Source organism: Geotrypetes seraphini, chromosome 2, assembly GCF_902459505.1.
Source record: "Geotrypetes seraphini chromosome 2, aGeoSer1.1, whole genome shotgun sequence".
In the NCBI taxonomy this organism is placed as follows: domain Eukaryota; kingdom Metazoa; phylum Chordata; class Amphibia; order Gymnophiona; family Dermophiidae; genus Geotrypetes; species Geotrypetes seraphini.
In genome coordinates, this window is record NC_047085.1 from 81,472,195 (window position 1) to 81,594,090 (window position 121,896).

The 121,896-nt window shown below is 42.2% G+C and overlaps 1 protein-coding gene across 2 annotated transcripts; it reads left to right on the forward strand.

The window, feature by feature from the left end:
- The first annotated feature begins 29,882 nt into the window (after positions 1–29,882).
- CALB1 (calbindin 1) lies at positions 29,883–119,074 on the forward strand. Of its 2 annotated transcripts, XM_033933921.1 has the most exons (11): positions 29,883–30,008; positions 30,501–30,577; positions 37,403–37,477; positions 61,853–61,933; positions 62,022–62,078; positions 93,085–93,162; positions 98,937–98,992; positions 106,565–106,604; positions 106,698–106,751; positions 112,551–112,622; positions 118,661–119,074. In XM_033933921.1, exons 1-11 carry the CDS (start codon positions 29,930–29,932, stop codon positions 118,772–118,774), a joined length of 783 nt encoding a protein of 260 aa, XP_033789812.1. In that variant the 5' UTR covers positions 29,883–29,929; the 3' UTR covers positions 118,775–119,074. The 2 variants fall into 2 exon arrangements, with proteins under 2 accessions (XP_033789812.1, XP_033789813.1); XM_033933922.1 differs by lacking the exon at positions 112,551–112,622.
- Positions 119,075–121,896: the final 2,822 nt, after the last annotated feature.

The window sequence follows — 121,896 nt, forward strand, 5'->3', positions numbered from 1 at the left end:
AAAAAAGCAAGTTAAACAACCTAGTCTCCATCGAGGGATATACAATTAGGCCCTCTTTTACTAAGGTGCGCTAATTGATTTAGTGTGTGCTAAATGCTAACACGTGCATGTTAGTCTATGGATGCGTTAGCATTTAGTGTGCGCTAATTCAATTAGCGTGTGCTAATTGGTTAGTGCATCTTAATAAAAGAGGGGGTTAGTCCATTGAGTTTCCAGGGGGAGGGGGTTGTATTGTAGAACTCTGCAGAATACTCATTGATGGCATCGATAACTTAATGGACTGTGGCGCCATCCCATGGAAATTTACCAAACTTTTCAATCCATCTTCGTACATCTGTATGTTGCTATGTTGACCTAATTGACAATTCGAAAATGGGTGCTGCCGCCATACATAGCTCAAGTAAGAGAGGAAAACAAACATAACCACTTCAAAGGGCAACTCAAGACTCTATTTAAAGATGCCTTTAACATTTATTTTCCTCCTTTAAATTCTCCTCAATCAATCTTTCAATAGAAGCAAAACATAGCGTCCCCCTTCCTCTTATGTTCTCCTTAATTGTTTTCTATCCTATACGAATTCTATTTCTTCCCCATCCTACTTTTGTCTCTTGTTAGTACAGTCCTATTTGTTATCAATAGTCACGCCATTTGACTTAGTTGTTTAAATGCTCCTTTTAATTGTATTGTTATTGGCGTTTTACTTTTATTTTTTGTTCTCTCTCTATTTTTTAACTGTATCTCACTTAGAAGTTGGATAAGCGACAATATCAAATTTTAATAAAAACTTGAAACTTGCACATATATACCCATTTCTGCATCTATTTTTTTTTTTTAAGGCTCTACATGGGAAAATTTATTTTCCAAAATGCTATTGTAATTTGACACATCTCAGCTTGGATGTCTCAATTCTGATTTGTCATTCTTTACAAAGCCTAGGACAAAAAATAAAGTGTTAATACTTGCAGACTTGTCATGTGCCCAAAGAATTGGAAGAAGCCACCCGACTTCTAACTGACCTTCAATATTTTAGAAGAACAGGTGTGGGAGAAGCAAGCTGAAAAACAGCTTGATATTTCTATGAGTGCTAAGGCAGAGCCATGAAAAAGAATGATACGTTTGTTTACTCTTGAATGGTTAAATTCTAATTTATTAAATTAAAATATTTTGAAGAATGAGCAATTAAGATCACTTATCTGCAAATATCATTGTTTACAAAGGCACATGTTACAGAGAAAAGAGAAGCTGAAGCGGAACATTGATTTCTACTTTATATTTGGGATGCATTCAAGGAGAATAAGAATCAGAGAAAGAGATATTTGTTAGCAGTACAGACTGTGATAAGAGCCAAGGTTCCAGCACAGCACCAGGAACACAACAGACTTTTATTATCATTGACTAGCAGCTCTTATTGACGTAACACAAACAATACCACAAAATGGCTTTAAGATGACTGACAAGCATATGAAGGACATGAAATAATTCATATGCAACATATAAATATATCAGCTCTGCTCTCTTGAGTCCATTTTCAACTGATGATTTCAAATGGAAATGTGTAATCCTCTGGTTGTATCCAAAGACTCTGAGTTTGTTTAAGCTAGTCACAAAGTCCTGTCCATTGTAACCTGACTGCGTAATTCGTTTTCCTTATTGCCTCAGTATAAAATATGAAGGTTACTCATACTAATGATATAAGCAATTTATTTTATTTATTTGCAGTATTTGTTATACCACCTTTCAATAATATTATATGGTAGTGTACAATACTTATAGTGAAATAAAAATACATTTAAGAACAATAAAACAAATGCTTATATCTATACAGATATAGAAGAGCATGAGTAATGTGTGGCACAACCATATAAACCAACAGAGTTATTTATTGAAAACATAAGGAAAGACCAGCGCCCTGAGACTAGTCCTACCTGCATACGTTCTGGTTCAGCAGGAACTTGTCTAACTTAGTCTTGAATCCCTGGAGGGTGTTTACCCCTATGACAGACTCCAGAAGAGCATTCCGGTTTTCTACCACTCTCTGGGTGAAGAAGAACTTCCTTACGTTCATACGGAATCTATTCCCTTTCAATTTTAGAGAGTGCCCTCTCGTTCTCCTACCTTGGAGAGGGTGAACAACCTGCCCTTATCTACTAAATCTATAGTACCTTGAATGTTTCAAACATGTCCCCTCTCAATCTCCTCTTTTCGAGGGAGAACAGGCCCAGTTTATCTAATCTCTCGCTCTGCGGCAACTCCTCCAGCCCCTTAACCATCTTAGTCGCTCTTCTCTGGACCCTTTCAAGTAGTACCATGTCCTTCTTCATGTACAGTGACCAGTGCTGGACACAGTACTCCAGGTGAGGGCGCATCAAGGCCCGGTACAGCGGCATTTGGGGATTAATAATAGGAAGGAACCGTATATGCTGGGAGGAGAGAAGCTGATATGCACGGACGGGGAGAGGGACCTTGGGGTGATAGTGTCCAAAGATCTAAAGGCGAAAAAACAGTGTGACAAGGCAGTGGCTGCTGCCAGAAGGATTCTGGGCTGTATAAAGAGAGGCGTAGTCAGTAGAAGGAAGAAGGTGTTGATGCCCCTGTACAGGTCATTGGTGAGGCCCCACTTGGAGTATTGTGCTCAGTTTTGGAGACCGTATCTGGCGAAAGACGTAAGAAGACTTGAGGCGGTCCAGAGGAGGGCGACGAAAATGATGGGAGGCTTGCGCCAGAAGACATATGAGGAGAGACTGGAAGCCCTGAATATGTATACCCTAGAGGAAAGGAGAGACAGGGGAGATATGATTCAGACGTTCAAATACTTAAAGGGTATTAATGTAGAACAAAATCTTTTCCAGAGAAAGGAAAATGGTAAAACCAGAGGACATAATTTGAGGTTGAGGGGTAGTAGATTCAGGGGCAATGTTAGGAAATTCTACTTTACGGAGAGGGTAGTGGATGCCTGGAATGCGCTCCCGAGAGAGGTGGTGGAGAGTAAAACTGTGACTGAGTTCAAAGAAGCATGGGATGAACACAGAAGATTTAGAATCAGAAAATAATATTAAATATTGAACTAGGCTGCCAGTTACTGGGCAGACTTGCACGGTCTGTGTCTGTGTATGGCCGTTTGGTAGAGGATGGGCAGGGGAGGGCTTCAATGGCTGGGAGGGTGTTGATGGGCTAGAGTAAGTCTTAACAGAGATTTCGGCAGGTGGAACCCAAGTACAGTACCGGGTAAAGCATTGGATTCTTGCCCAGAAATAGCTAAGAAGAAAAAAAAAAAAAATTTAAATTGAATCAGGTTGGGCAGACTGGATGGACCATTCGGGTCTTTATCTGCCATCATCTACTATGTTACTATGTTACTATGATAACCTTCTCCGATCTGTTTGTGATCCCCTTCTTTATCATTCCTAGCATTCTGTTCACCCTTTTCGCCGCCGCCACACATTGCGTGGACGGCTTCATCGACTTGTCGATCAGAACTCCCAAGTCTCTTGCATGGGAGGTCTCTCCACATATAAGTACACTGCCCCCCGCCCCTGCCCTGCCCATGCCACGCCATTGCCCCGCCCCCATTTATCTGTTTTCTTATTTACTTCTTTATTTCCACTTGTATTTCTTTTTTTTTTGTTAAATTCAAAACAAAGAGTAGCATACCAGTGCACAGTTGTTCTTCTATTGAACCCCCAAACATGTCTGAACAAATCCCCCTTCCTTCCCGTCCCACCTACTTACCCAGGACTTTAACTCTGAACCCTTTCCATACATATATAAAAGTGCATCATACACTCAGGGCTCCTTTTACTAAGCTGCGATAGCATTTTTAGCGCACGCATTTTAGCGCATGCTAAACCCACGCTATGCGGCTAGAACTAACACCAGCTCAATGGTGGCATTAGCGTCTAGCACACGCAGCATTTTTGCGTACACTATTCTGCGCGATAATGCCCTAACGCAGCTTAGTAAAAGGAACCCTCAGTGCCATGGCCCCACAAACACCGGGAAGGGGTGGGGAACAGGAAAACCTCTCTCCCCACCCCAAGTGAGAAATCTTATGGCACCGGGTCCCTTTCTTTGCACTCCAGCAACCTACCATACAAGGGCCCCACACCTACCACTTCTCCTCAGCACTGACGCTCAGACCTCTCCCCCGCATGGGAGCCAGATATAGCCAAATAGGCGCGCACTTACTGGAGAGCATAGACCAGCTCCGCACGCAAGGGCAACACTTCCCAACAGTGCAGGTGCGACCAGAGCCTGAGGTTTGCATTGACAAGGACCGCACTGAGAACCCACTTCTGCACACTCTGCTAAAGCCAGGACTTGATGACCCCGGGAGAGAACAGCAGGAACTGAGGTGCACCTGCAGCCAGCCAATGGAAAGCTGCCTCCCCCTCCCCCTGCATTGACTGCGACCTGCGTGCGACAGGGGAAAAGGGATTGCGAGGATCGACGCTTGAGAATTTGCTGCTCCTGGGCTTTCCATGCTCCCTTTTTCTTTCTCGGCGGTTTTTGTTTTATTACACTTGGCATGCGTTTGGGTGCTTGATGTGAAGGACATGGAGAACAGTGTGTGTTTTCCTATTCCTGTTTCATTCCATCATAAATTCCTTTACGTGCTACAGCCCTAAAGCACTGCATTGGCAGGCCCTCCTGACCATTTTGGGCCCCCCTGACCTTTTCGGACCCTAGTCCCGTACCTATTGGGCCTACCCTTTAATCCGACCCGGTCTGTCCTTATGAGCTAATGTACCTGGAGAAATGGGAGGACTGAGTGGCTTGCCCAGGGTCATAAGGAGCAGTGTGGGTTTGAACCCACAACCTCAGTGTGCTGAGGTGTAGCTTTAACCACTATACTACACTCTCCCCCCAATTCATGGTAACTGCATATTTTTTGCCTGTCTTATGTAAAAGAGCCCCCAATTTACTACTGTATAACAAGAACTCTTGTCACAAGATGATGAGAAAGCAGAAACAACTTTATGACTTTATGTCTATAATTTTACATTGCCTTAAACTGACACGGTATAATGCTGTACTTTATGTGGCATTATTAAGCCTAGAAATACTCTTACACATAGTTACATCCATCTTAAGTATTATATCATTTAGATCTCATGTTATTTACTGAAATTAATAACAGACTAAATGAACACAACTCCCTCTGGGCGACTTAAGAGTCCAAATCACTGATTCCTGGCATGGCCTAACTTCTTCCTGCCCATTTTAATGCACTGAGCCGATTTAAGATTAACAGCACTGCACCATAAACTTCTTCACCCTCATGTTTGCTTAAGTTATTGTTTTTTCCATATTACAGTTTATTATGACCCCATCATGCCATTTAACTGCCTTTGAAGTCACATGGGTTCACTCACAGCTGTAATAAAGGCATTTTAAATAACATCTCATAGCATTTTCCACTATTCGTTTAAGGGATGGAACTGCCTATTATAAAGCTGCCTTTTTCCATAACACTGCAATAATGAATATTTTCTCAGACAATAATTACTGCCTGCTGGATCTTTAAAGTGCATGAAGTTTGAATGGTGGATTTAACAAACAACTATTTGGCTGTTACATAGCTGGTGCCTCCCATGCTGAAGAGAAACTCCAAGGCTCTTACTTATGAATGAATGTGCATTTTCAATACAAATACGCTGCTGCCAGATATGCAGCTTTGGATTTATGAATCTATATAGTTCAGGACAGTTAAGAACCCTAGGCCGGATAATCAAAAGGACTTATCCTTATAACAACTTCCACTGTACAGATAAGTCTTTTATCTGCCAATTTTCAGCAGCTTAACAGTGCTGCTGAAAATTCTCACTGAGCATCCCTGCATTATCCATTTAAAGTACAGAATACCAGTATAATACCCAAATAATTGGGCATATAAACATATATTTAGACATGAGCACTTATGCCAGCCATAAAGCTGATGTACTGTATTTGCTCGAATATAAGCTGAGATTTTGGGGCCAAAAAATGGCCCACAAATGGTGTTCTTGGCTTATATTCAGGTCAACGCGGCCCCCCCCCCCCCCGCCTCCCCTTTCCCGGACCTGTTGCAGGTCTCCTCCTGGCCTGCCGTAAAACCTGGTGGTCCAACGGTGGGCTGAGACAGGAGGGATCCTTCCCACCTCCTGTCCTCACCAACTCTAAAAAGTTTTATTACTTCCCAAAAGATGTAAGAACAGATAGCGAAACTGGTTTTAAGAAAGGTTTCGACAAGTTCCTGGAGGAAAAGTCCATAGTCTATTATTGAGAAAGACATGGGGGCAGCCACTGCTTGCACTGTATCGGTAGCATGGAATATTGCTACTCCTTGGGTTTTGGCCAGGTACTAGGGACCTGGATTGGCCATCGTGAGAACGGGCTACTGGGCTTGATGGACCATTGGTCTGACCCAGTAAGGCTATTCTTATGTTCCCTCCCACCTCCCCCGCATACCTTTTAAATTAAAAGCTTTCTTATTTAAAAATGCATATGGAACTTAACTGTCCTTTTTAGGACAACAGGAAGATCTGTTTTTTTCACCCTGCCATTTGTTTTTTCCCTTTTTGATTTTTACTTTCAATGATAGTAGTTCTTTCCCTTATTCCATATGTTTTTGTACGTCTTGTCTTGTATTAATCCCAGTCATTTGTATTTGTTATTTTTAAATATTTTATATCATACACCACCTAGAATTTTGATTAGGCAGTTTATCAAATTTTAAATATACTTGGTAAACTTGGAAACTTGAATTCCCTGGCGGTCTCGCAGTGAGCCGGGACAGGAGAGATCCCTCTCGCCTCCTGTCCTCGTCAACTCTAAAACGTTTTACTTCTCTCATCTCCCCCGCGTATCTTTTGAATTCCCTAGCAGTCTCGCGTTGGGCCAGGCAGGAGGGATCCCTCCTGCTTCCTGTGCCGACTGACAATTTTTGCCTCCCTCCCACCTCCCCTGCGGACTTTTCAATTCCCTGGTGGTCCAGTGGTGAACCGAGCAAGAGGGATCTTCTGGTGCTCCTACTCGGTTCAGAGACACTAGCTGAATGACTGCCGCAAGTTCTCACAGGACTCCTGAGAACTCGCGGCAGTCATTCTGCTAGCAGCTCTTCGCTGAGTAGAGCAGCTAAACAGCACCTGGCCTACAAAAGAGAAGGTAAAAGCTGGTCTCAAAGCATCCCTTAAATACTGAACCAAATAGAGTCTCAGTCATGACTTCTCTGCCTGTTTCCTAGCCCAATACAAATGGGCTGAGCTGTGAAAGCTGTGCTCACATCAGGCTCCTGCAACTTAAATTAAACAATACACTTTTTGTTTATTTACAACTCAAACTTTTACAAATGTCTGTTCAAACTGTGTTGAGGCACCAGTCCTCAGTTTTATTACAAAAGTTTTTCATTTACTTAGTCTGGTGAAAAGAAAAATTTATCTTTCCTTCATATTACAAACAACTCTCCTCATGTCCTGTGATCTGAGCTAGATATATATTTATATCTAACTATTCTCGTGGACAAAAAAACAAAAGCCTATAGCAGCCTGCCTCAACTGGACCATACATGGATATCAGAACCAGAAACTAGAAAGTGCTTAACTGTTATTTGTGTTGACATTTTATTTTAACTACTTAACTATTTTTAAGATTCTGATTCTGTTAAAACTAAAATCCACCATCAATCCCCTAGGCTTCAAATAAAACATAGTAACATAGTAGATGATGGCAGATAAAGACCTGAATGATCCATCTAGTCTGCCCAACCTGATCCAATCTAAAAATTTGTTGGTTTTTTTTTTTCCTTCTTCTTCTTAGCTATTTCTGGGCAAGAATCCAAAGCTCTACCTGGAACTGTTCTTAGGTTCCAAATACTGAAGTCTCAGTCAAAGCTCACTCCCGTCCATCTACACCCTCCCAGCCATTGAAGCCCTCCCCAGCCCATCCTCCACCAAACAGCCATATACAGACACAGTACTGCCCAGTACTGGCCTTAGTTCTTCAATATTTACTATTTTTTTCTGATTCTAGATCCTCTGTGTTCATCCCACGCTTTTTTGAACTCCGTCACCATTTTCTTCTCCACCACCTCTCTCGGGAGTGCATTCCAGGCATCCACCACTCTCTCCGTAAAGAAGAATTTCACACAGGAATGCAGTTATTTGTTTCTCTATTACTGGAAGCCTTTGATCTCTCAGGCCTGGCCTGAATTTACAATTTTAAAAAGATCTATTTTCTCAAACCTCTTGATGTAAAACCTTTAATCCTACAGCAGTGATTCCCAACCCTGTCCTGGAGGAACACCAGGCCAATCGGGTTTTCGGGCTAGCCCTAATGAATATGCATGAGAGAGATTTGCATATGATGGAAGTGATAGGCATGCAAATTTGCTTCATGCATATTCATTAGGGCTAGCCTGAAAACCCAATTGGCCTGGTGTTCCTCCAGGACAGGGTTGGGAACCACTGTCCTACAGTGCCAACTGGTAAGATTGCTAATCCACAGAGCTTTTAAAGCTGCATAATCAGTAGCCTCCACTGACCTATGAACCTTTTCCAAAGGTAGACTGTATCCTAATAGTATCCAGCTCCACTTCCAGAAAACTGTGCAAGGACCCTCTCAAACTCCATTGTCACTTTCTGAAATGAAGATACCAGATGTTGACATGCAATACTCCACTACTAGTATGCCCAACAAAAAGAAATGAATAACATTCCAGACCCCAGCAACCATTAGCACAACCTAATGTACTAATGTAGAAAAAGCCTTAAAATGAGAACATGCCATCAAACATCCCATGGGCATGCTTTTATTTATTTATTTATTTATTATATTGAAATTCAAACTTAAATTCCAACAGAAAAGATATTGATTCAGTTTCTGCTTTTGCCTTCAACCATCCCTTTTTCACAAGAAAATCGCCTGATCAAATGAAGCATAACACACTGAACAAGTATCAAGATCAATAAATGCATTCATACTTGCTCCAATAGATAGGACAAACAATGGTCAAATGAAATTTTCCAGGTTCATTTATAGGCACCATGCCTAAAGGAGAAACTACTGAACTAGGAAAAGGAGTCCAAGCAAATGCCCAGCAATTGTAACTTGTTCCAATCGCTTACACCAGGGCTGCCCAAGTCTGGTCCTCAAGATCTACTGGCAGGCCAGGTTTTCAGGATATCCACAATGAATATGCATGAGAGAGATTTGCATACCAAGAAGGCAGTGCAGGCAAATCTCTCTCATGCATATTCATTGTGGATATCCTGAAAACCTGGTCTGCCAGTAGATCTCAAGGACCGGACTTGGGCAACCCTGGCTTACACAATTTCTCAATCATCACCTTTGTTTAGGCTAGAACAAAGGGCACATTATGACCTAAGAAACAAAGAAGGTCCAAAAAATGAATATGAAAACCGACATTAAAACCTCAAGAAATAAACACACATCACCTAAGCAATGATAGTTACCCAACCATGTGGCTAAAGCAGCAACATTAATTGGAGACAAGTCCGTAAGAAACAGCTCCTGAGGATAACATTCTAGATCCAATACCTTTCTCAACCGCTGCTCTTCGAGGCTAATAACAGAAGTGAGAGTGTTAACCTCTACAAAAGGAACATCTGTGTTTAAACGATAATATTAAAAGACTGTGGATGATGTTCTATAAAGATGATTTATTTTTTTCTTCTTCCAAAAAAAAACACAAATAAATTCAAATATAATAGTCTACATGTGGACTATTATATTTCTCTTTATTTGTGTTTTTTTGGAAGAAAAAATAAATAAATCATCTTTTTAGAACATCATCATCCACAGTCATTTGATTTTATCATTTGGATTGTTTTCACTGTGGAACATTGGGTCTTCCATTTTTGTTGTTTTTCGTACATCTTTGTTTAAACCTACAGGAATGCCATACACATTGCCCTGAAATGAAGTAGAAGCTAGCGTTTCCACCCCTGCCACTCATCCTCCCACAAATGTCCCAGACAACCAATTTCCTGAACTTGGAGACCCACCTTGGAAAGTAACACCACTGATACCTTCTCCTTTAAAGAATCCAGACCATGCCAATGCTTCAATCCCAGCAACTACTGACCAGACAGATATGTAATCCAATCCCTGAAAGGGTCAAAACCTAACCAGAGTCATTTCAGTCCACTAAATATCCATGTCCCTAAAGCCCCAAGATTCAGACTTCTCTTGTGAACTGTTTCCTAAATCAAATTCATAATTTTACCACACCCAACCACCATAAGTACCATTAGTCCACAATATCATGTCAGAATACTTAAAAAAAAAGGATACAAAACAGGTTTAGACTGCCCCAGGAGTTGTAAAAATATTAAAATCCAAAATTTGAATAGATTTCAGAACCCTGACTCTCTTCTTACACCTCTTCATCTTTCCTAATCTCAAAATAATTATGTTCCTTTATGTGACAGAGTGTATGAAACCCTGCCATTTCTCCTGCTTGACACTGCTGCTCAGATTCAGAATAAACCTCAAGAAAACCCGGCACTCCCCATCCTGGCTAAATTGTCTCACAACCACAACAGCAGTGAGAAAGAGGTTTCCTCAGGAAGGGGGTGAGGAGAAAAGTAGGAAACCAGAAAGTGACTCAGGGGAACTTAAAAGGCTGCACCAGACCCAGGAGGAAAGGTGTGCTAGAGGGAACCTAGGAGCTGGAGAAGCTGCTTGGAAAGGCTTGGCACCGACAGAGTTTGTAGGAGGTAAGACACTACTGCATTTTAAAAAACCTGCCTTTGTTCAGTGCCTGATAAGACCTGGGACCAAATGCTGCCTAACCGTTTCCTGCACCTAAAATAAAGACTGGGACGTGTCAAGCCCTACAGAGAATGGGACTTGTGATTGGGAAAAGACTGGGGAAAAGCCTATTTGTTTTCTTTGAAGAACACAAACTTGTGAAGCTTGTGGAGCTTGTGAAGAAACATGCTCTGCACTACTGTTTAATTAAAGAGATTTTTTTCTTGAATGCCCAGAGTGTGGTTTGTCTGTCTGTCTGTGCAAACCTTCTCCGGAACATGGTGTCCACCTCTATCATACCTACCTTCATTTCTTAACAAAATAAAAGAAAGAAAGCTTTTTCTCATAATTCCATGCTTTCTAAACTTTGGCACAATAAATCTTCTGACACTGAAGGACAGGACTATCAACAGAAATCTGTTTACAAATGTTGACTGAAATTATGGTTAGCTTATGCAAATGAAGCATGCCCAAGTGTTATTTTGCAGAAGTACTGTCCTCATCCACTGAAATATAAATCCACACAAAATGATGTGGAAAGACAGAGGAAGTATGAAAATTAGTTTGTGTGTTTATACAGTCAGCCTCCACCTGCTCAACAGTAAAGCTGAGTAGAAATTCTTTGATTTGAGCATAACACAGACCAAGCAGAAGCAAAATACAGTATCTGTTTATACTACAAAGGCAATTGTATAATCTAGGTGCTCACATTTACATGCATGTTATACATGTAAATGCTTAGACTACTGGCATTTTGCAAGTGTATCTGCCTAAGCACCGTTCTGTAAATATCTGCTTAACTTCCTAGCATGTATTTGCGAGGGGGCAAAGACAGAGGTGGAGCATGGGCAAGATATAGTCTAGGCCAGTAGTCCCCAACCCTGTCCTGGAGGACCACAAGGCAAATTGAGTTTTCAGGATAGCCCTAATGAATATGCATGGAGCAGATTTGCATGCCTGTCACTTCCATTATATGCAAATCTCTCTCATGCAAATTCATTAGGGCTAGCCTGAAAACCCGATTGGTGGTCCTCCAGGACAGGGTTGGGGACCACTGGTCTAGGCTTCCAGAATACTGTTATGTGTATCCCTGCCATCGTTTGGCACATAACCTTACACAAGATCTATGGCTTGTGTTCAATTATAGAATAGGCTCCTAGGCCAGGATTCTGTTAACAGTGCCTAAATCAGTGGGCGCCTTAAAAAGCAGCGCCATTTGGGTGTCAGTCATGCTTAGGCGCTGTTAACAGAATTGCGGCTAGCGGCGCCTAAGAAAAATCTTATGTGCCGGTAATGTAGGCCAGGGTTTTAAAGGCCTATATTTCCAGTGCCTTTGAAGAATCACACAAAGCACCATCTAGTGATGCCTAAGGTCATTTCCACCACTAAACATGCTTACTTTGACCTTAGGCGCTGCCTACTCTTTTTTAAAATGTGTTTTTAATCAGTTTTAAATGATGTGTTCAATTACCATGCCGATTAAAGCCAATTAATGAAATTAAGTTAGGTGCCATTAAGCTTGATCTCTCAGTGCCATTTACAGAATATGGTCATTACTACATATCCTTAGGCACCTAACTGGAGGTATCCAATTATAGAACAACCCTTCTTATTCCCTGAAAGCTCAAAATAATTCCTTAGCTTCTTCAATACTATCAGAAAAATTACAACTTTTTAGAACTATATTTTTACAGATTATTTCAAAGTACAATCACAACGAAAACCACGTTGTGATTACAGTAATTCTATAAAGCATTCAATTCTATAAAGCATTCAATTCTGGTCTCCTTATCTCAATAAAGATATAGTGGTGCTAAAAAATGTTCAAAGAAGAGTGACCAAGATGATAAAGGGGATGGAACTCCACTTGTATTAGGAAAGACTAAAAAGATTAGGGCTCTTCAGCTTGGAAAAGAGATGGCTGAGGGGAGATATGATTGAAGTCTTCAAAATCCTGAGTGGAGTAGAACGGGTCAAGTGGATCGATTTTTCACTCCTTCAAAAATTGGAAAAACTAGAAGACACTCAATGAAGTTACAGGGAAATACTTTTAAAACCAATAGGAGGAAATTTGTTTTCACTCAGAGAATAGTTAAGCTCTAGAACGCATTGCCAGAGGTTGTGGTAAGAGTGGATAGCGTAGCTGGTTTAAAAAAGGTTTGGACAATTTCCTGGAGGAAAAGTCCATAGTTTGTTATTGAGAAAGACATGGGGGAAGCCACTGCTTGTCCTGGATCGGTAGCATGGATTATTGCTACTCCTTGGGTTTTGGCCAGGTACTAGCGACCTGAATTGACCACCATGAGAATGGGCTACTGGGTTTGATTGACCATTGTTCTGACCCAGTAAGGCTATTCTTATGTTATGTTCTTATGTTCAATCTTTAAACATTCAACCACAAATTTAAGAATCCAAGATACTTGTGTAACAGAGAAGAAATGAAAATAAATATAACTTTATAGACACAATGTTATTGCTTAATTCACCTAGCTGACCTCGAAGGATTATAGGTCGCATGCTTGAATCCTTGCCTGTTCCTTAGTTGCTTAGGGGAATGTTATGATATTTATATGTTCATTAAAAAAAAAATATATTATTTTATTTTATTGCTTTTAACATATCTACACAAGAATAATCTTGCTCCAGAAATACAGAAAGAAAAACTAGAATAATCTAGTCTTTAAAGAAAAAATTTGCATTCTAATACAAAAATAGTTGTAACATAATTTTATACCTCAGACCACAAACAGTGATATTGAGGTTCCAGGAAAAAGAGAGGAGCAAACGTTTCAATAAAGCTGTGGCCGGGTATCGTCACATGCCTCATGTTGTGTTTATTAAACTGTTACTTCAGAATTGGGAGTGTGAATGCTAAAGTTAAGAAAAGTAGGTGCCTATTTTTCTTTATGGAATAACCTCCAAGCAGGCACATTGTAGGCACCTAAAAATAGGTGCCCTTTTATAGAATTACTCTTCAGACAACTAAACTCAGAATCACTATTATTCTATTGGAGCGGCTGGGGCACGGGCAGTGTGTCTGGGAGGGAATGCATGGATGGGAGAACATCTCAGGGGAGGAGACATAGGCATCCTGGGACTGTCGGCCAAGTCTCTTCCCTGAAGAAGCCCTTTCTGGAAACGTCAATCGCTCCTCCTAAACTTACTTGCTCCACTTCATCACTTCATCATGCTTCTATTCCTTTCTCTCCTCTCTTCTACCTTCCAAAGTATTTAGATCAATGCTGTCTTGTTAAAATGTTTATTTTATTTTTATTTTTCCTCTAACTCTACTTTTCACTTCTCTATTACCCTCCAGGTACTTTAGTTAGATTGTGAGCCTTCGGGACAGTAAGGGAATTTTTCAAGTACCTTTCTTATTTCTAATCTTAATGTATATTTTCTGTAAACCGCTTAGAACCTAACGGATGTAGCGGTATATAAGAAATAAATTACATTACATTACTATACTCCAGAGGGAGCTGCAGGCCTTATTACTGTAATGATTGGATGAAATGAGTTGGAAAGGAGCAAAACTTTGGTAATTAGAAGTCAGGAAATTTTTCAATGTTCTGTATTATGTTGAAAACTTTTCTATTCAAGAAGTTCCTTCTAAACAAATGTTAACTAACCCCCTTTTTTTTTTACTAAAGCCGGAAGCAGACTGGCGCTGTAAATGCTCCGACGCTCATAGGAATTGAATGGGCATTGGAGCATTTGCCGCGTGGCACTCGGCTACATGGTTTTGTAAAAGAGAGGGGGGGGCCTCTCCTGCCATCAGCAGTTGTGACTAGAGCACAATAATGACCCACATGCTATCTGTCACAGCAGACCAGTCTTCCATCCCACCCCAGTCATGTCCACATATCGCCCATTCGCGAGTTAAGCAGCTAACTCAAATCTTTACCACTCTGACTGTTTTAACCCACATTAGATGTTGGCATGGATCCACACTAACATTTAACGCATGGTAAAAGTCATGCAAGCATATTTATTATGCAACTTAGCAAAAGAGCCCCTTTGTGAGCTGCTGCAATGGCAATTCATGCTCAGCAGTTCATTATCTGTGAGTTCTATTTATGAATATGCACTAACCAGCTAAAATATTAATGCAATTTAATGCACACTAATTATCACAAGCCCATTATTCTCAATGGGGTCTGCTTACTAACCATGTCCTTAAAGAAATGCACATTAGCGTGCCTATCCTTGGCACTGGCACAGCATCCCAGCAGTCAAACACAGAATGTCCAAATCCAATAATACCATCAACCATTTTAAAAGCCTTAACATTTAGTAACTACCATTATTGCTTCTTAAATCCCATATTAAACACCTAATTTGGAATTTTATTTTTTAAATCTTTTAAGTTTTCAAGGCTAATAAAAAGTGCAGAACATTATTCATACATTAATAATCAGAGTAAGCACTTATAATCAATCAATAACAATACAGAAAGGAATAAAACAAAACCAAAAAAGATAGCCCTCCCCCCCCCCCCCTTTCCTGGATGTGTGTGCAAATCCACAGAAAATTAAAGATAAGACAACTATACTGAAGTAACAAAAGACGTCAATGGACCCCCAAATTAATCTGAATAACTTATTATGTCCCAACATGTCAGCGTTCATTTTTTCATACTTGTAGCATAAGCTAAATTCAAACAAAATAAAATCCACTTGTAAATAGTGACAGGCACATTACATCAATAATAAAATTATACTCTTTACAGGCAAGCAGGAGAAAGCAGAGGAGAGAGAGAGAGGATTTAGAAGGACAAAACAGAAGGAAGGGAGGCAAACCGAAGCTGAGAAGGGAAGAGAAGAGGCAGGAGACTAAAGGGATCAGTGAGAGTTAGCTCCGCCCACCCCTGATGTCCCCTTAAAAGGGGAGGGGCCAACCTCCGGAGCACATTGCAAGACAAGCAGGTAAGCGGCAAAGGCGCTCGCCTTAGCGAGAGCACCTTTGCGAAGGGCCTCAAGAAGGGCAGAGTCAGTACATCAAGGAAGGGTGACAAGGTAAGAAAACCAATAACTAACACAGCAGAAAATCTATTAGAACATATAAGCAAAACAAAGCAGATACAGAGGGCACTTACACACGTAACATCTGCAGGTCACACGTAAGCTGTTAACTGTTATCTTAAAGTAGGAGCATCAGTCAACACAGAACACACAATACTCAACACTAGACAGCCGTGACACATTAGGAATGAATACAGGGCAAAACACACAAAAGGAGTAAAGAATCAGCAAGCAGCAGACACAGAAGAACACACACACTCACACAGGTATAAAAGAACCAGTGATCTAAAAGAGAGTACTCCGGAAAAACGTGAACGACAATGGAAGCAGAGAGAAACCAGAAGATGAGCTTTCCAGTGTTTTGCACAGACTGTTATATGTATGACTACCTCCCCTCGGGGAGACAGTCATATGTATGTGCTTGGTGTCAGGAGCTGAAAAGCTTGAAGAAGGAAGTAAAGCGACTAGAGAGCAAGATACAGGAGCTAGAAGGACTTTACACTACGGAGGACCCAATCAGGACAGCTGAAGACTTCATGAATGAGAGACAAATTGAGGAGGAAGTCAGGGAACTCGAGAAATTCATCGAGGATGCCTACAGGAGGAGGATGGAAGAGAACGAACTTCAGATGAAAGACAAACTTGGAAGAGAACGAACTTCAGATGAAAGACAAACTTCAGAAGATACACCAACACCAACATGGAAGGGAGAACAAGAAATAGATGACCTCAAAGAAGACGCCCACAGAGGAACACCGCACGAGGGAGAGAAAATGCCTAATCGATGCCCAGAAGAAGAAACAGCGAAGCACACCGAGAACATAGAAGAAGAAGCAGAAAAACACTCCAAGGACATTGACCTGAGACTGAAGTGAAAATTGAAGAAGGGAAAGCCAGCGATCCTAGTGGGAGACTCAATCCTGAGGCATGTGGACAGCCACTTAGCAGGAGGGAGAGAGGATTGACTAGTCACCTGCCTCCCAGGAGCAAGAACCAAGGACATTGTGGTCAAAATTGGGAAGATCCTGGAAGGAGCGAAGACGGAAGAGACTACAGTAAAGATCCACATTGGAACAAATGATGTCAGCAGGAGAGACTACAGAAGAAGCACGCTGATAGAACAGTTCAAGATTCTGGGAAGGAAGCTGAAGATGAGGATTCAGAAGATAGCATTCTCAGAGAGCCTACCTGTACCGGGGGCAGATGTGAAAAGGCAGGAGGAACTACAATCAATAAATGCATGGATGAGGAGATAGTGTGAGGAAGAGGGGTTTCACTTCGTGAGGAACTGGACAACGTTCTGGGGCAAGAGCAAGCTCTACAGGAGAGATGGACTGCACCTGAGCGCGGCGGGAACTAGACTTCTATCAAACAACATCAGGAGAGGAATAGAACAGGCTTTAAACTAAGAAGAAGGAAAAAGCCGACAGTCGACAAAGCGTTGACAATTCGGAAGAAGGTATCCCATGAAGATACTAAGGGGGAAAAAGGCTGGGAAGAAACAAAGGGCAAATTACAGGAGTTGACTAACCCAGAAGAGGAGGTTAGAAGGGTTATAGCACAGGAGAAGAAACTAAAGATCAAACACAGGGAAAGGAAATGAAGACAAGAAAATACCAGGATCTAAATTGCATATATACCAATGCAAGGAGCCTAAGAAACAAAATGGGGGAATTAGAAGCCATGGCCAATGCAGAGGACATAGACATCATTGGAGTCTCTGAAACATGGTGGAATGAAGAAAACAAATGGGATACAGCACTGCCAGGATACAAGCTCTATCGCCAGGACAGGTCAGGACAGAAAGGAGGTGGAAAGCCCTATACATAAAAGAAAGCATACAATCGACAAGAGTGGACACAGCAGAGATGATCAACAATCTGGAATCGCTATGGGTTAAAATACCGGGAAGGAAAGGGCCTGAAATAAAGATGGGCCTCTACTATCGTCCACCCGGGCAAACCAGAGATATCGATTAAGAAATGGAAGCCGAGATAAAGCAAGAATGCAATAGCGGTAACACAGTTATTATGGGAGACTTTAACTATCCCGGGATAGACTGGAGTCTTGGAAGCTCAAAATGCGCTAGGGAGACAGAATTCCTGGAGGCTACACAAGATTGCTTCATGGAGCAGCTTGTTAGAGAACCGACGAGAGGATATGCCACTCTGGATCTAATCCTAAATGGGTTAAGGGGACCTGCAAAGGAAGTGAAAGTAGTGGGACCGTTGGGAAACAGCGATCATAATATGATCAAGTTCAAGGTTGAGGTAGGGATACCGAAAGGAAAGAGAACCATAGTGACTACTTTCAACTTCAAGAAAGGAAACTATGAAGCAATGAGGGAAATGGTAAGGAAGAAACTTAAGATCACTTCCAAGAAATGGCAGACGGTAGAACATGCATGGTCTTTTTTCAAGGACACTGTGAGCAAGGCGCAAAATCTGCATATCCCCAGATTCAGAAAGGAGTGCAAAAAGAGTCGAACAAAAGACCCGACATGGATAACTAAAGTAGTGAAGGAAGTGATAGGCAATAAGAAAAATTCATTCAGGAAATAGAAAAAGGACAAAACTGAGAAGAACTGGAAAGAGCACAGGAAGTATAAAAAAAAATGTCACCATGTGGTTCGAAAAGCCAAAAGAGAGTATGAAGAGAGGCTAGCCAGGGAAGCACTAAATTTCAAACCGTTCTTTAGATATGTTAAAGGGAAGCAGCCAGCTAGGGAGGAGGTGGGACCGTTGGATGACGGAGACAGGAAGAGTGGTGAAGGAGGAGAAAGAAGTGGCAGAAAGACTTAACATGTTCTTCTCGTCTGTATTTACAAATGAAGACACATCCAACATACCGGAACCTGAGCAAATCTTCAATGGAGATCAAGCAGAAAAATTAACATCCATGGAAGTGAGCCTTGAGGACGTACGCAGGCAGATAGAAAAATTAAAAACTGACAGATCCCCGGATGGACGGAATCTACCCAAATTTAAAATGAGAAAGCTTTTTCTCATAATTCCATGCTTTCTAAACTTTGGCACAATAAATCTTCTGACACTGAAGGACAGGACTATCAACAGAAATCTGTTTACAAATGTTGACTGAAATTATGGTTAGCTTATGCAAATGAAGCATGCCCAAGTGTTATTTTGCAGAAGTACTGTCCTCATCCACTGAAATATAAATCCACACAAAATGATGTGGAAAGATGAAGTATGAAAATTAGTTTTGTGTTTATACAGTTAGCCTCCACCTGCTCAACAGTAAAGCTGAGTAGAAATTCTTTGATTTGAGCATAATACAGACCAAGCAGAAGAAACTAAAGGAGGAAATAGCGGTACTACTTCAGCAAATTTGCAATCTATCCCTGAAAACAGGCGAGATCCCGGAGGATTGGAAGATAGCCAATGTTATGCCCATCTTTAAAAAGGGATCAAAAGGTGACCCGGGAAACTACAGACCGGTGATTCTAACCTCGGTTCCGAGGAAAATGGCGGAAGCGCTGATAAAAGACAACATCGATGAATATTTAGAAAGAAACAAACTTCTGATAACCAGCCAACATGGATTCTGCAAGGGGAGATTGTGCCTAATGAACTTATTGCACTTCTTCGAAGGAGTTAACAGACCGATGGACAGAGGAGACCCCATAGACATCATATATCTAGATTTCTAAAAGGCCTTTGACAAGGTACCCCATGAACACCTATTTCGGAAACTGAAGAACCATGGGGAGGAAGGAGACATACATAGATGGATCAGGAATTGGTTGGCAAGTAGGAAACAGAGGGTAGGAGTGAAGGGCCACTACTCAGACTGGAGGAGGGTCACAAGTGGTGTTCCGCAGGGCTCGGTGCTCGGACCGCTGCTATTTAATATATTTATAAATGATCTAGAAACAGGGACGAAGTGCGAGATAATAAAATTTGCGGACGACACCAAACTATTTAGTAGAGCTCAGACTAAAGAGGACTGTGAAGAATTACAAAGGGACTTGAACAAATTGGGGGAATGGGCAATGAGATGGCAGATGAAGTTCAACATTGAGAAATGTAAAGTACTACATGTGGGAAGCAGAAACCTGAGGTACAGCTATACGATTCTTCCTGCAAAGTCGCTGCCAAAAGTGATACAACTTTGCAGGAAGAATCACATAGGCATTCGTTGTTACCCTCATTTTTTGTACCTTATTTACCATGGACCCCTGACGAAGGTGTGTTGTCCGAAACACGGACCGTGTCGGGTCCCTTGGTTGGTAAAAAGGTTTTATATAACTGTATCTTAATTTTGGTCCAATAAATATTGCATGCATCTTGTACATAATCTGCAGTTTTTGCTTGGTTTTCCTAAAAACATACCACCACCACCTCCTCCCCACCCCCATCTACCTCATCACAAATAACAAACCACATCATGGAAGACAGAAAAACAAATAAATAGCATGAGGTCATTCGCCACTCAACCAATTCAAACAAAAATTTTATGATAGGCATTTCAACAAATTTTAATAAAACTTGGAAACATCGGTACTTGCTGGCAACAACAGGTGTTCTTCTGACCACAGGGTTTCATTAACTAGCAATGGGTGCTGACAACCAAGTATTGCAATTAACTGGCTTTGATTGGCAGTTGCACATGCATTTTGCCATGTGCTATTCTATAAAGATTCAGTGCAACTTTTATAGTGCATATATGAAAAGGGGCATGACCAAAGGTGTGTCAGAAGCATTCCCAAAAGTTGTTTGTAATATTAAAGAAATAGGTGCCGGTATTTATACTTCCTTTTAGCTGGCGTATGTCCCCAGACCACCAGGCATGGATGATCTGCACCTAAGTGCAATTCTATAAAACCTGCATGCCCTTTATAGAATTGTACTTAGCACTAATTTTTTGGATGTGAAATTTTGAACACCATTTACTAAATTCCCTCCAATTTGTCTTAATGAGGAATAGGAAAGCAATGATCCCCTCCTCATTCAGCTTTTTTTTTTACCTTGATGTTAGCACTAGCAGCTCTTCAGTCAGAACCTAGAGCTCGTGCTTTCCTAAAGTCCTGGTAGATCTGGCTGGCACCAACAATCACACCTTTGATACCCCTTTTCCCCTAAGCTATTGAGATGTCTTGGAAATGTAGGTAAGACTTACAAAGAAGGGCAAAGCTTTTATATGGAGTCCTGTGGAGTCACAGTTATACTGGAAATTAGATACCAAACCTTTGGGGACCTATTACAGAATTCTCTCCATGACTTCCAGCCCTGCATTGTGAGACCCATGCTATTGTGCTGGGCTGTTGCTTCCTTACCACCCAGGGTGTTTTTCCCATGGCTGTGCATAGGGCTGCTGGATACTACTGCTGTAGTTTAGTCCACAATCATAAGACCTGTCTCTTTTAGAAAGGATTTCACTACCACCATCACCCCCCCCCCCCAAACAAAGAGCTTCTTATTAGCAGGACAATGTGGTAGAATATCAACTGGCACCTTCATGCTATCATGTTTCTTGAATTAGCAGTTCAAAGAATTCAGTTGAGAAAGACAAAAATGTATAAAAATTGTAAAAAAAAAAAAAATAGTATACAATAAGATTTAGAAAGAAAAGTTAATAACATTGTTTATTATTATTATTATTATTAAGTTGATCTTTCTTTGTTTAATTGGATATAATTAATTATTTGACTATGTCTGAAGTGCCACATTTTGTTGTATTTGCAAATAATTTTGTATGATGAATGCCATTCAACAACTTTTTTAAAAAGTTATAATGTTATATCTACCGTACATTTTCCCGTTTGAGCCTGGACTAAAAACAGCTCAACCAAAACCTGAAATCTCTTCTCCCCTCCCTCCCCGCCTCCATTAAGATTTCTTAAAGAACTCCTATTTTCTTATTGTGGCACTGTTCTCAGGAAGTGCTTATCTTCCTGGCTCTGAAGGCTGCAGAATGCTTGGTTGCCACTGCCCTTTCTGGATCAGATCCTGAAGAGATGAAAACATTTTTCCATACATATTTATTTTTTGTAATATTAGCTTGTGCTTTTTCCTTTGAGTAAAGAACCAATTAAAACCTTTCACTGCATTATCAAATGAAAAGCTTTTGCTTGAAACTCTGGTTTAAAAGCTGTGAAAATTCTCATATTAAGGAAAATAGGTAATTTGGAGCTCCCAGATTGCTATACATAGACCACTGAACAGTATATAGGAAATGTATGCATACTTTTGATCTGATCCTCTCTACTGTAAGTATTAACAGATATTTTTGAATTTTTTAAAGCCTCATTCAGTGACATTTTTCTCCTCATTTTTTAGCTCTGGAAGAAGAACTTGATGAACCAGACCCTGAGCATTATTCAGAAAGCCTTGAAATTAGAACTAATTTGACTGCTGATGCTTTTGTCTGCTCATAAGATATGTTCAAAATAAGTTTAGCTGCTGTAGGTGATACATTTCTAAATTTAATTGTACTGCAGCCCTGTTTTGTTTTTGGGTTTTTTTTTGGAGGGGGGAGGGGTTAGCACCAGATGGGGACCTGATTCGTAATTGTTTTTTTCCATAGGCACAAAATGCAAGAAATCCAGCCAGTCCTTTGGGATACATCCAGCAATGGCATAGTCATGTAGTATAATACATAGCATAAGGGTGGTTTAAAAAGTTTGTTTAAAAAAAAGCAAGTAATACAACATCGACGGCTATACACTTATTCCAGCAAGTTTCCAGTTTTTTTTTATAAGCTATTTTTCCTACAATACACCATGGCCCGGATTCTATATAAGACACCCAGTCTCAGAAGCCGCCTAAGCAGCTTTGAAAATCGCACACGGGCGTCTTATAGAAAATCATGCCTAAGCCCACCTAAGAACCTGATTCTCTAACCAACGTCCATGTCACAGGCGTCAGATAGAGAATCTCTCCTGCCGCGTGATGTTCGGGGGAAGGTTCACAGGTGCCAGGCAGAAGGGACTGGGCATCCTTCCTGCCGCACGATGTTCAACATACACTCTCCCCTTCAAATTCATAGGTTTAGGATTCACTAATTTGGTTATTTGTGAGTCTCTAAACCACCCTGCCTCATGGACCTCTCCACACCTTACTTTTAAAGCCTAGTGGTTTAGCGGTAAAGTGGGGCAGGAGCGATCTTCCTACTCTCCTGCCCTGTGCAGAGCTGCAAACAAAAATGGCTGCCATGAGTTCCCATGGTCTTACGAGACTACAGCAGGAACTCATGGCAGCCATTTTTGTTTGCAGCTCTGCACAGGGCAGGAGCGATCTTCCTACGCTCCTGCCCTGTGCAGAGTTGCAAACAAAAATGACTGCCGTGAGTTCCTACTGTAGGAAGATCGCTCCTGCCCCACTTCACTGCTAGACCACTAGGCTTTAAAAGTAAGGTGTAGAGAGGTCCAGGAGGCAGGGTTGTTTAGAGACTCACAAATAACCAAATTTGTGAATTCTAAACCTGTGAATTTGGAGGGGAGAGTGTATGTTGATGGCATGTAGAGATCTAAAGGACACATGTTCTGGGGATGATTTAGGGAGATCATCAAGTTATAATATAAAAGTATAAAATTGTAATTTTTCTGTCAAGCTGTCCCTTGCTCTACCCTTCCTTAGATGAATGTCTTCATACAGGTAGTTAATAAATCCCTATGGGGCACTGCAGTGAATGTCTCATAAAAGCTCCCAGGTACACATCACATCATAACCCCCTTATATTGTGTATGGTAAACCTTACTGGAATAGTAAATAATGTACTGTACCCAAATGTATACCATTATAATAGCCCTTATATCCACAGGTGTCACCTAAATGTGGGTTCAGTAGGTATTTTGTGATTTTGGGGGCATTTACATTTTCCACCACAAGTGTACCAGTTAGAGTGGGATATAGGCCTGGGCCCCTTTCCCTACAGTACATTTCACCAACAACTACACTTCTCCACTCCATTACAACTCCACTTCTGCTTGCTACTCTAAGAAGAATGCTGCCATAGAGCCTGCTATGCACTGTCACTCACTTCTTAGGGGAGTGGGAGGGAGGCAGTCAGAACTGGAAAATTAGAAACATGATAGGCCCATCCAGTCTGCCTATCCATAGCATCCACTATCTCTTCATCGCCCTAAGAGATCCTAGATGCCTGTCCCATGCTTTCTTCAATTCAGACACAGTCCTTGTATCCACCACTTCTACTGGGAGACTATTTCATGCATCTACCACCCTTTCTGTAAAAAAAAGTATTTCCTTAGATCAGTGTTTCTCAACTCAGTCCTGGAGTACCCCCTTGCCAGTCAGATTTTCAGGATATCCAAAATGAATATGCATGAAAGAAATTTGCATTTAATGGAGGCAGTGTATGTAAATCAAGTTTATGCATATTCATTGTGGACAAAAAGGTGGGGGTATTGCCCTATACATCAAAGAGGGAATTGAATCTAACGGAAAGAACACACTGGAAATGAAATATAAGGTAGAGTCTCTATGGGCCAAAATACCGGGAACAAATAGAACAGGAACGAAAATGGGCATCTACTACCGACCCCCAAGGCAGTCCGAAGAAACTGATGGAGAAATGATGGATGAGATTAAACACAACTGCAAGGGAGGCAATGCAGTTATCATGGGTGACTTCAATTATCCAGGGAACCTAGGCACATCCGGCTACAGTAGGGAGATCAAGTTCCTGGATGCTGTAGGCGATTGCTTCCTGGAACAACTTGTCAAGGAAAATATAAGAGGAAATGCAATTCTGGACTTAATTCTAAATGGACTATGAGGACTGGCACAAGGTGTAGAAGTAGAAGGGATTCTGGGAAACAGTGATTACAATATACCTGGACACAGGGGCAAAATATCAATCCAGAACAACAGCCACGGCACTGAACTTCCGAAAAGGAAATTATGAAGGGATGAGAATCATGGTGGGGAAGAAGATTAAGACGAGGATAAGCACTGTAATAATGCTAGAGCAAGCATGGTCCCCTTTTAAGGACACAGTCACCAAGACACAAAATCTATATACCGTATTTTCACATAGATAACGCGCACCCGTGTAAAACGCGCACACGGGTATAGCGCGCGAAAAACACAAATTTATGTTCAGAAATTTTTATATACCGCGCACACCCGTATACGGCGCATGCTGCCCGACTCTCCCGTCGCCGCCTGACTCTCCTTTCGCCCGCCCAGACTCTCCTCTGGCCACCCTGACTCTCCTTTCGCCCGCCCGACTCTCCTCTCCCCCTTGAAGTCCTGTCCCCACCCTGAAAGCCTGATGCCCCCCCGACGTCCGATTCACCCCCCCCAGGACCGCTCGCACCCCCACCCCGAAGGACCGCTCGCACACACCCGCACCCCCACCCCAAAGGACCGCTCGCATGCACTCCCACCCGCACCCGCACCCCCACCCTGAAGAACTGCTTGCACCCCCACAGCCTCCCGACCCCCCCATCATGTAGAATCTCCTACCGGTGTCCTGCTGCTTCCTCTTAGCGGTCCCGACTCCCCGACACGATCAGGGCAAGAGGGAGCTCAAGCCCTCTTGCCCCCCCGACTCCCCGACACGATCGGGGCAAAAGGGAGCCCAAGCCCTCTTGCCCCGCCCGACTCCCCAACTCCCTGACAATATCGGGCCAGGAGGGAGCCCAAGTCCTCCTGGCTCTGGCGACCCCCCCCCCCCGCTAGTTGTTCGGGCCAGGAGGGAGCCCAAACTCTCCTGGCCATGGCGACCCCCTACCCCCACCCCGCACTACATTACGGGCAGGAGGGATCCCAGGCCCTCCTGCCCTCGATGCAAACCCCCCTCCCCCCAACGACCGCCCCCCCCCAAGAACCTCCGACCGCCCCCCCAGCCGACCCGTGACCCCCCCTGGCCGACCCCCACGACACCCCCACCCCCCTTCCCCGTACCTTTGTATAGTTGGCCGGACAGACGGGAGCCAAACCCGCCTGTCCGGCAGGCAGCCAACGACGGAATGAGGCCGGATTGGCCCATCCGTCCCAAAGCTCCGCCTACTGGTGGGGCCTAAGGCGCCTGGGCCAATCAGAATAGGCCCGGGAGCCTTAGGTCCCTCCTGGGGGCGGGGCCTTGGGCACATGGTCGGGTTGAGCCCCTATGGGGGTCGAGCTAAGGATCTGGGTCATTAGCACTCAGACTTGATGGGGTGGGTCAGAAGAGTGGGCAGACTTGATGGGCTGTAGCCCTTTTCTGCCGTCATCTTTCTATGTTTCTATGTTTCTGAACCAGAACGTACGCAGGTAAGGCTAGACTCAATTAGGGCACTGGTCTTTGATCTAAGGGCCGTCGTGGGAGCGGACTGCTGGGCACGATGGATCACTGGTCTGACCCAGCAGTGGCAATTCTTATGTTCATATGTTCTTATATCCTGAAAACCTGACTGGTGAGGGGGTACTCCGGGGCTTAGTTGAGAAACACTGCCTTAGATTACTCATGAGCTCATCACCGCTTAACCTCATTTTATGCCCTCTCATTCTGAAGTTTCCTTTCAATTGAAAGAGACTTGCCTCAAGAGTATTTATGCCATATTGGTATTTAAACATCTCTATCATACTTCCCCTCTGCCACCTTTCCTCCAAAATATACATATTGAGATCTATAAGTTTGCCCCCATATGCCTGATGATGTAGACCATCAACTATTTTAGTTGCCTTCTTCTGGATTGACTCCATTCTGTTTATATCTTTTTGAAAAGTGCAGTCTCCAGAACTGTATATAATATTCTAAATGAGGTCTCACCAGAGTCTTATACAGGGGCATCAATGCCTCCTTTTTCCTACTAACCATTCCTCTCCCAATGCACCCAAGCATCCTTCTAGCTTTCACCATCATCTTTTCAATCTGTTTAGCCACCATAAGATCATCACATACTATCACACCCAAGTCCCACTCCTCTTTTGTGCACAAAAGTTCTTCACCCCCTAAACTATACCATTCCCTTGAGTTTCTACAGCCCAAATGCATGACCTTGCATTTCTTAGCATTACATTTTAGCTACCAAATTTAAGACCATTTCTCAAGGTTCACTAGGTCCTTCCTCACGTTTTCCAAACTATCCAGGCTGTCTACTCTATTGCAAATTTTGGTATCATCTGCAAAGAGGTTAATCTTACCAGTCAGACCTTCAGCAATATCACTTACAAAATGTTAAAAAGAATAGGCCCAAGAACCGAAACTTGAGGCACACCACTGGTAACATCCGTTTCCTCAGAGCAATCTCCATTGACCACTATCCTTTGTCACCTTCCACTCAACCAGTTCCTGTCCCAGTCCGTCACACTGGGGCTCATACCAAGGGCACTCAGTTTAAATATTAATTGCCTATGTGGAACACTGTCAAAGGCTTTGTTAAACTCTAAATACATATCTAGTTCTGTTCTTCTATCCAGTTCTTCCGCTGTTACCCAAGCCGTTCGGCAACTGAACAAAAACAGTGTCTTGGAAAGAATAATAAAGCTTCCTGGATGTTGGAACTTGGTCATTACAAAGCAGGGAGACTATATTAAAGGACTGTAATGAAATACTTGAAAAAAAAATAAAAATAAAACATGTTAATTAAAAAAAAAAAAAAATAGTGTGCATTATTTATGAAATGACCCTTGTAAAAGGGAAGACAGAGCATCCCGACAGCGATATTGCAATACAGGCCATGGTGGATCAGGTTTCTTTAAATATAGAGCAGGATGATTTTAAAGATTGCAAATTATCCATGCCAACTGATGAGCAAATTGTAAATAGATATGATAAACATTGTTTGAAATGTCTGTGTGCAAATGCCAGAAGCCTAAGAAATAATAATAATAGCTTTATTTATATCCCGTCATACCTTTACAGTTCAAGATGATGTACAATAAAAGGTGCTGTAAGGACAGCGAGGTAACATCAATTAGATTAGGGAAGGGGTAGATAGACAGTTATGAGATGGGGTGGCATACGGAAGGAGGAAGGGACGTGTAAGATGAAGTGGGTGTGGCGGATCAGATAAATTTGTTGAAAAGGTGGGTTTTTAGTAATTTTCTGAATGAAAGGTATGTTGGAGAGTTCAGGATTAGGTCACTTAAGGTGTTGTTCCAGATCCCTGCTTGAAAGGAGAGTGTTCTGTTGAGGAATCTTTTGAATTTGCATCTTTTGGGGGAAGGAAATGAGAACAGTAATGTTCTGCGTGAAAAGTGGAGTTTTTCCTGCAGAATGAGGTGTTTCAGGAGGTAGGTGGGAGCGGAGCCAAAAAAAGTCTGGCATATTAAAATCTCCTGTTAGTAGTACTTCACCTTTTACAGCTATATTTTGAATGTTTTCTATTAAATCTCTATCCACTTTTTTCATCTGTGAAGAAGGCTTGTGTATCACACCATAAGAACATAAGAATTGCCGCTGCTGGGTCAGACCAGTGGTCCATCGTACCCAGTAATCTGTTTACGCGGCGGCCCTTAGGTCAAAGACAAGTGCCTTAACTGAGACTAGCCTTACCTGTGTATGTTCTGGTTCAGCAGGAACTTGTCTAACTTTGTCTTGAATCCCTGGAGGGTGTTTTCCCCTATAACAGACTCCGGAAGAGTGTTCCAGTTTTCTACCACTCTCTGGGTGAAGAAGAACTTTCTTACGTTTGTACAGAATCTATCCCCTTTTAACTTTAGAGAGTGCCCTCTCTACCTTGGAGATGGTGAACAACATGTCTTTAACTACTAAGTCTATTTCCTTCATTATCTTGAATGTTTCGATCATGTCCCCTCTAAGTCTCCTCTTTTCAAGAGAGAAGAGGCCCAGTTTCTCTAATCACTCACTGTACGGCAACTCCTCCAGCCCCTTAACCATTTTAGTCGATCTTCTCTGGACCCTTTTGAGTAGTACTGTGTCCTTCTTCATATACAGCGGCCAGTGCTGGACACGGTATTCCAGGAGAGGGCATACCATGGCCCGGTACCAGCAGCATGATAACCTTCTCCGATCTGTTCATGGTCCCTTCTTAATCATTCCTAGCATTCTGTATATTTTCATAAGAATATAAGAATTGCCATACTGGGACAGACCGAAGGTCCATCAAGCCCAGTATCCTGTTTCCAACAGTGGCCAACCCAGGTCCCTAGTACCTAGCTAGATCTCAAGTAGTAAAATAGATTTTATGCTGCTTATCCTAGGAATAAGTTGTGGTTTTCCCCAAGCTGTCTCAATAATGGCCTATGATAAGAACATAAGAATTAAAACAAAAGAACGATCCAATGAATCTGCAGTGAAGAGTTAAATGATGAAAACAAGGGGAAAAAACCCTGCAGATGCGATGTACAAGGTACAAAATTTTTACTGGAGAAAATACAATGTAGCATTCTAAAAAATGGTTCTCATATATGAAGACACAGGACCCAATACGGTCTGTGTTTCAGATAACACTCCTTCCTCAGGGGTCCAGGATGCTATGGTGCATAATATACTGTATTAAAAACACAGGTAAACCTTGAACAACTGGCAAAGTAGTACTCCTGTCCAGCTGCAACTTTGCAATATAAAATAACACAGTTTTCATCTACAGTGGCAAAATAAAGCTCAGAATTTAGGAAGTTGGTGGGGCTGAGAACTTTTCAGCACTCCCTGGTGCAGTGGAATATCCCTCAAGGGAAAACAATACAAACAAGAACCTGAAAATTTGATATTTTTCAGAATCTAGCTACTATTCTACTTTTCTAAATGTCTTGAATATACCATGGCCAAGCTAACATTATTGCACCAGAACTAGGAGCATAGCACTGTGTCACTTACCACACGTTTAATATTTATTTTTATTCCCTTTCTATTTCAAAAGGACGACCTGTCGTTTCCATTTAGCTTTTGTCTCACTTGAACATTTGTCATCTCTCCAGCACATGCGGCAGAGAGTGGGAATACAGAACCCTCGCTATTCTTGAAACTACGCCAGGAAAAAAAAAACGTGAATGGCGCCAGGGCGGCAAACAAGAAATAAAGAGAGGTGTGTGAAAGGGGGAGGGGGATAATCGAGAGAGGCGGGATGAAGGGCGGACCCAAGCAAGGGATTGGGCAACTGAGATTGACAAGGGGCGTGGCCCGTCTGGCCGCACTCCCATATGTAGGGCGCCGAGGTCTGCGAAGGGAGGGAGCCAGCTCTGAAAGTCAGCACCGTGGACAGCTCCTTCACTGTCTCTTACACCAACATGGCAGAGACGCACCTGCAAGGAGTCGAAATCTCAGCAACACAGTTCCTCGAAATCTGGCGTCACTACGATACTGACGGTGATTATATTTCATTCTAAGTTGTCCCCGTAGATGAAACTATGATTGTTGTTTCCATCGTGGCAACTTTCACTTGCTCCAGTAGGAAAGCCTAACTTTATTTTCAAGCTCCTTTTTTATCCCCAACACTAAAGTTGCTGCTTCTTTTTCTATTTTGCAGCTTTGGTGATTTGCTGCAGGAAGTGTGAGCTCCCAGAGCTTCGGCTTAGTCGTAAATTTTAAAAAATCCATTTTTATTTTACCCCAAAGTGAATTAGCTCTAATTACTCTGCCTCCGCTTTAGAAAGTCGAAATTCTGCGTTTGATCCCACCAATATGTACTGGAACCAGAAAACCTAAAGTCCGATTTGAAAATTATGACACCCGTCATAAAGAATAGGGATTTGCGAAGTGTTTGCTTCCTGCGCTTATTTCTTGAACACCAAATCGCCAGATATGCTGGAAATTAAAAGTAGATATCAATGAATGAATAAACACTCATTATTGTTACAGGAAATGGATACATCGAAGGGAAGGAGTTACAGAACTTTATTCAAGAGCTTCAGCAAGCCCGAAAGAAGGCTGGACTGGTAGGTGGATTTTGGATGCAACTTTATGTCTTACAAAAATGAGAGAGAGGAAAAAAAAATGGAAATGTCCAAGAAAACAAAGTTTATTGGCGGTACCTCTCCTATATAAGAATAAAGTTGTTATTATTATTATTACTTTAGGTTGGAGAACGTTTCTTCTCGCTATTCACAATTACGTTTATTATAATTGCATATCATACGTAGCTTGCAACCCCTGTTTTTAAAATGAATCGCCTAAAATGCTAGTCTGTATATTTATCAGGATTCGCAATCGCCAGAATAAGTTCACAATTCTGCAATTATAGTTAAACAAAAGCGTTGCCAAAGTTGCATTCTAATCATCTTAAATACTATTTGTAGTTTTGAATAACTTCAGTTAAGCCTTTTATTTTTGGTAAACATCCTGAGCAACTCAATCTCAGTTAATCCTTGTAAGAAAAGGTTAGCTAGCAATTATAATACACCTGCTTATGGCATGCCTTTCCTTTTTAATTCCTGGTCAATAAATCCCTGTGGTATGAACTACTCACAATGCTTATTTGCATTACAGTTATTTTATGGGGGGGGGGGGGAGGAAATAGAGAGATCCCAAAAACATTTTTGTACAGGCAGACTAGTATCATAATGGAATAAAATGTTCTTTATAAATGTAACCTGGAAGTTGCTTAAAGATGGCTGAAACTACTTTGCAACCATGTAAGTAAGTAATTCTGGTTAAAGCTGTGCTCACCTAAAAAGAATTAATTCAGCAGCTCTGAAAATTAAGAGGAAAACAGTTCATTAACACACACAGGCTAATTGAATAAACTTACTAAATGTAAATTACATATATATGCCTGCATAGCTATGTTATAATAATAGTCAGCTTATTCCTAAAGTCCTTTGCACACCAGCTCTTTTCCATTTCACCTAGCATCTACACTTGACACATTTTTGCTGTCATTGGTGAGAATGCATCTCATAACCCATTTTATTTAGTAGACCCTGCTTTTCCTAACTCTCCACAGGGACCTCTAGTTCCAGTCTGCTGTACATCACAAGGGAATACCATGTCATTATTAAGAGATGTAAAAACCACATTAATATCAATACTTATCCGTACGCAGTCTACGCAATTTTGCAATTCAGTCTTATGATTTTTAAGAGAACATTGCTTGTTCATTTCCGAATAGTTTGCCTGTTTTACCTTTAGTGAAAGAATTGATTTGCCATGCCTATTTTACCACCAGCTTAATTCACATGGTTATGGTTCTGAGTAGAGAATGACAAGGAGACAATTTTTTCTCCATCCCCGCGGGAGCTCATTTTCCCGTCCCGTCATTGCAAGTTCTTTTCCTGGCCCTGCCCTATTCCTGCAAGCTCTGTCCTCATCTGTACAAGCCTCAAACACTTTAAAATCATAAGTGTTCGAGGCTTGTGCGGTTAAGGAAGAGTTTACAGGAATACAACAGGAATAGCGACAAAACTCACCGGGATGGGGAAATTGATTTCCTGTGGGGACAGGGACAAATTTGTCCCCATGTCATTCTCTAGTTCTGAGTACTTATAGTTGGCATTAATTAATTAACAACTTGTAAAGTTCAATGCAAGCAATGTTATTTGATTTGCATACCAATGAGATGTATTATATGCTTTGCATTTCATTATTATATAACATGTATTGTTGTAAACGTGCATTAAGGGCAAATAATTCAGGATTGTGCCTATTAAGGGCTTGTTGTTGCAAAATCCTTGTGCTATGCACTTACGGCCTCTTATACAAAACCACGCTAGTGGCTGCGCTGCGCTAATGGCCCTGAAGCCCATAGAGATTTAAAGGGCTTCGGGGCTGTTGTTGCGCGGCTTTGTAAAAGAGGCCATTAATGCAGGTTAGTAACTATCCTTCTTAGAAGGCAAATCATAGCATATTAATATATGGTGCAGGCTTCAGTCACTGATATTTTAAAATAATTGCAAAAATGTAGAGATTGAGCAAAATTCAAATTTATTGAGTCAGATTTCAAAAGAGAGTATAACTGACTGCTGAAAAAGATATATGAAGAACTGTCCAATATAAATATTTGGCAAGGGAATTTCACTCATAATGTATAGCTGAAATCAATCAAATGAATGCTGTATCATGTACAGGCTTATAGAATAAGCTATGCTGGACTTGGTGCAACTGATGTTTAACCATTTTGTGCTAAAATTATTACTGTTGCAGGTAAGATTTTAACATCAAAATATGGAAATAAGCTAATTTTACCACATCATGTATGCTAATGGCCTGCATATGAAATTGCCGTGTTTTCCTGAAAATAAGAAAGTGCCATATTAATTTTGCACCCAAAAAATGCACTAGGTCTTATTGTCAGAGTAGGTCTTATTTTTTTCATGTACAATGATCATCTCTCCCTTCCTCTCCTCCAACCCAGTTCTTCCTCTTTCCTTTTTCTCCCCCACATGTGCAGCATCTTTATTCCCCTCTCACCCATCCTCTTGTGCCTTCCCTCTGCAGCATTTTTCTATCCCTCCCTCCCATCCCCCCTGTGCAGCAGAACCCTTACACTGTGCACAGCATCTTTCTATCCCTCCCTTCCATGCAGCTGCAGCAGAACTCTTGAGCAGCTCCCCCCCCCCCCCGCCATGCAACCGAACCCATCCTTCCATCTCTCCCTCCCATACGAACCCTGCTGACCACGAGACCTACATACCTCCCTCCACAGAGCAGCGTTGGCAGCATACTAAACAGGCTGCTTTGCGGCCTTCTCCTGCCGGTGCCTTCCGTGCACCACGTTGCTGATGATATCAGTGATGCGGTAGAGGGAATGAGTCAGTGGGAGAAGGCCGCGAACAGCCTGTTTAGAGTGCTTCTGATGCTGCTCTATGGAGGGAGGTAGTAGGACTCGCGGTCGGAGGGCCGGCAGGGTTCAGATGGGAGGGAGAAATGGAAAGTTGGGACAGTCAGTGGGGGTTCAGCTGCGCGTCAGAGGCAGTGGGCAGAGGGAAGCACTGCTGCCGGTGAATCCAGGGAATAGGGCTTATTTTTGGATAGGGCTTATATTAAGACCTACCCCGAAAATCATGCTAGGGCTTATTTTTGGGGAAACATGGTACCTTCACTGCAGGAAGGTGCACTAAAGATCTGTGTACTTTACTTTCCAGCTAGTGCTTAAACTCTGTTTCAAGAAACAGAGAAACATAATGGCAGATAAAGGCCAAATGCCTTCCAGTCTGCTCTTCTGCAGTAGAGGTGACTTCAATAAGAAACCAGTTACAGGCAGTCCCCGGGTTAAGAACAGGTTCTGTTTTTTTTTAAACCGTTCTTAAGCTGAATTTGTATGAAACTCGGATCCTAGTATTCTTCCCATCTTCTCCACCTCCTTGAGGCCTCTCTTACATTCCTTTCCATCCATCCATCCCACTGTTCCCTGTTCCCGCTCTACCACCACATCCAACATTACTCCTTCTCATCTTTCTCTTCCCCATGCATCTCTACCTCACTCCTCTCTCACCATCATTCTGCCGGCACCGCGCTGCTTCCTTAATGCCTGCATCAGTTCTCATGAGTCCCATAAGGGGATGGCTGGATGCTGAAAAGATTGCTCCTGCCCTGCACCACTGGCCACGACAAGGCAGGAGACAGCCGGTAGCCATCCAAGAGGGAGCTGTAGGGGGAGCTTCAGGTACGGGGGACTCCCTGGTTGATCTTCGATGTCTTTAGATAGGCCGCCTCATATAAGGAAGCTGCACCCACTGCAGGGGATTGTAAAACCCATGTTTAGGCCGCAGCCTATACATGGGGAAATACGGTATGTGCTTCCCTCTGGTGGGTGTTTACCTTCTTCTGTCCAGCTCCCTCCTCCTTCCATCCGCAGTTGTTTCTCTATACAAAGCTGCAAGCTCTGACATCAGAGTGAAGCCTTCCGGCTCTGCCCACAGCTTTGTGCAGCAAAACAACTGTAGCTGGAAGGAGGAGGGAGCCGACCAGAAGGTAAACACCCGCCGGAGAGAGTCGCATACTTGGGGCACAGAATGAAGGGGGGAAGGGAGAGGGGCGCATTGGAACTTGGGAGGGAGGGAGAGGGGCGCATTTAGACTCAGGAGGAAGGGAAAGGGGTGCGTTGGGACACCAAAGGTAGAACAGGATCCCCTGTTCATAAGTATGAGTCCCTGAAGTGGTTAAAAATCAGCTAATAAAGACCAGAGTTTCCCAAGGTGAGAATCTCTGATGATAGGACTCCCAAACTGAGGATCCACAACTCCTGCACCTCATTATCTAAGGCCCCTGTGTTCCAGGGTCCTGAATCAAGGGCTTCCATATCCAGGTACTGAGGATACCTGGATGCAGCTCACCTAGATGCAAGGACTTGGTCTCAGACCAGTTGATAAAATGCTCATAGATCCAGGCCACCTGAGTCTGAGAACCCCACACTTGTCACTGTCCCCTAGTTACTTACTTACCTTCTTATCAACTCGGCTAAACCTTCACCATCCCATTAAGTCAGTGGTTTTCAACCCAGTCCTTTGGGCACTCCCAGACAGACAGATTTCAGGATATCCACAATGAATATGCATGAGATTTGCATGCACTGCCTCATTTATATTTAAATCTATCTCATGCATATTCATTGTGGATATCATGAAAACCTGACTGGCTGGGTGTGCCCGAGGGCTGGCCTGAGAACCACTGCACTAAGCCACTTTCTTACTTGTTAAGCCCCCTTTAATCCACTAAATCACTCCCCAATCCATTACCTAATTGTTCAGGCACCAGTCAATTCAACCCTCAAAACCACCAATCCACCCCATCTTAGAACATTAACCAATCTACCCTCTTTCCCATCTACAACAACCCCACCATAACAGAGGAGTTGTTAGATGGGTGGAGTAATTTAGTGAATGGATGGATGTTAACTAGATGGGAGTTGAGGAACTAGTGAGTGGAATTTTTTTAGAATGATGGAAGCTTGCTTGGTGGCATATAGGATATGCTTAACATTACAGTCTCACTGCCTAGGGAGGGGGCGAGGTGGAGATCCTGGAGCTGAATCTCCTTGCATTGGGAATCTCAGGCCAGGGAGTCTGTCACAGGGGTGCTGGGGCAGAGTCCCTTGATTCTGGGGATGTAGTATAGAGTTCACTACCTCAGAATTTCTAGGTTATTTGGGACTGGACCAGAGAACCTCCAATGTAATGGGTAGTGGTATGTGGTCTTCATCATAAGGCGTATGGGGACAGACTTAAAGATCTCAATCTGGGAATCTCAATCTTAATGGGAAGGAAACTTTGGAGGAAAGGCAGGCGAGGGGAGATATGATAGAGACGTTTAAATACCTACGCAATGTATATGCGCATGAGTCTAGTCTCTTTCATTTGAAAGGAAACTGCAATGAGAGGGCATAGGATGAAGTTAAGAGGTGATAGGCTCCGGAGTAATCTAAGGAAATACTTTTTTTACAGAAAGGGTGGTAGATGCATGGAACAGTCTCCCAGAAGAAGTGGTGGAGACAGAGACTGTGTCTGAATTCAAAAGGGTCTGGGATAGGCACGTGGGATCTCTCAAAGAGAGAAAGAGATAATGGTTACTGTGGATGAGCAGACTAGATGGGCCATTTGGCCTTTATCTGCCATCATGTTTCTATGTGTCTATGGTTTTAACCTCAGTGGTTAGAGGTGGTAGTTAACTTTAGCTTTAACTTTATTTTCTTTTAATGCCCTTCACTTCTGATATAGTAGACAATTTTTATTGTGGATTATGCATCTCATTATTTTATTACTATACTTGGGAAGTAAGGTAAACAAATAGTATAAAAAAAAACAAATTAGACTAAAACTTTTATCACACAGTTTCAGTGAACCTTATTACATTGGCACAATTCAAAACTGAAAAGCTAATATTACCAAAATCTGACCTCTCCTCTTCAAGCGCACTACCAAAATCCTTATCCATGCTCTCATCACCTCACACTTACCCCCTCTGTTACATATGTGTGCTAAGCTTGTAAGCACGCGCTAAACGCTAACGCATGCATGTCATCCTTAACGCGCCTTTGTAAAAGAGGGCCTTAGACTATTGTAACGTATTTCTCTCAGGTCTTCTGCTCAACCATCTCTCTCCTTCAATCCGTTCAAAATGCTGCTGTACGACTCGTATTCCGCAAGAGTCACCATGCTCGCATTACCCCTCTCCTCAAGTCACTTCATTGTTTCCCCATCTGTTTCTGAAAACAGTTCAAACTCCTCTCACTGACTTACAAGTGCATTCACTCTGTAGCCCCTCTCTCATCTCATCTACCTCTATGTTCCCTCCACCTTTGAACTTCATTCATCGGGTAAGTCCCTCTTATTTGTACCCTTCTCCTCCACCACCAACTCGAGACTCTGTCCCTTCTTTCTTGCCATGCCGTATGCCTGGAACAGGCTGCTAGAGTCAATACATTATGCTCTATCTCTAGCAGTATTCAAATCCCTACTAAAAGCCCACTTTTTTTAAGCTGCTTTCAACTCTTAACTACCACTCATCATCGGCTACCTTTACCCATCGTATCATTCCTTCGGCTAGAAACTCCCCAACCCTGTGATGTCCTGTCTGTCCAAATTAGATTGTAAGCTCCTCTGAGAAGGGACCATCTATTGAATGTTAAATGTACAGCGCTGCGTACGTCTTTCAGCGCTACAGAAATGATAAATCATAGTAGTAGGCAGTATAGGAACAACTCATAACATGAATTTCTTCTATCAATCCTACAATTCTGATATTTTGCAAAACATAAAATTGTTTTGAACATGTGAACTTATTGATCTGTTTGGGTAAGTAATTGTAATAATCATTGCATATTTTAGGACTTGTCTGAGAAAATGAAAGCTTTTGTGGATCAGTATGGGCAGAATACCGATGGCAAAATAGGCATAAGTGAGGTAAGAAATACTTTATCAATATCCCATTCCACAGCATGTTTTGCATTTGGCTTCATTGGTGAGTTAATTAGACAGTTACTAAAAAAAAATGCATTATTAAACAACTTTGTACAAAATGTTTGAATGTTACACTCATGTAACTATGAAAATTGTACTGTGCAACTGAATAATGGAAGCAATAGTTTGTTCCCTAATATCTGTAAATACAGTTTGGGAAGTTCTTTTGATGTTCTTTTATGAAGCATTGTGTAGTTCCTCTGTAGCTGAAAGGTGTTCATTACACTTTATTGAACACTGCAGGTGCAAGTCAAATGAAAATAAAATGAGGTTACTCTCGTGGTTTCTTTTAAAGAACTGAACAGCTTTGAGCTTTGAGGGGTTAAAATATATGAGTATATTATTGGAATAAAAAAATGATTTAATGTATTAATAATTGGATGATAGGGAGGAAAAATGGTTGTTTCATTTATATTTTGTGTATTAAGGTGCATTTTATGCAAGCTTTTGATGTTATATTATCTGTAATGCCCTGCCAATGTCTGAAAATTCAATAAAGTTTTAAAAAAAGAACTGAACAGCTAGATAGCTGAGCTCAATTTGCAGATTTGAAATTTTTCATGAAAACTGCAGAGCCTAGTGTACAGAATGAATTGGAGCATCTAAGGGTCTTTTTGAGCTATTTCAATACCCACCCCCATCTTTATAAAACCACAATAGCGGTTTTTAGCGCAGGCCGGTGTGCTGAATACTCTGCGCTGCTCCCAGGGCCGGATTTAGATGAAAAGAGGCCCTAGGCTATTCCACTTATGAGGCCTTTCACCTCCCATTTTTAAGTTTGTAAATTACATGAGAGATAATAAATTACATCATTACTGTGATATATATCAATATGTTAAATGAAACATGTTGTTATTGGTATTAACCTTTATAAAAAATGTGACATGGATAATAAATAAAAAAAAGTCGAGAACACTTATTTGGACATTTATTCTCAGCACCATATATAGTACTTGTAACAATAACTAATCAAACATAACACACAACATTGCCCCTTCCTATGTCCATAGTGCCCCCAGTGTGTCCTTCCTCACCTTACCCCCCTCTGATGCCCGCCTGCCTCCCATCCCCCTTCCATTGAACACCCCCCATGCCATCCTGCCTGCCTGCCTTCCATTAAACCCCCCACCTCCCCTCCGATGCCAGTCTGCCTGCCTCCCATCCCCCTTCCACTGAAACCCCTCACCCCCCCCCCCCGATGCCAGTCTGGGCCGCCCTGTCCTGACAGATCCACGTTTTGCCTCTCTCCCCGCGGGCTGGGCTTTGCCCAGCTGTTTCCAGACTGACGTCTTTCCCTCCCCGATCCTCCTCCCAGGGCGAGAAAAAGAAAGGGAGAAGCCGAGTCGGCGCCCCATTGCGGCCGGAGCCGGTTCCGATCCCGAAGCATAGAATTTCTCCTTATTTTCGGTTCAGTGTTTTAGTGTTCACTGTTTTTAGAATAGTGTAATTTTAATTTTGCTAACAATTTGAATGTAGGCCCTTCTTGATCTTGAGGCCCTAGGCTGAAGCCTAGTTAGCCTATAGGAAAATCCGGCCCTGGCTGCTCCCAACACTGATAGGAACTCTATAAGTATCAGGCACAGTGAAGAGCATTCAGCGCACCGCCTTGCGCTAAACACCATTATCACAGTTTTGTAAAACCGGGGAGGGAGGGGGGAGTGAAGCCAATGATAGTTTGGATAAAAATGCAATAATTATTTTGATATTACATACTAGTTAAATCCTTAACGATCACAGAGTTGATTAGGCCCTCTTTTACAAAGGTGTGCTAAGCATTTTAGTGCGGATTCAGCACACACTAAATCAGCTACCGCTGACCGCTAACGTGTCCATAGGATAACATGCATGCATTAGTGTTTAGCGCACGCTAAAAAGCTTAGCGCACCTTTGTAAAAGAGAGGGTTAATTATGATTTTTTTTTTTCTGAAATGGATATGTGTCCTTTCATTCTGTCGTATAACAGGGCGCCTAAATTAAAGTACCTCTTGCGTGTTTAAATTTATAGAATACTGGCATGTATGCAGATAAACACACACGTGTAAGAAAATGGCAATAGGGAATCTAAGCAGTAGTCTGTAATTATTTACTAAGGTGCACTAAGCCCTAACTCAGGCTTAACAGTTCTTTAATAATACACACAAATTTAGTGTGTGCTAACAATTAACATGTACTAAATGTTGAGCAGCCCATTCTATTACTATGGCTGTATGCTAATCACTAGCATGTGCTAAATAAATTAGTGCACCTTAATAAAAGGCTTACCACAGGACACATTAAAGTGTCTCACAGTAATGTTTCATTTTGTAGACATTAAGGCCCAGATTCTTGGACCATCACCGATATCAGTGGCCATCTTAAAAGTGGCCACTGATCACAAGTTAATCATGCATCAGCACCAGTTTCAGAATCGGACCCAATGATAGGCACTGGAAATGTAGGCCAGGGTTTTCTGGATCTACATTTCCGGCACATATCTTAGTGAGAATCATGCTTACATAGGTGCTTTAGGCCATCTAAAACCACTCCCGGTGTTGGCCATGCCTACTTTGGTGTTTGGCAGCCTAAAGTGCCTTTGGAGGTGCGATTCCAGTTCTGATTTTCTAAGCACCAGTAAGTGCCTCAGATCTCAGTTAAATATGCCATATAGACAGCATTTTTAATGGAGTTATGAGCGCCTACTGATGCCTAGAAAATCAGCATAGGTTTGAGAATCCAGGCTAACTGCACAGTATTTATTTATTTAATTTATTTTTTTGAGGGAGTGTGTCAGAGGCAGAGAATGAGCATGGAAGTATTATAGGATAACACAGGAGCTTTTAGCAGTTCCTTAAATGATGTGGTAAGTGCTCCTGCGTTCATTCTGTTCAGTTGCTACATGCTAATACTAACATTAGTGGATGGCCTGAAAATAAAATAATTGAAACAGACCAAATTTATTACTGTAGTAGAAATGGGCATAGCACATGGGAGAGCCCTGTGTTAGGATTCACAAAGCCTATTTACTTGTGCACTTTTATGAAAAGCCTACTAAAATAGCTACTATACAGGATGTCCGGGGCGGTACTTGGAGAGACCTCCCAGGAAAGATACTTGGGAGTTCTGATCGACAAGTCGATAAAGCCGTCCACACAATGTGCGGCGGCAGCAAAAAGGGCAAACAGAATGCTAGGAATGATAAAGAAGGGGATCATGAACAGATCAGAGAAGGTTATCATGCCGCTGTACCGGGCCATGGTACGCCCTCACCTGGAATACTGCATCCAGCACTGGTCGCCGTACATGAAGAAGGACATGGTACTACTCGAAAGGGTCCAGAGAAGAGTGACTAAGATGGTTAAGGAGCTGGAGGAGCTGCCGTACAGTGAAAGATTAGAGAAATTGGGCCTCTTCTCTCTCGAACAGAGGAGATTGAGAGGGACATGATCGAAACATTCAAGGTACTGAAGGGACAGGTTGTTCACCCTCTCCAAGGTAGGGAGAACAAGAGGGCAATCTCTAAAGTTGAAAGGGGATAGATTCCGTACAAACGTAACAAAGTTCTTCTTTACCCAGAGAGTGGTAGAGCTGGAACGCTCTTCCAGAGGCTGTTACAGGGGAAAATACCCTCCAAGGATTCAAGACAAAGTTAGACAAGTTTCTGCTGATCAAGAACGTGCGCTGGTAGGGCTAGTCTCACTTAGGGTGCTGATCTTAGACCAGAGGGCCGCAGCATGAGCGGACTGCTGGGCATGATGGACCACTGGTCTGACTCAGCAGTGGCAATTCTTATGTTCTTACTAAAAAGGCTTAGTGTGTGATTGAATTATGCTTGAGTACCTGAATAAGTTCATGTAAACCGTTCTGAACTCCCCTGGGAGAATGATCCAGAAAACTGAATAAATAAATTGTTAGGTGGGAGATAAGGGGCATTGTAAATGTGGATTTTATAGACTACTGGAAATTACATGCTTATATGTCACATATAGGGCTCCTTTTACGAAGGTGCACTAGCGTTTTTAGCGTACGCTACAATGCCGCACACGCTAACCCTGCACTACACGGAAAATACTAATGCCAGCTTCGTAAAAGGAGCCCATAGACATCTTGATGCCAACTTATGCTAGTATTTCATATCCAAAAGTATGCACATAATTGCTGATATAAGATAAGTGGCAAAAGTAAATAGGTCGTGCTCCTAACTGAGGTGCCCAGTTATAGAATTGCCCCCTTGGGGAGTAAGTTTCACATTTCTCACCTAGGTACAAAATCTATGGGTACTTTGCATCTAGTTTATATGTGTATGTATAAATTTACAATGGAAAATACATATACACGAATTTGAAAATGCAGCCTAGGTATGTAACTCCTCTGCTCTCCCCCACCACTCAGCTTAAACATGCCTCTGGGAATGCTTCCTCAGTTTGGTTAAAATACACATAGAATGGAAAACCATGTATAGTTTTAGCTAGATTGACAGAGGGCAATTTTCAGATGGGAAATTTGCCCCAGGTGGAAGGTACTGGTATAATCAGCTGTCTTTGTGTGAAGGACAGGTAGGTGCCTATTTTTAGCCTATTTATGAAAACAAATAGGTGCCTGTGGGGCTCATTTTCAAAAGAGAAAAAAAAGGCATAAAATGGCATTTGGACATTTTTCTTGCAAAAATGTCCAAATCACTATTTTCAAAATTCATATTTTAGATGTGTTTCTAGGCTGTTCGTCCCCTATTCACCTAAATTTCAAGTGGGCGTGTGATGGGTGGTCTTAGGACTTGGACATTTTGCAGCGAAAATCAAATATTTAACAGAATATTCAGGGCACCATTTTGACGTTTGGGGCTAGACCTGTTATAAAAATTAGTAAGGGCCAAGAAAGTGCAAATACTGACCAGATGACCATTGGAGGAATTAAGACACGACCCCGTGTACTCCCCCAGTGACCCCTTTCATCACGCAAAGATGTAAAAGAAATAGTAAATACTAGCCTGTATTTACAGCTTCAGATGGTTATACAGACATTGCTGAGCAGAGCAGAGGGGCATTCTAGGGGGTACTTCAGTGAGCGTAACATTAAAAAGTCCCAGATACACATGTCACCATAACCTGCTTATGCCTAGACTGAAATAAATAATTATGAGAAGGAAAAATAAGATGTGGCTGGGCCCTGAACTTAACTTCTCTGAGCTGATATTAGAGTAGCAGGTCTCACATAGTAGATACACTTTGCCCTTTGGCGGTAATCAATTTTGACAGCTGTTGAGGCTCATCAAAAACATACTGTATCTATTCCCTTGATAGACCATAACACACCCAACTGCAGAGCCTGAGGTCTCAAAATAAGAAACGATTTTCTTCTCTTCTATGTAGAACGCGATACGTCAGGATACATTCTAAGAACTTTTGACATGAATGGAACATCCTTATATTTAACAAAGAGCTTGAGCATCCATTCCCTATCTGAATCAATAGCAAATTGTACTGAGGAAATATTTTTTCACTTAGACAGAGAATAGTTATGCTCTGGAATGCATTGCTAGAGGATGTGGTAAGAGCGGTTAATGTAGCTGGTTTAAAAAAGTTTGGACAAGTTCCTGGAGGAAAATCCATAGTCTGCTGTTGAGACAGACATGGGAGAAGCCACTGCTTGCTCTGAATCAGTAAAAATAGAAAATAATCACTCAATTCGAATAATCAGATAAAGACATCATATACAACTGATAGTGAATTAGTATGCTCAGAGATAACAGGGAACGCCCAACACTACCACCTCACCGCCCAATCATCACATAATTCAAAGCACCAGCTGTAAGGGTCTTACACTGTTATGTATATTTATCTACGTGCACACAGCTACCGTATTTGAAAAATAACAAACGCTATATAAGTGTTAGTCTGATAATGCAAACTTATCTTAGGCTTGCGGGTTCCAACGTGACACAGACACGTTTTGTTCCTACCTCAGGGAACCGAAGAAGAATTCGCAAAAGAGCTCAAAAAATGCGGGCATTATGCAACTCTAAAAGTACAAAAATTAAAAAGAACATATTTTATTCATATATAAACCTAAAAATGCTCGTGCAAATATTAAACATATTAAGTAATTTGTGACTACAAGTGGGACTTACCATACATTTAAATAACAACTCATATCGAAACAGCCTCCTGATAGCGTGTCAGCTGCTACATTGACACCGTAAGAAATTTAAAAGTACCCTGCGTCATTACGTACTGACGTCGGGAATAATCAACCAATAAGGAAATCGCAAAGATGTACTGTCGCCGTAAGGAAATGAAAGACCATAAACTAAATCCTAAAACTACATCAAAGAATGCATCATAAAAGGTCATTATAAAAATGCTCGCCACTCAATCTCGCTATTGAGACCTTTCGGGTGCAAAATATCTAGCTTGAAGATCCAACTCTACTCATTTGCGTAAAGCTTAGCTTTAAAATTGCCCCCCTGGGGGAGTTTGGGAGCTTCCAAAATGGAATACCGTAAAGATGACACTGGGTGATTTTCATTTAACCAATGTTGAGTGAGGGGGGCTTCAAGTACTTGAGTGCTAATTCTAGATATGTTCATCAATATGCACTCGAATACTCACTGTGTGACCTATATAAAGTAACCTACAAGGGCACTGTATCACATAAACAATTCCACTAGTGCCGCAATCAGTGGATATTATAGATTTACGGCAGTGAACCCATGTAGGTACAGCCATGTCCTGTAATGTTACACTGTATTGGCATACTCTACCCCGGGGGGGGGGGGGGGGCAATTTGAAAGCTAAGCTTTACGCGAAAGAGCAGAGTTGGATCTTCAAGCTAGATACTTTGCACCCAGGTCTACGGGACTCCCACGGGGAACCTCCTCCAGGTCTACAGGACTCCCATGGGGATTTCCCCCCCTCCCCCAGGCTCATGGGACTCCCACGGGATAGAACCGGGGTTCCCGAGGCCTGGAAGATAGTAGAAGATAGACAAAAGCAGAAACTGGGACCAAGATGATGGAAAAACAAAATGTCCCACCAGCTACATCAAGGGAGATGTTCATTTTGAAGAGGACTAAGCTCAAAATGGGAGGCCCAGCTCCCTCTCATGGTTATGCTACCAATTGTGTTTAGTACAAAATGAAGTACTTGCTGAGTTTGTTTTGGGGTTTCCAGTTCAGTTTTGGCACATTTTTCTTATGCAACCATTGTCCTGAAAAGTGCCTCTCTCAGTTCTGCTTTAAAAGATTTTGATGCTGTATTGTTTGATTCTTTACTCGTTGCTGCATTAAAAATCATTTGCGGATCTTGGAAGGACCTCTCACAAGTTACCTATGGCAGATGGTGGAACCAGATTTGTTTGCTCTACAGATATGAGCTTTATATTGCCAAAAAATCTAACACATTTCTTTTAACAAGAAATGGTCAATCCTACAGTCACATGACCTAATGTCTATTCTAATTCCGGTGATGTATGCATCTCTTATTTCTGTTCAGTTATTTGTTTATATTGTATTTTATTGTTGGTTTAAATAAACTAAGGGCTCCTTTTACTAAGCCGCGTTAGGGCTTTAACGCACGGAATAGCACGCGCTACATGCCGGGCATGCTAGACCTTAATGTCAGCATTGAACTGGCATTAGTTCTAGAAGCGTAGCGCATGGTAATTTCCTAGGTGCGCTAAAAATGCTAGCCCTAAGACTTAAAAAAAAAAAAAATCAAAACTTCACAGAAGTAATTGCTACTTTTTATGGGGACAGGTAACTTTTATGGGGGGACGGGCGGGGACAGAGGAGATTCCTCCCAGGGTCGAGCGGGAATGGAGGAGATTCCTTCCGGGGTCAAAGGAGATTCTGACGGGGACAGGCGGAAAACTGGTGGGGTTGGGCAGGATTTCTGTCCCCGCACAACTCTCTGTTGTAGACATCTTTCCAATAAAGCAGCACTTGCCTTAATACATCATAATGAAAATGACTTAAAAATCAAAAGAAGTAGAAATGGTTCTCTAAGAAAGAGAAACATTAATAGAAAAATAGCTTAAAATGTATTGATTTTGCAACCTTGATTGAGTAGAATAGTAAATTAAATGAGTACAGTGATCTGTGGTGGTTTGTTCATACTGGGCTCTCTGTTTCCAACAGTTGCCTTTGGCTGTCAGTGCAAAGACTGAGATGCCTCTTAATCTCATGATTAAGTTGATTCATATATTGTGTTTTTTAATCTTTTCAGGTCAGTGATTGTACTAAAATGCTAGCTGTCATCTGTCAGTACAATTTAAATGTAAGACTGCATTACTCTGTCATAGCATATCCCTGCTGGGGAAATAAATGTACTACCGTCTATTTCTATGTTTCTATAGAAAGGTAGGGGAGGGTCTTTGGGGTGGGCAGACTGGATGGGCCATGGCCCTTATCTGCTGTCTATTTCTATGTTACCATATCTGTAAAAGCCCCTTTTACCTCTTCCACATTGTCAGGCTGCACCAGCCTAAATGTATTAAACGATATATCACCCAGGGTTAGCTTCATTTTGAAAAGGGAAATATGTTAGTCTCTTAATGTTGTGCGGGATATAATTTTGGCTATGCTTTCCATTTTCTCTGGTTTCTGATGTTATTTTCCCACTTTTAAATATAAAGGGTGACAGAGATTTACTGGGTCCAGAGAAGAGAGACTAAGATGGTTAAAGGGCTGGAAGAATTGCCATACAGCGAAAGATTAGAGAAACTGGGCCTCTTCTCCCTTGAACAGAGGAGATTGAGAGGGGACATGATCAAAACATTCAAGGTACTGAAGGGAATAGACTTAGGGCTCCTTTTACGAAGGTGTGGTAGGGGCTTGTGCGGAATAGTACACGCTAAATTGCCATGCGCGCTAGCCGCTACCGCCTCCTTTTGAGCAGGCGGTAGATTTTTGCGTGCTAATCCGGTGCGTGCGATAAAACCGCTAGCGTACCTTTGTAAAAGGTGCCCTTAGTAGATAAGGACAGGTTGTTCACCCTCTCCAAGGTAGAGAGAACGACAAGGCACTCTCTAAAATTGAAAGAGGATAGATTCCGTACAAACGTAAGGAAGTTCTTCTTCACCCAGAGAGCGGTAGGAAACTGGAACGCTCTTACGGAGTCTGTCAAAGGGGAAAACACCCTCCAGGGATTCAAGACAAAGTTAGACAAGTTCCTGCTGAACCGGAACGTACGCAGTTAGGGCGCTGGTCTTTGACCAAAGGGCCGCTGCGTGAGCAGACTGCTGGGCACGATGGACCATTGGTCTGACCCAGAAGTGGCAATTCTTATGGTCGTATGCGCAATACTAAAGTGACTTGATTTTTATTTCACTGATTTAACAGTAGCTGTATCCAGCCGCCCCTCTTACCAAACTCTTTCAAAGGTAACCCTTCTTCTTCAGATCAGATATTCAAAACGTTACTCTCTAAGACTAAAAGGCAAAGTAGTCCATGTTTGTGAAATGTTGAAAGGTGGTACAGGGTTGATGATGGTGGTGACTAATTAGAATCAAGAAGGTGTTGGAAGGAATCTTGCCCTTTCCGGTGAGAGCAGACTGGGGTAGGTTTTGTTTACATTCTGCCCATCTAAGAGAGAGTGAGAAAGTGTTTTGCCCTAACTTTTTATATAAAAAGGAGATTAGAGAAAAGGGCAAGGGTGGCCAACTCAGAAATTCAGTAAAAGAGAAAATATTGTGTATTTTAAAGTGGATTTGATGGTTTTTAAATAACCCAGGATGTCTGTAATGTAATTGTTTGACTTTATTACATAATGCATATTTAATTTTTGTAGGTCATTCTGAGTCTTTGTGGGAAACATAGGATATAAATAGGGCTTCTGATTTTATATTTTAACTGATAACCCTATCCCCCCTAAAATACTCCAATTCAAATCTTTAATCTCTCGGTTTATTTGGAAGTCTAAAGTTCCTCGGGTGGCCTTGGCCAAGTTGACTTTGGCTAAGGAGGCTTGTGGATTGAATGTTCCAGATATACAGTTGTATAATGTTGCAGCCCTTTTGCGGTGGATCCACGAAGGCTATACGGGGCATGATTGTTACTTTTCCCCGGGGTGGGTTGAGGGCTGGAGCCAACCCTTCCAGTTCTTTAATTTACTACACTCTCAGCCGGAACATGATGTTCGATCAGGAGGCCACTCTCGCTTTTTGCTGCCCTTTAGGCAGGCTTGGCAGTGGTGGTGGCAACGACAGGGCTTACCGTCCGCGGTGTCTCCTTATTTGCTGTTTGAGGGTAACTCAGGGTTTCTGCCTGGTTGGGGATGGTCAGTGTTTTGTGAGTGGGCACAGCAAGGCTGCCGTCATATGGCGCAGTTGCTGGACCTCTCAGAGGCTCTTTTTCCCTCCTTTCAACAGGTCCAGGCAGCATGGGCAATCCCCCATAATTACCTGTTTTCCTTAGCTTCGACATTACCTGACCTCTGCCAACCAGGAGTGTGTGTGTGTGGAGGGGTTGGGACTCTGGATCTCTGTATCAGGTTTTTGCGGCAACCAGTTGTCCCACTGGTATGGTGTTTTGCGGCTCTCTTCACGGGTTCCTGGGATGAGCAAATTGCGGGAGAGCTTGGAGGGGGATTTGGGCCAGAGCATTACTGACCCCCAGTTCTTGATTCTGACCTGGGCTTCTAAGGGCTCCCCTCCTGCCGCTCAATGGCAAGGTACGCTGAGAGCGATGGCACAATTTGAGATCCGCGTCTATGATAAATCTCAAAGACTGGACATGAGACATTATGTTATTTTGTGGGGGAGGGGGGCTTGCTGGACCTCCTTACTCCTTAACTACTACTTGATCACATCATCACGTATGCTTCTTCTGGAATCCCCAACTGTAGTGTTTTTGCTTCCCTACCTGTACTCCATGGGTGGGCGGGAGGGGGACAGGATTTGTAGGGGTGGTATGCATGGGTTGGATGTAGTATGTCTGCTGTTTGTCTGTTGTGCAGTGTAGGGTGTGTGGGTTGGTGATTTTTCTACAGTTAAAAATATTATGGCCAACGGTCTAGTATGGAATTGTGCTAGTCACAGATGATGTGGGTCTGGGTTGATCTACTGTTTCTCTTTTTGCTGGACTACCGCCTGCTCACTGCTGGAATCTCTCTTTGGGGAGGTTTGTAATTGCTTGCTCTTCCATTGTTATTCTTGTTCTTCCTGTATTGCCATTTTGCTGATTTTCATTTCTTGTCTGGGCCCAAAAAAAATAGGTGTTTATAGGTTAAACTTGGGAAAAATTATCGACACCATCAATCTCCCTCCTCAGATATTTCTACTCTCCAAACCTACCTCCAGGCAGCCATTAACTGACTTGACCACAATCACCTCTATTTGAATGCTACAAAATGTGAAGCAATTTACTTCTCAGGTCCACGGTCTCCTATTCTTCCCCCACCAACAGTGAGGGCCATCATTCTGCCCTTCCAGGAATCAGCTTGTATCCTGAATGTCACCCTGGACTCCAAATTCACCTTTAAACTTGTCCACCCTTAATTCTTCACATTACATCAAATTAGACCATTTAAACTATTCCTGCCAACCAATCTGCTCAGAACTCTTGTTTTGGTGCTTGCCTTTTGGTTGACTACTGCAATGCTCCTTTCTCTCTCTTCAAATGCTTACAACTGATGCAGTTCACAGCCATAACATTTTTCTGCAATGTGCATCAATATGAACATGTCTTTCCCTTCCCCCTTAGAAAAGGTGCGCTGTCTTCCTGTATCAGTTCATATCAAATCTGGCAACTTTCCTTTTCATCTGATCCCCTACTCTTACCTGTCTATCCTTCCTCTCTTTCCTCCTAGCCTCTCATTTCTTCTGTTCTCTCCTCTGTTCTCGCCTTTTATTTCTTCTCTATATTTATGGGACCCTTTACTAAATTACACTAAGGCCATTACTTTGTTGTTTTTTTTTATATTTTTAAACAGGGGGCATGTCATGGGTGGAGAATAGTTATGGAAGCATTCACAAGCCATCATCTTAATTAGTGAACACTAAAGCCCCTTATTTTATAAATGGCACCTTAACTTAGACACTGGTAGGCACCCTACCGGTACCTAAGTTAAGTGTAAAACACTGTTTAAAAGACCTTTTTAAAAGAATTTTCAAGGTGCCTACCGGCAGCTAAAATAACGGCATTGGAATCGTGCCTTCAGAGGTGCTTTTCAGTGCCTAATGCCACCGTAGGCATGGCTAACACCAGAAGTGGCACTAGGCACTGTAAAGCACCTCCAAAGGCACGATTCACATCAAAGGTAGGCGCCAGAAATAGAGGCCTTGAAAACTCTGACCTACATTTCCAGTGCCTACCTTTATCAAAGGGGTGATTTTCTAAACAGTGCCATTATGTGAATGGCATGCCACCGACAGTGGTGCCATTTAGAGAATCTGGCCCTAACTGGTTAACGCTGGGTTAACAAAGGAGCACCTAGGCCTCGATTTGATAAATGGCCGAGCAATAAAGCGCATAGTGCATATTAATCATGAGTTAGGCATTTTATAGAATCGCACCTAGCCGCACCTAAATTGGACTTAGACACCTATAGGCATCGAAACCTTGGGTGCCCCCTATAGTATGCTAGGATTTTCATGTCCTAAATACTGATGCCTAAGTCTAGGTGCCTATACACATTCCCATGATCCATTCATGATCTGCCCTTAACCACACCCACGTTCTGGGAGGTGCCTTAGACTAGATGCATGGAAGGGCATAATCGAAAAGGACGTCTAAGTCCGTTTGCGTCCATCTCGCAAGTCGTCCAAAGTTAAAAAGAGCCTAAGACACATTTTCGAAAGAGACGTCCAACTTTTTATTACTTTTGAAAATCATCTAATTATACGTCCTGCCGATCTGATCGTCCAAGCCGCTAAATCGTCCATCTTTATACCACATTTCCGGCCAACTTTCCGTCCAAGTCCAAAACACCTAGAACAAGCCCTGTTGGACATGGGAGGGGTCTGCAAAGTGATGGACTGCACACCCAGACATGCCACCTAAATAGTGGGGTACCTTACAGGGCATTGCTGTGAACTTCACAAAAAGGTGCCTTGGCTTCTCCTCACTACAACTCTCTTATAGGTGACGGTGAGCCCCCCAAACCACCTCCAGAATCCCCTAGACCCACTTATCTACCACCCCAATAGCCTTTATGGCTGCAGGAGCCACTTATATGCCAGTCAAAAAGGGTTTTGGGGGTGTATAGGGCAGTGCACATGTTTATGTATCAATGCAGTGATTACAGGGGCTTATGGGCATGGGTCCTCCTCCCTATGGGTCCCTAACCCACTCCCAAGACGACTTAAGCTGCCTCTGGGCTGGACGACTAGGCTTTCCTATGCCAGGCGGCCAGGTGATGAAAGGCTGGAGGCTGAAATTTAAAGTTGTGAATAAAATTTTTATGAGGGTGGGGGGGATGGTGATCACTGGGGTAGAGTGTGGGGGTCTGTGTTATGTGTTTGCAGTGCTTATCTGGTGAGTTTAGATGGGTTTTTGTGACTTAGACCATGTTTTACATGCGATCGATGCGTTGTTAATAACATTATATTGTGTGTATATATGAAAAATGAATGGAAAAAATAGTGTTAAAATTAGAACTATGGGGGCAGGGTCTGGAGTGGAGATTGAGTAGAGAAGGGCAGGGTCTGGCCCATGACTTAGCCCAGTGTTCTTCAACCGCCGGTCTGCGGACCGATGCTGGTCCACAAAATAATTATTTTATTTCTGCCGGTCCATAGGTGTAAAAAGGTTGAAGAACACTGGTGTAGAGCATAATGGGGTCCTTTTACTAAGGCACGCTATCTGATTTAGCGTGTGCTGATTTAGCACGCACTAATCAATTTAGCGAGTGCTAAATGCTTAGATGCCCATAGACTATAATGGGCACCTTAGCACACGCCAATCTTTAGCACGCGCTAAATCGATTAGCACGCCTTAGTAAAAGGACCTTAACGCGCAGAATAGCGTATGCTAAATTGCCGTGCGCACTAGCCGCTACCGCCTCATTTTGAGCAGACGGTAGATTTTCAGCTAGTGTGCGCTAATCCAGTGCGTGCGTTAAAACCGCTAGCACACCTTTGCAAAAGGCACCCAAAGTGAAGTTAAAAAAGGTTTTGTTTGCGTTGGCGTATGTGGATATCAGAGCTTGGCAATGAACTGAAATGTACAGTCAGAGAAGCTTTTTTGACAGACATGCTCTGCACAACTACAGCATTCACTGTACATTTCTGTTATTTTGTGTTCAGGATTTTAGGTACAGGAAATGAGCAATTATCTGCTTTCAGTGACACTAATCATCGTTTCCAGTAGATCTTGAGTACCAGTCACTATAATGTAAAGGGGCCATTCCAGCTTTCATGACTAGTAATTAAGAAATTCAGTTGAAGCCGTGACTTGGAAATTATAGTGAAGATCATAATTGCTATCATAGCAGACATTAACCCCCTAATTCCTGGTGTAGTGCTCAAAATGCACACAAAACCAAACTGTGCATGCAATTGAGGAGGGAATTCATCAGCAGACACTAAGGGGGTAATAATAAAAACAAAAACAAAAAACAAACGTCTAAAAAGTGTCCTAAATGGCTACTTGGACGATCAAAAAGCCTGATCGTCCGAGTACCCACAACCAAAGCTGGTTTTTAGACGTATCTAAAAACAGCTTAGGTCTTTCCCCTGCCTCTAAACGCACAGCGAGAAAAGAGGCGTGTTTAGAGGAGGGGAAAGGGTGGGCGGTGGGCGGGAGGTGGGCCGACCTACACCTAGGCGTACAACAGGTATAACCAAAACAGTTTAGTCGGCACTTAAACCTTTTTGACTTAGACAAAATAAAACCAGGTCTAAGTGCCGAAAAAGGGGCCGCTGAGCTGATGGCCGCTGGCGCCATCAGTTCAGCGGCCCGTCAACCTAACCATCGCGGCAGGAGATCTCTCCTGCCGTGATCCATCACCCCCCTCGCAATTAACATCGGGGCAAGAGGGAGCTCAAGCCCTCTTGCCCCGGCTAACCGCGGCACCCCCGACATATCGGGGCAAGAGGGAGCTCAAGCCCTCTTGCCCCGGCTAACCGCGGCACCCCCGACATATCGGGGCAAGAGGGCTTGAGCTCCCTCTTACCCCGATATGTCGGGGGTGCTGCAGTTAGCTGGGGCAAGAGGGCTTGAGCTCCCTCTTGCCCCGATGTTGTCGGGAGGGGGGAGGGTCGCGGTTTGACATGGCAGGAGGGCTTGGGCACCCTCTTGCCTGGATGGTTGTGTGTGTGTGGGGGGGGGGAGGATTCTGTAACCGGTGTTGTTTTTGACAGACACCGGTTACAGAATCCAGCTTTTAGGTGAAGGACTGGCTCCTCTTTCGCCTAAAAGCCCTTCTGTTGGACGTTTGGGGCTTAGGAGTTTTTTTGTTTCATTATGGCTGAAAAGTGTAGACGTGGTGTGGGTGTACTTTTAGACGTAGTGGTGATTGGACGTTTAGGCAGAGGAAGGCCATAATCAAAACAAGGACGTTTGGGTTGGTTATGGACACTTTCCCTGCTTCTGCATTGAACGTTTAAGGACTTAGGCAAAAAGGGGACTTAGATGCTTTTTTTTATTATGCCCCTCCACACAATTTAGTGCACACTAATTAGCACGAGCTAAATACTAAGACACCCATAGGGATATAATGTACCTCTTAGCGTTTAGCCCCCATTTATGAATTTCTCCCTTAATTTCTTTATGAGCCAATTGGGCATTAATTGGTAATAATTGGAATTTATGCATCCACCTGTATAGTCACTATTCTATAACGATGCATGCATACATCTTTCAAAAACAAGAGAATTGGCCCAATGATCTCCACAGAGAACTCCAAGAAGAAACAAAAACCAATGTGGAGAAATGATGTTCCTGAGATGGACTTTATTAATATTAAAATAATATTAAAACTTGGCAAACCACATAAAAACCTCTAGGAAGCAGTCCGCTGAAAAGCTTTGGACCCTGAACCCAACACGGTCCGTGTTTTGACAGAATGTCTTCTAATATTATAATGAGTTTCATGCCATAGTATCCTGTGTGCGTAAAGGCATCACTAGATAGTACGTGATAATTGAAATGAATGAGATGCCATGCTTAATGTGAAACTCATTATAATATTATTCATAGGACCTACTATCTGTTCCCTCTATTAAAGAATTTTAATACACTAGGAAATCCAATTTCTCCGTTGTCGCCCCAACTTTATGGAATGCCTTACCTCCCCAACTTCGCCATGAAAATCTCCTAGATAAATTCAAGATTAAATAAATTTCAAGATGCATTCCATAGCTCTTAAACTTCTTATTGCCAAGTCTGCCAACCGCTTTTAAGAAGCGACCCAATCTGTAATGTTTTATCCCTCTCCCTCTCTCTTCTTTTTAACCCTAGTTTTTTTTTCTTTTTTTCATTTTTCTCTTTAACAATATAACTTTACCCCCACCTTTCTTCTTCAATCCCCACTCTCATGTATGTCTTTGTAAAACGTCTACAATGTTCACTTTTTCCCCCTTTTATAAGCATTATTTTCATTCTTCTTTTTATCATAGCGTTGTAAACCGGCTAGATATTTGTTGATGGTCGGTATATTAAAAATAATAAAACTTGAAAGTTGACCTTTGTTGGGTCCATGGTCTAAAGCTTTTCAGCGGACTGCGTCCTAGAGGTTTTTATGTGGTTTGCCAAGTTTTAATATTAATAAAGCCCATCTCAGGAACATCATTTCTCCACCTTGATTTTTTGCATACATCTTTCCATATGGCTTCAAAAAGAAGATGTGGTCATAGGGCATGGGCTGCTCAGAGGTGGTTCTAGGATTTGTGCGCAGGGGATACACACCTGATTTAGGCCTAGGGATTTAAACCAGGGTTTAGTTGGTATAAATCATCATGCCCAAAATTGGGCACAGATTCACTATTCTATAAAAGGCACCCAACTTTGAGCACTATACGTATGTAGAATAGCACTTAGGCCCGGATTCTGTAACTGGCACTGTTGTCGATGGTGGCCCATCATGTGTCAATCATATGACGGTGCAGGTACAGAATCGCGCCACCAACAAAGGTAGGCACCGGAAATGTAGACCAGGGTCTTCCTGGCCTATGTTTCCGGCACCTACCTATGATGTGAATTGTGCCTCCGTAGGTGCTTTAGGCCACCTAACGCCACTTCCGGCATTAGCCACGCCCACAGTGGCATTCGATGGCCAAAACACCTATGGAGGCACAATTCTGGCACCAATTTATAGGCACCTTCAAACCCAGTTAAAAACGTCTTTTCAAAGGCATATTTTACTGAGTTTGGGCACCTACTAGCACCTAAAAAAACGGTGCTGTTTAGAGAATCTGGGCCTTAGTGTGCATTTTTTTTGGTGCCCAAGTGTTTGTGCCTATACAGAATTGAGTCGTAAGGGACTAAATCTGTAGTGTAAAGTTATTTAGTAGACTATTGTAGAAACGGAAATGTTTTTATGATCAAAGTATCCTTATTAATGGCATTCTTCAGTTCCAGCAACTGCCTGTGTCAGTGTTGGGCTTGTTTGAAGCTTGCCAGCTTGGATACTTTGGGCATCTCTGCTCATTTGTTGCTGCCTTGACCTTGTGCAGAGTGTTTTCCTCTTTGGGGGGAGGGTTATTCCTCAGTTCTCCCACACTTACAGTTGATGATCATTCTCCTTCCCCACTTAACTGAACTGGAATACAAGGGAAAGACAGATCAAGAGTTAGAATTATTTCAGAAATAAATAATCCATAAAGAAACTAAGATAGTTAGAAGTAAATATTATATAAGATACCTTTTGTGCATATTGGGGCCCTTTACTAAGCTGCACTAAAGATTACCCTACAGCAGGGGTGCCCAACACGTCGATCGCGATCGACAGGTCGCTCGCTCAGGTGACCCCAGTCGATCGTAGAGCGGGTTCCCTTCTTCCCTTCTCTTTTTTCCCTCCTGACTGGCATGCTCCTGAATTCTGCTGCTGCCTCCGCTACTCAACATTTTAAAAAAACCAAAAATCCGGCTTGGAGAATTTATGCTCCGGGGGCTAACGTGTGCTTGTACCGGCTTCCCTTCTCTTCCCTCTGAAACCGGAAGTTATGTCCGGGGGGGGGGGGGGGAGAGAAGGGAAGCCGGCACGCACATGTTAGAGCCCCATTCGCGTGCTGAGGGAGACAGATCAGTGAAGCTTGCGATTTGTTCTTCTTGCTGCCAGGTCCTGCCTACTTTCTGTTTCCTCAAAGGCAGGACCCCGCAGCATTTCTTCCCAATAGGTCGATCTTGGGCCGATCAGCCTTCCTCTCCCCGACGTCAATTCTGCCGTCGGAGAGGAAGTTCTGGCCAGCGGAACTTCCTCTCCGACGGCAAAATTGACGTCGGGGAGAGGAATGCTGGTGGGCCCGAAGCAAGGAGAGCTTGGCCAGTGGCGGCGGCTTTGGTGGCCTGTTATCCGATGGCAGCGGCAGTGGCAGTGGCTTGGGAGAGGGCAGGGAGGGAGAAAGAGGGCAGGCAGGGAGACAGAAGGAAAGAAGAGAAACAGAAAAAAAGAAAGGGGGCATGAAGAGAGAAAGAAAGAGAGGGCAGGGAGAGAAGAAGAAAACGTTGGGGGAGGGGGGAGGGAATGAGGTCAGGAAGAGAGGAAGCATACAGGCTAAAAGAAGGGAAGAAAGATTGGATGCACAGTCAGAAGAAGAAAGTGCAACCAGAGACTCATGAAATCACCAGAGAAGGTAGGAAAAATGATTTTATTTTAAATTTAGTGATCAAAATGAGTCTAAATTTATATCTGCTGTCTATATTTTACAATATGGTCCCCTTTTACTAAACTGCAATGGCGGTTTTTAGCGCAGGGAGCCTATGAGCGTCGAGAGCAGCGCTGGGCATTCAGCGCAGCTCCCTGCTCTAAAAACTGCTATCGTGGTTTAGTAAAAAGGAAGGGGGTGGGTATTTGTCTATTTTTGTATGGTTGTTACTGAGGTGACAGTGCATAGAGTCATCTGCTTTGACCTCTGAAAAAACCCCGGAATAGGAATGATAATTAACAATTCTAGGCGTACAGTGTGCGTTGTGTTTTTTCTAAATTTTATTGTTGGTAGATCATTTTGACTTGGTCATTTTAAAAGTAGCTCGCAAGCCCAAAAAGTGTGGGCACCCCTGCCCTACAGTGTCAGTAGCATGGGTCTTTCCCTCATGCTGAGGTCACTTTTAGCATGGCTATAAAATGACCTCATTTCCTATTTCGCAGTGGATAAAGCAACAGCCTCAGCATCCTGAGGTTGTGGGTTCAAACCCACACTGCTCCTTGTGACCCTGGGTACATTAGATAGTTTGTGAGCCCACTGGCACAGACAGGGAAAAATGCTCGAGTACCTGAATAAATTCATGTAAACCTCTTATGAGCTCCCCTGGGAGAACGTTATAGAACATTGAATAAATAAATTAGCGCATGGCCATTATTGCAGAAGTCCTTCCCAACACCTATTTACAAGATAGTGAGGGCAACTACACTAACCACATGCTAATCTATTAGCACACTGCAATGCAGCTGCACTAACCAATTAGTGTTGGGTATGCCTACTCTCCACGTCCTAGCACTAAAAAATATTTTGGGGTCCTTTTATTAAGGTGGGCTAACCAATTTAGCGGGCTAAATATTAGCACACACTAAGGGCTCCTTTAACTAAAGTGTGCTAGTGTTTTTAGCGCGCACTACATTGCCACGGGCGCTAACCCCGCGCTGCATGCCAAGAACTAACGCCAGCTCAATGCTGGTGTTAGCACCTAACGCGTGCTAAAACTGCTAGCACGGTTTAGTAAAAGGACCCTAAATGATAAGGCGCCTATAGAATATAATAGATGCCTTAGCATTTAGCGCACCTTAGTAAAAGGACCCCTTTCTATTTTAAGCGTATGGGTAGTGCATGCCAAACTTAAACCTGCCATGGGATGCCTGAGCACAGCCCACAGTAGTGGATTTTAACCCTCAGCAAGCAAGCATTAGTGCTTATCACAGCTTAGTAAAAGAGCCCCATAAATATCAAATTTATACATGCAAAACAACATATGCAGATAAGTGGCAGTTTTAGAACAGGAGCAATTTATCTGGATAGACTATAGAACCCAGAGATTTAAAGTAGAAAAACGAGATGTGGTTTGGGAAGACCTTTAAAACAATGGTTCTCAAACCAGCCCTGAGGAATCAGTAGTCAGAAAGGATTTCAGGATAGCCAAAATGAATATGCATGAGAGAAATTTGGATGCATGTAAATTTCTCTTGGGCACATTTTTTTGTGGCTATCTTGAAAACCTGATTTGTTGATGGTTCCCTAGGACAAATTTGCGAACCACTGTTTTAAGGTATACATGTATTCCATATTTTAGAATGGCAATACGCATGTGGAGGGGCATAATCAAAAGGAACGTCTAAGTCTGTTTTTGTCCAAGTCACAAGTCGTTCAAAGTAAAAAAATAGTTTAGGACACATTTTCGAAAAATACGTCCAAATTTTTTTTGTTTCGAAAATAGTCTAACTATACGTCCTGCTGATCTGATCGTCCAAACCGCTAAATCGTCCATCTTTATACCACATTTTCATCCAACTTTTCGTCCAAGTCAAAAATGCCTAGAACAAGCCCTATTGGATGTGGGAGGGGTCTGCAAAGTGACGGACTGAACACCCAGACGTGGCGCCTAAATAGTGGGGTACCTTACAGGGCACTGCTGTGAACTTCACAAAAAGGGTGCCATGTCTTCATCTCATTACAGCTTCCTTATAGGGCATGGTGAGCCCCCCAAACCACCTCCTGAATTCCCTAGAACCACTTATCTACCACCCCAATAGCCCTTATGGCTGCAGGAGTCACTCATATGCTAGTAAAAAGAGGTTTTGGGGGTGTATAGGGGAGTGCACATGTTTCAATATCAATGCAGTGATTACATGGGCTTATGGGCATGGGTCCATCTCTCTATGGGCTCTAACCCACCCACAAGATGGTTTAAGATGCCTCTGTGCAGCACGACTAGGCTTTCCAAAGCCAGATGATGATGTTCTGGAGGCACAATTTTCAAGTTGTGATTAATATTTTTATGGGGGGGTCTGTGATCACTGGGGTAGTGTGTGGGGGTCTGTATTATGTGTTTGCAGTGCTTATTTGGTCACTTTAGGTGGGTTTTTGTGACTTAGACCATGTTTTAAATGGTCTAAGTCACAACGTCCAAGTTCCGTCGATCCTGTGCTGTATAACTTTCAGTTATACACGCAGTACAACTAAGTCTAAGCCTGCCCACGTCCTGCCCAAATCCCGCCCTCGACATTCCTCTTGAAATGCCCCGTTTAACTATGGTCGTTCAGCAGCACTATGAAGGCCTAGGTCATTTAGAAATACATCCAAAAACCGATTTGATTATCGGCACTTGGACATTTTTGACTGATGATCGTCCAAGTGCCGACTTAGGCCGGTTTTTGGATGTTTTTCTCTTTCGATTATGAGCCCCATACTGTATATTGGAAAATTTCTTCAATAATATTTACATCTGTTCCAAGTCAAGCATAATCCCAGTGAGGTATGTTTGTCAAACCTGGGACTCAGAGAAGTGATTGAAGGGTGATTTGTGCACCACTCGGACAAGGAAATTCATCACCCCATAGTGAGAAAGCATGTTTCATTTTCCAGTGGTATAAACTAGTTAGTTCTTATCTGCCAGAGCTTAGGGCTTGACATGCTTCTGATGTATTTCTGATCAGTAGGAAGTGATGAGTCATGATTTTATGAAAAATAGTGGATGTGTTGACCTACAAAGGGAAAATGAAACACAAATTCTAAATGTCAATAAACCAGTCATCCAGGCCGAAGGACATAGTCTAATTCAAATCTAAGACAGATCATCTTTCCAAATAAGATGAAATGGGAAAGGTTTGAGATTTCAGCCTTGAAACTGTGGTCAAAAGTTCCATATCTGTTACGAACAGAGATTTCTTGTCACTCACATGCTACATCTGCTACAGTTGTACTCATCAATCATTTTTTGATGCAAAGTGAAGAAATGAAAACACTTGCCAGCTCATCAACAGAAATAATGTACCTCATATGTCATGCTGTTTGGGGTTATCACACACAAATAGTGTTAGAGGCACAATTAAAGAGCAGAACTGAATTGAGCTGAATTAAATGTAACATAAAGATTGATAATATGTTCCGCTGAGCTGCTTTAGCTCAGTATAGGTGCAGGTGAAAATTCTTGAGCTACCAATCTGAACAGAAATTTTATTTTCTCTTTGTGACAGCCTGGTCCCCATTGGATAGGAGAAACTGCACACAGAACAACAAGCAGGAATAAAATTATAGTTTTATTACTTTTCTTCAGAACCCTCACAGGTTTAAATCACCATAAGTCTGGTTTTTATTTCACTGGTTAAACAGTACAACCCCAAAAACACACACCCTCTGTATGAAAAACATGATTTTTAGCATCAATCCACACGTCACACAAGAGTGTACCTAGGAAAAGGTAGCATCTTACATACTGCAGTGAGCAGTACAACATCAAAACACCCATTGTAAAACTTAAGAAGCCAGACGAGTACAAATCAATCCTGAACAGTAGCATCTGTATACTTACCAATAACTATTTTCTAGGCAGCAAGGGCTCACACACTAATCATGCATTAATTAGTTAGCATGCTGTAATGTAGCTTCACAAACAAAAACACATCTACCCTCTGCCCCCCTCCAATATGCTCCCAGTGTTAAAAAATAAAATCAATTTTTAGAGTATGCAGTGGCATAGCGGGGTGCCCCCGGGAAGGGGGCACCCCGCATCAATGCACCGTTCTTCCCTACCGCTTGAGTGCCCCCCACTCTTCCCCACCGCTTGAGTGTCCCCTGCCCCCACGTACCTCTTGAAATGTTTGCCCATGTGACCAGCATCTTCCGCCTGATGCTCACATCAACCTCGACTCCCTTCTGACTTGCCTCTCGCCGCATATCTCCCTGGACTCCTGCTTTCCACGTCTTCTCCACACTCCTGGAACAGCAATGGCAGCTCAGTGTGCTTTTAACTTGGCCTCTTTCGAAAGAGGAAGTCGCATCATTGTAATGGGCTGACCTAGCAAAGGCCCTGAGGCTATTGATGAAAACCGCATCTAAATTAATCCTCGTGGCAGCTCTGTGGCCAAGTTAAAAGCACACTGAGCTGCCGCTAGACAGGAGAAGTACTGCTTAGCAGGGGAGGAGGGAAAGGGGAGGCAGAAGGGGTACTGCTGGACAAGGGGAAGGGGAGGATGAAGGGAGAAGGGGTACTGCTGGACATGGGGAGAGGAAGAGGTGCTGCTGGACAGGGGGCAAAGAAAGGGAAGGAAGAAGAGGTGCTACTGAACCTGGCAGAAGGGGAGGGAAAGAAAAGATACTACACACTGGAGGGGTGGGAGGGTGAGATGGTGGATGAGGAGAGAGCATATTAGCTGTGAGTGGGGTTGGGGGGAGGGAAGGAAGGAAAATTGTTACAGGAGGAGACCTGGTTCCATGACCAGGAAGTGATGTTAGAGGTGAGCCGAGGCCAGTGCGAGCAGCAAGTGAAAGATTCTGCATGCGTGAACAGTTAAAGAGTTTCACAGGGGGCAGAGAGGAGGAGAGGTGCCGGCACCCCCCCCCCCCAAAGATGGCACCTGGGGTGGTCCGCCTAGGGTTACCATATGGCTCCTGAAAAAGGAGGACAGATTGGGACACCCAGGTTTTACTTCCATGTCTCTATCAGTCCTCCTTACGTCACTTCTGTTGTTTTCACTGGAAGTAAAACCTGGATGTCTCAATCCGTCCTCCTTTTTCTGGATCCATATGGTAACGCTAGGTGCAAGCAGCAAGTGAAAGATTCTGCTTGCACCAGTGAACATTTAAAGAGGTACACATGGGGCAGAGAGGAGAGGTGCTGACACCCCCTGCAAAGACGGCACCTGGGGCAGTCCACCCCCCTGCCCCTTACTATGCAAATTAGCATGTGGGAAGTGTGCGCTGGTCCCAACACAACTGCAGGATGCTTGAGTACACCCCACTGTAGTGGCTTTTAACCTGTGGTAACCATGAATTAGTGCTTACCATAGCTTAATAAAAATGGCACCTTAGGAACTTAGTATAGGTTCCTAAATTTAAAAGCTCAGCTTTTTTTTTAGATGTCAAGCCCAATGTATTTATAATTTTATAAAGCTACAGAAGTAGCAGAAATGTAAATTTTTCTTTATTGTCAAATATGCATTTTACTTCACTGAGATAAACTTAAAATATATTGCTTAGTCTTATGAAAAACAAAATATTGCTGTAAACTTTACACGTATTGTCAATCTATTTCAGCTTGCTCAAATACTGCCAACAGAAGAGAACTTCTTATTGTTCTTTCGACAACAGCTAAAATCAAGTGCAGAATTCATGCAGGTATGCAACACTGTCTTTGATATTCTTGAACAGAAAGGGCATTGAAGGTTATCAGCTTCTCATATGTCTCTTCCAAATGTTCTTACAGACATGGCGACGATATGACACTGATCATAGCGGTTATATCGAGACCGAAGAACTAAAGGTAAGGCAACAATTATTCATAGACATAAACAGAATTGGTTATCTACCATACTGTGAAGTAATGATTAGTTTGTTTTAATAAGGATAGTGAAATTTACAGAGACCTTGGTGCAAAATATTAATTGTTCTTGACCGGTAAGATTTTTAATGCTTGTTCTTATGCTCCTTTTAGAAGAATGCAAGAAAAAAAAAACCCACCTGGTTGGTTCAATGCATCTGTTTGTGAGGCAGCAAATTAACTACCATTGAACTTCACTGGTTAGTTTCAGGCTTGGATGGAAGGTAGAGCGTGAAATCTGCTTCCTATCCTTATTAAAATAAGCTTGATCTCCATGGGAATGTTTTGCCCTCTCTTTTTTTCCAGTTTACAGATCAGATCCCTTCTCTTTTGTACTTCCCATAAATGGCGCTCTCCTATTCACTATGATAGGAGATTAACAGACCCATGAATACAGAAAAACCGCAAATAACTTTTTCATGTTATTCGCTGTTTTCTATTAAAAACCATCGTGAATTTGGTGAAACCGCAAACAACATGGTAGGAGACCTGGCCTGTTCCTGAAGGAGAGGCAAAACACGGTGAAGAAAGAGCTGGGAATTAGCAATTTTTCTCTGTAAACACTTGGAATTGGCGATTTCTCTATGCAAGCTGATGTAATTGGGGGGGGAGGAGCCAGCAAGCTAAAAACCGTGAATAATCGAAACCAGGAATGCTGAAACCGCAAATACAGAGGGAGAAGTGTATTTATTACCTCTATCCCTATTGTCACGGTATGTCTTTATGTCATAATCCTCCTCCTTTGCTAACAGGTTTTAACATCAGCAGCGCCTGTAACTACTCCAACGTTCATAGAATTCCTATGAGCGTCAGAGCAGTTATCACCACTGCCGGTGCTAAAACCCGTGCTATGCGTTAGTATAAGAGGGGGAGTGTTTGTTATCCAAATTTTATCATGTTAAATATGTATAACTGCCTAGAAGTTTGATAGACGGTATATCAAATTTTATTCATCACCTTTCTGAGGTTATAATCATATTATAAACAGGTACTATTTTTGTGCTTGGGGTAGTGGATGGTTAAGTGACTTGTTAATTTAATTTTAAAAATGTGTTTTCTGCCTTTACATTCATAAGAAAGTCAAAATTGGATTAAAAATTAAGAATAACAAATGCAAAATTATAAAAGCCAAAACAAACGAATATGGAAATAAAATTAAAGCATTAAACTGAACTCACAAAAACATATAGTGGTCCTTTTACTAATGTGAACTAACCGATTTAGCGACCACTAATTAGTGCGTATTAAATGCTAAAATGCCCATAGGAATATAATGGATTGGATGTCTTAGCATGTGCTTAGCATGTGCTAAATCGGTTAGCGCACCTTAATTAAAGGACCCCATATTTTTATAGACTGATACTAACTTGCCTTGTCTCGCCTCTCTCTGCCTCTTCCCCCAATGACTCTAATGTCACCTTGGGTGTTCCCTCATTCTTTCAGAAAAAACCTGAACACTCACCTTTTTGACAACTAACTATCTTAGTTTCTGTATAGCATCCCCTACGTCTAAGTCCTTCCTCTTATCTCTCCAGGTCCTCTTCCCCTCCTTCTTTGATCTGTCGCCTTGAGCCTGTCCATGTTGCAACTCACAAATGGAAGATTAGATTAGATTAAATAGGCTCATCTTCAATAAACTCCAAAACAGTATGTCTTAGCTGTCATCTTCAAAAGACTATTCCACAATTCTGGAAGGATTTCTGAAAAAGTCTGGAGCCCATGATCTTCAGAAGCTGAAGTTGGAATCTTGCATCATAGTCATAGAAGCTGCACAACCTAACATAGACACCAATGAATATTTATCCTCTAGTAAGAGAGAGACAAATGCCCCCAAAAGATCCCACTTTTGTAGAGTGATACCTGCTCAGAAAATACTGCAAGGACTCCTGCAGAGTTCTCTGCTGTTCCCAATGCTTTTCAATATTTAAATACAGCCATTGGCAGAAGTGATTGCCCACTGCTGGTTGCAGCAATTAAAGGAAAAATTCAAAGGAAATAACAAAGATATTTTAGCCCAGAAAACCGACCCTAAGTAACCCCTCCTGTTACAAAACTGCAGAAGCAGTTTTTAGCACAGGCTGGCACGCTGAATGCTCTGCGCTGCTCCGGACACTCATAGAGTTCCTATGAGCGTCAGGAGCAGCGCAGAGTATTCAGCGTGCCGGCGTGTGTTAAAAACTACTTCCGCGGTTTTGTAAAAAGGTGGGGGGGAGTGTTAAATGCAGTAATTAAAGCTAAAGCATGAAATCTACCTCCCCTAAAGTCTGTGCCAGCTTTCTTTGGGATAAAAGTGCAAGATGTGCAACTGTCTGTTTACCAATACGTGAGAGAATTAGGTGCGTACCTGGATAATCATCTGATAGTGCAAGAACATATTTTGCATGTAGTTAATGGAGCTGTGATTCAGATGAGAATATTTTCAAGAGTAAAACCAATGCTGTCTGTAATGGATTTTCAGATCATAGTACAGAGTCTTGTAATTTCTAAACTGGATTTTTGTAATGCATTGTTTCTGGGAATGACTAAAGCTAAAGTTCATGCTTTACAAATAGTACAGAATACAGCTGCTAGAATGATTTGTGGGGTCTCTCGTTCTTAACCTATTTCACCAGTGTTGAAACAGCTGCACTGGTTGCCTGTCATGTTCCATATAGACCAGTGGTCTCAAACTCAGGCCCTTTGCAGGGCCACATTTTGGATTTGTAGGTATTTGGAGGGTCTCAGAAAAAATAGTTAATGTCTTATTAAAGAAATGACAATTTTGCATGAGGTAAAACTCTTTATAGTTTATAAATCTATCCTTTTGGCTAAGTCTTAATAACAATATTGTAATTTATAGCTATAGAGACATATGATGAAGAATCTGTTTTATTTTACTTTTGTGATTATGATAAACATACCAAGGACCTAAAAATAGTACCTGGCAGGCCGCATGTGGCCCCCGGGCCACGAGTTTGAGACCACTGATATAGAATATAAAATTCTGATACCCATACATCAGGTGGTATATGGAAAAGTTCCATGGTATCTAGTACAAGTACTAAGAAAGTATTTACCATCTCGATCTCTGTGTTTGGAGTTTACAGTGAAGTTAGCATTCGAAGATGTACAGGGAGTACACTATAATACACCATGGATGGCAGCAATTTCTGTGGCCAGTCCACACTTATGGAATGCACTAACCGGTTCTTTGAGGTGCTGTCAAGAAACTTTTTAAAACTCAATTGTTTGTCAGGGCATATTTGTAGATGTCATACTTTTGCCTACTTCGATTTGGGTTTGTAGAATGTGACAATTGTGATGCAATATTGTTGTATTGACATAATATTATGAATGTTATCACTGTAATCCGCTTAGGCTTTTTAAGCAGAATAAATTTTTTTTTAATAAAAATGATTTACCCTTCCCCTTTCTCCATGCTAGAAGGCAACCCTAATGCAGACAAGAAATAGACTGCATAAATACAAAAATAAATGGATTACTAAAAGGAGGACATACCACTGCGCTGGAGGACTTTCCACAGGGCAGACTCCAAATAATCTTTTGGATCTATTTGAGGTCCATCTTACAGCCTTTCTCATTTCACTCTTTAATTAGAACACACCAAATGCTGGCCCAATGGGATTTTTTAGGGGGCATATATCTCTCTCTTACTAGAAAATAAATATTCCTTGGTGTCTATCTTTGATTGCGCAACTTCTGTGACTGTGCTGCAGGTTTCAAACCTTGATTCCTGAAGGTCATGGGTTCAATCAGCATCAAGGATGACAGAACACCCACTTCTTAAGGCTTGGTTTTAATGAGTGTGCCTTTAAAAAATGAACATAAGAATAGCCATACAGGGTCACACCAATGGTCCATCTAGCCCAGTATCCTATTTCTACATTAGCCAATCCAGGTCACAAGTATCTGACAAAAACCCAACGAGTAGCAACTTTCTATGCTACCGATTCCAGGGCAAGCAGTGGCTTTACCCATGTCTGTCTCAATAGCAGACTATGGTCTTTCCCTTCAGGAACTTGTCCAAACTTTTTTCAACCCATCTAAGTTAACCACTGTTACCACATCTTCTGACAATGCGCTCCAGAGCTCAACTATGCTCTGAAAAAAAAATATTTCCTCCCATTGGTTTTAAAAGTATTTTCCTGTACCTTCGAGTGTTCCCTAATCCTAGTAAATTTTTGATGGAGTAAAAAATCAATTCACTTGTCATTCTACACCACTAAGGATTTTGTAGACTTCAATCGTATCTCCCCTCAGCTATCTCTTTTCCAAGCTGAAGAGGCCTAACCTCTTTAATCTTTCCTCATACAAGAGCTTCATCCTCTTTATCAACTTGGTCAGTGTTCTTTGAACCTTTTCTAATTCCACTATATCTTTTTTGAGATACACAACCAGAATTGAACGCAATGTTCAAGATGAAGTCACACTATAGAACGATACAGAGACATTATAACATTCGTAGGCTTATTTAACATCCCTTTCTAATAATTTGTAGCATCTTGTTTCCTTTTTTATCCACAACCACACATTGGGTGGAAGGTTTCCGTGTATTGTCTACAATGACATCTAGATCTTTTGGGGGGCATTGACCCCCTAAAGTGGACCCTAGTTTGTGTGTATGAAAGATTCTAGAAAGCTTCTAGCTGTGCATCTACAAATCGTATGCTTTCTAATTGAGCAGATAGTGTAACAAACTATTGATGTCCCTTGAATCATGGGTGTGTTGAACAATGAACGGTTTAATATTAAGATGGGTATAGAGAGGGCTCATTCAAAAGCAAAGGTTCTAGACTTTTAAAAAACTAACTTTGTTCGGATGGGGGTCAAGGAATTGTTGTCTGGGTTGAAACGTTTGGAAGGAGTGGAAATGCAGTGGGCAAAACTGAAAGGAGCGATTGTAAGGGCGCCAAACCTTTTTGTGAGGCAAGTAAGTAAAAGTAAGAAGAAAAGAAGGGCGCTTTGGTTTTCAAAAGTAGTAGCTGAGATGGTAAGGAATAAGAGGTTAGCTTTCATAAACTACAAAAGATAACAGAAAGAGGAAGACAGGCAAAAATATCTGGAAAAGTTAAGAGAGGCTGGTCATGTAGTCAAGAAGTAAAGAAGAAAAAATAGCTGACACGGTAAAACAGGAAGACAAGACATTTTATAGATATATTAGTGATAGGGAGAAGTGCAAAAGTGGCATTGTGAGACTCAAAGATTAAGGGGAGGAATATGTAGAAGCTGATAAAGAAAAGGCCGAATTGCTTAACAAATATTTCTATTCTGTGTTCATGGCTGAAGTGTTAGGAGCTGGACCCAGAAGACAAACATGAATAAGGATGGAGGAGTAATAGACCCTGGTTGATTTTCATAGGGTTGTGTTTGTGAGGAGCTAGCTAAAATAAAAGTAGACAAAGCGATAGGTCTGGATGGTGTACATCCGAGGGTGCTGAAGGAAGTTAGGGAAGTTCTGGTAGCTCCACTGACTGACTTTTTCAATGAGTCTCTAGAGTCGGGAGTGGTACTGGAGGACTAGCAAAGGGCGGATGTGGTCCTTCTCCACAAAAGTGGAAGTAAGGAAGAAATAGGGAAGTACAGGCCGGTAAGTCTGACTTCTGTGGTAAGCAAATTAATGGAAACGCTGTTAAAACAGAGAATGGTCAAGTTTCTGGAATCCTGTGGATTACAGGACCGGAGGCAACATAGATTCACTAGAAGTTGTCTTGTCAGACAAATTTGATCAATTTCTTTGACTGGGTGATCAGAGAATTGGATAGAGGATGTGCACTAGATGTGGTGTATTTAGATTGTAGCAAAGCCTTTGACAGTGTTCCACACAGATGTCTGATAAATAAACTGAGTGCTCTTGGGATGGGTCCCAAAGTGACGGGCTGGGTCACGAACTAGTTAAGTGGAAGGCGACAGAGGGTAGTGATCAATGGAGATCGCTCTGAGGAAAGGGATGTTACCAGTGGTGTGTCTCAAGGTTCTGTTCTTGGGCCTGTTCTTTTTAACATTTTTATAAATGATATTGCTGAAGGGTTGTCAGGTAAGATTTGCCTCTTTGCGGGTGATACCAAAATCTACAATAGAGTAGGCACGCCGTATGGTGTGAATAACATGAAGAAAGACCTGGCAAAGTTTGAAGAATGGTCTGAAATTTGGCAGCTTAAATTTAATGCTAAGAAATGCAAGGTCATGCATTTGGGCTGCAAAACCCAAAGGAACGGTACAGTTTAGGGGCTGAAGAACTTATTTATTTTAATTTATTTATTTATTTCAGTTTTATACCCCATCCTACCTAGGAGCTCAGAACGGTTTACAGTAGTACATTCAAAGTGTTTGGGTTGCAGGGGAAGAGGTACATTCTATATTGTGGGTAGAAACAACACAATCATAGCATTTTAGAGGTACATGGTTAATCATATATATGGAGAATACTGCTGAGAGGGAAGAGGACAGAGGGCATTTTCAATATAGGGTAAAAGCATTAGGTATATACATCAAATGGGGGGAGGGGGGAGGGTGGAATAAGGTTTGCAGTAAGGATATTTGGTCAGTAGCGGTGATAGCTATGGTATTTAATCCTGATTAGGTTTACATCATGTCATGTAATCAGTCTACCGACCACTAAAGGCAATTTTCTTATAGCTTGGAACTCAGTAACTTCCTTTTATATAAATGTTCCAACTACTTCAAAATATTCTTTCATTTTAAGTTACTATCTCTCGGAGTATGTAACTTATGAAATTCTTATATTCTATATCATAGACCTCAGAAAAGCACCCTCCTCCGTCCCACAATGGTGAACATTCCTGACGGGGAGTAAACTGGTGTACACTCCTCACCGGTCTATGTTAAGCTATTTACTTTAATTCAATTCTTTTAGGTTTTTAAGTGCTATCACACACATACTGTTATGGTATTGTACTTAGCTTGTGTGTGGTTCAGCGGTTGGACCCAACATGTTTCGCTTCCGCTTCGTCAGGGATCCACACTAGATAAAAACATATCCATCAATAAATAACGTGCAAAACCATATCTAAATGCCATCCACATCATTTTATTCGTCTTATTATCTAACAAGCTTACCCTTGCCGCTAAAATCCACCCCACAAAAACATTTACTGTGCAAGATGGCGTCGTTGTCTTCTGCTGCACTATTTATAGCAATTACATTGTGAGGCAAGGGTAAGCTTGTTAGATAATAAGACGAATAAAATTATGTGGATGGAGTTTAGATATGGTTTTGCACGTTATTTATTGATGGATATGTTTTTATCTAGTGTGGATCCCTGATGAAGCGGAAGCGAAACATGTCGGGTCCAACCACTGAACCACACACAAGCTAAGTACAATACCATAACAGTATGTGTGTGATAGCACTTAAAAATCTAAAAGAATTGAATTAAAGTAAATAGCTTAACATAGACCGGTGAGGAGTGTACACCAGTTTACTCCCCGTCAGGAATGTTCACCATTGTGGGACGGAGGAGGGTGCTTTTCTGAGGTCTATGATATAGAATATAAGAGTTTCATAAGTTACATACTCCGAGAGATAGTAACTTAAAATGAAATAATATTTTGAAGTAGTTGGGACATTTATATAAAAGGATGTAATCAGTCTACAGCATGACAGAAGAGCAGGACTTGGGTGTGATTGCATGTTATGATCTTAAGGTGGCCAAACAGGTTGAAAAGGTGATGGCAAAAGCTAGAAGGATGCTAGGGTGCATAGGGAGAGGTAATGTCAGTAGGAAAAAGGAGGTATTGATGCTCCAGTATAAGATTCTCGTGAGACCTCATTTAGAATATTGTGTACGATTCTGGAGACCACATCTTCAAAAAGTATAAAAAGGATGGAGTCAGTCCAGAAGAAGGCTACTAAAATGGTGCGTGGTCTTCGTCATAAGGCATATGGGGACAGACTTAAAGATCTCAATATGTATAGTTTATAGGAAAGATGGGAGAAGGGAGATATGATGGAGACATTTAAATACCTACGTGTAGGGTTACCATATGACTCCATATGGAGAACAGATTAAGATACCCGGATATCTTAATGGAAGTAAGTAGGACAGACTGAGACATGTAGGTTTTACTTCAATTGAAAACAATGGAAGTAAAACCCGGATGACTCAATCCATTCTCCTTTTTCTGGAGCCATATGGTAACCCTACCTATGTGGCGTAAATGTGCATGATACTAGTCTCTTTCATTTGAAAAGAAGCTCTGGAATGAGAGAGCATAGGATGAAATTAATAGGTGATAGGCTCAGGAATAATTTAAGGAAATACCTTTTTACAGAAAGGGTAGTATATGCATGGAACAGTCTCCCGGAAAAAATGGTGGAGCCAGAGACTGTCTGAATTCAATAAGGCATGGGATAGGCACGTGGGATCTCATAGAGAGAGGAAGAGATAATGGTTACTGTGGATGGGCAGATTGGATGGGCCATTTAGCCTTTATCTGCCATCATTTTTCCATGTTTCTATATGGAAGCTTTCATAACAAGGAGACAGTGCAAGCTAATCTAGCTCACTCATATTTATTCTAGGTATCCTGAAAGCCTGACAAGCTGGATGTGTCCCATGGATTTGGTTGAGAAACATTGCTATACTGAAGTCAACCCATCCAGTTGCCATTATAGAATAGGCTATCATTGCACGGCATAGAGTTACTATGTTTTGTAAGTAAAAAAAGAGAACACATGGTTCTGCCCTCAGCCCTATTCCACCCTGGCCCCGCCCCCACACAAACCTTGTTTCCTCTCCTTCCATCCTTCCCTTCATCCTCCCCATGGGTTAGTACTTCTCGTGCAATGGGGTGGGTCACCCGTGGGTGGAAGCTGCATTAATTGCAGTCCCACCACAGGTATCGGTACTCCAGGGGTAGGAGCTCCTGTTGCGAGTCACTGTAGGCTCATTTGACATTGGCTGGAAGTGACAGGAAAGGCCCAGACTCTGCATGAGTTCGGGGCCACAACTGGAGGGAATTCACACATGTGCATCATGTCATCACATCTGCACATGTTCAGAGGCCCTCCAGATATGATTCCAAGCTCAGGTAGAGCTGGGGCCTTTCCTGCCACTTCCAGCCAGTACCAAACAAGCCTACAGTGACTCACAACAGGAGCTCTTGTCCCAGACCACAGGTACCCATGACAGGACCACTATTCATGTGACTCCCAGCCATGGGTGACCCTGCTGCCTGCCTGAAGATTATTTTTAAAATTTAGCTGTCCAAAACCCGGACAAACTGCCAGGTTTTAGAAAAACATCTGGGCAGCTGGACAGTCCTCTATATCTGGATGCCTAGCATGGCATCTGGGTACCCACTTATACATCATCTCTCTTAGTGCTTCAAGGGACAAACTAGCTAGTATTTGAAACCACTTGCTGTCTTACTATTTTTAGAGTAGATGAAATTATAGCATAAATCGCTAAGGTGGTAGAGCATTTTGCAATGAAGAAGAAAAGTTTGTATATTCAGAGGAATTTATTTTGACATAACAGAGGAGAAAATAGTTTCATAGTTCAATAATTTTTATTATGACTTTTCAGAAAATGGTTGGAAGAAACACCATTACATACATTATAAAAGTATATGAACCAATAATACCCATAAAAAGACTGCAGCATATCAAGCTATCTCCAAATTACAAAATATATGCTACTAAACGTTTCAAGGTTATATTATAGACATTCACAAGGTGCCTCTACTTATTTTTAATACCAAAGTTTCATGTTCAATTGTTATGTGCATAGATGATTTTTCCAATTAATCAATAATTCCACTATAGTGATATATGTTTTTCTTAAAACCAATAAAACTTTTTTGAACAAAAAAAAAAAAAATTGTTCAACAATTTTTTAGAGAATTTAAAAACTATAGAGTAGTACAACATGTTTTGTGTCAATGCTATATCTATATATTTTTTTTAATTTGTTTATCACATGTAAATCCCAATTATCTAAAAAAACACTTCCGAAGTTAGTTTACATATAGGGCTCCTTTTACTAAGGAGCGCTAGCGTTTTTAGCGCATGCTGAAGATTAGCGCACGCTAACCCCCGCATTACATGGAAAATACTAACGCCAGCTCTATGGAGGCATTAATGTGTAGCGCGTGCTAAGCATGCGCTAAAACCGCTAGCGCAGCTTAGTAAAAAGAGTCCATAATGTATTAAGTTTAAAATGCTATAGGGAGGGGATAGGTTATTTATATCACTGTTCTTCAACTGCCGGTCTGCAGACCGGTGCCGGTCCACAGGAAATTTCTGCCGATCCGCACAAGGCCGGCAAGATTAAGGTGACCGTTTTCAGACCTCCTGTCTCATTGTCCCCACACACAGCTTCAGGATCATTTCCTGTTCCTACCTGTCGTGCAAAAAAAAAAAAAAGCCTCCCTCCTTCCTTTCCCCTGCTCTTACCGCCCTGCTGCTGCTGCTAAACCCGACAGGAAGTCTTCTTTCCGATGTCAATTCTGACGTCGGAGAGGACGTTCTGGGCCAGCCAATCACTGCCTGGCTGGGCAAGAACGTCCTCTCCGACGTCAGAATTTTTTTTATTTTTTTTTTTTTTTGTGCGGCAGGGAGGGAGAGAGGTAGACAGGCAGGCAGACTGGCTTCAGGGGTGGGGGTGGGACAAAGTGTGGAAGGCAATGAGAGGGACATAGGAAGGAGACACTGGGGGCACTAAAGAGATAGGAAAGAGGCACTGGGGACACTAAAGACAGGAAGGGGCACTAAGAACATGGGAAGGAGGCACTGGGGGCACTAAAGACATGGGAAGGAGGCACTGGGGGCACTAAAGACAGGAAGGGGCACTAAGGACATGGGAAGGAGACACTGGGGCACTAAAGACAGGAAGGGGCACTAAGAACATGGGAAGGAGGCACTGGGGGCACTAAAGACATGGGAAGGAGGCACTGGGGGCACTAAAGACAGGAAGGGGCACTAAGGACATGGTAATGAGGCACTGGGGGCACTAAGGACATGGGAAGGAGGCACTGGGGGCACTAAAGACAGGAAGGGGCACTAAGGACATAGGAAGGAAAGAGGGAGGGAATAGAAAGGGACAATTCTTGGGCCTGAGAGCAGAAAGAAAGAAATGAAAGAAAGGATACACAAACAGAAGGAAACGCAACCAGAGACTCATGAAATCACTAGACAGCAAAGGTAGGAAAAATGATTTTATTTTCAATTTAGTGATCAAAACGTGTCAGTTTTGAGAATTTATATCTGCTGTCTATATTTTGCACTATATTTGTCTATTTTTCTATAGTTACTGAGGTGACCAAGCTCACGGAGATGGGGCAGAAATAGGGTTTTAAAATTTTAGTCCTAGTAGTTTGCCGGTCCACAAAATAATTATTTTATTTCTGCCGGTCCACGGGTGTAAAAAGGTTGAAAAACACTGATTTAAATCATTGAATCCCAATTATCTATACATAATCTAAGCAGGTCACAATAAAACATTCATAATAGAATACACACTAATAAAACAAAAGTCCAAAATAGTCATATTAAATCATAAGAACATAAGAATAGCCCCACTGGGTCAGACCAATGGTCCATCAAGCCCAGTAGCCCATTCTCACGATAGCCAATCCAGCTCACTAGTACCTAGCCAAAACCCAAGGAGTAGCAATATTCCATGCTAACGATCCATGGCAAGCAGTGGCTTCCCTCTAAATCATGCACCACAGTTTACGCAAAATCAACTTCCACAGTCTAAGCAACTGATTCTATAAATGATGCCTAGGTTAGGTACCACTAGACATCTTAATTGGGGGGCACGTAGCGATGCCTAACTGAAATCCACGTGCAACCTAAATTGGCTTCATTGGAATGGTAATTGACCACCCCATTGAAGTTAATTTTAAAAAAATTTTAAAAATCAATTAAGAATTCCATGAGGAACTTGAAGAGACGCCTAGCAATACTTAAGTCAAAGCGCCTACCGGTGCCTAATAACGCCTGCCTGAAAAGTAGGCGTAGTTAGGGGCAGAGAATAGGTGTGGTTGACTTAGGTGTTGCTAACCATCTGTGTTAGATACCGGGAAATTAGGCCAGAAAAACCCTGGCCTAATATACTGGATGCCTAGGCATACCTAGGTGCCAGTAAGCATGATTCTCCAAGAGGCACCTAGCGGTTGATTGACAACTGCACCAACTGGCACCTACAATTTAGGTGCAGTTAGGCATCGTTTATAGAATCAGGCTGTTTGTAGAAGCCTCCCAACTCTGGAAACCCAAATATCATCATCATTAAAATGCCTGGCAAAATAAGTAAACCTGGCATAACCTGATAGCTCAGTAGCTATGTTCTGCCATGTGGAAGCCAACCAGGAATGCTGTAAAAGCAGGAATGTTCACAGCCCATGGAGTTCCAACTATCCATTAATCAGGACATGTAGCATCAAGACCAGGGTCCACAGAAGTCTTTAGCAGCGAACTGTTGCTGTAATGCCTGGGCTGAATTAACTTGGAAGGGATATAAAACTGAGCATAAAACCCCACATACATAATAGGCAAAGTGCATTTTTCATCCAGCCCCCTTATTTATAGAACAATCTTCCTATTACACTAAGGGCTGAACAATCTTACCTTTAAAAAAAGGGTTTAAAACTCTGCTAAGCAGGCCTTTGGAACTTAGACCTTTGGACATTGTTTCACAGGGAGTAGGAATCTCACCTAAGTTAGAGCAGAACGATTTGCTGTTTTGTGATATCTTATATGTGTGAGTGATTTTTTTCCTGTTTTAATTTTAGTGTTCTTTTTATCCTTTAATATTGTAGTTTATAAGCTGCTTTGACTTATTTTATATTGAAAGCAGTTCGAGAAATTATGTAAGAATGAATGAAACATACATTTAGAATGAAGGTTCATGGCACTAGCCCAAAAGAGTTTGATTTTAATTGAACTGGCCTAAAAGGAGCAAGGAAGAAACTTCAGGATATAAAATATGAATATTCTAGACATCTGTTCAAATTTAAAAATTTGAACAGTACTCAAAAATGGATGATTTGCAATACAAGCATCTATGGGAGCAGAGGTCCTCAAGGGTCATCAACAGATCTGGTTTTTCAAGTAATTAAGCTAATGTATGTATATACTGTATGCTTCATGAATAATCACTGTGAATCTCCTGTTTGTGTACCTTGAGGATCATGTCTGTGCACTTCTGCACAACTCTCTGATTTTTGAAGCTGAGAAGAATGAGATACTTGTTGACTGGCTCTAGTCAAGTGGCCACATTGCATTGCAAAAGCTTGAGCTCAAGGCATCTTGGAAATGCAACAAATACAATTATAGACCTGTGACAATTATATAATTTTTGGCTAAAATTGCTGAATTATGTGTCACTGTGCTACAACAAGATTATTTGGATAAGCTCTCTTTTTTGGATATTATGCAAGATGGTTTTAGGAAATCTTATAGCATCGAAACCTGTTTATTAGCATTAGTCACTGAATTAAAATCTTTATTGTGTAATAATATTCTTAATACAGTTAGACCTATCTGCAGTATTTGACTTAATTGGTCATAAGCTGCTTCTATTAAGACTGGAATCTTTTGGAATAACATGGTATATGTTATGTTGGTTCTTTGGATTTTTTTGAAACATCACAATTATACAGTTTCTAAATCTGGATCTGTTTTGAATAGTTGGTTTTGTTCATGTGGAGACACCACATAGGGATGTTCACTATTTCCTGTACTGTTTAATTAACTTAGACAATTAGGGGAAAATTCTGTGTAGGACACCGGTCTCAGCCGCCGCCTATGAAGCGGCTGAGAATCGCAGACTAATGTCCAATACAGAATGGCATCTGCCCTTACGGACAAACACCTAACCTGTCTAACTGCCGTGATTCTCTAACTGGCACCCATATCACAGGCGCCAGTTAGAGAATCGCACCTGCATGAATGAGGGATCCCTTGCCATCAGCTGATCGTGGCATGGAAATCCTCCTGCTGTGATCAGCTTAGGGGTTGCGGGACTCCCCACAAGTTTCACTGAAATTGGCAGGAGAGATGCCTACTCCCTCCTGCCCCTGAACCACCGAACCCCTCCTGAAGCAGCAGAGCAGGAGGGATGCCCACTCCCTTCTGCCGCCACCACCTGGAACTTCCCAACCTGCCAACCAACCAGTGACACCCCCCTCCATATCCCCTCAAATCTGTAGAACACCCCCTCCCGATACCCATAAGTCCCCACACATACACCCATACCTTTCCAGAAGAAAGTCTGGCCGGAGGGATGTTCACATTCTCTGACCAGCAGGCCCGTCACTCCAAAATAGTGGGCCTTCCCCTTCCTAGTGCATTCTGGGATGCATCGGGTAGGGGCCTAAGGTCCTGATTGGTTTAGATGCCTAAAGCCCCTCCCATGGGGCCAATCAGAGTCTTAGGCTTCCTTCCCAGTAAATCCTGGGAGGAAGTGGGAATGACTTAAGACTCCAATTAGCTAAAGGATCCTCTCATGGGCCTTCCTCTTCCTGATGCATTCTGGGATGCACTGGGGAGGGGCCTAAAACCCACCATTTTGAAGTGGCAAACATCCCTCCAGCTGGACAAGAGGGCATCCGTTGAAAATCAGGGGCGGGAAACTACGAGGTGACACCAGGAAATTCTTTTTCACTGAAAGAGTGGTTGATCGCTGGAATAGTCTTCCACTACAGGTGATTGAGGCCAGCAGCGTGCCTGATTTTAAGGCCAAATGGGATCGGCACATGGGATCTATTCACAGGGCAAAGGTAGGGAAGGGACATTAGGGTGGGCAGACTAGATGGGCCGTGGGCCCTTATCTGCCGTCTATTTCTATGTTTCTATGTTTAAGTACAGGGGATGTGGGAGGGCTTATGGGTGCTGGGGTATCTACAGGTTTGGGGGGTCTGGAGGGGGTGTGGCACTAGTTGGTGGGGGTTTGGGAAGTTCTGAAGGGTGGCCTACATTTCAGGTTTCAGGTGCCAGGGAGTCTACCGGTTTGGGGGTATGATAAGGAGGTCTGCAGGTTTGAGGAGTCTGATGTTCCGGGGGGATAGCAGAATGGCGTGGGCATCCCTCCTTCCTGGCTGCTTCGGAAGGGGTTTGGGGGCAGAAAGGAATGAGTTTCCCTCCTGCCCGGCTGCTTCAGGAGTGATTTAGGGACAGGAGAGAGTGGGCATCTATCCTGCCCAGCTACTTCAGGAGGAGTTTGTGTGTTTGGTGGCAGGAGGAAGTGGGCATCCCTCCTGCCGGCGTACTTTGGGGGGAGGGTTCCCTACCGCAGCCACTCAGCTGATCGTGGCAGGGGGATTCCCTTACCATGATCAGATCAGTGGCCATATCTATTTGAAATGTAGGCCATCATTTTGCTGGCGTACATTTCAGGCATTTGTTGCAGCCCTAGGGGGATGCCTAGGGCCGCTTAAGCTCATCCAAGACCACTTCCAGGTGAAACCACACTCAGCTTTGGGCAAGCTTAAGTATCCCTCTATGTCTCCCTCAACTGCAACAAACGCCTACAATGTAGGCAGCCTGCCTCTGGGTTTCTTTTAAAACAGGCATCTCGATTGGCTGGCTGCTAAAAAGTAAATTCGACCATGTCTCACCACTCCTGTCCAAGCTTCACTGGCTCCCGGTAATCTCCAGGGTTCACTTTAAATGTGCCTGCCTAACTTTCAAGATCCTTCACGGCATCCTTCCTCCCGTTATTCCATTATCTTGAAATTCCTCAATTCCTAATTCCACCAGATCCTCCCAAATATTAAAACTATCCTTCCGTTCTATAAAAGGTATATCCCATGCAGGAAAACTAGGGACATCCCTCCCTTTTAGAATCACTGAGCTCTGGAATAACCTCCCCTCCCCTCTCCGAAACTCAAGCTCCCTCCAACTTTTCCGTAAACATCTGAAAACTTGGCTATTCTCAAAAATGTAACACTTCCTCCCTCTCCGGTATCTTACACCCATCTAAATCTTCTTTACACTTAATCCTTTAACCCTCCATTGGAGTTCCTTTCTATCTCAACTCCTGTAAACTGTGCCGAGCTCTACGATTGCGGAGATGGTGCGGTATACAAACCTAAGGTTTAGTTTAGTTTAGTTTAGCCTACTGCTGCCTACAATCGGGATGCCTATTTATAGAAACTGCCCCAAAGGACTCACATTTTTCATTTATGCTGAAAATGTCCAAATTATTTTTCTTGTGCAGACTTCTGTAACTGAAGCATTTCAACTTATGGATATTATATTCACAAAAATATCTCAGTGAATAAGTTTATCCATAAATTGAAATTAAATACTGAAAAAAAACCTCTCTTTGGGTTGGCAGGAAGAATTTTTCTTGTCCAACTTTGAACCCAATACTACAAGGCTAATTAATTCCTTTACGATCCAATGTTCATAGTCATGGTTCATAGTTAGACTCTTCATTAGAAGGCTATTCACAAATGATTCACCTGTTGAGTTTGGTCAGTGTTTATACAACTATCGCTGGCTTTTACTAAACAGCGTTGGAGGTTTCTACTGCGGGCCGACGAGGTAAATGCTCTAGTGCTCATAGAATGCACATAGGCACCTACAAAAGAGGCACCCAAACCACATCTACAAAGGTTCCTAGCAGCACCAAAGATCAAAGTAGCCATGGTTTGGGTTGGAAATTATCTTAGGCACCGTTAGGCATGATTCTCTATCAAAGGTAGGTTCTGTTAATGTAGGCTTTTAAAACCCTGGCCTACATTACCGGTGATTACTTTTTAATAGGAACAGCGATTCTGAAAATGACGCCGTAGCATGATTGACACGTGAACAGTGCCATTTTTAGAAGTGGCGCCATTTGCAAAATCTGCCCTTTAGTTCTGTTATTGCATGAACTTTGGTTATTGTAAACCATTTGTGAGCTCCTAGCGCAAACGGTATATACATTACATTACATTAGAGATTTCTATTCCGCCACTACCTTGCGATTCAAGGCGGATTACAAAAGAAATAAAAAATGGAGGGTTACAATGGAAGAACATTTGTCCTTTCTGGAGAGGTAAAGAGTAGGTTATGTAGTTTCTGTGTGGTGGGAAGAGGGAGGGGGGAAGGACGGTAAGTTTGAAGTTAGGGCTGTTTCAGGAATTTCTTGAAGAATGTAGTTTTTATTTCTTTTCTGAAGTTATGGCTGTTTCAGGAATTTCTTGAAGAGTATAGTTTTTATTTCTTTTCTGAACATCTTATAGTCTGGTGTTGTTATCAGAAGATTGGAGATTTGGTTATCTAGTTTAGCTGCTTGAGTGGCCAGGAGGCCATCGTATAGTTTTTTCCATTTTACTTTGATCGAGGGATGTGTGAATGGGGTGTCTGTTTTTCTATGTCTGATTGAGGTGGTTTGGATGAGGTGGTTGTTCAGGTAGGTTGGGCTGTCTCCGTTTAAGGCTTTAAATAACATACAGTAGAATTTAAATAGTATTCTTTCTTGGATTGGTAGCCAATGTGAGTTGATGTATGCTTCTGTAATATGGTCGTGTTTTCTCAATGAGTGTAGATGAGTCTCAGAGCTGTATTTTGGATTGTTTGTAGTTGTTTAGTCATTGTAGCAGGGCAGGGGAGGTAGAGGATGTTGCAGTAATCTAGTAGATTTAGGATTAGGGATTGTACTATAAGCTGGAATTGTGTTTTTTCGAAGAATTTCCTGACTTGTCTTAGGTTTCTCAACACTGCGAAGGATTTCTGTAACGTTTTATTTATTTGCGGTTGAATGGTGCAGCATCGATCTATAGTCATTCCTAGTAGTTTTATGGTAGTTTGAATGGGATAGATGATTGTGTTAATTTCTATATTGGTTATGGTTGGGGCTTTTCATTTTCGAGGAGGATGAATTTAGTTTTGTCTGTGTTGAGTTTCAGTTTGTGATCTTTCATCCAGATTGCTACTGTTTCTAGTGTTCGGTGTAGTGTGTTTGTCATGGCGGTCTTTGGTTGATCAAAAGGTATGAGAATGGTAATGTCATCTGCATAACTGTAGGTGGTGATGCCTAGATTATCTAGGTATGTTCCGAGAGATGCAGTGTATAGGTTGAAGAGAGTAGGGGATAGCGTGGATCCTTGTGGTACGCCGCAAAGGTTGGACCAAGGTTCAGATTTTTCTTTATCTGATTTTACTCTGTATGTTCTGGATTTTAGGAAGCCTTCAAACCAAGAGTATACTTTATCTGAGATGCCTATTGCATCCAAAATTTGAAGTAGGATATTATGGTCTATCAGGTCAAATGCTGCGGTAAGGTCTAGTTGTATGAGAAGCATTTTTTTTCCTGTGCTGAGGTGTTGTCTGGCTTTGTCAATGAGGGAGCCTAGTAATATCTCTGTGTTGAAATTGGATCTGAAGCCAGATTGCGTGGGGTGAAGTATATTATGGTCATCTAGATAGTTGGTGAGGTGTTTGGCTACTAGTCCTTCTGTCAGTTTGACATATAGAGATATTGAGGCAATGGGTCTGTAGTTGGATGGTTGGTCTGTTAGTCCTTTTGGATCTTTTTGGATTGGGGTGATAATGATTTTGCTGAGGTCAGTTGGGAAAAGGCCGTCAGTGAGCATGGTTTATATCCATTGCAGAAGTAGAGTACGGAATTTTGTGCTGGAGGTTGTAAGGAGATATGATGGGCAGTGGTTAAGGTCACAGGATGCGTGGCTGTACTTTTTGTAGAGTTTATTGAATTTAGACCATTTTATGTTGGGGAATTGAGACCATGTTCTGTCAGCTGCAGTTGATTCTTTATCTGTGGGAAGAATTGTGAGTTTGTTTTAGGTGGGATGGGGTACAATTGAGGGTGGCTCTGGCATTTGTAATTTTGTTCTTGAAATGTTCTGCTAAGAGGGTGGCTGAGGGGGGTGGGGTATTGTTAGTGGTCATGTAGGATTTGGTGTCTGTTAGGTCTTTTAATATTTGGAATAGTTTTTTGGTATCTTGGGTTTCTGTGCCTATTAGATTAGTGTACTGTGTTTTTCTCTTGTCCTTTAGTAGTATTTTGTATTGTTTGTTAGTTTTTTTCCAGGCGGTTTTCGAATGATCTAGATTAGTTTTTCTCCATTTTCTTTCTAGTCGTCTGCATTGTCTTTTAAGTAGGAGTAGTTCATTGCCAAACCATTGACCTGATCTTCTGCTGATTCTAGTTTTGGTTTGTAGTGGGGCTAGTTCATCAAGGATGTTGGTAGTCAGATTGTTCCACTGTGAGATGAAGTCCTTGGGGTCACAGTCCTGGATTGTTTCATCTATTTTTGTCCAGAATTTAGGGGGGTCGATGTGTTTGCGTGAGGTATAAGTTATTTTTTTGGGTTTAGGTATGGTTTCGTTCTTGGTCCAGTTGATGTTGAATGTGTATGTGTAGGGGGCTGACCAGAGGGATGGGGACCAGGTTCCATTAGGTGTTTGAATTTCTGGGGAGGATGGTTGATGGATCATGAAGGCTGCGATGTCAAGTTGGTGTCCTTTTTCATGCGTGGTTTGTGGGTTTAGGATTTGGAAGGATAAGGCATTGAGAAATGATAGACAGTTTTCTGCTGGTTTGGATGCTTGGTCTTCAAGGTGTATGTTTAGGTCTCCTAGGATGAGGTTGTATTCTGCTGTTAATGAGTTTTGGTATATGAAGTTTTCAAATTCAGGTCTTACTGTGGTCCAGTTTCCTGGTGTTATGTAGCAGAGCATGCAGTTTAGTGAGTTTTTTAGAGTGGTACTTGAGAGATGGCAGGCAAGGAAGTCCATTTGTGGGGTGGATGTTTTTTCGAGTATATTTAGGGTTAGGGAGTCCTTGATTAAGATTGCTAGTCCTTCTCCTCTTTTTTTCTCTCTGCAGGTCACTGTTATTTTGTATCCCTGAGGGCAAACTTCTGTTATTCTAGGATCTGCATCTGAGGTTAATCAGGTTTCTAAGAGGAAAAGGCAGTCTAGGTTTTCGGTTTTTATCCAGTTTTTTATGTGTTCTGTTTTAGGTCCTAAGGCTCTGATGTTTAAGTAGGCACATGTTAGGGTGGTGATATCTGTTTGGAAATTGTGAGTTGTTTCAGAGTAGATGAGTGTTTTACGAGGAGGCTGAGGTTTGGTCTTGGGAGGTGGTCTTCTTCTCCAGGCTAGGGTGATGGGATGTTGAGCGCTGGTTTGGTGGTTTGAGCTTCTAACTATTGGGGTTCTCCTGTTGTGGTGTTGGATTTTGTTTGCAGTGGAGCATGTGGGTGGTGCTGGTAAGTTGTTTGCTACTGCTTTCCAACTGGTAATGAGGAGGATTATCAGTAGGGTGGCCAGGGTGTGTGTTTGTGGGATTAGCTTCATTTTGGAGAGGTGGGGGGGCGGGTAGTGGGGACGACTAGTTGGCTGTGAGAAAGTTGTTCTTCTTGTGTTATACCTGGATGGGTAGGAGTAAGAATTACTTTAGTGTAGATGCTATAGAGAGCCTTGCTGGTGTGTGAGTATATGTTGGGAGTTAAAACTGTGGTTGGGCGTAACAGTTGGGAATGAAAGCTGTGGTTGAGAGTAGCAATTGAGCAAAACCCGATGGTGCAAAGTTGAGGGGGAGGGGTGGAGCACGCTCCCACACCCTGAGTGGCTTCTGCACTGCTCCCGCTCTGCCTCTGCCGCTGCTCCCGGTCCAAGTCGGGAGGTGGAGAGTAGAAGTTAACAGATCAAGCGAAACCCGACGGTGCAAAGTCGAGGGGAAGGGGTGGAGCACGCTCCCACACCCTGAGTGCCTTCTGCACTGCTCCCGAGACATAGAGACATGTTAATTGTCTCTATGTATTTTTTCACACTATGAGTCCTTTAGTAGTAGAGACATGTTAATTGAATATTTATGTTGATGCATAGGGCCAGCTTCTATAGATGGTGCTCAAAAACGGGTGACAGAAAAGATTGCCGCTGGTGAGTTAAATGCTAAATTTTCTAGTATTAGAATAATAATGGCCCTGATTCTGTAAACGGTGCCTAGGCTAGGCGCATGAAACTCAAAATTGTTTCCTTGCTTTAAGTGGCACGGTAATTGACCATGCCTTTAAAAGCTAATATAAAATTTTAAAAAATGATTAATTATGAGATCCATGCAAAACTCAGTGAGGCTCCTACCAGTGCCTACATTGAGGTGCCTGCCCACACCTTCTGGTGCTTACTTGTACCTTCCTGAAAAGTGGGTACGGTCAGGGGGCTGAGCATAGGCATGATATGATTTAGGCATCAGTAAGCGTTTGTTTTAGGCGCAGGTAAATTAGGCCAGGAAAACCCTGGCCTAATATACCAGTGCCTAACACTATGACGCCTACCTGCCTAAGTCGAGTTGGACTCTGCTAGGTGCGATTCTATAAATGACATCAGCAGTCGATTGACAACCGTGCTAAATGGCACCTAGAAGTTATGCACTGTTATGGAGTCAGGGCCAAGGTGTACAGCAATGTCAAGGAAAACTTGGTAATTTTGAATTTTCATTGAAACTGTTGCATACCTTATTATTTTAATACCAGAAAATCCAGTCGTATGGCCCTAAAAAATATTAAAGCTGGTATAGGTAAGAGCTGCTTAGGTATAACCTGGTTAATATTCAAAATGATTTAATGGGCCAGAAACGGCCACTGACTGGTTAAATCTCTTGTTCGGGACTATCTACTCATTTTCAGCACTTAACCAGCTAGGGCTACCGCATAAATTGGCCTGTATAAAACACAATCCTGTCTTTATGTGGCAACTCATGGCCACTGAAGTTCTGAGTATCGACTTAACTGGCCATTTATTAGCTGGCTCAGCGTAAACCAGATATTAAATACCAAAGCCAAGATATACTCTTCAACAAAGCCCTGAAACAGACAACATCACAAATACCTTCCTTCCCCCCACTTTCTTCCCTTCACACAGATACCACCTGATCAACTCTCTACCTTCTCCAGAAATGACCAATGATCTTCCACTGTAACCCACAGTTTATAACTCTTTTGTAATCCGCCTTGAACCGCAAGGTAATGGCAGAATAGAAATCTCTAATGTAATGTAATGTAATATAATATGACCATGCATTGAATATCCAGGAATAATGCTGACAGGGGTTGGGCTAAATGCTCACCACTACTTGCTGAATATTTGCCCCAATGTTAATATGGTATACTGATTAGTTCCCACTTTCTCTTTCTGAAGGATACATTTACTCAAGTGTGTACTTTACTCATTAGTAGTAAATAGGTCCCATTAAAAAAATGGGATCTACAGTAAATAACACACATTAATGCATGTTAACATAAAGCACTGGGTAGTGCCTTTCTCTAGTCATGGTACATGGTCTTGTCATATCACTGGGGCTTGCACGTATCTGAGACGCTGAAAGCTTTGCCGTCTGAAGTTTCACTACCAGCAGGGCCTATCAAGGTGGACAGGTTTCAGCAGAGAATGTTTATTGTTTATTGAGAGCTACTATACTGCTTCTTATGACTGGGTAGTCTATTCAGAGCAGTTTACATGAACCTCTATGATGGTGTTATGATACATGAGTTTCTGTAGTGGTGTTACTATACATGAGGAACAATTTATGAGCTTTTATAATGTTGTTGCAATTCATGAGCTTCAGTAATGATGTATTTACAGTATAAGCTTTTATAATGATGATACGATACACGAGCTTCAGTGATGGTTTTGAAATATAGGAGCTTCGATAAATATGCTTTAGTACAGAGTTTCTGCAGTGGTTATCCATACTTGGGCTTCTGAAGTATTCTATTGATTGGTTTTGCTGTGGTGCGTTTGTATATCCTATGATTGTTCAGTATTTATTCACTATCTTCACTCTACTGTATATGTGTTTTTTTGATTTCTATATAGTCACATAGTAAATGACGGCAGATAAAGACCTGAACGGTCCATCCAGTCTGCAAATTAGTTATACCCATTAAAATACATGATTAAATTAACTTGTCTTACCCTATATCTACTACTACTACTATTAATTATTTCTATAGTGCTACCAGACGCACATAGCGCTGCACAGAGCCACAAATATTTATCCTACTTATTTAGATCATACTACATTTATTGTATGTATATACATTATGGAGCTCATAATTGAAATAGAAATATGTCTAAAATCCCGCCTAAATCGGCACTTGGACAATCAAAAAGACAAGTCGTCCAAGTGCCGCTAATCAAAATGGGTATCTAAAAGCAATTTAGGCCTTTTCAGTGCTGCAGTACACCCAGAGCTGAAAGGGGCATTTTAGGAGGAGTGGTAAGGGCAGGATTTGGGCGGGACATGGGCTGACCTAGACTTAGTCATACTGCAAGTATAACCGAAAGTTTAACGAGACTGCCAAGACGGAACTTGTATGTTGTGACTTAGGCGATGTAAAAACAGGTCTAAGTGCTCAGAAGGTATCCAAAGTGACTAGATAACCACTGCAGACACAAAGTATAGACTCCCACATACTCCCCCAGTGATCACTGATCCCCCCCCCAACACCATAAAATTGGAATAAAAACATACATACCTGCCTCCAGAACATCAGCACCTGGTATAGGAAAGCCTATTAGAGCTGCTCAGAGGTGGATTAAGTAGTCTGAAGGGTGGGCTAGTGAACCATAGAGAGGAGGACCCAGGCCCATAAGCCACTCTAACCACTGCATTCATGGTAAAACATGTGCACCCCCAAAACCTCCCATAACACATTGTACTGCCATATAGGTGCCACCTGCACCCATAAGGGCTATTGGGGTGGTAGACAGGTGAGTCTAGTAGGTTTTGGGGTGTTTGGGGACTCACCATGACCTATAAGGGAATTGTGAGAATTTTATGTGGCAGCCTTTTTGTGAAGTTCGCAGCAGTGCCATGTAAGGTGCCCCACTACTCTGTTGCCATGTTTGGGAGGCCAGTCCATGACTTTGCTAGCCCCTCCCATGTCTGAAAGATCATGTTCTAGGCATTTTTGACTTGGACGAAGTTTTGGACGAGAATGGGGTATAAAGATAGATGACTTAGCGGTCTGGACGATCAAACGGCTGTACGTACAGTTAGACAATTTTAAAAAAAAATATATTTTGGACATATTTTTTGAAAATGGACTTTAGACTCTGCTGACTTTGGGTGACTAGCGACTTAGGCCCAAAATGGACTTAAACGTATTTTTTATTTTGCCCCTCTATATTTCTATCTATGTTTATATCAAATACTCTACTTTTTGTGAAATTTCCTGTGTACCTCCTCTTGTGTTCCAAGAGGGGTTTAGGCCATTGTTTCCTCCTCATTTCTGCTCTCCCCTGACTTATTTGTTAAAGTGGCCTGTGAAAAGAATGGTCTTTATTCCTTTCTTGAACTTCCTGGTGTCCTTTTCTAGTTTTAATTCCTTTGGAAGGCAGCTCCACCACATTGGAGCCATCACTGTGAACATTCTTGTCCTGACACTTTTGTATTTGATGTCTCTGAAGGAAGGTATTTTCAGTAAGTATTCCTGGCTCGATCGCAGGGCACATGTTGGTGTATGGTTGTGTAGTCTGGTTGCTAAGTATTGTAGTTCTGAGATATGAATGATTTTGTGTGACAGCAACATGATTTTTAATTTTACCCTGCTGTCGATGGGAGCTAGTGTAACTCCTTCAGTAGCAGGGTGGCACTCATCTGCAGGAATCTTGCTGCTGTATTTTGTACTGTTTGGATCTGCCCGATCATCTACTTTAGAACGCCTAGCAGGATTGAACTGCAGTAGTCAAAGAGTGAGAGTATTAGGAATATTATTACATTGGACATCACTTGATGTCTTAGGTAGGGTTTGAGTCCTCTAACCCAGTAGAGTTTGCCATAGGCGTTTTTCACAATGCATTGGATTTGCATTGTCATGTTTAGGTTTGGGTTCAGTCAAACTCCTAGGTTTCTCACGTCCTCCATGGGAAGCAGCCAGCAAGGGAGGAGGTGGGACTGCTGGATGAAGGAGATAGGAAGGGAGTGGTGAAGGAGGAAAAAGAAGTGGCGGATAGACAAAATATGTTCTTTTCGTAAGTATTTACAAGAGAGGACACATCCAACGGGCTGGAACCTGAAAAAATCTTCAAAGGAGATCAAGCAGAAAAATTAACATCCATAGTGGTAAGCCTCGAAGACGTAACTCAAGCAGATAGATAGATTAAAAACTGACAAATCTCCAGGCCTGGACGAAATCCACCCTAGGGTACTGAAAGAACTAAAGGAGGAAATAGTGGAACTTCTACAGCAGGTTTGTAATCTATCCCTGAAAACAGGCGTGATCCCAGAGGACTGGAAGATAGCAAATGTTACGCCCATCTTTAAAAAAGGATCGAGAGGTGACCCGGGGAACTACAGACCGGTAAGTTTGACTTCGGTTCCAGGGAAGATGGCGGAAGCGCTGATAAAAGACAGCATTGACAAGCATCTAGAAAGGAATAAACTGATGAAAACAAGCCAACATGGCTTCTGCAAGGGAAGATCATGCCTAACGAACTTACTGCACTTCTTCGAAGGAATTAACAATCAAATGGACGAAGGGGCCCCCATAGACATCGTATACTTGGATTTCCAAAAAGCCTTTGATAAGGTATCCCATGAATGCCTACTACGGAAACTGAAGAACCATGGGGTGGAAGGAGATGTACATAGTTGGATCAAAAATTGGTTGGCGGGTAGGAAGCAAAGGGTAGGAGTGAAGGGACACTACTCGGACTGGAGAAGGGTCACGAGTGGTATATCGCAGTGGTTGGTACTTGGGCCACTGTTGTTCAATGTATTTATCAATGACCTAGAAACAGGGACGAAGTGCGAGGTTATATAATTTGCAGATGACACAAAACTTTTTAGTGGGGTTAGGACTACAAAGGACTGTGAAGATCTACATAGGGACCTGAACAAACTGGGAGAGTGGGCAAAAAAATGGCAGATTAATTTTAATGTAGAGAAATGTAAAGTCTTGCATGTAGGAAACAGAAACCCAATGTACAGCTGTACAGTGGGAGGGCTGGTGAAAGTAGCCTAGAGAAGGACTTGGGGGGTACTGGTTGATAAAATAATGAAACCATCGGCACAGTGCGCAGCGGCCTCGAAGAAGGCTAACAGAATGCTAGGTATTATCAAGAAAGGTATAACAACCAGAACAAAGGATGTTATCCTGCCATTGTATCGGGTGATGGGGCGCCCACATCTGGAGTACTGCGTCCAATACTGGTCGCCGTACCTAAAGGAGGATATGGCGATACTCGAGAGGGTGCAGAGGAGAGCGACATGACTGATAAAGGGTATGGAAAATCTTTCATATGCTGAAAGATTAGAGAGACTGGGGCTCTTCTCCCTGGAGAAATGGAGGCTTAGAGGGGACATGATAGAGCCTTACAAGATCATAGAGAAAGTGGAGAGGGACAGATTCTTCAAACTTTTGAAAACTACAAGAATGAGAGGGCATTCGGAAAAATTAAGAGGGGACAGATTCAGAACCAATTCTAGGAAGTTCTTCTTCACCCAAAGGGTGGTGGACACCTGGATCCAGAGGGTGTGATAGGACAGAGTACGGTATTGGGGTTTACGAAGGGATTGAATGATTTTCTGAAGGAAAAGAGGATTGAAGGGCATAGATAGGGAACTACTATACAGGACCTGGACCGGATGGGCCGTCGCGTGAGCAGACTGGTGGGCGCGATGGACCTCTGGTCTGACCCAGCAGAGGCATTGCTTATGTTCTTATGGTGTTGCCATTCAGAGTTAGTTGGTACCTTGAGTTGTTTTCTCACCATTTGTTGATTAGACGTAGTTCTGTTTTTTCCTTGTTGGCTAGGCCGTTTGTTTGGAACCATCTGAAAATTTTTGCTAGGCCTTTATTGATCTTCAGTTTAGTCTTCAAGTCCCATTTCTTCAGCGGGATGATCAGTTGGACGTCGACTGTGTAGATGTAGTTTTCTGATCTATTTCCCCAGTGGCTGGAGAAAGATGTTGAACAGCATGGGTGATATTGCTGATCCCTGTTGTACTCCTATATTTGGGTTTTTCCAGTTGCTTGTATTCCCCTGCAATATGTAAAAGAGTGTCTCACAAACTTTGCAAGCCACAGCACACTAAACCAGCAGCCACAGCTTGAGGGGATCCGGAAGTGCACGGATGTAGACATGATATCACGTGCCTATGTGACATCATCGCATCAAAGAAGCATGTCCTGTAGGCACATCGAAGAGGCATTTCCTCCTCCTCCTCCTCCTTGACATTTTGCGGCTCACTTGAAATCTCAGGTAGCATACTGGAACTGGAAACAGAAATGATAAATGCCGACTTGGATGTGGTGGCGATATCTGAGACCTGGCTCACAGACTCCCACAGGTGGGACATGGTCATACCGGGTTACAACTTGCTTCGCCGGGACAGGGAGGGCAAAATGGGAGGAGGTGTAGCATTATATACTAAAGATGACATTAAAGTCACCAGAATCACAGATGTACGGTACACTGGAGAATCCCTTTGGGTAAATTTGGCCAGAGGGAAGGACAAATGCTTGTATCTTGGCGTAGTATACAGACCTCCAAGACAACAGGATGACCAAGATATGGAATTAATCGGAGATATAGAGAATATCACCTTGCGTGGGGACACAGTATTGTTAGGTGACTTCAACATGCCTGATGTGGATTGGGTCACGCTTTCCTCTGCTTCATGCAGCAGCAGGAGGCTATTAAATTCCTTGAAAGGAGCAAGACTAAGGCAACTAGTGTTGGAACCAACAAGGGATCAGGCAATCCTAGACCTGATACTTACCAATGGAGAAAGTGTCACAGAGGTCTCGGTGGGCGACACATTGGCCTCCAGCGACCACAACATGGTATGGTTCAATCTCAGAAAAGGTTTCACTAAATCTACCACACTAACCAAGGTCCTTAAATTCAAGGACACAAACTTCAAAGAAATGGGAGACTTCGTTCACCAGGTGCTACAAAGCCAAACAGAAACCGATAACGTGGAAGAAATGTGGTCAACTATAAAAGCCACCATACAGGAAGCAACAAACCGCTATGTTAAATCGGTAAGTAAACGGAGTAGGAACAATAAGCCACAATGGTTCTCTACGGAGATCTCGGACCTCATCAAGGAGAAGAAAAAAGCATTCATCTCTTACAAACAATCAGGGAAACAGGACTCCAGGGAAATCTATCTGACCAAGTCAAAAACAGTCAAAACAGCAGTTAGGGAGGCCAAATTCCGCATGGAGGAGTCTTTAGCAAGGAACATAAAGAGAGGAGATAAATCCTTTTTCAGGTATATCAGTGACAGGAACAAGAACTCAGGTGGGATAGTACGCCTCAGGAAACCAGGGGGAGACTATGCAGAAACGGACTCGGAGAAAGCCCAACTGTTAAATGAATACTTCTGCTCAGTCTTCACCCGCGAGGCGCCGGGACTTGGTCCTCAGCTGCAGACAAGGGTTGACTCAGCTGATCCATTTAGTAATTTTGAGTTTACGCCCAGCAGTGTCTACTGCGAGCTGTCAAATCTCAAGGTTAACAAGGCAATGGGGCCTGACAACCTACACCCCAGGGTGCTCAGGGAGTTGGGTGATGTCTTGGCGGAACCGCTATCCGCACTCTTCAATCTCTCCCTTAGTACAGGTGACGTCCCGTTGGACTGGAAAATGGCTAACGTCATTCCACTTCATAAGAAAGGCTCCAAGATGGAAACAGCAAACTACAGACCGGTGAGTCTCACATCAATAGTGAGCAAACTAATGGAAACTCTAATCAAATGCCAATTGGATACGATCATGAACGAGGAGAATCTACGTGATCCCCGTCAACATGGATTTACTAAGGGGAGATCCTGCCAATCCAACCTGATCGGCTTCTTTGACTGGGTGACGAGAAAGCTGGATGTTGGGGAGTCCCTGGACATCGTATACCTGGACTTCAGCAAAGCATTCGATAGCGTACCACACCGCAGGTTGCTGAGCAAAATCAGTTCTATAGGATTGGGCGACACGCTGACAAAATGGATTGGGAACTGGCTTGAGGGTAGGCTTCAGAGGGTAATGGTGAATGGCACCCCCTCCGAAACGACGGAGGTGATCAGTGGAGTGCCACAGGGCTCCGTCCTGGGCCCGATCCTGTTCAACATCTACATAAGAGACTTGGCAGAAGGTCTCCGAGGTAAAATAACATTATTCGCTGATGACGCCAAACTAAGCAATGTAGTGGCCAAGAGTACAACAGACAAAAACTCAATGCCCGACAACATGATGCACGACCTACTACTACTGGAGCGCTGGTCTAGGTCCTGGCAACTCAGCTTCAATGCCAAAAAATGCAAAGTCATGCACCTGGGCAGCCATAATCCATGCAAGACTTACACCCTAAATGGCGAGATCCTAACAAGAACTAATGCAGAGCGTGACCTAGGGGTGATCGTCAGTGAGGACATGAAGGCTGCCAATCAAGTGGAGCAAGCTTCCTCCAAAGCAAGGCAAATCATAGGTTGCATACGCAGGAGTTTCGTCAGCCGTAAGCCTGAAGTCATTATGCCATTGTATAGATCCATGGTGAGACCACACCTGGAGTACTGTGTGCAATTTTGGAGGCCGCATTACCGAAAAGATGTGCTGAGACTAGAGTCGGTGCAGAGAATGGCAACCCGGATGATCGCTGGGCTCAAGGATCTCCCTTACGAGGAAAGGCTGGATAAGTTACAGCTCTACTCACTCGAGGAACGCAGAGAGAGGGGAGACATGATAGAGACGTTCAAGTATCTCACGGGTCGCATCGAAGTGGAAGAAGATATCTTCCTTCTCATGGGTCCCACGGCAACCAGGGGGCACCCGTGGAAAATCAGGGGAGGGAAACTGCACAGTGACACCAGGAAATTCTTTTTCACTGAGAGAGTGGTTGACCGCTGGAATAATCTTCCACTTCAGGTCACTGAGGCCAGCAGCGTGCCTGATTTTAAGGCCAAATGGGATAGATACGTGGGATCTATTCACTGAGTTAGGTGGGGAAGGGTCATTGCGGTGGGCAGACTTGATGGGCCGTGGCCCTTATCTGCCGTCTATTTCTATGTTTCTATGTTTCTATGTTTATGGCACACAGTTTGCGATACACTGATGTAAAACTATACCATGTTTAATGGAACTAGCAGCATTAAATATTCTCAAAGTTCTATACCATAGAGAAGATGATGATAGGGAGGCTCCTAGATTTCTATCCTCAGGGGCACATACTGAGTATGGGGAAGGTTATATTTGATACAAGAAATTTCAGGAGCTCTCACTGTTTGGCAACTCTGCATTCTAGTGAGTAAGCTACACTTGTCCTGCCACTGAGGGTTCAGTCTATTACATTTGCCATATATCTAATCTGTTTTGGCTTGAGAAACAGAAATGATAATCTCATTCAAAATCTGTCCTTAGGACAATATCTGTCAATAGAACTTGATGCCACGAGGATTAATGTTATTAGAACATGGAATTCAAAAAATAATGGACAAAATGTTACTTTTTAAAATTTCTACATTAATGGGTGACATTGAGCAGTCTTTTCGTACTAACAGATATTGCCTGGATTTCTTTCTTGAATTAAAACAAACAGAAGAATGGGTGCATATCATAATGCAGTTAACCTGGGAAACTCATAGACAAGTGACATTGTAAGATACATAGAATAACAAAGTTTAAAAATGGATTAGACAGATTTATGCAAGGTTGTCAATCATAGGCTGTTAAAAATAACACTCAAGGACATTAGAAACCGTGACAGGGTATATAATATGCTACACATGCCCTGCCACTTACCCACAGCTTCTGACCTGGTAGAGCTAGGACATTAGATTAAGTTCAGTTTTGATTGGATCAAGTATGGCAGTTCTTATAACTGGCTGGTAGAAATGTTTCATTTCATAATATAAGGGGAAACAAATATCAGCAATGCTTGAAAAGTAAGCTCGCTAATTAATTGAAATAATTTCTCTCTTTAGCTATATGGTATCTGATATTCTGCTTAATATTTTAACAGAATTTTCTGAAAGATTTGCTACAGAAAGCAAAAAAGTCTTACGATGACTCCAAATTAGAGGAATATACACAAACAATGGTAAGGTTTGTTATCCAACATATTCTGTGCTATTTATCTTTTGAACAGAAAACCAATCACTGGTAAATGTTGTTGTGTAATTAGAGCTGAAATGCTGTAAGCGATCATTCCAGTCTGACTCCATAAATGTCCCTAGCTGGTATGGTTTTGCCTCTGGTAATAGCATATGGTAATAAAGCTTGTTAACCAGCATTCAGATTCTTCTTAGATATGATTCATTTCATTGTAGAAGCTTAAACATTATACCGAACTATTTGTTTATTAAGCTTTGAAAACTAAGGGCTCCTTTTACTCCTTTTACACGCTAAGCGCATGCTACAATACCGCATGTGCTAAACACTAACGCCTCCATAGAGCTTGCGTTAGTATTTTTCATTAAGCGTGTGGTTAGCATGCGCTAATCTTTAGCACGCGCTAAAAACGCTAGCGCACCTTAATAAAAGGAGCCCTAAGTAGGTTATTTTTGCAGATATAGAAAATATATATAATAAAAAAGGACATCTATAACTCATAAGCATAAATGAATATGCATAAATATACATAATTATAATAAAAATTAAAAATTAAAACATATCCCTAATGCAAACCGAAAGTATGGCCAGAGTTAATAAATAATCAAATGCAAACATAAAACATTAGGATGATATAAAATATACATTATATAAATCATAGATAAAGAGTTTATTTTTAACCCAGGAAATAGAGACACTTGTGCGGCGAAGAAGTTACTGGCATATAGAAATGTGATATGTGTACCGCTTAATTATGCACTTAAAACCAGCAGAGAGTGAAATTCAGTGGAATATATAAAGCAACTCTTAACTTTACACGTACAGTAATTAAAACCAGAAGAAGATTGTATTTTAGGTTTAAGGATGCAAAATTTCTGGGTAATTCTAACATGATTTTTCCTGACTTTTGAAGGTCCACTCAACAGAGGAGGAAGGCTCTTTTAGCTCTAAAACCTCTGGTGATGGACCTTAAAGGGACTTTTTTGTGCAATTTCCATGCAAATGTATTGTTAAAATAGATGAGAAAACTTTTGCATTCTTTGACCCTGTACATTTACAAAATTTTTTGGAATCAGGGAAACCTCTAGTTCCAATACCAGTTTCCACACCTTCAAATGTGAACGAAGTGGAAAATACAGGGCTCCTTTTACAAAGCCAGGCTAGGGCCTTAATGCACGCTAAATTGCTACACGCGCTAGCCGCTACCGCCTCTTTTTGAGTAGGCAGTAGATTTTCGGCTAGCGCGCACTATAGCGCATGCTTATCCGGTGCGTGCGCTAAAACCGCTAGCTCACCTTCGTAAAAAGAGCCCATAGATAGTTAAAGTGCTATCCGCCAATATAAAACAAGTTTTTCTTGTATAATTTTCTTTATTTCCCTGTTATTTCTACATCTTGCCTCTAATTGTCCCATGTTTTCTTTTATTAATAAGGTTTAATTAGAATTTCATTAGAAATAATTCCTTTTTCCTGGATGGACAAGAATTTCTTTTACTTTATTTTATTGTAATTCTATTTTCATTGTCAAGATTTATGCTTGTAAAATTGAAAATTTGAATAAATTAATAATAATAAAAAAGAATGGCTAAATGAACTGAGTACTACATAATTACCACTCTGAATGATTTTGTCTATAAATGGTTTCAACTAAATACATTTATGTGAGAAAAAGCCAATTTTACCTCCATAAATATTTTGAATATGGCCCTTTTTTTTATTCATATAGAAGTAAAGGGGCATTTTCAATAGGATGGCTAAGTCCAACTTTGGACATTTTGAGAAAAATGTTTAAAAATTGGGTGGAGAAAATGTGTTGTTTTTTAACCCGCAAGACATCTATCTTTTCACATTTTTTTCTTCATAAATGACCCAACTAAATCTTTTGTCCAGCTAAACATTGAAATTTTTTTCCCCCATTATAAAAAAATGTCCTATACGTACAATGTATCTGTATCTTGCCTCATTAACATTTCTTCTTTTTTTTTTGTACTTATTGTATATTAAAATCAATAAAATCTTCGAATTTAAAAAAAATGTCTAAAACAAGCCATTTGCTTGTAGGGGGGGCTAGCATTTTTAATGGGCTGGCCATATAGACATGCCAGGAGAACAGTGGGGCACCCTAGGGGCCACTGCTGTGAACTTCACATTAAATCTGCCAGATACACAGCTCACCATAACCCCTGTACTTTGTTTGGTGAACCCTTCAAAACTCCTAGCTCCCCTATGTAGTTGGTCAGACAGACTCGGCTAGATGAGTGCATGTGTCTCTACTGGATCTTCTAGATATTACAGCCTCTCAAAAAGGCTGTTAATAGTTTGATCTCACCATCACAACCTGATCTAAATAGATGCTCTAACCAGTGAGCTTGCTAGATACCCTCCAAGCCTCCAAGCCTGCAAATCTTACTGTAGGGGAGCATCTGTGTTTCAAGTTTCAAGTTCAAGTTTATTAAAAAATTTGATTTAATCGCAAAATCCAAATCCAATGTGATTTACACATAGCTATAAAATCAGGGTAAAAAGAAAAAGTCACATTACTTGAACCAGACAATTGGTACAATTTTAACAAAACAATACATGAGATAAAGAGGAGGGAAAAAAAAGAAAGGATTAAATACAATTCATAAACAAATTCCCATTAGGAATTCTCATTAGGAATTTTTTGTTTTTACAGTTATTGCAGCCAGCCAGCCAGAGACAGATTTTAGTTGATTTTACCATCACAACCTGCCAAAGACAACCTTGTGGTTGCTTCTATTCTATCAGAACTTTTAAAAAAAATGTATCATTCTTCTGGCGTGTGCTACCATGGGGTGGGGAGGAAGACAAGCAAGCCTGGAAATCCCACAGAACTTTCCTGGCCCTTGCTGTTGAAACCACAATATTGCTACACCACCTTCCATGGTAAGAACATGAGTGGATGATTCCCAAACACCTTAGAGAGAAAGTTGGATCAGGCCTCCTCTTAAGGAAAACCGGAAATAGGATGGGTGAAAACTTTGTTTAAAAAATCAGCACTTCAAAGCAGTGCTAAGCAAATGCTCCTAAGATTTGCACAATGAACTCTCTAAAATGTTTGGGAATCTGTCATCTATGTTCCCACCATCAGCAGTTTCAACCACAAGGGGGCAGACAAGTTCTATAGGGATCTTGACCCTCGTGGTTTAAACATCAATATTGTTGTACCAGAGGAAAGAAAATAGACAGCAGCCTCCTGTGCACCTTAGAGTGAAAGCTGAGCCCTGTTTTACCTCAGGGCTTGCTTAAATCTTGATTGATTGGTCTTTATTAACTGCTTTTATGAAGAGATTCACCCAAGGCAGTGTACAGCTAGGTATGCTCTTGACAGACCATACCATAATCATAGAACTATCAGGCATCCCCCAAACATTTGATTTTATTGAGATACACAGGATACAGATGAGGTACTCATCATAGTAACATAGTAAGTGACGGCAGTGAATTGCCCATCCAGTCTGCCCATAAGTTATACCCATTAAAAAATACATGATTAGATTAACTTGTCTCTTCTTTGATATTTCTGTGCCATAGACTGAAGTCCTAGGTTCCAACTGCTGGAGTTGCCGTCCAAGCTCACTCCAGCCTACCAGCCATCCCATTGTTTGCAGGATATCTACTGTAAAGTCTGGCCAGTAATGTTCTCATGTTCCAATTAGTGGAGTTCTCATTGATGCCTACTCCAACCCATCCTACACCAAATTACCATATATGGGACACATGACTGTTATCAGTAGGCCAAAAATAGAAAAATCACTAGAAAGATTTCACAAATTAAACAGTTCAAAAATAATCCCAGGACATACAACCTGTGGCATTTAGGGCAGGATTCTGAAATTGTCACCTATCTTGGTAGGCGCCTAGCAAAGTAGCACCTACCGCATGTCAATCAAAGTTAGGTACCATTTGTAGAATAACAACTAGCAGCACCTAAATCAACTTAAGTATCAGTAGGTGTCATAACATTAGGTGCTGGGATATTAAGCCAGGGTTTTCTGGCCTAATATACCGGTGCCTAACTCAATCTATGCCCAAACTCTGCCCCTAACCGTGCCTAGTTTTCATGTATGCACCTCGGTGTAGATGCCTACTGCATGGCATTTACCAAGTTAGGTGCCTACCAGCGGATTTATTTTTTTTAATTCAATTTTTAATGGCACTTATCAGCACCAATTAATCAATTTTTTTAAATTTTTTTTTTTAAATTAGGCACCTATCGGTAGGCGATTTATAGAATCAGGGCCTTAGAGTTTGCATAGAATGTCTCATGCAAAATTATTAAAAAGATACAAACATTGTGTGAAGCTCACAGGCTAGTCAAACCATTAAAAACTGGGGAAGTAAACTGGAAGAAACTTTTGAGTTCTCCTTTTGAGTCAAAAATTTATGTAGGGGAAACATTCAGCCAAACTAAGCAACATAACCAACAAAGAAATACTGGGTCGCTCTAGTTTCAATTAGTGTAAGAAAAAATATACTGGACAGCTAAACTTAAACTGGGTAAACTAAGAGCTGGCTCCATTTCTTACAATGCTAAGAAAGCACTTCAATTTCCAGTATTCCATCTTTAATGAGTTTTTACCAATTCCTCAATCCAAATTTCTTTCATGTTAAATCATCGAAACCTAGAAACATCTCTTTAAAGTTTACTAGTTTAATCTTCTTCAGTCATTGGTTCGCTTCACTGTAAACCAATAATTTCCAGTATTTCTTCCTTTAAGATATATAGTACCTATGCAAAATCTCAGTCATGTCTATTCACTCCAAGGAATCCATAACACCTTTCCAGCTGCATCCTCTTCTCATTTAACCACTTTCTTAACACCAATTTGTTCTTTCATTTGTATGACACTGTTTTTGATTAAAAATCAATAAAGAATTTTAAAAAAAAGAAAAAAGAAAAAAGAAAGCACTGATGTCAGAGGGACTGCTTTGGAGAAGCCAGCTTTTGGCTTGCCTGATTAAGAAGGTTTTGTCTCAGTTGGCTGTTATCTTAGTATTTCCTGTCTATGTGGTTATTTTTATTACTTTACCCTTTACAGTTTTACAGTTAATGCAAACACGTTTCACATCCCTTTAGTTTTCGTGACCATAGTGCACGGGTCAGCAACATTTCTGAGCCAAGTCTCTTGCCAAATGCCAGTCACTAGGAAAATAGAAGGGAGAAGACAGCCAGATGAACCTGACTTCAAATTCAGTCTATTTTTCAATTCCAGTTCTTCACAGCACCAAAAGTAATTTCAGAATTCATGAGCCAGTTGTCTTAATCTCATATATAAACTTGACACATCTCATGGTGCTGGTATTCAGGAGAGAGTGGTAACCCAGCTAGGAAGGTGTTCCATGCCAACGGTTGGGGTGTCAAATGTCAGTCCTCAAGAGCCGCAATCCAGTTGAGGGTTCAGGATTTCCCCAATGAATATGCATTAGATCTATTTGCATGCACTGCTTTCATTGTATGCTAATAGATGTCATGCATATTCAAAAGGGAAATCCTGAAAACCCAACTGGATTGTGGCCCTCAAGGACCAACATTTGATACCCCTGTTCTAAAGGATTCTTCATAGGTTGTGGTAACATCTATAGCACAAACATAAGCTGTGTTTAACTGAAACCACATGAATCCTTTTGCTTGGATCAACTGGTTTTCTCAAACACCATACTGTTGACTGTATTTTCTTTTGTCTGTTGTGCTCATTACTAGGCCTGTGCAATGTTTACAATGAGCTTTTTTATATTTTAGCTTAGAATGTTTGATTCAAACAACGATGGGAAACTGGGATTGACTGAAATGGCCAGGTATGTTACAGTTTGATATTATAAGCCAGGTTTAAAAGATGTCATAAGGGTAGGATCACTTTGGTAATCCCTAGGCAAACAAGTCGATTCCACCACCATTGTAATATAAATGCATTTTAAAATTCCCACAAATGGGGCTGCTTTCTTTCTCACTGCAGAGGAAAAAGATCAGATAATGACACAATAGGAAGTGCTACTCACCATCTCCTCCTGCCACCTGGGGAGTACGGTAAGGAGGGGCAGGGAGAATACACTGATCTCTATCGGTAGTGGTGGCTCTGGCCTCCCCCCACTCAGACATTCTTTCTGCCTGCAGCTTTCTTGGCAGCTGACTTGGCAGACATTGATAGGGCCCTTCCTAAGCATTGGGCCCTAGAGTTTCCTTATGCATTAATCCTGCCCTGGTTATAATGCTCTTGTACCACTACATGGTGTGGTCGCACCTTGGATACTGTGTGAAGTTCTGGTCTCTGCATCTTAAAATAAGATAGAGTGGAATTAGAAAAGGTACAGAGAAAGGCAACATAAATCATAAAAATGACTTTCCTTTCAGCCTGAAGAAGAGACGGCTCAGGGGAGAAATGATAGAGGTCTATAAAAAATTGGGTAGAGTGAAACGGGTAGATATGAATCGCTCATTTGTTCTGTTCAAAAATACCAGGACTAGGGGGCATGTTATGAGCTACTAAGTAATAGATTTAAAACAAGCCAGAAAAAAAAATTTCCTCATGCAATGTGTAATTAAACTTTGAAATTTGTTGCCAGAGAATGTGGTACTTGTGAGCTGGGTTGGCCACTGTTGGAAACAAGATTCTGGACTTGATGGACCTTCAATTTGTCTTATATTCTTCTGGTTGCCATTATAAGATAACTAATTCTAATTCTAGTGATTGTCCAGCCTTCTTCTGTGTAAACCACCTAGAAATTGTCTGATTATAGCGGTATAGAAGAATAAAGTTATGTTATGTTATCTTTCATTCGTTATCATCCTCAGAGCAAGAAGATTATTTCACAACAACTTTTTAAAGCCATTTTTAGATCAGTCTAAGCTTTTACTCCCCCTCCCCCCACCTTTTTACAAAGCTGCGGTAGCAGTAGCCATGCAGCAAATGCTCTGATGCCCATTAAATCCCTATGGGCGTCAAAGTGATTACTGCAATAGCAGCCGCTACCATGGCTTTGTAAAAGGAGTCCTTAGAAACATGTAAAGGGCATTTCTATGACTACGCACTCACATTTATGCAGCCCTCTGTATACATATATGCAAGGAAAAGTAACACATGCATATATAAGACCCCTAAGCGTTCTTCTATAAGATTGTTCATAAGCATCCTAAGTGCTGGTCTATAAGATTTTGCATAATTGCTATAATTCACATCGGCAAGGTGGAATGCAAGGGGGTGGAGCATTGGTGAAACATGATCAGGCCTCCCCATTACAAACTTAACTCACAGAATACTGGGTACCTGCAGTTAGACCAAGTCTATGGCTGTAACTGCGAGCACCTGAATCTAAGAGGTACCATATTCTAGTATTCTATAACAGAATCTTGATGTCCAGATGTAGAATAGGCTCTCACCGTCAAACACCATGGTATTTTCAGCAAATGGTGGCGCTCTGTAAGCCTAATAGATCTTTATATTCTGATAATCAAAGGCTATTAAATCCAATAGTGCAGGGAAATTATGCAGATACTAGAGCAAAAATATTCTGTATTGTTGGTATTAAGATGTGGAATGTTCTGTGGGCCAATTGGGCCTATGTGTAAACCAGTTTCAGTTTAAAAAACAATTAAAAACTCAATTGTTTGTTACTGCATTTCTGTGAATTGTTAGCCGGCATATGAAGAGAAGAAACTGTTTAACTGACTGTTACATAGAAACATAGAAACATAGATCAGACGGCAGATAAGGGCCACGGCCCATCTAGTCTGTCCACCCCAATAACCCTCCCCTATCTTTCTCTGTGAATAGAAACCCACGTGACAATCCCATTTGGTCTTAAAATCAGGCACGCTGCTAGCCTCAATTACCTGTAGTGGAAGATTATTCCAGCGATCAGCCCCCTTTCGGTGAAGAAGTATTTCCTGGTGTCACCGTGTAGTTTCCTGCCCCTGATTTTCCATGGATGCCCCCTTGTTGCCATGGGACCTTTGAAAAAGAAGATATCCTCTTCCACCTCGATACGGCCCATGAGATAATTGAACGTCTCGATCATGTCTCCCCTCTCTCTACGTTCCTCGAGTGAGTATAGCTGCAATTTATCCAGCCGTTCCTCATACAGGAGATCCTTGAGTTCCGAGACCATCCGGGTGGCCATTCGCTGGACCGACTCAAGTCTCAGCACATCTTTGCGGTAATGCGGCCTCCAGAATTGTACGCAGTATTCTAGATGGGGTCTCACCATGGATCTATACAATGACATAATGACTTCAGGCTTACGGCTGACAAAACTCCTACGTATACAACCTATGATTTGTCTAGCCTTAGATGAAGCTTTTGCCACTTGCTTGGCAGTCTTCATGTCCTGATGATCACCCCTAAGTCTCGTTCTGCTACAGTCCTCGCTAGGATCTCACCATTAAGGGTGTAAGTCTTGCATGGATTTTGACTGCCAAGGTGCATGACTTTACATTTTTCGGTATTGAAACTTAGTTGCCAGGTCCTGGACCAGCGCTCCAGTAGGAGTAGGTCGTGCACCATACTGTCGGGCATTGAGTTTTTGTCAGGCACTGTGCTTTTGTCTGTTGTGTTCTTGCCTACTACATTGCATAGTTTTGCATCATCGGCGAATAGCGTTATTTTACCTCGAAGCCCCTCAGCCAAGTCCCTTACGAAGATGTTGAATAGGATCGAGCCCAAGACCGAGCCCTGCGGCACTCCACTGATCACCTCCGTCATTTCGGAGGGGGTGCCATTCACCACCACCCTCTGAAGCCTACCTCTAAGCCAGTCCCCAACCCATGCTGTCAATGTGTCTCCCAATCCTATAGAGCTCATCTTGCTCAACAACCTGCGGTGTGGTACGCTATTGAATGCTTTGCTGAAGTCCAAATATACGATGTCCAGGGACTCCCCAACATCCAGCTTCCGCGTCACCCAGTCAAAGAAGCTGATTAGGTTGGATTGGCAGGACCTCCCCTTGGTAAATCCATGTTGACGGGTATCTCGTAGATTCTCCTCGTTCAGGATTGTTTCCAATTGGCGTTTGATTAGAGTTTCCATTATTTTTTTTTATTATTATTTATTTATAAGTTTTTAAAAGATATAAAGCAAGCATCAACACTTGTTTAGGCAAAACGAAGAGAAACAAAATACAAGGTAATATAGTATTAATGAAACAAAACATTCGTAACTTCTTCTTAGACCCCAACTTAAAATGCAGTGTGGTGGCCCAAAGCAAATAAGGACTTATAAAATCCAACAAACAATCATTATAGCAGAATAGGCATTAACGGTTATTCTCCTCTATAGACTTAATGACCAAATCTAACCCTTGTTGATCTTCTTTAAGTCCAGAAACGACCGTAAATGGTCTGGAACAAAGAAAGTGTACTTCACTCCAAGGTATTTAATGAGGCATTTACATGGATATGCCAGTTGGTAATTTGCTCCCAAATCCTTTACTTCTTGTCTCATATTTAGGAAAAGTTTCCTCCTCTCTTGGGTTTCCTTGTTAACATCCGGGTAAATCCAAACCCGTTGACCCATGAAAGGATTCTGTGCATTCCTGAAGTACATTTTCATTGTCGCATTTAAGTCTTGTTGAAACACAAACGAGACAAGCAGAGTTGCCCTCTCCTCAATATGCACCAGTGGTGATTCCAAAATTTCTGAAATATTGCCTAAGTCCATTTGAGCCTGATTGTGAGGCTCTGTTACATTTTCTTCAACACCTTTTTTTTTAGAAGAAATTGGTAAGTAGTAAATCTTATTTAATGGCGGAAACATTTCAGGTGTGAAGTTTAAATTCTGTGTAAGAAAATTTCTAAACATTTCAACCGGTGATATATCCAGTGTTTTGGGGAAATTCAGTAATCTTAAATTTAATCTCCTATTATAGTTTTCCAGTTGTTCTATCTTTTTATGTATCATTAATTTGTCTTTTATTAAAGTTTCATTAACAGCTTTTAAAGATGTAATATCCTCATTAACTTGGAGAAATTTCTGATCCATGTCTTTTTAATATCATCTACTGTTTTAACAAGAGAGTTAACTGTGTCTACCAAGTTAGTAGTTTCTTCTGTAGACTTTCGAATTGTCCCATCCATTTTCTGGAGCAGTCTCCAGACATCCACAAGGGAGACCTCTGGGGGAGTTGAAGCAAAAACTTCAACTCCTAGTTGTTTGTTTTCCACTGTGATATCGAGTCCGGCTGCACTTCCCTCATGAAGGTAAACTCCTGCAACCTCCAGGGTATCAGGGGTTCCTTCAAGCCCAGACGTCTCCGTCGCAGGACACGGAGGAGTAGAGAGGTCAGGAGGGGAGAGAGAAACTTCCGGCTCTGGCGTGCCAACCAAGTCCCGGGAAGGCGACGCCATGGCCCTCCTCACTCCGGTTTCAGAAGGAGATCTAGCTGGGAAGTCAAGGAGCGTCTGGCGCATCGGCGTAGATGTGCCCGAAGGTAAGGGAACCGTTCGAACCGTGCCTTTGCGCTTAATATGCGGCATATTTTCAAAGAAATTCAGAGATCTCAGAACTCGACCTCAACCAGCATAACGCACCGCCGCCATCTTGGGTCACTTGTAGAGTTTCCATTAGCTTGCTCACTATTGATGTGAGACTCACCGGTCTGTAGTTTGCAGCCTCCGACCTGCATCCTTTTTTGTGGAGTGGAATGACGTTAGCTGTTTTCCAGTCCAACGGGACTCTACCTGTACTAAGAGAGATATTGAAGAGTGCGGATAGCGTTTCCGCCAAGACGTCACTTAACTCCCTGAGTACCCTGGGATGTAGGTTGTCTGGCCCCATTGCTTTGTTAACCTTGAGATTAACCAGCTCACAGTGGACAGTGCTGGGGGTAAATTCGAAATTTCAAAACAGGTCTACCGAGCTATCCCTTGTCTGCAGCTGAGGGCTGGATCCCAGCGCCTCACGGGTGAAGACTGAGCAGAAGTATTCATTTAAAAGTTTAGCTTTTTCGGAGTCCGATTCTACATAGTTCCCATCTGGTTTCCTAACGCGCACTATCCCGCCTGTATTTCTGTTTCTGTCACTAATATACCTGAAGAAGGATTTATCGCCTTTCTTGATGTTCTTCGCAAGATTCTCTTCCATTCGAAATTTGGCCTCTCTGACCGCTGTTTTGACGGCTCTTGACTTGGTCAGATAGTCTTCTCTAGAGTCTTGCTTCCCTGATTGTTTGTAAGAGATGAACGCTCTTTTCTTCTCTTTTATGAGGTCTGAGATCTCCGCAGCGAACCACTGTGGCTTACTGTTTCTACGCCATTTACTTGCTGATTTAATATAGCGGTTGGTTGATTCTTGTATGGTAGCTTTCAGAGTTGACCACATTACTTCTACATTATCTGTTTCTGCTCGGTTTTTCAACGCCTGATGGATGAAATTCCCCATGCCCTCGAAGTTGGTGTCCTTGAAGCTGGTGTCCTTGGTTAATGAGTTGGATTTGGCGAAACCCTTCTTGAGATTGAACCATACCATGTTGTGGTCACTGGAGGCCAACGTGTCACCCACCGAGACCTCTGGACACTTTCTCCATTGGTAAGTATCAGGTCCAGTATTGTTACTGTATTCTTGGGATTTATCAGCTGATATTTGAAGAGAATAAATTGTTTAATTATGCAGATTTTAAGATTTTAGTTTGTCTCTTATTTTAGTATGTTTTTATTGATGTAAACCATTTAGTTTTTTGTTAACAGTATAAAAAAGTTTTAAATAAAATAAAATGGAAGCACCCACTTATGGAATTGTCCCCATAGAAGAGAATTCTATAACAAAGTACCTAGGATATAAGCAAGCTCCTATTTCAAACCTCTGCTATAAAGAAAACTAGAAGCTGACTTTTCTTTATAGAACTCTAGCACGAGTGGCAGAAAACATGCTTACATTTTAAGGCACAATCACCTACAGAATTTTATTTATTTTATTTATTTATTCAATTTTCTATACCGTTCTCTCAAGGGAGCTCAAAACGATTTATATCAGGGATCTCAAAGTCCCTCCTTGAGGGCCGCAATCCAGTCGGGTTTTCAGGATTTCCCCAATGAATATGCATTGAAAGCAGTGCATGCACATAGATCTCATGCATATTCATTGGGGAAATCCTGAAAACCCGATTGGATTGCGGCCCTCAAGGAGGGACTTTGAGACCCCTGTTTTTTATGAATTTATTCAGGTACTCAAACATTTTTCTATAGTTCTATTTGGGTTTTTGCCAGGTACTAGTGGCCTAGATTGGCCACTGTGGAGACAGGCTACTGGGCTAGATGGACCATTGGTCTGACCCAAGTAAGGATATTCTTATGTTCTTATAACTAGTATAAATGCATATGCCTGGACATTAGCCAAAACCAGTATTAATTATAGCATTTACATGGGTATTTGTATGCTCCTCCCAAAAGAACATAAGAATAGCCTTACTAGGTCAGACCAATGGTCCATCAAGCTCATTAGCCCGTCCTTCATGGTGGCCAATCCAGGTCACTAGTACCTAGCAAAAACCCAAAGAGCAGCAACATTTCATGCTATCGATCCAGGTCAAGCAGTGGCTTCCCCCATATCTATCTCAATAACAGACTGTGGATTTTCCTCCAGGAACTTATTAAAACCAGCTACACTATCCACTCTTACCACAACTTCTGGCAATGCGTTCCAGAGCTTAACTATTCTCTGAGTGAAAAATATTTCCTCCCATTGGTTTTAAAAGTATTTCCCTGAAACTTCATTGACTGTCCCCTAGTCTTTGTAATTTTTGACGGAGTGAAAAATCGATCCACTTGCCCAAACTTTACCCATAGAAAAGCAAAGTACATGCCATCCAAACAAGGTGCATACTTTTCCGCTGGTCAGTATTCTGTATTAGGCAACTTACATGTGTAAATGACTAGAATGCCACCATTTATACATAAGAACATAAGAGTTGCCATATTGGGACAGACAAATGGTCCATCAAGCCCAGTATCCCGTTTCCAACATGTTCCTGCCATCTAAAATAAAGGAATCCTTATAGAATTGCAACCACAACATCTAACTAGCTTTGAATACTTATATATATCAGCCTGCTTACTAAGATGCTCTGCTAACCTCATTTAAATAATATTACTGATATAGTCAATGTGCTGGGCTAACATATGTATGGCTTGAAAAGGCTGTAATAATTATTCTTCAAAGAAAATTAAGCATGTTAATGCATTAATTTTTAAGAACTCAGTTTGAAAACACTAGAAATGTGCTTAGTATGCTTACAGCCTCATTTCTCCACCCTTGCATGAAACGGACATCCTTTATAATGAAATAATATGTGCTCTCTGTGTTACTTTGTCTAAGAGTCATATTGCTATATATTTGGCTTATTGACCTTGTCATAAATGTATTTTATATTTATCCTCCATAGGTTACTCCCTGTACAAGAAAATTTTCTTCTTAAATTTCAGGTATATCATTTAGCCTATCAAATATGCCTGGAAAGGTACATTTTTATACCATTATTTCATTTTGTTCTAAAAGTGCTTTCTTCTGGTCTTTAGGGAGTAAAAATGAGTGGGAAAGAATTCAATAAAGTTTTTGAGCTGTATGATCAGGTACGTTTACAGATGAACTGTAATTGTTCATATTGCAGAAGCTTTTATCCTATCTTGGAATCATGAGTGTTTTAGGAACCTACTCTAACCACTTGTAAATGTAGAAGCATTATTATAAAGCTTCATTCATAGATTACCGAACAAGGGATCACAAATTAGAATTAGAAATATGAACACCAAAATTGAACTGGGAATCCCAAGAAGTTAAACTAGGCAATGCTGGAGAAATAAAAGCACACATACTACTAGTATTATTATTTATTTATTATTTTTGTAGCGCTACCAGATGTACGCAGCGCTGCACAGAAGCACAAAGGAGACAGTCCCTGCTCGAAAGAGACAAACAGGATGCCATGGAAGGCAAATAGGCCCCGATTCTATAAAGTCTGCCTAAAGTTAGGCACTTATATCAGCACCTAACTTAATTGAGTAATAGCCTTAATCAGTGCTGAGTCGGCACTCAGCATCTCACAATCGGCTTTAATTGGACTTAATTGAAAGGCGCCTAACTCGAAACACTCGATTCTATAGAAAGGCATGTGGTGGAGGAGGAATTGGTGGGTGTAATTAAAGGCTGTACACAAACTTATTTTTTGATGGATGCATGTTCAGTGGGGATTTATTCAACAATTGGCAGAAAAATTGCCCCTTTTATTACAGCATTGGTGAATAAATCACTACAGGAGGGAGTATATCCAGATGGATGTTAACAATCCATAGTTAAATTGATTATGAAGAAACAAGGTGTAAAGTGTTGATCAGATGGTCAACTTTTGTCCAATATCTGTGGTCCCTTTTTTAAGGAAAATTTGTACAATTCGTGGAGTGTCTAAATCTTTATCAATCTGGGTTTAGAAAGACACACAGTGTGGAGTTATTATTAATGTCTGTTTGGATGTCTTGTGGCAGGGCATGGATCAACATGCAGCATACTGTATGGTCTCTATTGATGTGTCTGGTGCATTTGACACTGCAGAAATTGGAAAAGTTAGGATTAGGTAGTATAGTATTACAGCGGTTCAAATCATATTTGTTTGATCATACTTTTCAGGTGTATAACGGTTCTAAGGCTTCAATAGAGACCCCAGTAGAGAAGGGAGTATCTCAAGGATCTGCATTGTCAGCACTCTTATTTAATATTTATGTGGCATCACTTGTGGAAGTGTTTTTTCAACTGCAGGTTTCTTATTGACAATTTGCTGATGATATTTCCCCCCATCCTCCTCCCCCTCCCCCCAATAAATAAATGGGGAATGGATTTGCAGCAGTTTATGAATCAATGTATGTCAAGGATAGAAGGTAGGATGGGTGACCATGGATTATGTTTGAATGTGGGGAAAACAGAAGTGATTGTTGGAAGGAGTGGGGAGGAGTTATGGCCTAAGTGTATTATGAGTGACATTAACTATGAAATGGCAGATAGTTAAGATTGTAAAGACATGTTTTAGCCAACTTCATATGCTACATCGATTGAAATTGCTGATTTCCCATTTTGATTTTAGGTTTGTTGTGCAAGGGATGTTTTTTTGTTGAAATTGGACTACTGTAACATTCTCTAGCATGGTATTTCAAAAGTGAAAGAGAGAGTGGCAGTTAGTACAAAATACTGCAGCTAGGTTGGTCATGGGTGTTGATAGGATGGCACATATTACACCTGCTTTAAAGCAATTGCATTGGCTGCCAGTTGCATTCTGGGTTCAGCATAAGGTGATTTCTGTGGTTCAGCAAACACAACAAAGGCAGTGGTGTACCTAGCATATGTGACACCCGGGGGCCATCATTTTTTGGCACCCCCCCATCTGTACGAAAAACATGATTTTTAGTAACAAGCCACACGTCACACATGAGTACCTAGGAAAAGGCAGCATCTTACATATTGCAGTGAGCAGTACATCAATACACCCATTGTAAAACTAAACAAGCCAGACCAGTATAGACCAATCCTACACTGTCAATCCTAACAGAAAACCATGTCTTTCGAACACACAGAACACAGAAAACACCTTTGCCTAGTATGGAATATGTCATCACAAACTAACCCCTCCCCCTTTTACAAAACTGTAGTGTGGATTCAGCCACGGTGGTAACAGCTCTGGCACTCATAGAATTCTGAGCATCAGAGCTGCTACCACCACGGCTGGCGCTAAAAAACGCTCCACAGTTTTGTAAAAGGGGGGATAAAATAGAAATACATACACAAAGGTTAAATTGAACCAGCAAGAGGCTGGACTCTGCATAAAATGCAACACCACAGAAACAGTGACATATATCTCCTAAAGCAATAAATAAATAGAAAATTATTGTTCTGCCTTTGTCTTCTCTGGTTTCTGCTTTCCTCATCTTCTTGTTACTGTCTTCCTTCCATCCACTGTCTGCCATTTCTCTGCCCCTCCTTATATGGCATCTTCTCTCTTTCTATGCCCCTTCCAGAAACTATATGCCTCCCCCTTCCATCTCTCCTCTAGACCCCCCCCCCCCCACCTTTGGTCTGGCATCCATCATCCTCCCTCTGTTCCCTCATGGTCTGGCATCTTTCTCCTTTCATCTCTCTTTCCCTCCCTTCTGTGGTTTTTAGCATCTCTCTCTTCTCATTTCCTCCGCTCAGATCTAATATCTCTGTCTCCTTCCCCGTTCTCTGGCATCTCTCTCTCCTCTCTCTCTTCCCTTTCCTTCTCTGGTCTTCCTTCTTTATTTTCTGCCTCCATTTAAATTAAATTCTTTCTTACTATGCAGTCCTCAGTTTCCCTCTTTTCACTATGTCTACCCACAGCATGCCACCCCTTTCCTTCACCCCTCCACTATCTCACTAACTCTATCTTTTTCCCCCATCCAGCATATGTCCTTTTTCTTTAGCCCTCCTTCCATCCAGTATGTGTTCTCTTTCTCCACTTCCATTCAGCATTTGCTCTCCCTTCTCCCCACTTCCATCATCTGACCTCTTCTCTCTCCCCTTTCTACCCACTTCCATCATCTGCCCCCTTCTCTCAATCTCTCCATCCACCACAGACCCATCTTTCTCACCTTCCTCACCTTTCCGATTTTGGCAACAAGATCTACAAGCCCCCCCCTACCCCGGGACAACAGGCCCGGTCCGACAAACCTCCCTGCCCTGTGGTCGGCGATGTCTAAACTGCCTTCTTACAGCAACCGGAGCGTTGTAGTTGTATATGGCTGCCATAAAGGTCGTCTCTGATGCAACTTCTACTGTATTTTCACGTAGATAACGCGCACCCGTGTAAAACGCACACACAGGTATAGCGCGCAGGAAACCGAAATATATGTAAAAAAAATTTTGTGTACCGCGCATGCTGCCCGACTCTCCTCTGGCCACCCCGACTCTCCTTTCGCCCGCCCCGACTCTCCTCTCCCCCTTGAAGTCCTGTCCCCACCCTGAAAGCCTGATGCCCCCCCGACATCCGATTCCCCCCCCGCAGGACCGCTCTCCCACCCGCACCCCCACAGCCTCCCGACCCCCCCCCCCCCATAATGTAGAAGCTCCTACCGGTGTCCTGCTGCTTCCTCTTGGCGGTCCCGGCCCTTCTGTGAGCCCTGCGCCGCTTCCTCTTCCGGTGGTCCCGCCCTTTCTCTGATGTCAAGTCCTCTGCCCCGCCGACTCCCCGACTCCCCGACACGATCGGGGCAAGAGGGAGCTCAAGCCCTCTTGCCCCGCCGACTCCCCAACTCCCTGACAATATCGGGCCAGAAGGGAGACCAAGTCCTCCTGGCTCTGGCGACCCCCCTCCCCCGCTAGTTGTTCGGGCCAGGAGGGAGCCCAAGTCCTCCTGGCCCTGGCGACCCCCCCCACACCCGCTAGTTGTTCGGGCCAGGAGGGAGCCCAAACTCTCCTGGCCACGGCGACCCCTACCCCCACCCCACAGTACATTACGGGCAGGAGGGATCCCAGGCCCTCCTGCCCTCGACGCAAACTCCCCTCCCCCCAACGACCGCCTCCCCCAAGAACCTCCGACCGCCCCTCCAGCTGACCCGCGACCCCCTGGCCGACCTGCACGACACCCCCACCCCCCTTCCCCGTACCTTTGTGTAGTTGGCCGGACAGACGGGAGACAAACCCGCCTGTCCGGCAGGCAGCCAACAACGGAATGAAGCCAGATTGGCCCATCCGTCCCAAAGCTCCGCCTACTGGTGGGGCCTAAGGCGCCTGGGCCAATAAGAATAGGCCCGGGAACCTTAGGTCCCTCATGGGGGCGGGGCCTTTGGCACATGGTCGGGTTGGGCCCATGTGCCTCAGGCCCCGCCCCCAGGAGGGACCTAAGGCTCCCAGGCCTATTCTGGGGATTTTTCAAAGAGGTCAAGGCAGATGACTCTATGCACTGTCACCTCATACAAACCATACGACAACCATACAAAAATAGACAAATATACCCCCTCCCTTTTTACTAAACTACAATAGCAGTTTTTAGTGCAGGGAGCGCTGAATGCCCAGAGCTGCTCCCTGCGCTAAAAACCGCTATTGCAGTTTAGTAAAAGGGGGCCATAGTGCAAAATATAGACAGCAAATATAAATTCAGACACATTTTGATCACTAAATTGAAAATAAAATCATTTTTCCTAACTTGTCTGGTGATTTCATGAGTCTCTGGTTGCACTTTCTTCTTCTGACTGGGTTATAGGAATAGTCAGGGACCATTGCACAGGTGATGGGCCTGGAGGGCCGCCGCGGGAGCGGACGTCTGGGCGGGATGGACCTCTGGTCTGACCCAGCGGAGGCAAATTCTTCTTATGACTGTGCATCCAATCTTTCTTTCCTTCTTTCAGCCTGTATGCTTCCTCTCCTCCAGACCTCATTCCCTCCCCCAACTTTTTCTTCCTCTCTCCCTGCCCTTTCTTTCTCCCTGCCTCCCTTTCTTTTTTTTTCTGTCTTCATGCCCCCTTTCTTTTTTTCTGTTTCCCTTCTGTCTCCCTGCCTGCCCCCTTTCTTTCATTTCTCTATGCCCTCCACCAAGCCACTGCTGCCATCATTGGGGAACAGGCCCCAAAGCCGCCACCGCCGCAGCTGCCCCAAGCTCTGTCTGCTTCCCTGCGTCGGGCCAACCAGCATTCCTCTCCCCGAAGTCAATTCTGCCATCGGAGAGGAAGTTCCGCCCAGCCAGGCAGCGATTGGTTGGCCCGAACTTCCTTTCCAACAGCAGCCTTAGGGGTGTGCACAGCCGGCCAGGACCGGAAAATGGTTGATCGCCAAGGCAAAGTGAGTCTATCACCAGGCTCCGCGACCGACTCACTTTGCCTTGGTGATCGACCATTTTCTGGACCTGGCCAGCTGTGCACCCCCCTAAGGCTGCACCCGGGGCGGACCTTCCCCCCCCCCCCCCCCGCTCCTCCCTTGGTATGCCATTGCCCCTAAGTGACTTAGAAAACATACATAAAAATATACAAAATAAACTAAACAAAACATCGTTATCTCACAGCACTCAAAGGTTACCTCCCACCCCCACACTAGCCCTGTTAAAGCTATATTTTGCATTTACTGTTATGGAATTGTGGGAGCAGGACCAGTAAGTTTAAGAGAGGAAAACTATACCAAGAATGGAACTTAATTATTTCACTTTGTAGCAGATGGCATTGTCACCCAACCAATCAAAGCAGCAGTAAACTAATTTTTATCATATTAAGTTATGGTAGGCAGCAAAAAATCACTGACAGACATCTAATGCCAAATCTGAGATAATAAGATAAAGTCAGCATGTTAAAAGATCATCTTGGTGCCAGTCATTAAAATCAGAAATTTAAACTGGAATTGCTTTGATTCCAACACTTTGCTTGTCATTATTTATTATTCAGGATGGCAGCGGATACATTGATGAAAATGAATTAGAGGCACTGCTGAAAGATCTCTGTGATAAGAACAAAACGGTAATTCTTGAATTTTTTAGGTGGTAGAAAAGCAATTGGAATTAAAATGACATTTGTCCAGTTGATATTCACTTGGCTGAGGTCAGTGTTTTTTATGCACTGACTTCCGCAGACAGAATCAAATTCAGATATCCATCACCACCTACTCCTTGATATGCTGTCCTCACTTTGATTTCAAGGCTCTGTTATAACTTGGTTTTCTTCTTATTTCTTATGACTCGCAGATCTACTCCAGAAATTTCTACAGGAATTTAGGCCCAAGTCTCAGCCTGCCTGTATGACATTTATGCCTGGATGTCTTACCTTTCCTTTTAAACCCCCATTCTCTGTTTCTGTGGATAACACTCATCCTTCCTGTTTTATCAGCTCGCAACTGAGGGTCATCTTTGACTCCTCTCTCTCTCTCGTTCTCTGTACAGATCCAACAGACTGCTAAAGCCTGTCGTTTCTTCTTCTATAATATCAGCAAAACCTGACCTTTCCTTTCTGAGTACATTACCAAAATCATCCACACTCTTTATCAACTCTTGCCTAGATTACTGCAACTTGCTTTTCACAGGTTGTCCACTAAAGGTGGGAGAAGGGAGATATGTTAGAGACATTTAAGTACTTCCGTGACATAAATATGCATGAGGCAAGTCTCTCATTCAAAAGGAAGCTCTAAAATCAGAGGTTATAGGATGAGGTTAAAAGGTAATGGAGTAATCTAAGGAAATACTTTTATACAGAAAGGGTGGTAGATGTGTGGAACAGTCTCCCAGTAGAGGTGGTGGAGAGTGACATGGACTGTGTCTGAATTCAAGAAAGCATGGGATAGGCACATGGGATCTCTTAGGAGAGTAGGAGATAGTGGATGCTATGGATGGGCAGACTGGATGGGCCATTGGCCTTTATCTACCATCCTTTTTCTATGCTTAAACCATCTCTCTCCCTTTCAAGCTATTCAAAATTCTGCTGTACAACTTATATTCTGCCAATGTCGCTAAGCTCACAGTACCCCTCTCCTCAGGTCACTTCATTGGTTTCCTATCCATTTCCGCATACAGTTCAAACTCCTCTTAATGACTTACAAGTGTATTTACTCAGCAGTTCCTCAGTATCTCCCCTATACTCCTCCCTTGGAATTCCATTTATAGGGTTAGTGTCTCTTTTCTGTACCCCTCTCCTGTACTGCCAACTCCAGACTCCATCCCTTCTGTCTTGCTGTACCATAAGCCTGGAACAGACTGCCTGAATCAGTACAGCAAGCTCCATCTCTGACAGTGTTCAAATCTAGGGTAAAAGTCTACTTTTTCGAGGCTGTTTTTAACTCATAGTGGTTAGAGCTACAGCCTCAGCACCCTGAGGTTCAAACCCTTCGCTGCTCCATGTGACCCCAGGCAAGTCACTCAGTCCTCCATTGCCTCAGGTACATTAGATAGATTGTAAGCCCACCAGGAAAGACAGGGAAAATGCTTGGGTACCTGATTGTAAACCACTTGATAACCTAATAAAATAAAGAAATATCTGTTTTAACTGGGCACCTCCATTTAGGTACTTCATGGATATGCAGTGGGGAGCCTATTTTATAATAGGTTATAGAATGCTAGCCTAACTCAGTATCAGGGTGCCTGATATTTAGGAGCCCGCAGGAACATCAGTTGTACATAAGAACATAAGATTTGCCGCTGTTGGGTCAGACCAGTGGTCCATCGTGCTCAGCAGTCCACTCACGTGGCAGTCCCCAGGTCAAAGACCAGTGCCCTACTTGAGTCTAGCCTTACTTATGTATGTTCTAGTCCAGCAGGAACTTATCTAACCTTTTCTTGAATCCCTGAAGGGGTTTTCCCCTATAACAGCCTCTGGAAGAGCGTTCCAGGTTTCTACCACTCTCTGGGTGAAGAAGAACTTCCTCACGTTTGTACGGAGTCTATCCCCTTTTAACTTTAGAGAGTACCCTCTCGTTCTCTCCACCTTGGAGAGGGTGAACAATCTCTCTTTCTCTAATAAGTCAATTCCCTATAATATCTTGAATGTTTTGGTCATGTCCCCTCTCGGTCTTCTCTTTTCAAGGGATAAGAGGCCCAGTTTCTCTAGCCTCTCATTGTACGGCAACTCCTCCAGCCCCTGAACCATTTTTGTCGCTCTTCTCTGGACCCTTTCGAGTAGGGCCAGCTTAATTGCAGCTAGCTAAATGCAGCTATGCGGTTCATAACTTGCAGTCATTTGTAAGCTATGCTGATAAGTGGGAGCTCCGCCTATGGTCCATCCATTTGAATGCCCCCTTGCAGCTACACAATATGGCCCAAATTCTGTACAGGGCGCCGTAAGTTGTGCACACAAATGAGTGTGCCTAGGCAATTTGTGCATGCAAACTTGATTATTTAACAAACCAATTAGTGTCAATAATTGGCAATTAACACCTAGTTTTTGACTCTAATTGGCACTAATTAGAAATTACAAGTGCAACTTCCTATGCACATTCTAGAAAGTGATGCACATCATTGAAGAACATAAGAATAGCCTTACTGGGTCAGACTAATGGTCCATCTATCCCAGTATCCAATCTTCATGCAGGCCAATCCAATTCACAAGTACCTGACAAAAACCCAAATAGTAGCAGCATTCCATGCCACCGATTCAGGGCAAGCAGTAGCTTCCCCCATGTCTGTCTCAACAGCAGACTATGGACTTTTCCTCCAGGAATTTGTCCTTTTTTAAAACCAGCTACATTAACTGCTCTTATCATATCCTCTGGCAACGTGTTCCAGAGCTTAACTATTCTCTGAGTGAAAAAATATTTCCTCCTGTTGTTTTTAAAAGTATTACTCTGTAACTTTGTAACTTCTAGTGCACTGTTTCTCAACTCAGTCCTGGGGTACGCCCTTACCAATCAGGTTTTTCAGGATATCCACAATGACTATGCATATTCATTGTGGATATCCTGAAAACCTGACTGGCAAGGGCATACCCCAGGACCGAGTTGAGAAACACTGTTGTGCATGAATTTCAAAAGGCGGCATGGCCAGGGAGGAGCATGGGAAGATCATGGCTATTCCTAAAAGTTAGGCGCATTGTTGTAGAATATGCCTGGTAGTTAGACTTGGTTTTCCTTGGCCTAAATGGGTCTGCCTAAATATTATAACATGAACAGTCTCTAAGCATGAATCTATAAACTATGCATATCTTTTATAGAATCACACTAAATGCCATCCTTATCCGTGCCAATTTTTAGGCACCATATATAGAATATGGCCCTATGTAAGTTAGGCACAGCATTACAGAATGGTGCTTTAGCACCCTGCTGGCACTTTGCAAGTAAGTGTACCCTTGCCTGTATAAGTGCTAGTATTCTAGGGGGATCAAGTGGAGATGGAGGTAAAATCAGCAGAAAGAACAGTAAACCTGATGAACAGTTGGTCTGACCCAGTAAGGCTATTCTTATGTTCTTAAGTGCTTGGAGATAGAAACATGATGGCAGATAAAGGCCAAATGGACCATCCAGTCTGCCCATCCGCAGTAACCATTATCTCTTCCTCTCTCTGATATCCCAAGTGCCTATCCCAGGCTTCCTTGAAATCAGTCACAGTCTCTGTCTCCACCACCTCTACCGGGAGACTGTTCCACGCATCTACCACCCTTTCTGTGAAATAGTATTTCCTTAGATTAATTGCCTAGGACTGCTAGTTCTAGAAGAAAGTGTGTATTTTCTCATCCCCCTCTAGTTATTGCCCCTGATGCAGCCTGGTAGACATAATATTGTATTGTATCTTGCATTGTATTCCTTGGTACAATTAAAGCCTTTTATTCTTCCTATCATCATCTGCTATTCATTCTGCCAAGTGTTAGTATTCTGTACATCTACATGCACAAGGACGTGTATAAATGTGGTCACCTAGTTTACAGAATTGTCTTCCACGGGGTAGATCCACAAACCTGACTCTCCGTGCCCGATCCGTGCAGGCCCGACCAAGTCACAAAACAAAAAAATTAAAATAAGGGCGATCGGAGGAACGCTCCCCCCCCTGCCCCCTGACTGCACAGATCACTAGTGTGTGATCCTGACGTATGCGCAGACCATCTGCTTTCCCTGTAGATGGTCTGTGTATGTGTTTGGTGTCAGTTTTTTTACTGGCATCAACTCTCCCGCTCTCCCAGGGAAGGGCAATCCCCGCCGGCGACAGCCTCTTCCCCTTATGTTACCTTACACCCACCAGCACCACCATCTTTAGTGTGTGGATTAGTGAAAAGTTGCTTTCATTTTGGAGTTAGTGTAACCATTTTCATGCCCTCATTTTGTTGGAGCAACAGCCAGCAGTCCTTGAAAAAGAAAAACTCCTTTTATATAATTGGGAAACTTGTATAAGTACATACTGTAGTTTGGTTCTCAGTACTTTAAAAGCAGGCAATTATTGACTCTCCTGCTCTCTGCCACCCTTTCCCGCAGTGCAGCCTCGCTTTAAAACCACGGGCTCAAACTGTGGGGACGGGCGGCAGAGAGCAGGAGAGTTGGGGTGGCAAGAGTAGGGCTCGGCTGGAAGGGGCAGAGAGCAGAGCGGCAGAGATGGTCTGCAGGCCGGGATTTCAGGCCAAGGACAGTCATAAAGGTCATTTGCGAATGGTCCCCAGCAGTTGCTTCTTGTATTGATCGGCCAGCGCAATCGGTTCCCAAGATTTTTTTAATGAATCACGTCCCTGCCTACTTTGCATGCCGTTTCCCTTATTTGCATACATGGATCGGCACAGAGGTAAGTGAATCGGGCTGGAGTAAAATCGGATCGCTTAGTGAATCTAGCCCTTTGTGTTAATGCAGCAGATAATGCAGAGCAGTTAATACAATCTGAGTAGGTAAAGCTAATGCATGCCATTATCTGGAATAATTCAATTAGCACATCATAGTGATGACATTTCCTGTATATTAACTCCTGGGAAGACCTCCAACATTTGGCATGTAAATTTTATAACAAGGCGCCTAGAGGCAGAAGAGTGCCTTTTTTGGCCAATTTTACAAAGACACATAGGCATCTGTTCATCTTTCCAAAATACTAGCAAAAAAGTCTGCAGAAATCATGCTTAGAGCAAAGGAATGGACATTTACTCCTGCTTGGAAGCAAGCATTAATGTTAATATGTGAAGTACTTGCATGCGTCAAGATTATGACGCTTCACCAGACTCATCCCTTGAGCATACCTACTGGCTACTAGGTACTGTCCTTCACCACATGTACATTTAAGTGTGACCAAATTTTATAATGAATCCATTTACATGCATAAGTCTGAATTTTACATGTGAACTGGTTGAACTGGCATAATTCAAGAGTTTTGCACTCAATGCAAAATAACTGCAAAATCATGACTAGGACCCTAGGAAACAGAGAAAAATGAAGGCAGATAAAGACAATATGGCCTATCTAGTCCACCCACCCATGCCATCTACTGTTTCTTCCTCTCCCGTACAGATCCAATATACTGGTCCCAAGCTTTCTTGAATTCAGATACATTTTTTGTCTCCACCACCTCCACTGGCTGTTCCATTCATTCACCATCATTTCCTTGAAAAATTACATATTCTCTGAGGTTACTTCTGAGTCTATCCCACTTCACCTAAGCCCCCTCATTCCAGAGTTTCCTTTCAATTGAAAGCAACTTGCCTTATTTGCCTGCCTCTATACCAAAATAGGTATTTAAACATCTCAATCAAATGTCTCTAGGAAATCAGTTTCCTTCTGATCAGATTAATATTTTAGTACTTTTTATTTTAACCCTTTATTTGGCATTGTTGCTTACAAGCAACATTCGTCTTCTATGATTCTTATAGGAGATCTGCATCTCCAAATACCTGTTACTTGGCACTGTTGCTCTTGTTCGGCATCAAGTTACGTAAAGCAGCCATTTTCGCCATCTGTCAATTAAAGGGTTAAAAAAATGTGTGTGGTGTACTGATTCCAAAAAGGATTGCTTTTATGCTGCGCCTGAGGAAAAGAGTATGTTACTAAATATAACCCACAAGCATATGAATAATTATACTGGGTTATGATTCATTCTGTTTTCTCTAAATAGGAATTGGACATTAACAATGTTGCTACCTATAAAAAAAGCATCATGGCCTTGTCTGACGGAGGGAAGCTTTACAGAACAGAGCTTGCACTTGTCCTATGTGCCGATGAAAATTAAAGACCTGCTTTCACCTCTCCTACTGATGAAAACCTATCTACAAAATAACTGTGCACTATGAGGGAATAGGGTGTACTTTCTTAATATATCTGTAAATTTAATTGCATATAGATAATTAGCCAGGTGTGTGGCAGATTCTTTTCAGTTGGTTTCTACGCTCTTTGTAATGTACAGTTTTTTGTAATTATAACATTGATATAAAGAATGTCTGTTTGGCCAGTCTATTCAATAAAATGAGCTAAAATTGATATTCCTTTCTCAAACATAGCTGAAGAACGATTAAAAAAAAAAAAAAAAAAACCAAACCCAAAAAACCAACTGCATTATGGTTCTTTGTTGTAAGTTCATATATTTGAAATGTTTGCTCGGAGGTATCTGATAACATACTACGATGTGAAGACATCCAGCCCCATTTTAGATAAAACATAGAAATTGGAATTGAGGGGACCGATGTTCAGACTGCAAGAGGCAGCACAGCTATCTCCTGCGGTTGGCAGCGAACCCAGATATTCAATGCTGGAGCAATATCTTGCTACTGGCATTGAGTTTCTAAGTTCAGCTCAGCCCCCAAACACTTAGCCGTCCAAGCCAATATTGCCTTACATGCCAAAGATAGACCTGCTTTTTAGGCAAGTCTATCTAGCCGCTGACCTGATGAATATTGGTGATGACTGGCTACATCACGCAACATAGCCGGTCACTGACCAATCCACTGATTGAGATATTTAGCAAAAGATTGCTGGTTATCTCCCACTGAATATTGGTGGTTAGCCAACCAGGAGCCATCCCCAGCTAGGTAAATACTGGTGAATATTGGGCAGAAGATGTCCAATTGTACAATTCTGGTAGCATTTTGGAAAAGGATCTACCAGGGGGTCAAATTATGGTCTAAAGAAATATGATCATGTGACTCCTTTCTACCGTGAGTTGCATTGGCTTCCAGTGGAGGCGCATGTTTTGTTTAAGCTGGGTTGCCTTTGTTACAAAGTTGCATATGGTATTGCTCCAAACTATATGACCGATGCATTTCTCATAGCATTCCATAAACATAGGAGAGAATCACATGCACTGTTTAATTTTCTGTCTGCTCAAGGTTGTAAGAGCAAGAAATCCTTGGACCATACACTAGTATTTCAGGCTGCTTTCTATGACAGGGAATTTAGGCCATTGTTGTGTAGTTCTTACTCTTACAAGTACTTTAGAACTCAATTGAAAAATCAACTTTTTTCAAAATATTTAGCGAACTAAGTTAAATCATCCTTATGTTATGTTATTTTTAATCTTTTGTTTACCGCATTGAACTTATGGTTATGCGGTTTATAAGTACGATGTTATGTTTATATTTTCTGTAATACATACAGGAGAACAGGAGTCTGTACTGGCTATGTATATTAGGAGCAACCATTATACACATGTCAACATCTAAATCATCAATGGAGGCAACTTGGCAACATGAACGACTAAGGGGGCAATTCATCAGCAGGTACTAAATGATTTAGCTTGTGCTACACGTGCACTAAATGATAAGACATCCATTTGAATATAATGGGCATCTTAGTGTTTAGCACATGCTAATCAGTGCTTGCTAATGCGGTTACTGCATGTTACTGCATGCTAAATCGCTTAGCGCCCATTGATGAATTCCCCGCTAACTTACATGTGTAAGTAGGTATTTCAGAAACTAGGGGGCAAATTCTATAAAGAATGCCTAAAGTTAGGCGTCCACAATGTGGATGTCCAAAAACTTAGGTGTCCAAATAGATTGAATAATAAGCACAACGACTTTAACAAGCAATAATTGAAAGTTAGACGTCCAAAGCCTCTGCGCAATTCACAGAATAGGCATCTACAATTTCATAGATACCCATTGGAAAAAGCGGCTTCTAATAGGATAGGTGTGGGTGTGATTTTAAAGTGGGCGTCCATTTTCAGAATCATATAGCATTCAGCATTCTAAGATGTCTACATTTTCACCTAAAATGTAGGCGTTGCAAAACCAGGTCTACATTTGGAAAAAGCACTGTGGAATATTGTCTAAAACAAGTAATTTTACAAAACGTATTCATACCCAGGAGCAATTCTAAACTGATTTATAAACTGATCTCTCTGATCTTAGACATTCATTCCTCTTCTGAAATGGGAAATACAGGTGTATTTTATGATCCTGCCCAAATCATGTCCCCTTGCCATATGAACATAGACAGATTCACATGTGTAAATGACAACTATCTAAAAGCGGGTTTTTCAAAGGTGTATATTTAAATGCCAGTATTTACATGTGTAAATCACACATTGGATTTCTAAATTAAGGATCGTCACTTTTAGTGTTCATCTGGTCATTGGAGCATGAGTTTTGGAGGATAATAACAGGATGATACTATAAACAGTGCCTGTATTGGCCAGCACCTAGAAAAATGGTGCTGGTCACATGTCAGTCGTACTTAGATGCCATTTACAGAATCGTGGCTAATGGTGCCTATGTAAAAACTTAGGCACCTGAAATGTTGGCCACGGTTTTAAAGGCCTACGTTTCAGGCACCTATATTTTTGGAGAATTATGCTTAGCAAATCCTAAATCATGCTCCGCCCATAGAAACGCCCACTTAGGCATTAAGTACCACTAAGCACCATGCGATAGGTGCTTATCTTTTATAGAATTGGATAGGTGCCTAGCGCCCAATTAAATCTTTCTTTTTTTCACAATTATTGAGGTTGTTAAGGATATTTTGCCAATTTACCCCCTTTTACAAAACTGTGATAGCATTTTTTAGCACAGGCTGGCACGCTGAATGCTCTGCGCTGCTCCCGACACTTATAGAGTTCCTATGAGCATTGGGAGCAGCGCAGAGCATTCAGCACACTGACCTGTGCTAAAAAAATGCTATCACAGTTTTGTAAAAGGGGGGGGAAGAGGGATACGTTAGGCACCTAAGAGGTGCATAACTTTAGGCACCATTTATAGAATCTGGCCCCAAGTGAATAATTCTATAAATATGACCCAGACATTTACATGCTGCATACACAAGTAATGGGTCATATAACCTGACGCATGATTCAATTGTCCATGTGACCAGTGATCAATTATCCTTGACCTGCCCACAATATATTGAATATAATTAAAG

Excerpts from the sequence above, each read along its gene's own strand:
- CALB1 (XM_033933921.1), top strand. The coding sequence starts at position 29,930 with ATGGCAGAGACGCACCTGCAAGGAGTCGAAATCTCAGCAACACAGTTC. Across the intron at positions 30,578-37,402 it reads CCCGAAAGAAGGCTGGACTG|GACTTGTCTGAGAAAATGAA; the intron begins GTAGGTGGATTT and ends TGCATATTTTAG. Across the intron at positions 62,079-93,084 it reads TCGAGACCGAAGAACTAAAG|AATTTTCTGAAAGATTTGCT; the intron begins GTAAGGCAACAA and ends ATATTTTAACAG.